This window comes from Schistocerca gregaria, chromosome 1 (genome assembly GCF_023897955.1).
Source record: "Schistocerca gregaria isolate iqSchGreg1 chromosome 1, iqSchGreg1.2, whole genome shotgun sequence".
Taxonomy (NCBI): Eukaryota; Metazoa; Arthropoda; class Insecta; order Orthoptera; family Acrididae; genus Schistocerca; species Schistocerca gregaria.
The window spans coordinates 53,965,583-54,109,761 of record NC_064920.1 but is presented as its reverse complement, the minus strand read 5'-3'; positions in this window follow the sequence as shown (position 1 = coordinate 54,109,761).

Below are 144,179 nucleotides of genomic sequence, written 5' to 3'. Positions count from 1 at the left end.
TGACTGACTTGATACATTCAGAGGGTACGTATATTCGCGTGCGAGTGGTTGCGGTCTGGTGAGAAATTTTCATTGTGAAATAATTTCGTCGTAACACACTCGGAGATTGTGAACGTACATTCAGAGTAGAGGCACGTACGTTCTATCATTCCCCGTGACCTGGGTAAAAGAATGGCAATTATTTAAATCTAAGAGTATTTCTTTTGCGTCGGACTAGTATTTTTATAAGAAAAAGAAGATTGCAGGTTCTGAATGTCTCGGCAAAACGAATCGGAAGTAATTTTAGCGGCCACGAAAGGAAAGTAGAGAGCACAATCACGTACCTCTATTGTTGAGAAGCGCCGTTTTGAAGCTCTTCGGTTCCATCTAAAACTCGCCTTCTCTGCTTAACATACATACTCCATAGGCATGGGAATAAGGCTTGTTGTGCGATGAAAATAATATAAAACACATCTTGCGTCTTTTAACTCATTCATTTACCACACACACACACGAGTAATTAGACAGTACGACATCCCACCAGCCCATCAGAACAAAAAGTAGTCATTCATACAAGAAATAAAAAACGAAGGGCGAAATTGTTCCTATGTCTCTCAAAGATAAAAAGTTTACCAGATATTCCTCTGGTGTGTCACTGGAACAATTTTTCAGCACCTCTGCGATTAAATCACAATATTTTCAGTTCCTTTACATCGCCCCCTTGGGCGAATTGTCTGAAGAAATGTCAATTTTGCGGGCTATGAGCCCAAACACTTTGCACACTGGTAGTCCTTGACTGTTATTCACACGTAATGGGATTGCACTGTCAGTGTCTCTCTCCCGATCACTTCATTCTACAAACATGGTTTTGATGCCAGTTTTGACACATGACAATGAGGACAAAACATTTATATAAGGATTCACAGAACACATGTAAAACACACATAAACTTACATACTATACACACAAAATTATTACATCGTCCTTGACACAAAATCATCTCATTTGAATAATTGTTACATCCTCCTATTACCTTCTTTCTTCTCTCTTTTTTTTGTATTGTATACACAAAATTATTTTATTATTTCTTGGTACATCGCATTATACAAAGGTATTACATTGTTTTATACATAGTCTATCGCTATATAAACAGTCTTCCTTTACACTTGCTGCTCATAAAATTCATAATTCCCAAGTCTTTTTTTTTATTACAAAAATTTTCAGGAAAGTCACATATTTATTAGAGTGTTCGGATCTAGATTGTGGGATAATAGTCGTGTCTGGGGCAGCAAGAGGCATTAGCTCTTGCTTAGAGTTGGTTCTGCTTTCCACTGCTTCTCTCTTCTACGCCAAGATCTGCTTAGTGACATCCTTTCCGTATTTTACTATTGTCTCGTCATGGGTAATATAAACATGTAACAAACAAAAATTCACATGGATTAATACTTAGTCTAACTTAATACTAATACATATATATACATATAAACATAGGCGTTGTTCAAAGGTAACGTGGGGCGTGAATCATGAGCTGGGGTAGTCAGACTTTATTTCGGGTTTCAGGAATCTGTGTTTCTACATGTCTTGGCACTTCGTTGGGTGTCCATTTAAACGTAGATTTTGCTTTGCATTTAAATTTTCCTTCCATGTTATGCCGTTAGCCAATAATGTGTCATATGCACATAACTGCACTCGCAACAATCAGTTTGGTGGCGCGCTGCGCGCCGTGTGGAACTCGGCAGTTGCGCGGGCCCACCGCCGTAAAGCGATGCCGCGCGTCTCGGTCCAAACTTTTCAGTGTCTCGTGCAGTGTTCGCAGAGTTTGCAAAAAAACCAACCGCACTTGTTTCCACTTGCTGTACACCTTGGCTGTGGGAAGGGACCACTCGGTGCCTCCGAAGTCCACTGCACAAAGGTAAGTACTGCACTTCACTATTTGGTTAGCAACGGCACACTGTCCTATGTAGTGCACAAACACTTGTACCGCCGCAGTCTTCGTCGATTCACTATGTCTCTTTTACCTCGAAGGAAAAGGTTGGTGATATGAAACGTATTTTCATTTGTATATTTGCATATAGCTCACAGGTCACTGACACTGAATAACATTGTCACACTGTCCTGTCCATTCAGAAACAAAACTGTAGCTAATGATATCACTAGCTTGTCTTTTATGATAAATGCCCACGTTCGTTATTTGTTCCAGCGATTTTTTACTGAACCTTGTCGGCGTACCTTTTTGCTCATAACATTTTTATTACATAAATTGGTAGGTGATTGTGTTCTCAGAATGTACGGGCCTCTAATACTATATTTCGCGATCGTGACACTGTCTGACATCTCATAGAGCATAGGAGAAGAAGTTTGAGAACAACAGCACTTTTTTACTCTATGTCGTGCTACTGATGCACTTATGTATTGAAATAACAATACTAGGACATGAACGCACTATAAGTGCTTTTAGAAGTTGTCTCCAAATGAGGCAAAGTTTGTTCATTCTCTACCCGCGAGTTACTATGTGGGAGGGGGGATTCTTTCATCCTTTCGTCACCCAAGTTTGTAACAACGCATGGTACAAACACATCATAAACATAAAGGAATAAAATAATAATAGGAAATGAGTAAACAGACATAAATAAATCACTATACATAAATTGCTAGGTAGTACAAACAACAGATTAATAATGAAGCTTGGCTGCTGTGCGCTACTGCCTCTAAAGTCTGTGCTCGCGTATATGGTGTTTTTTTTGTGTTCATATTTGTGTTACTTCTTCTCCTTCCATCAAATATCTTCCGCTCAGATTGGTCAAAATATTATAAACACATAAAAAAATATAATCAATGTACAGCATCCCTCTGAAGTCAGCGTACATCCTTCGTATTTTCATACTAAAAAAATAGATTATTAAAATTCTTTGGCGTTACTGGGTATCACGTAATGTGTTTCTCAGTGATCTTGGTAATGTTTTATTACGTCAATCGTCAGTCATAGTGACATTAATGTAACTTCATGACTTTTCCCCGCCGATTGAAGTCTCGCAGTATCTCGCCGAGCGCCACCTGTAAATAATTGTGTTTGTTTCGGCGTTACCTCATTTTTTCGGCTAGTTGGCTACCTGTAACTTACCTCATACATACTCCTTTTTTTTTTTTATAAGGGACGGTGTTATGTTTGCTTCAGTTAACATTCACAGATTGTATCTCAACATCGTACTTGCATTCAAACATGTATATAAAGTTAAAAAAAAATTATCTGTATGACAGTAAGATCACACAAGTTGTTATTCATGTATCCTATCTTTAGGTGCACTTTTCTTAGATCAAGTTACTGTGCGTATGGTATATATATATATATATATATATATATATATATATATATATATATATATAGTACCGTACACTTTCATTAGCAGTTAGGAATCCTTTTTTATAATTGCAGCATACAAAAAAAATTTAAGATCGTGTTTTGTGTACACCTATCGTGTACTTGCGTCACAAATTTAACCTTTGTACCTTAGGGAGTCCAATATTTTTCTTTGTAACTTACCCTGTACCTTACTGCCTTGATACACAAGTGGCAAAAAAAAAGAATAAATAACTTACATCTATTTTACTGTGAGGTCTGTGCCAATTGTTCGCTCCAGATACCTCCGTACATAAACTTAAAACTAAAATACCACTGTGACCAAACAAAAAACATTCCGTCAAAACTTACGAGTACACTTCGTGTTAAACATCGCTAGTCACCAACTGACGTGTATGTCCTAACTTACCTGTGTCTTGCGTCCACGTTCACTGACAAATGTAAACAGAAATAGTGAAATCCTCTGATTCACTTAGCTGCATAAGATGTATTTTCTTTATCCTAATCGTGCTCGTTCCTTTTTTTTACAGTAACTTATTTTATACTTGTGCATTATTAGATATGACGTATGATACTTAATTATAGTAGAATTTTCTTAAGTCTCTGTATGCATACAGCCCTTTGATCTTACCACTGTGCAAGTAAATAACAACCGTCGTGCGGAATATGTGCGATTACGTACGGACCAGTGTATTTCATTTGCCACTTAGCGTTTTTCTTAGCTAGCAAGGAAGATTTCACGTGAGTTTTGAGTAACACCTTTTCTCTGATTGTTAATCTGGTAACACCATGTAGCCGTTTATCATAATGCTTCTTTCGGCATTGGGCCTGTTGTGTGATAGAGATTAATACTTGCCTTATTTTTTCATTTAGGTCGACGGGTTGTCTAGGAAAAGACGGCATAGGGTTTACCCATTCATGATTTTCTTTCTTATTGCATATTAGTTCTGACGGCGTAACTGCAGTGTCGTATATTGGGAGATTGTTTACCACCTGTTCAAAAACGTTTAAGTATTCAATCCATTTAGACTGCTTGTTGGCTACGTATGTCCTCATAAACCTATTCAATTCACGGAATATTCTTTCAATAGGGTTTGATTGCGGGCTATACCGGGATATCAGTATTTGTTTAACCTGTTGTTCTTTCAGAATTTTTTTCCAAGCATGGCACGTAAAATTGGTTGCGTTATCTGTTAAGATCGCCTGTGGTTTCCCAACAGACGGGAAGTAGTCGTTTAGCATACGTCTGATAATAGGCTTAGCTGCAGTTGTTTTCGTGGCATATAATTTCACATACTTTGAAAATACATCATATACTCCAATAATATATTTTACACCTCCCCTGGAAGAGGGTAAAGGACCCATAGCATCTATGCATACTACCTCTAGTGGTTTTTTTTGTAAAATAGGATGCAACTCTGTCTCGCAGTTCAGATTGACAGGGTTAACTTTCTGACAAATAATACAAGTTTTCAAAATTTGTTGTGTGCGTCGAAGCATATTGGGAAAGTAACAGTACATATTTAATTTCTTATAGCACTTGCGGGCACCGTAGTGTCCCCAAGCCTAGTGAGTATGCCAAATTAAACTTTTCTCATATGCTTCGGGCACACTAACGCACCATGTATCGCTGTACATGTTCCTCCTGTAAAATAATACATCCTTGTGTAATTTGTAATGTTGTCTTATGGGAAAAGGGGGGTTATTGTTTAACTGGAATCTAACTTTCCTCCACCGGTCATCTTCGTCCTGTCATTTGGCCATATAATTGCACATATCCAAAAAATATTTCCTCAATTTTGTGTCCTTGATGAGCATAACTTTAAATTCTGTGTTCTCTCCTACCAATTCTTCGAACTCAGGTAGTCCTTGTGGTAATCTTGACAGTGCGTCGGCGATTACGTTATCCTTGCCATTCACATATATAATTTCAAAATCATACGACTGCAAAAATAACGTTCACCGCGCAAGGCGATTGTGTAGCAACCTACAAGTGAGTAAAAAGCTTAATGCCTGATGGTCGCTGTAGATTCGTATATGTTTGCCAAATAGATAATAGTGGAATTTTTTAATAGCCCACAAAATAGAAAGGGCTTCCAATTCTGTTGTGGAATACCTGCGCTCGCATACTGACAGAGTACGGCTAGCAAAACTAATTATCTTAACATTGTCGGAGCTAGCGCCTATGTCCAGCTGAAATAGACAGGCTCCTAGTCCCGAAAATGAAGCATCCACCACTATACAGAAATCTTTGCTCATGTCAGGATGTTCTAGTATTTTAGAATTAGCCAAAGCATGTTTTATTTTTTCAAACTCGGTCTGGCATTGTGGCGTCCAGATCCACTGTTTGTCCTTCTTTAAGAGGCCCAATAACGCAGGGGTATTGAGCAATTGGTTCGGCACGAACCTGCGAAAGAAAGAACACAATCCCATAAATGCCTTTAGCTGTCGTTTTGTGCACGGTGCGGGAAAGTTTTTTATGGCTAACAGTTTTTCTGGGTCGGGTCTTATCCCTGCCGGCGAAATTATGTGACCGAGAAATTTTATGTCTTTTCTCACAAATTTTGATTTGCTAAGGTTTGCTGTGACACCTGCCGCTGAAAACCTCTGTAACATTCTTTCCAAAAGCTCTATATGTTCATCCCATGTAGGTGTTGCTATTAATATGTCATCTATATAAACTGTGAGTTTGTCAAGAAGGTCAGGTCCTAAAACAGTGTCGAGCGCGGTTATGAAAACGCCGGCACTAACGTTCAATCCGAACGGGAGAACACAATACTGGTAGGACCTACCTGCAAATATGAATGCTGTATACTTCCTACTATCAGGTGATAGTGGGATTTGCCAATATGAACTACGGAGGTCTACACTAGTTAAATATTGCACCCCATGAAAACGCTGCAGCTGTTCTTCCAGGTTTTCAGCTCGGGTGGTTACTGGAACTATAATCTTATTAATTTCCCTTGCGTCGAAAACGAGTCTCACCGAATTTTCGGCTTTCTTGACCGCTAATAGTGGACTGCAATAAGGCGATAATGAAGCCTCTATGATATTCCACGAGAGCATTTTCTTTATTTCTTGAGCCACTGCCTCTCTTTGTGACCAAGGTATAGAATAGGTATTCTTACAGAAAGTGTCGTGGGGCCGGACATCCATGCTATACTGATACGTCCTAATGACCCCGGGTCTTTTATCAAACACACTAGCATAGCGTAACAATACACTTCTAAGATCACACTTCTGTTGTTGTGAGATTTCCGAGCATTCAGATATTTTCTGTTCAATTTCATGCTGCTCTACCTGCTGATACCACAGTTCACTCGAGTCGCTATTTCGTGAAGTATTGACCTTTAGGATTTGGATGTGTATATTTCGACAAGCTTTGTCGTTCCTACTCTTGACTTTTATTAAATCCACACTACAGTTCTTTCCGTTAATATATAAATGACACTTTCCAGATTCCAAGTCAATTTTAGCACACTTTTCCCTTAAGAAGTCCATGCCGAAAATGCACCGTTCTGTCAACCTTTCTACAACTAGAAAAATTGACTGAAAAACAATGTCTTCAATCTGCACTTCGACCATGGTTTGCATTTTAATTAACTTGGATTTACCGCCTATGGCTCCTAATATCCTACAATTTTGTACTGGATAGGTCGGTAAAGTCGTGTGGATATTAATCTCTTTAAATAGTGCCTTGGACATCACACTAATTTTCGCATCAGTATCTACAAGGATATGCGTAGGTACTTTTCCTACTACGGCCTGTAAATTAGCTTGTACTATACCATCACCTTCACATGACTGTGGTTCTTCCTCCTTGGTCAGTAAATCACGCATATCCGTTTCATCTTGGTACCTGAGCAATTTACTTTCATGACAGCGTGGATCGCCCCCACGACAATCTATGGCCAACATTGGGGAGCACAATGAGGCCATGTTTAGTTTAACGCTCCACGGTTCATATCTGTTTGTGTTTCGTTTGCGACTTCAATTATGTTTACCCCTGACGTGTTGCTCCTTAGTTGAGTATTTCTCTCGTGGTTTTGCCCTGAGTTTAGCGGAATAGTGTCACCTAGCGTTTCTGATTGATAGGCTTGGCTGTTAGCAGGATATTGCCACTGCCTACTTTGATGATCTCCCGTGTGGTTGCGGCTAAATTCAGGCTGGAAATTATTATAACTATTTCCCCACTGGTTCCTATTGCCATTTCTGTACCAGTTACGTTTTCGGTCACCGGAATAACCAGAAAAATTCCTATCCCCGTTTTTTCTTTTTCTATTGTATTGCGGATGGCAGGTCTGATTGTAGCAGTTGTAATTTCCTCCCGAACTCGGGCCTGGCATCTGTGCTGTAGGGGCGCGATCGACAAAAGCCGGTCGCGATTCAGCCGAGCACGCTACATTGTTGACGCCGTAATGCGGCTGGCGCTCTATAAGCTGGTTGCTACCGCTGCCACGAAAATTGTTTTGGTAGGCTTGATTTTGCCTAGCATCCTCATTAATTAAATCGATAGAATCTAATACAGAGAGGAAATATTCGAGATTGCTCTCTGGTACTTGTACTAATTTTTCTCTCATACTGATCGGTAATTTTGCCTTCAGGATGCGCAGTACGTCTGTGTGTGTGACGGCTCGTCCCAGAATCGCGTATTGTTTAAGTATTTTTCAAAATACTTCCGGAGTGATCCAAATTTTGGATTGTATGGCTCCGGGTTAAACAGAGCTTTTCTCAATCTCTCTTGTACACCATGGGACCAATACTTAGATAAAAATGCAGCTTCAAATTGTTCTAATGTCTGACAATTTTCCGACATTTCCATTGCCCATAGGGCACCATCCCCTTGAATATATCCAGTTACATACTGTATTTTTTGCTTTTCAGACCAGGTCTTAGGCAACACATTCTTAAATGACTTTATAAAAATTACCAGGTGGACGGATTTTTTTTCTGGGATAAACACTTGAAACTGCCTGTGTTTTATAAGGCTTTCCTCTATCAGAACAGCCGACAAAGTTGGTTCGGTTGTCTGGTGTCTCTCTCGTTCGTCGCGGTAATGTTGATTACCGTAACGACCTTGGTTTGGTGAAAACATGGGTACATCGGGATAAAGATAACTGTTTGCTGCGTCGTCACTCTTACCTGTGCGTCTGTCATCAAATTCCTCTTCTGAATGTTGTTCTCTTTCGTTCTGTGTATGGTGTTGCTCGTCTACATGTTTTTTCCAGTCAGGTAAGTCCTGTGTCAGAGTCTTTTGTAACTGAGCTAGGTCAGTTTGAAGTTTAGTTACAGACGTGTTTTGGGTAGTGTACACCTGTTCTACAGTGTTAGTTATTGCTTTTTTCAGTTCTGTTTCTAATGTATGGTTGATATGTTTGTCTTTTTCCTCTAAAAAGTCGTCAAACTGCTGTTTTTGTTGTTTCGTCATGTCATCAACTTGGTCTACAGCCTCCTGCATTTTGACACTAAGCTCGGTCTGTTGAAAACTCATAGCTTCAAAATTTTCGGTTAAGGTACGGATCTGTTCTGGCATATCCCTAACTGTGGACTTTAAGTTATCAATGTCTTGGCTCATGTAATTTAAATCTTCGTGTACTACCTCTATCACTTGATCTGCTACCTCTCTTTTTAACTGGGTCAGTTGAGTCGTCAGATTATTTTGCATGTCGGTCAGGTTCTTCACGTCATTGTCTATCTTGTCCATTTGTGTCGTTACACTCGCTATCTGGGTAGTGACAGCGTTTATCTGCGCTGTGACATTGTCTGTGTGAGCTTGCATTTGTGCTGCAACATTTTCTACTCGTGTGTTAACAGTACCTATCTGAGCTGCAACATTTTCTGTGTGAGCTTGCAGTTGTGACGCAACATTTTCTACAACTTGAGCTGCAAACTGCGACATTAAATTTATCTGCATCTCTCTAAACATGCGTATAAGGTCTGTTTCTACTGGGTCTTGTGTATTGTCAGTATTCGTATTTGTTTCTGTAGTCGACATATTGTCGCCCGTCGCCTGCGACTGAGCACTGCCGGTCGCTGCGACTGTGTTTTCGGTATTCGCAGTACTTTCGGCCTCAAAGTTTTGTAAGGGTGGACTATTGATTCCTCATCTGACGAACTATCCATGGTTTTTGTCTGAGATCTGAGTTTCGCCATGCCGATTCACAACACAAAACAGCGTGCAGCCGAACTTCACTATCACTACAGCTCGTACTACATGTAAATAAATCACAGATGGCTTTGCACTCGTCCGTGAAAATTCACGTAGTAAAATATGTCTCTGGCAAAACAGAAGACTGATAAATGACTCTTACTTTTTTCGCGCTCAATCAATAAAAATTGCCCGCCATCATGTGATGCATTTACATATAATAGAAAATGAACAAATGCAATTTTTACGTAAACTAAAAAGAAATGGAAAAGAATTTGGAAAAAGGAATTGATGCGTTCTAAGCAGTGGGTGTCGAAAAAATGAAAAAAAACTGTCCCACATCTACTTTCAACTAAAGCGGATTAGTGCTGTTGTTCTTACCTTACGTGTGTTTTCTGACGGTTTTGTAGTGAGAAGAATTAACATTAAATGGTCCAAAACTTTTTTTCGAAAATTAGTAATTTCGATGTGTTATTTCGTTTCTGGTACGTAGCTCGCATGACATGCAACAGAAACAATATGTTGTAGTGAAAATAATGGATTGCAAGAAAAAAAGCTTAAATATTTCAACTAACAATTCTACTGATTTTTACTGAAATTATGGTCATGGCACTCGGTCGCCATTGTAACGTACCCTCTTTCTGTTTATTTAGGTTTGATTTATTTGATTGTTATTCTTTATTTCTATTACTCGGAATCTTTTTTTTTTTATTAAATTGAGCCTGAAACTTACGTAATAAATACTTCGCGTGAAGTACGATTTGCAGCATAAACAAAAATTAATTTCGGAAATGTAATCCACTGAATATTAAAAGTAAAGCTTTTGAACAACGCGCGTGACTGACTTGATACATTCAGAGGGTACGTACATTCGCGTGCGAGTGGTTGCGGGCTGATGAGAAATTTTCATTGTGAAATAATTTCGTCGTAACACACTCGGAGATTGCGAACGTACATTCAGAGTAGAGGCACGTACGATCTATCATTCCCCGTGGCCTGGGTAAAAGAATGGCAATTATTTAAATCTAAGAGTATTTCTTTTGCATCGGACTAGTATTTTTATAAGAAAAAGATGATTGCAGGTTCTGAATGTCTCGGCAAAACGAATCGGAAGTAATTTTAGCGGCCACGAAAGGAAAGTAGAGAGCACAATCACGTACCTCTATTGTTGAGCAGCGCCGTTTTGAAGCTCTTCGGCTCCATCTAAAACTCACCTTCTCTGCTTAACATAAATACTCCATAGGCATGGGAATAAGGCTTGTTGTGCGATGAAAATAATATAAAACACATCTTGCGTCTTTTAACTCATTCATTTACCACACACACACACACACACACAGGAGTAATTAGACAGTACGACATCCCACCAGCCCATCAGAACAAAAAGTAGTCGTTCATACAAGAAATAAAAAACGAAGGGCGAAATTGTTCCTATGTCTCTCAAAGATAAAAAGTGTACCAGATATTTCTCTGGTGTGTCACTGGAACAATTTTTCAGCACCTCTGCGATCAAATCACAATATTTTCAGTTCCTTTACACAGAGCACGCGACATAGCTTTGCACACGATAAATTTAATCGGTTCAGAGAGAAGTGCGGCAAATGTGACGATCAGCATGAAGTTGATTCGATAGCAAATGACAAAAACGTGCGGATTTCTCAGGTTTTTACTACATATGAACAATTTTCACATTCTCCCGTGCAACGTGGGTGCTAGACCTCACTTGATGTAAAATCTTAAGGTCCTAGCTCATGTCCAAGGCACCAAAGCCGTCTAAAAAGTCAATAATCGATAACTAAAACTTGGATTGTGTTGCTCCTTACTGGCTATTTCATCAACTTAGAAGCTTCTTCTGTGTTCTACTATGGTGCGCATAGTGTCTCCGCATAATACAGCACGCGACATAGCTTTGCACACGACAAATATAATCGTTTCAGAGAGATGAGCGGCAAATGTGACGATCAGGCATGAAGTTGATTTTACATAAAATGAGGAAAACGTGCTTAATTCTCAGCAAAATTGTAAGGTCCTAGCGCATGTCCAAAGCACTAAAGCTGGCTAAAATGTCAATAATCGATAACTAAAACTTGAATTGTACTGAGCCTTACTGGCTATTTCATCAACTTCGAAGCTTCTTCTGTTTTCTACTATGGTGCGTATAGTGTCTCCGCTTACCACAGTACGCGACATAGGTTTGCACACGATAAATATAATCGTTTCAGAGAATGAGCGGCAAATGTGACGATCTGGCATGAAGTTGATTCGATAGCCAATGACGAAAATGGGCGAATTTCGCAGGTTTTTACTACGTATGAACACTGTTTACATTCTCCCGTGCAACGTGGGTGCCAGACCTCCCTTCATGCAAAATCGTAAGGTCCTAGCTCATGTCAAGGCACCAAAGCCGTCTAAAAAATCAATAATCGATAACTAAAACTTGAATTGTTCTGCTGATTTTTGGGTATTACATCAACTTAGAACCTTCTACTGTGTTTTACTATGGTGCGTATAGTGCCTTCGCATACCACAGCACACGACATAGCTTTGCACATGATACACTCCTGGAAATGGAAAAAAGAACACATTGACACCGGTGTGTCAGACCCACCATACTTGCTCTAGACACTGCGAGAGGGCTGTACAAGCAATGATCACACGCACGGCAAAACGGACACACCAGGAACCGCGGTGTTGGCCGTCGAATGGCGCTAGCTGCGTAGCATCTGTGCACCGCCGCTGTCAGTGTCAGCCAGTTTGCCGTGGCATACGGAGCTCCATCGCAGTCTTTAACACTGGTAGCATGCCGCGACAGAGTGTACGTGAACCAAATGTGCAGTTGACGGACTTTGAGCGAGGGCGTATAGTGGGCATGCGGGAGGCCGGGTGGACGTACCGCCGACTTGCTCAACACGTGGGGCGTGAGGTCTCCACAGTACATCGATGTTGTCGCCAGTGGTCGGCGGAAGGTGCACGTGCCCATCGACCTGGGTCCGGACCGCAGCGACGCACGGATGCACGCCAAGACCATAGGATCCTACGCAGTGCCATAGGGAAACGCACCGCCACCTCCCAGCAAATTAGGGACACTGTTGCTCCTGGGGTATCGGCGAGGACCATTCGCTACCGTCTCCATGAAGCTGGGCTACAGTCCCGCACACTGTTAGGCCGTCATCCGCTCACGCCCCAACATCGTGCACCCCGCCTCCAGTGGTGTCGCGACAGGCGTGAATGGAGGGACGAATGGAGACGTGTCGTCTTCAGCGATGAGAGCCGCTTCTGCCTTGGTGCCAATGATGGTCGTATGCGTGTTGGGCGCCGTGCAGGTGAGCGCCACAATCAGGACTGCATACGACCGAGGCACACAGGGCCAACACCCGGCATCATGGTGTGGGGAGCGATCTCCTACACTGGCCGTACACCTCTGGTGATCGTCGAGGGGACACTGAATAGTGCACGGTACATCCAAACCGTCATCGAACCCATCGTTCTACCATACCTAGACCGGCAAGGGAACTTGTTGTTCCAACAGGACAATGCACGTCCGAATGTATCCCATGCCACCCAACGTGCTCTAGAAGGTGTAAGTCAACTACCCTGGCCAGTAAGATATCCGGATCAGTCCCCCATTGAGCATGTTTAGGACTGGATGAAGCGTTGTCTCACGCGGTCTACACGTCCAGCACGAACGCTGGTCCAACTGAGGCGCCAGGTGGAAATGGCAAGGCAAGCCGTTCCACAGGTCTACATCCAGTATCTCTACGATCGTCTCCATGGGAGAATAGCAGCCTGCATTGCTGCGAAAGGTGGATATACACTGTACTAGTGCCGACATTGTGGATGCTCTGTTGCCTGTGTCTATGTGCCTGTGGTTCTGTCAGTGTGACCATGTGATGAATCTGACCCCAGGAATGTGTCAATAAAGTTTCCTCTTCCTGGGACAATGAATTCACGGTGTTCGTATTTCAATTTCCAGGAGTATAAATATAATCGTTTCAGAGTGACGAGCGGCAAATGTGACGACATGGCATGAAGTTGATTCGATAGCAAATGACGAAAACGTGCGGATTTCTCAGGTTTTTACTACATATAAACACTTTTCACAATCGCCCATGCAAAGTGGGTGCTAGACCTCCTCTCATGCAAAATCGTAAGGTACTAGCTCATGTCCAAGGCAACAAAGCCGTCTAATATCTCAATAATCGATAACTAAAACATGAATTGTACTGCTGCTTGCTGCCTATTACATCAACTTAGAAGCTTCTTCTGTGTTCTACTATGGTTCGTATACTGTTTCCGCATACCACAGCACGCGACATAGCTTTGCACACCATAAATATAATCGTTTCAGAAAGAAGAGCGGCTAATGTAACGATCAGATATGAAGTTGATTCGACAGCAAATGACAAAACGTACGGATTTCTCAGGTTTTTCTTCATATGAACACTTTTTACATTCTCCCGTGCAACGTGGGTGATAGACCTCACTTCGTGCAAAATTGCAAGGTCCTAGCGCATGTCTAAACCACTAAAGCTGGCTAAAATGTCAATAATCGATAACTAAAACTTGAGTTGCACTGCTGCTTACTGGCTATCACATCAACTTAGAAGCTTCTTCTGTGTTCTACTATGGTGCGTATAGTGTCTCCGCATACCACAGTACGCGACATAGCTTTGCACACGATAAATATATTCGTTTCAGAGAGAAGAACGGCAAATGTGACGATCTGGCATGAAGTTGATTCGATAGCAAATGACGAAAACGTGCGGATTTCTCAGGTTTTTACTACATATGATCACTTTTCATATTCTCCCATGCAACGTGGGAGCTAGACCTCCCTTCATGCAAAATCTTAAGGTCCTAGCTCATGTCCAATTACATCAACTTAGAGTCTTCTTCTGTGTTCTACTATGGTGCGCATAGTGTCTCCGCATCATACAGCACGCGACATAGCTTTGCACACGACAAATATAATCGTTTCAGAGAGAAGAGCGGCAAATGTGACGATCAGGCATGAAGTTGATTGGAAATAAATTGAGGAAAACGTGCTTATTTCTCAGTTTTTCACTACATAAGAACACTTTTCACATCCTCACGTTCACCGTGGGTGCGAGACCTTACTTCGTGCAAAATAGTAAAGTCCTAGCGCAAGTCCAAGGCACTAAAGATTGCTAAAATGTCAATAATCGCGAACTAGAAATATACTGCTGCATACTGGCTATTTCATCAACTTAGAAACTTCATCTGAGTTCGACTATGGTGCGTATAGTGTCTCCACGTACCACTGTACGCGACATAGCTTTGCACACGACAAATATAATCGTTTCAGAGAGAAGAGCGGCAAATGTGACGAACTGGCATCAAGTTGATTCGATGGCAAATGACGAAGATGTGTGGATTTCTCAGGTTTATACTACATATGAAAACTTTTCACATTCTCCCATGCAACGTGGGTGCTATACCTCCCTTCATGCAAAACCCTAAGGTCCTAGCTCATGTCCAAGGCCCCAAGGCCGTCTAAAAAGTCAATAATCGATAGCTAAATCATGAATTTTACTGCTGCTTACTGGCTATTACATCAACTAAGCAGCTACTTCTGTGTTCTACTACGGTGAGTATAGTGTCTCCCCATACCACAGCACGCGACATAGCTTTGCACACGATAAATATAATCGTTTCAGAGAGAAGAGCGGCAAATGTGACGATCACGCATGAAGTTGATTCGACAGCAAATGACGAAAACGTGCGGATTTCTCAGGTTTGTCTACATATGAACACTTTTCACATTCTCCCGTGCAACGTGGATGCCAGACCTCACTTCATGCAAAATCTTAAGGTCCTAGCTCATGTCCAAGGCACCAAAGCCGTCTAACAAGTCAATAATCGATAACTAATACTTGAATTGTACTGCTGCTTACTGGCTACTACATCAACCTAGAAACTTCTTCTGTGTTCTACTATGGTGCGTATAGTGTCTCCGCATACCACAGCACGCGACATAGCTTTGAACACGATAAATATAATCGTTTCAGAGAGAAGAGCGGCAAATGTCACGACCTGGCATGAAGTTGATTCCATAGCAAATGACGAAAACGTGAGGATTTCTCAGGTTTTTACTACATATGAACACTTTTCACATTCTCCCGTGCAAAGTGGGTGCGAGACCTCACTTCATGCAAAATCTTAAGGTCCTAGCTCATGTACAAGGCACCAAAGCCGACTAAAAAGTCAATAATCTATAACTAAAACTTGAATTGTACTGCACCTTATTGGCTATTACATCAACTTAGAAGCTTATTCTGTGTTCTACTATTATGGGCATAGTGTCTCCGCATACCACATCACGCGACAAAGCTTTGCACACGATAAATATAATCGTTTCAGAGAGAAGATCATCAAACGTGACGATCGCGCATGAATTTGGTTCGATAGCAAATGACGAAAACGTGCGGATTTCTCAGGGTTTTACTACATATGAACACTTTGCACATTCTCCCGTGCAACGTGGGTCCTAGACCTCACTTCATGCAAAATGTTAAGGTCGTAGCTCATGTCCAAGGCACAAAAGCCGTCTAAAAAGTCAATAATCGATAACTGAAACTTGGATTGTGTTGCTCCTTACTGGCTATTTCATCAACTTAGAAGCTTCTTCTGTGTTCTACTATGGTGCGCATAGTGTCTCCGCATCATACAGCACGCGACATAGCGTTGCACACGACAAATATAATCGTTTCAGAGAGAAGAGCGGCAAATGTGACGATCAGGCATGAAGTTGATTATACATAGAATGAGGAAATCGTGATTAATTCTCAGTTTTTCACTACATATGAACACTTTTCACATCCTCCCGTTCAACGTGGGTGCTAGACCCTACTTCGTGCAAAATTGTAAGGTCCTAGCGCATGTAAAAACACTAAGGCTGGCTAAAATGTCAATAATCGATAACTAAAACTTCAATTGTACTGAGCCTTACTGGCTATTTCATCAACTTAGAAGCTTCTTCTGTGTTCTACTATGGTGCGCATAGTGTCTCCGCATCATACAGTACGCGACATAGCGTTGCATACGACAAATATAATCGTTTTAGTGAGAAGAGTGGCAAATGTGTGGATCAGGCATGTAGTTGAATCGACAGCAAATGACGAAAACTTGAGGATTCCTCAGGTTATTACTACATATGAACACTTTTCACATTCTCTCATGCAACGTGGGTGCTAGACCGCCCTTCATGCAAAATCTTAAGGTCATAGCTCATGTCCAAGGCACGAAAGCCATCTAAAAATTCAATAATCGATAACTAAAACTTGAATGGTATCGCCTATTACTGGCTATTACATCAATTTAGAAGCTTCTTCTGTGTTCTACTATCGTTCGTATAGTGTCTCCGCACACCACAGCACGCTACATAGCTTTGCACACGATAAATATAATCGTTTCAGAGAGAGGAGCGGCAAATGTGACGATCAGGCATGAAGTTGATTCGATAGCAAATGACGAAAACGTGCGGATTTCTCATGTTTTTACTACATATGAACACTTTTCACATTCTCCGTGCAACGTGGGTGCTAGACCTCACTTCATGCGAAATCGTAAGGTCCTAGCTCATGTCCAAGAGACGAAAGCCGTCTACAAAGCCAATAATCGTTAACTAAGATTAGAATTGTACTGCTGCATACTGGATATTGCATCAGCTTAGAAGATTCTTCTGTATCCTACTATGGTGCGTATACTGTCTCCGCATACCACAGAATGTGACAAAGCTTTGCACACGATATATATAATCGTTTCGGAGAGAAGAGCGGCAAATGTGACGACCTGACTTGAAGTTGATTCGATAGCAAATGACGAATACGTGCGGATTTCTCAGGTTTTTACTGCATATGAACACTTTTCACATTCTCCAATGCAAAGTCGGTGCTAGACCTCCTATAATGCAAATTCGTAGGGTCCTAGCTCATGTCCAAGGCAACAAAGCCTTCTAATATCTCAATAATCGATAACTAAAACATGAATTGTACTGCTGCTCGCTGGCTATTACATCAACTTAGAAGCTTCTTGTGTGTTCTACTATGGTGCGTATACTGTCTTCGCATACCACAGCACGCGACATAGCTTTGCAAACCATAAATATAATCGTTTCACAGAGAAGAGCGGCAAATGTAACGATCAGACATGAAGTTGATTCGACAGCAAATGACAAAACGTACGGATTTCTCAGGTTTTTCTTCATATGAACACTTTTTACATTCTCCCGTGCAACGTGTGTGCTAGACCTAAATTCATACAAAATCATAAGGTCCTAACTCATGTCCAAGGCACCAAAGCCGTCTAAAAAGTCAATAATCGTTAACTAAAACTTGAATTGTACTGCCTCTTACTGGCTATTACATCAACTTATAAGCTTCCTCTGTGATCTACTATGATGCGTATAGTGTCTCCGCATACCACAGCACGCGACATAGCTTTGCACACGATAAATATAATCGTTTCAGAGAGATGTGCGGCAAATGTGACGATCAGGCATGAAGTTGATTCGACAGCAAATGACGAAAACGTGCGGATTTCTCAGGTTTTTCTACATATGAACACTTTTCATATTCTCCCATTCAACGTATGTGCTAGACCTCACTTCATGCAAAATCATAAGGTCCAATGTCCAAGGCAAATAAGCCGTCTACAAAGTCAATAATCGATTACTAAAACTGCAATTGTACTGCCTCTTACTGGCTATTACATCAGCTTAGACGCTTACTCTGTGTTCTACTATGGTGCGTATAGTGTCTCCGCATACCACAGCACGCGACATAGCTTTGCACACGATAAATATAATCGTTTCACAGAGAAGAGCGGCAAATGTGACGATCAGGCATGAAGTTGATTCGATAGCAAATGACGAAAACGTGCGGATTCCTCATGTTTTTACTACATATGAACACTTTTCACATTCTCCGTGCAACGTGGGTGCTAGACCTCACTGCATGCGCAATCGTAAGGTCCTAACTCATGTCCAAAGCACCAAAAAGTCTATAAAGTCAATAATCGATAGCTAAAACTTGAATGGTACTGTCTCTTACTGGCTATTACATCAACTTATAAGCTTCCTCTGTGATCTACTATGGTGCGTATAGTGTCTCCGCATACCACAGTACGCGACATAGCTTTGCACACGATAAATATAATCGTTTCAGAGAGAAGAACGACAAATGTGACGATCTGGCATGAAGTTGATTCGATAGCAAATGACGAAAACGTGCGGATTTCTCAGGTTTTTACTACATATGAACACTTTTCACATTCTCCCGTGCAACGTGGGTGCTAGACCTCACTTCATGCAAAATCTTAAGGTCCTAGCCCATGTCCAATTACATCAACGTAGAGTCTTCTTCTGTGTTCTACTATGGTGCGTATAGTGTCTCCGCATCATACAGCTCGCGACTTAGCTTTGCACATGACAAATATAATCGTTTCCGAGAGAAGAGCGGCAAATGTGACGAACAGCCATGAAGTTGATTGGAAATAAATTGAGGAAAACGAGCTTATTTCAAAGTTTTTCACTACATAAGGACACTTTTCACATTGTCCCGTTCACCGTTGGTGCGAGATCTCACTTCGTGCAAAATTGTAAGGTCCTAGCGCATGTCAAGCCACTAAAGATTGCTAAAATGTCAATAATCGCGAACTAGAATTGTACTGCTGCTTACTGGCTATTTCATCAACTTAGAAGCATCATCTGAGTTCGACTATGGTGCGTATAGTGTCTCCGCATAGCTCTGTACGCGACATAGCTTTGTACACGATAAATATAATCGTTTCAGAGAGAAGAGCGGCAAATGTGACCAACTGGCATGAAGTTGATTCGATGGCAAATGACGAAGATGTGCGGATTTCTCAGGATTATACTACATATGAAAACTTTTCACATTCTCCCATGCAACGTGGGTGCTATACCTCCCTTCATGCAAAACCCTAAGGTCCTAGCTCATGTCCAAGGCACCAAGGCCGTCTAATAAGTCAATAATCCCTAACTAAAACTAGAATTGTACTGCCTCTTACTGGCTATTACATCAACTTAGAAGCTTCTTCTGTGTTCTACTATGTTGAGTATAGGGTCTCCGCATACCACACCACGCGACATAGCTTTGCACACGATGAATATAATCGTTTCAGAGAGACGAGCGTCAAACATGACGACCTGGCATGAAGTAGATTCGATAGCAAAAGACGGAAACTTGACGATTTCTCATATTTTTACTACATATGAACACATTTCACACTCTCCCATGCAACGTGGGTGGTAGACCTCACATCATGCAAAATCTTAAGGTCCTAGCTCATGTCCAAGGCACCCAAGCTGTCTAAAAAGTCAGTAATCAATAACTAAAACTTGAATTCTACTGCTGCTTACTGGCTATTACATCAACTAAGAAGCTTCTTCTGTGTTCTACTATGGTGCGTATGGTGTCTCCGCATACCACAGCACGCGACATATCTTTGCACACGATAAATAAAATCGTTTCAGTGAGAAGAGCGGCAAATTTGAGATCAGGCATGAAGTTGATTCGACAGCAAAATACGAAAACCTGCGGATTTCTCAGGTTTTTACTACGTATGAACACTTTTCACATTCTCCCAAGAGACGTGGGTGCTAGACCTCCCTTCATGCAAAATCTTAAGGTCCTAGCTCATGTCCAAGGCACCAAAGCCGTCTAAAAATACAATAATCGATAACTAAAACTTGAATAGTGCTCCCTCTTACTGGCTATTACATCAGCTTAGAAGCTTCCTCTGTGTTCTACTATGGTGCGTATAGTGTCTCCGCATGTTACAGCACGCGACATAGCTTTGCACACGATAAATATAATCGTTTCTGAGAGAAGAGCGGCTAATGTGACGATCAGGCATGAAGTTGATTCGACAGCAAATGACGAAAACGTGCGGATTTCTCAGGATTTTCTACATATGAACAGTTTTCACATACTCTCTTGCAACGTGGGTGCTAGCCCTCACTTCATGCAAAATCTTAAGGTCCTAGCTCATGTCCAAGGCACCAAAGCCGTCTACAAAGTCATTAATCGATAACTAAAACTTAAATTTTACAGCTGCTTACTGGCTATTACATCAACTTAGAAACTTCTTCTGTATTCTACTACGCTGCGTATAGTGTCTCCGCATACTACAGCACGCGACTAAGCTTTGCACACGATAAATGTAATCGTTTCAGAGAGAAGAGCGGCCAATGTGACGATCTGGCTTGACGTCGATGCGATAACAAATGACGAAAACGGACGGATTTCTGTGGTTTTTAGTACATAAACACGCTTTTCACATTCTCCCGTGCAACGCGGCTGCTAGTCCTCCCTTCATGTAAAATCTTATGGTCCTTGCTCATGTCCAAGGCAAAAAAGCCGGCTCAAAAGTCTACAATCGATAACTAAAACTTGAATTGTACTGCTTCTTACTGGCTATTAAATCAACTTGGAAGCTTCTTCTGTGTTCTACTATGGCGCTTATAGTGTCTCCGCATACCCTAGCCCGCGACATAGTTTTGCAGACGATAAATGTAACCATTTCAGAGAGAATAGCGGCCAATGTGACGATATGGCTTTAAGTAGATTCGATAACACATGACGAAAACGGACATATTTCTCAAGTTTTTAATACATATGAACACTTTTCACATTCTCCCGTGCAACGCGGCTGCTAGTCCTCCTGCAAATTTCAGTCGCGTGCGGCGGTATGCAGAGACACTAAAAGCACCATAGTAGAACACAGAAGAAGCTTCTAAGTTGGTGTAATAGTCAGTAAGAAGCAGTACAATTCAAGTTTTAGATATCGATTATTGAGTTTTTAGCCGGCTTTGGTGCCTCGGTCATGAGCTTGGACCTTAAGATTTTGCATGAAAGGAGGACTAGCAGCCGTGTTGCACGGGAGAGTGTGAAAAGTGTTCATATGCAGTAAAAACCTGAGAAATGCGTTCGTTTTCGTAATTTGTTATCGAATCGACTTAAAGCCAGATCGTCACATTGGACGCTATTATCTCTGAAACGGCTATTACATCAACTCAGAAGCTTTTTCTGTGTTCTACTATGGTGCGTATAGTGTCTCCGCATACCACAGCAAGTGACATAGCTTTGCACACGATAAATATAATCGTTTCAGAGAGACGAGCGCGAAATGTGACAACCTGGCATGAAGTTGATTCGATAGCAAATGACGAAAACGTGCCGATTTCTCAGGTTTTTACTATATATGAACACTTTTCACATTCTCCCGTGCAACGTGGGTGCAAGGCCTCACTTCATGCAAAATCTTAAGGTTTTAGCTCATGTCCAAGGCACCAAAGCCGTCCAAAAGTTCAATAATCGAAAACTAAAACTTGACTTGTACTGCTCCTTACTGGCTATTACATCAACTTAGAAGCTTATTCTGTGTTCTACTATGATGGTCATAGTGTCTCCGCATACAACATCACGCGACAAAGCTTTGCACCCGATATATATAATCGTTTCATAGAGAAGAGCATCAAATGTGACGATCAGGCATGAATTTGGTTCGATGGCAAATGACGAAAACGTGCAAATTTCTCATGTTTTTTGTACTTATGAACACTTTTCACATTCTCCCGTGCAACGTGGGTGCTAGACCTCACTTCATGCAAAATCTTAAGGTCCTAGCCCATGTACAAGGCACCAAAGCCGTCTAAAAAGTCAATAATCTATAACTAAAACTTGATTTGTTCTGCACCTTATTGGCTATTACATCAACTTAGAAGCTTATTCTGTGTTCTACTATTATGGGCATAGTGTCTCCGCATACCACATCACGCGACAAAGCTTTGCACACGATAAATATAATCGTTTCATAGAGAAGAGCATCAAATGTGACGATCAGGCATGAATTTTGTTCGATAGCAAATGACGAAAACGTGCGGATTTCTCATGTTTTTAGTACTTATGAACACTTTTCACACTCTCCCGTGCAACGTGGGTGCTAGACCTCACTTCATGCAAAATCTTAAGGTCCTAGCTCATGTACAAGTCAGCAAAGCCGTCTAAAAAGTCAATAATCTATAACTAAAACTTGAATTGTACTGCACCTTATTGGCTATTACATCAACTTAGAAGCTTATTCTGTGTTCTACTATTATGGGCATAGTGTCTCCGCATACCACATCACGCGACAAAGCTTTGCACACGATAAATATAATCGTTTCAGAGAGAAGATCATCAAACGTGACGATCGCGCATGAATTTGGTTCGATAGCAAATGACGAAAACGTGCGGATTTCTCAGGGTTTTACTACATATGAACACTTTTCACATTCTCCGGTGCAACGTGGGTCCTAGACCTCACTTCATGCAAAATGTTAAGGTCGTAGCTCATGTCCAAGGCACAAAAGCCGTCTAAAAAGTCAATAATCGATAACTGAAACTTGGATTGTGTTGCTCCTTACTGGCTATTTCATCAACTTAGAAGCTTCTTCTGTGTTCTACTATGGTGCGCATAGTGTCTCCGCATCATACAGCACGCGACATAGCGTTGCACACGACAAATATAATCGTTTCAGAGAGAAGAGCGGCAAATGTGACGATCAGGCATGAAGTTGATTATACATAAAATGAGGAAATCGTGATTAATTCTCAGTTTTTCACTACATATGAACACTTTTCACATCCTCCCGTTCAACGTGGGTGCTAGACCCTACTTCGTGCAAAATTGTAAGGTCCTAGCGCATGTCAAAACACTAAGGCTGGCTAAAATGTCAATAATCGATAACTAAAACTTCAATTGTACTGAGCCTTACTGGCTATTTCATCAACTTAGAAGCTTCTTCTGTGTTCTACTATGGTGCGCATAGTGTCTCCGCATCATACAGCACGCGAAATAGCGTTGCACACGACAAATATAATCGTTTCAGTGAGAAGAGTGGCAAATGTGTGGATCAGGCATGAAGTTGACTCGACCGCAAATGACGAAAACTTTATGATTCCTCAGGTTATTACTACATATGAACACTTTTCACATTCTCTCATGCAACGTGGGTGCTAGACCGCCCTTCATGCAAAATCTTAAGGTCATAGCTCATGTCCAAGGCACGAAAGCCATCTAAAAATTCAATAATCGATAACTAAAACTTGAATGGTATCGCCTATTACTGGCTATTACATCAATTTAGAAGCTTCTTCTGTGTTCTACTATCGTTCGTATAGTGTCTCCGCACACCACAGCACGCGACATAGCTTTGCACACGATAAATATAATCGTTTCAGAGAGACGAGCGGCAAATGTGACGATCAGGCATGAAGTTGATTCGATAGCAAATGACGAAAACGTGCGGATTTCTCATGTTTTTACTACATATGAACACTTTTCACATTCTCCGTGCAACGTGGGTGCTAGACCACACTTCATGCGAAATCGTAAGGTCCTAGCTCATGTCCAAGGCACGAAAGCCGTCTACAAAGCCAATAATCGTTAACTAAGATTAGAATTGTACTGCTGCTTACTGGATATTGCATCAGCTTAGAAGATTCTTCTGTATTCTACTATGGTGCGTATACTGTCTCCGCATACCACAGAATGTGACAAAGCTTTGCACACGATATATATAATCGTTTCGGAGAGAAGAGCGGCAAATGTGACGACCTGGCTTGAAGTTGATTCGATAGCAAATGACGAATACGTGCGGATTTCTCAGGTTTTTACTGCATATGAACACTTTTCACATTCTCCAATGCAAAGTCGGTGCTAGACCTCCTATAATGCAAAATCGTAGGGTCCTAGCTCATGTCCAAGGCAACAAAGCCTTCTAATATCTCAATAATCGATAACTAAAACATGAATTGTACTGCTGCTTGCTGGCTATTACATCAACTTAGAAGCTTCTTGTGTGTTCTACTATGGTGCGTATACTGTCTCCGCATACCACACCACGCGACATAGCTTTGCACACGATGAATATAATCGTTTCAGAGAGACGAGCGTCAAATATGACGACCTAGCATGAAGTATATTCGATAGCAAAAGACGGAAACTTGACGATTTCTCATATTTTTACTACATATGAACACATTTCACACTCTCCCATGCAACGTGGGTGGTAGACCTCACTTCATGCAAAATCTTAAGGTCCTAGCTCATGTCCAAGGCACCCAAGCTGTCTAAAAAGTCAGTAATCGATAACTAAAACTTGAATTCTGCTGCTGCTTACTGGCTATTACATCAACTAAGAAGCTTCTTCTGTGTTCTACTATGGTGCGTATGGTGTCTCCGCATACCACAGCACGCGACATATCTTTGCACACGATAAATAAAATCGTTTCAGAGAGAAGAGCGGCTAATTTGAGATCAGGCATGAAGTTGATTCGATAGCAAATGACGAAAACCTGCGGATTTCTCAGGTTTTTACTACGTATGAACACTTTTCACATTCTCCTAAGAAACGTGGGTGCTAGACCTCCCTTCATGCGAAATCTTAAGGTCCTAGCTCATGTCCAAGGCACCAAAGCCGTCTAAAAAGTCAATAATCGATAACTAAAATTTGATTTGCACTGCTGCTTACTGGCTATTACATCAACTAAGAAGCTTCTTCTGTGTTCTACTATGGTGCGTATAGTGTCTCAGCATACCACAGCATGCGACATAGCTTTGCACACGATAAATATAATCGTTTCAGAGAGAAGAGCGGCAAATCTGACGATCAGGCATGAAGTTGATTCGACAGCAAATGACGAAAACGTGCGGATTTCTCAGGTTTGTCTACATATTCACCCTTTTCACATTCTCCCGTGCAACGTGGGTGCTAGACCTCATTTCATGCTAAATCTTAAGGTCTTAGCTCATGTCCAAGGCACCAAAGCCGTCTAAAAAGTCAATAATCGATAACTAAAACCTGAATGGTATCGCCTATTACTGGCTATTACATCAACTTAGAAGCTTATTCTGTGTTCTACTATGGTGCGTATAGTGTCTCCGCATACCACAGCACGCGACATAGCTTTGCACACGATAAATATAATCGTTTCAGAGAGACGAGCGGCAAATGTGACGACCTGGCTTGAAGTTGATTCGATAGCAACTGACGAAAACGTGAGGATTTCTCAGGTTTTTACTACATATGAACACTTTTCACATTCTCCCATGCAACGTGATTGCTAGACCTCCCTTCATGCTAAATCTTAAAGTCCAAGCTCATGTCCAAGGCACCTAAGCCGTCTAAAAAGTCAATAATCGATAAGTAAAACGTTAATTGTACTGCTGCTTACTGGCTATTACATCAGCTTAGAAACTTCTTCTGTGTTCTACTATGGTGTGTAAAGTGTCTCAGCATACCACAGCCGCGACAAAGCTTTGTACACGATAAATACAATCGTTTCATAGAGAAGAGCGGCAAATGTGACGACCTGGCACGAAGTTGATTCGATAGCAAATGACGAAAACGTGCGGATTTCTCAGGTTGTTACTACATATGAACACATTTCACATACTCCCATGCTACGTGGGTGCTTGTCCTCTCTTCATGCAATATCTTAAGGACCTAGCTCGTGAACAATGCTTCTAAGCCGTCTAAAAATAAATAATCGATAACTAAAACTTGAATTGTACTGCCTCTTACTGGCTATTACATCAGCTTATAAGCTTCCTCTGTGTTCTACAATGGTGCATATAGGGTCTCCGCATACCACAGCACGGCACATAGCTTTGCACACGATAAATATAATCGTTTCAGGGAGAAGAGCGGCAAATGTGACGACCTGGCTTGAAGTTGATTCGATAGCAACTGACGAAAACGTGAGGAATTCTCAGGTTTTTACTACATATGAACACTTTTCACATTCTCCCATGCAACGTGATTGCTAGACCTCCCTTCATGCTAAATCTTAAAGTCCAAGCTCATGTCCAAGGCAACAAATCCGTCTAAAATCTCTATAATCGATAACTAAAACTTGAATTGTACTGCTTCTTGCTGGCTATTACATCAATTTAAAAGCATCTTCTGTGTTCTACTATGGTGCGTATAGTGTCTCCGCATACCACATCACGCGACATAGCTTTGCACACGATAAATATATTCGTTTCAGAGAGAAGAGCGGGTAATGTGATGATCTGGCATGAAGTTGATTCGATAGGAAATGACGAACACGTGCGGATTTCTCAGGTTTTTCTACATATGAACACTTCTCACATTCTCCCGTGCAACTTGGGAGCTAGACCTCCCTTCATGCAAAATCTTAAGGTCCTAGCTCATGTCCAAGGCACCAAAGCCGTCTAAAAATACAATAATCGATAACTAAAACTTGAATAGTGCTCCCTCTTACTGGCTATTACATCAGCTTAGAAGCTTCCTCTGTGTTCTACTATGGTGCGAATAGTGTCTCCGCATGTTACAGCACGCGACATAGCTTTGCACACGATAAATATAATCGTTTCTGAGAGAAGAGCGGCTAATGTGACGATCAGGCATGAAGTTGATTCGACAGCAAATGACGAAAACGTGCGGATTTGTCAGGGTTTTCTACATATGAACAGTTTTCACATACTCTCTTGCAACGTGAGTGCTAGCCCTCACTTCATGCAAAATCTTAAGGTCCTAGCTCATGTCCAAGGCACCAAAGCCGTCTACAAAGTCATTAATCGATAACTAAAACTTAAATTTTATTGCTGCTTACTGGCTATTACATCAACTTAGAAGCTTCTTCTGTATTCTACTACGCTGCGTATAGTGTCTCCGCATACTACAGCACGCGACTAAGCTTTGCACACGATAAATGTAACCATTTCAGAGAGAATAGCGGCCAATGTGACGATATGGCTTTAAGTAGATTCGATAACAAATGACGAAAACGGACATATTTCTCAAGTTTTTAATACATATGAACACTTTTCACATTCTCCCGTGCAACGCGGCTGCTAGTCCTCCTGCAAATTTCAGTCGCGTGCGGCGGTATGCAGAGACACTAAAAGCACCATAGTAGATCACAGAAGAAGCTTCTAAGTTGGTGTAATAGTCAGTAAGCAGTAGTACAATTTCAAGTTTTAGATATCGATTATTGAGTTTTTAGCCGGCTTTGGTGCCTCGGTCATGAGCTTGGACCTTAAGATTTTGCATGAAATGAGGACTAGCAGCCGTGTTGCACGGGAGAGTGTGAAAAGTGTTCATAAGCAGTAAAAACCTGAGAAATGCGTTCGTTTTCGTAATTTGTTATCGAATCGACTTAAAGCCAGATCGTCACATTGGACGCTATTATCTCTGAAACGGCTATTACATCAACTCAGAAGCTTCTTCTGTGTTCTACTATGGTGCGTATGGTGTCTCCGCATACCACAGCAAGTGACATAGCTTTGCACACGATAAATATAATCGTTTCAGAGAGACGAGCGCGAAATGTGACAACCTGGCATGAAGTTGATTCGATAGCAAATGACGAAAACGTGCCGATTTCTCAGGTTTTTACTATATATGAACACTTTTCACATTCTCCCGTGCAACGTGGGTGCAAGGCCTCACTTCATGCAAAATCTTAAGGTTTTAGCTCATGTCCAAGGCACCAAAGCCGTCCAAAAGTTCAATAATCGAAAACTAAAACTTGACTTGTACTGCTCCTTACTGGCTATTACATCAACTTAGAAGCTTATTCTGTGTTCTACTATGATGGGCATAGTGTCTCCGCATACCACATCACGCGACAAAGCTTTGCACCCGATAAATATAATCGTTTCATAGAGAAGAGCATCAAATGTGACGATCAGGCATGAATTTGGTTCGATAGCAAATGACGAAAACGTGCGGATTTCTCATGTTTTTAGTACTTATGAACACTTTTCACATTCTCCCGTGCAACGTGGGTGCTAGACCTCACTTCATGTAAAATCTTAAGGTCCTAGCTCATGTACAAGGCACCAAAGCCGTCTAAAAAGTCAATAATCTATAACTAAAACTTGATTTGTTCTGCACCTTATTGGCTATTACATCAACTTAGAAGCTTATTCTGTGTTCTACTATTATGGGCATAGTGTCTCCGCATACCACATCACGCGACAAAGCTTTGCACACGATAAATATAATCGTTTCAGAGAGAAGAGCATCAAACGTGACGATTGCGCATGAATTTGGTTCGATAGCAAATGACGAAAACGTGCGGATTTCTCAGGGTTTTACTACATATGAACACTTTGCACATTCTCCCGTGCAACGTGGGTCCTACACCTCACTTCATGCAAAATGTTAAGGTCGTAGCTCATGTCCAAGGCACCAAAGCCGTCTAAAAAGTCAATAATCGATAACTAAAACTTGGATTGTGTTGCTCCTTACTGGCTATTTCATCAACTTAGAAGCTTCTTCTGTGTTCTACTATGGTGCGCATAGTGTCTCCGCATCATACAGCACGCGACATAGCGTTGCACACGACAAATATAATCGTTTCAGAGAGAAGAGCGGCAAATGTGACGATCAGGCATGAAGTTGATTATACATAAAATGAGGAAATCGTGATTAATTCTTAGTTTTTCACTACATATGAACACTTTTCACATCCTCTCGTTCAACGTGGGTGCTAGACCCTACTTCGTGCAAAATTGTAAGGTCCTAGCGCATGTCAAAACACTAAGGCTGGCTAAAATGTCAATAATCGATAACTAAAACTTCAATTGTACTGAGCCTTACTGGCTATTTCATCAACTTAGAAGCTTCTTCTGTGTTCTACTATGGTGCGTATAGTGTCTCCGCATACCACAGCACGCGACATAGCTTTGCACACGAAAAATATAATCGTTTCAGTGAGAAGAGTGGCAAATGTGTGGATCAGGCATGAAGTTGAATCGACAGCAAATGACGAAAACCTGAGGATTCCTCAGGTTATTACTACATATGAACACTTTTCACATTCTCTCATGCAACGTGGGTGCTAGACCGCCCTTCATGCAAAATCTTAAGGTCCTAGCTCATGTCCAAGGCACGAAAGCCGTCTACAAGGCCAATAATCGTTAACTAAGATTAGAATTGTACTGCTGCTTACTGGATATTGCATCAGCTTAGAAGATTCTTCTGTATTCTACTATGGTGCGTATAGTGTCTCCGCATACCACAGAATGTGACAAAGCTTTGCACACGATATATATAATCGTTTCGGAGAGAAGAGCGGCAAATGTAACGATCAGACATGAAGTTGATTTGACAGCAAATGACAAAACGTACGGATTTCTCAGGTTTTTCTTCATATGAACACTTTTTACATTCTCCCGTGCAACGTGTGTGCTAGACCTAAATTCATACAAAATGATAAGGTCCTAACTCATGTCCAAGGCACCAAAGCCGTCTATAAAGTCAATAATCGTTAACTAAAACTTGAATTGTACTGCCTCTTACTGGCTATTACATTAACTTATAAGCTTCCTCTGTGATCTACTATGGTGCGTATAGTGTCTCCGCATACCACAGCACGCGACATAGCTTTGCACACGATAAATATAATCGTTTCAGAGAGATGTGCGGCTAATGTGACGATCAGGCATGAAGTTGATTCGACAGCAAATGACGAAAACGTGCGGATTTCTCAGGTTTTTCTACTTATGAACACTTTTCATATTCTCCCATTCAACGTATGTGCTAGACCTCACTTCATGCAAAATCATAAGGTGCTTGCTCATGTCCAAGGCAAATAAGCCGTCTACAAAGTCAATAATCGATTACTAAAACTTCAATTGTACTGCCTCTTACTGGCTATTACATCAGCTTAGACGCTTACTCTGTGTTCTACTATGGTGCGTATAGTGTCTCCGCATACCACAGCACGCGACATAGCTTTGCACACGATAAATATAATCGTTTCACAGAGAAGAGCGGCAAATGTGACGATCACGCATGAAGTTCATTTTACATAAAATGAGGAAAACGTGCTTAATTCTCAGTTTTTCACTACATACGAACACTTTTCACATCCTCCCGTAGAACGTGGGTGCTAGACCTCACTTCGTGTAAAATTGCAAGGTCCTAGCGCATGTCTAAACCACTAAAGCTGGCTAAAATGTCAATAATCGATAACTAAAACTTTAATTCCACTGCTGCTTACTGGCTATTACATCAACTTAGAAGTTTCTTCTGTGTTCTACTATGGTGCGTATAGTGTCTCCGCATACCACAGTACGCGACATAGCTTTGCACACGATAAATATAATCGTTTCAGAGAGAAGAACGACAAATGTGACGATCTGGCATGAAGTTGATTCGATAGCAAATGACGAAAACGTGCGGATTTCTCAGGTTTTTACTACATATGAACACTTTTCATATTCTCCCATGCAACGTGGGTGCTAGACCTCCCTTCATGCAAAATCTCAAGGTAATATCTCATGTCCAATTACATCAACGTAGAGTCTTCTTCCGTGTTCTACTATGGTGCGCATAGTGTCTCCGCATCATACAGCACGCGACATAGTTTGCACATGACAAATATAATCGTTTCCGAGAGAAGAGCGGCAAGTGTGACGAACAGCCATGAAGTTGATTGGAAATAAATTGAGGAAAACGAGCTTATTTCAAAGTTTTTCACTACATAAGGACACTTTTCACATCCTCACGTTCACCGTGGGTGCGAGATCTCACTTCGTGCAAAATTGTAAGGTCCTAGCGCATGTCAAGGCACTAAAGATTGCTAAAATGTCAATAATCGCGAACTAAAATTGTACTGCAGCTTACTGGCTATTTCATCAACTTAGAAGCTTCATCTGAGTTCGACTATGGTGCGTATAGTGTCTCCGCATAGCACTGTACGCGACATAGCTTTGTACACGATAAATATAATCGTTTCAGAGAGAAGAGCGGCAAATGTGACCAACTGGCATGAAGTTGATTCGATGGCAAATGATGAAGATTTGCGGATTTCTCAATTTTATAATACATATGAAAACTTTTCACATTTTCCCATTCAACGTGGGTGCTATACCTCCCTTCATGCAAAACCCTAAGGTCCTAGCTCATATCCAAGGCACCAAGGCCGTCTAATAAGTCAATAATCGATAGCTACATCTTGAATTGTACTGCTGCTTACTGGCTATTACATCAACCAAGAAGCTTCTTCTGTGTTCTACTATGGTGCGTATAGTGTCTCCGCATACCACAGCATGCGACTTAGCTTTGCACACGATAAATATAATCGTTTCAGTGTGAAGAGTGGCAAATGTGTGGATCAGGCATGAAGTTGAATCGACAGAAAATGACGAAAACTTGAGGATTTCTCAGGTTATTGCTACATATGAACACTTTTCAAACTCTCTCTTGCAACGTGGGTGCTAGACCTCCCTTCATGCAAAATCTTAAGGTCCTAGCTCATGCCCAAGGCATCAAAGCGTTTAATAAGTCAATAATCCCTAACTAAAACTAGAATTGTACTGCCTCTTACTGGCTATTACATCAACTTCGATGCTTCTTCTGTGTTCTACTATGTTGCGTATAGTGTCTCCGCATACCACACCAAGCGACATAGCTTTGCACACGATGAATATAATCGTTTCAGAGAGACGAGCGTCAAATATGACGACCTGGCATGAAGTAGATTCGATAGCAAAAGACGGAAACTTGACGATTTCTCATATTTTTACTACATATGAACACATTGCACACTCTCCCATGCAACGTGGGTGGTAGACCTCCCTTCATGCAAAATCTTAAGGTCCTAGCTCATGTCCAAGGCACCCAAGCTGTCTAAAAAGTCAGTAATCGATAACTAAAACTTGAATTGTACTGCTGCTTACTGGCTATTACATCAACTAAGAAGCTTCTTCTGTGTTCTACTATGGTGCGTATGGTGTCTCCGCATACCACAGCACGCGACATATCTTTGCACACGATAAATAAAATCGTTTCAGAGAGAAGAGCGGCAAATTTGAGATCAGGCATGAAGTTGATTCGACAGCAAATGACGAAAACCTGCGGATTTCTCAGGTTTTTACTACGTATGAACACTTTTCATATTCTCCCATGCAACGTGGGTGCTTGACCTCTCTTCATGCAATATCGTAAAGTCCTAGCTCATGTCCAAGGCACCTAAGCCGTCTAAGAAGTCAATAATCGATAAGTAAAACTTTAATTGTACTGCTGCTTACTGGCTATTACATCAGCTTAGAAACTTCTTCTGTGTTCTACTATGGTGTGTAAAGTGTCTCAGCATACCACAGCCTCGACAAAGCTTTGTACACGATAAATACAATCGTTTCATAGAGAAAAGCGGCAAATGTGACGATCTGGCATGAAGTTGATTCGATAGGAAATGACGAAAACGTGCGGATTTCTCAGGTTTTTCTACATATGAACACTTCTCACATTCTCCCATGCTACGTGGGTGCTTGACCTCTCTTCATGCAACATCTTAAGGTCCTAGCTCATGTCCAAGGCACCTAAGCCGTCTAAGAAGTCAATAATCGATAACTAAAACTTGAATAGTGCTGCCTCTTACTGGCTATTACATCAGCTTAGAAGTTTCCTCTGTGTTCTACTATGGTGCGTATAGTGTCTCCGCATGTTACAGCACGCGACATAGCTTTGCACACGATATATATAATCGTTTCGGAGAGAAGAGCGGCAAATGTGACGACCTGGCTTGAAGTTGATTCGACAGCAAATGACGAAAACGTGCGGATTTCTCAGGCTTTTACTGCATATGAACACTTTTCACATTCTCCAATGCAAAGTGGGTGCCTGACCTCCTATAATGCAAAATCGTAGGGTCCTAGCTCATGTCCAAGGCAACAAAGCCTTCTAATATCTCAATAATCGATAACTAAAACATGAATTGTACTGCTGCTTGCTGGCTATTACATCAACTTAGAAGCTTCTTGTGTGTTCTACTATGGTGCGTATACTGTCTCCGCATACCACAGCACGCGACATAGCTTTGCAAACCATAAATATAATCGTTTCACAGAGAAGAGCGGCAAATGTAACGATCAGACATGAAGTTGTTTCGACAGCAAATGACAAAACGTACGGATTTCTCAGGTTTTTCTTCATATGAACACTTTTTACATTCCCCCGTGCAACGTGTGTGCTAGACCTAAATTCATACAAAATCATAAGGTCCTAACTCATGTCCAATTCACCAAAGCCGTCTAAAAAGTCAATAATCGTAAACTAAAACTTGAATTGTACTGCCTCTTACTGGCTATTACATCAACCTATAAGCTTCCTCTGTGATCTACTATGGTGCGTATAGTGTCTCCGCATACCACAGCACGCGACATAGCTTTGCACACGATAAATATAATCGTTTCAGAGAGATGTGCGGCTAATGTGACGATCAGGCATGAAGTTGATTCGACAGCAAATGACGAAAACGTGCGGATTTCTCAGGTTTTTCTACATATGAACACTTTTCATATTCTCCCATTCAACGTATGTGCTAGACCTCACTTCATGCAAAATCATAAGGTGCTTGCTCATGTCCAAGGCAAATAAGCCGTCTACAAAGTCAATAATCGATTACTAAAACTTCAATTGTACTGCCTCTTACTGGCTATTACATCAGCTTAGACGCTTACTCTGTGTTCTACTATGGTGCGTATAGTGTCTCCGCATAGCACTGTACGCGACATAGCTTTGTACACGATAAATATAATCGTTTCAGAGAGAAGAGCGGCAAATGTGACCAACTGGCATGAAGTTGATTCGATGGCAAATGATGAAGATGTGCGGATTTCTCAGGTTTATACTACATATGAAAACTTTTCACATTTTCCCATTCAACGTGGGTGCTATACCTCCCTTCATGCAAAACCCTAAGGTCCTAGCTCATGTCCAAGGCACCAAGGCCGTCTAATAAGTCAATAATCGATAGCTACATCTCGAATTGTACTGCTGCTTACTGGCTATTACATCAACTAAGAAGCTTCTTCTGTGTTCTACTATGGTGCGTATAGTGTCTCCGCATACCACAGCATGCGACTTAGCTTTGCACACGATAAATATTATCGTTTCAGTGAGAAGAGTGGCAAATGTGTGGATCAGGCATGAAGTTGAATCGACAGAAAATGACGAAAACTTGAAGATTTCTCAGGTTATTACTACATATGAACACTTTTCACATTCTCTCTTGCATCGTGGGTGCTAGACCTCCCTTCATGCAAAATCTTAAGGTCCTAGCTCATGCCCAAGGCATCAAAGCGTTTAATAAGTCAATAATCCCTAACTAAAACTAGAATTGTACTGCCCCTTACTGGCTATTACATCAACTTCGAAGCTTCTTCTGTGTTCTACTATGTTGCGTATAGTGTCTCCGCATACCACACCACGCGACATAGCTTTGCACACGATGAATATAATCGTTTCAGAGAGACGAGCGTCAAATATGACGACCTGGCATGAAGTAGATTCGATAGCAAAAGACGGAAACTTGACGATTTCTCATATTTTTACTACATATGAACACATTGCACACTCTCCCATGCAACGTGGGTGGTAGACCTCCCTTCATGCAAAATCATGAGGTCCTAGCTCATGTCCAAGGCACCAAAGCAGTCTGAAAAGTCAGTAATCGATAATTAAAACTTCAATTGTACTGATACTTATTGGCTCTTACATCTACTTAGAAGCTTCTTCTGTGTTCTACTATGGTGCGTATAGTGTCTCCGCATACCACAGCACGCGACATGGCTTTGAACACGATAAATATAATAGTTTAAGAGAGAAGAGCGGCAAATGTGATGACCTGGCACGAAGTTGATTCGATAGCAAATGACGAAAACGTGCGGATTTCTCAGGTTTTTACTACATATGAATACCTTTCACATACTCCCATGCTACGTGTGTGCTTGACCTCTCTTCATGAAAAATCTTAAGGACCTAGCTCGTGAACAATGCTTCTAAGCCGTCTAAAAGGTAAATAATCGATAACTAAAACTTGAATTGTACTGCCTCTTACTGGCTATTACATCAGCTTATAAGCTTCCTCTGTGTTCTACAATGGTGTATATAGGGTCTCCGCATACCACAGCACGCCACATAGCTTTGCACACGTTAAATATAATCGTTTCAGGGAGAAGAGCGGCAAATGTGACGACCTGGCTTGAAGTTGATTCGATAGAAACTGACGAAAACGTGAGGATTTCTCAGGTTTTTACTACATATGAACACTTTTCACATTCTCCCATGCAACGTGATTGCTAGACCTCCTTTCATGCTAAATCTTAAAGTCCAAGCTCATGTCCAAGGCAACAAATCCGTCTAAAATCTCTATAATCGATAACTAAAACTTGAATTGTACTGCTGCTTGCTGGCTATTACATCAATTTAAAAGCTTCTTCTGTGTTCTACTATGGTGCGTATAGTGTCTCCGCATATCACAGCACGCGACATAGCTTTGCACACGATAAATATAATCGTTTCAGAGAGAAGAGCGGGTAATGTGACGATCAGGCATGAAGTTGATTCGACAGAAAATGGCGAAAACGTGCGGATTTCTCAGGTTTTTCTACATATGAACACTTTTCACATTCTCCCGTGCAACGTGGGTGCTAGACCTCACATCTGGCAAAATCTTAAGGTCCTAGGTCACGTTCAGGGCAACAAAGCCGTCTAAAATCTCAATAATCGATAACTAAATTTTGAATTGTACTGCTGCTTGCTGGCTATTACATCAACTTAGAAGCTTCTTCCGTGTTCTACTATGGTGCGTATAGTGTCTCCGCATACCACATCACGCCACATAGATTTGCACACGATAAATATAATCGTTTCAGAGAGACGAGCGGCAAATGTGACAATCGGGCAGGAAATTGATCGACAGCAAATGACGAAAACGTCCGGATTTCTCAGGTTTTTCTACATATGAACACTTTTCACATTCTCCCGTGCAATGTGGGTGCTAGGCCTCCCTTCAAGCAAAATCTTAAGGTCCTAGCTCATGTCCAAGGCACCAAAGCCTACCAAAAGGTCAATAATCGAAAACTAAAACATGAATTGTACTGCTCCTTACTGGCTATTACATCAACTTAGTGGCTTATTCTCTGTTCTACTATGATGGGCATAGTGTCTCCGCATACCACATCCCGCGACAAAGCTTTGCCTACGATAAATATAATCGTTTCAGAGAGAAGAGCCTCAAATGTGACGATCAGGCATAAAGTTGATTTGATAGCAAATGACGAAAACGTGCCAATTTCTCAGGTTTTTACTACATATGAACAGTTTGCACATTCTCCCGTGCAACGTGGGTCCTAGACCTAACTTCATGGAAAATGTTAAGGACCTAGCTCATGTCCAAGGCACCAAAGCAGTCTAAAAAGTCAATAATCGACAGCTAGAAGTTGAATTGTACTGCTGCTTACTGGCTATTACATCAACTTAGAAGCTTCTTCTGTGTTCTACTATGGTGCGTGTAGTATCTCCGCATACCACAGCACGCGACATAGCTTTGCACACGATAAATATAATCGTTTCAGAGAGAAGAGCGGGTAATGTGACGATCAGGCATGAAGTTGATTCGACAGAAAATGACGAAAACGTGCGGATTTCTCAGGTTTTTCTACATATGAACACTTTTCACACTCTCCCATGCAACGTGGGTGCTAGACTTCCTTTCATGCTAAATCGTAAGGTCCTAGCTCACGTCCAAGGCAACAAAGTCGTCTAAAATCTCAATAATCGATAACTAAAACTTGAATGTTCCTGCAGCTTGATGGCAGTTACATCAATTTAGAAGCTTCTTCTGTGTTCTACTGTGGTGCGTATAGTGTCTCCCCATACCACAGCAGGCGACATAGCTTTGCACACGATAAATATAATCGTTTCAGAGAGAAGAGCGGGTAATGTGACGATCAGGCATGAAGTTGATTCGACAGAAAATGACGAAAACGTGCGGATTTCTCAGGTTTTTCTACATATGAACACTTTTCACATTCTCCCATGCAACGTGGGTGCTGGACCTCACTTCATGCAAAATCATAAGTACCTAGCTTATGCCCAAGGCACCAAAGCCGTCTACAAAGTCATTAATCGATAACTAAAACTTAAATTTTACTGCTGCTTACTGGCTATTACATCAACTTAGAAGCTACTTTTGTGTTCTACTATGGTGCGCATAGTGTCTCCGCATACCACAGGACGCGACAGAGCTTTGCACACGATAAATATAATCGTTTCAGAGAGAACAGCGCCAAATGTGACGATCAGTCGTGAAGTTGATTCGATAGCAAATGACGAAAACGTGCGGATTTCTCAGGTTTTTACTACATATGAACACTTTTCACATTCTCCCATGCAACGTGATTGCTAGACCTCCTTTCATGCTAAATCTTAAAGTCCAAGCTCATGTCCAAGGCAACAAATCCGTCTAAAATCTCTATAATCGATAACTAAAACTTGAATTGTACTGCTGCTTGCTGGCTATTACATCAATTTAAAAGCTTCTTCTGTGTTCTACTATGGTGCGTATAGTGTCTCCGCATATCACAGCACGCGACATAGCTTTGCACACGATAAATATAATCGTTTCAGAGAGAAGAGCGGGTAATGTGACGATCAGGCATGAAGTTGATTCGACAGAAAATGGCGAAAACGTGCGGATTTCTCAGGTTTTTCTACATATGAACACTTTTCACATTCTCCCGTGCAACGTGGGTGCTAGACCTCACATCTGGCAAAATCTTAAGGTCCTAGGTCACGTTCAGGGCAACAAAGCCGTCTAAAATCTCAATAATCGATAACTAAATTTTGAATTGTACTGCTGCTTGCTGGCTATTACATCAACTTAGAAGCTTCTTCCGTGTTCTACTATGGTGCGTATAGTGTCTCCGCATACCACATCACGCCACATAGATTTGCACACGATAAATATAATCGTTTCAGAGAGACGAGCGGCAAATGTGACAATCGGGCAGGAAATTGATCGACAGCAAATGACGAAAACGTCCGGATTTCTCAGGTTTTTCTACATATGAACACTTTTCACATTCTCCCGTGCAATGTGGGTGCTAGGCCTCCCTTCAAGCAAAATCTTAAGGTCCTAGCTCATGTCCAAGGCACCAAAGCCTACCAAAAGGTCAATAATCGAAAACTAAAACATGAATTGTACTGCTCCTTACTGGCTATTACATCAACTTAGTGGCTTATTCTCTGTTCTACTATGATGGGCATAGTGTCTCCGCATACCACATCCCGCGACAAAGCTTTGCCTACGATAAATATAATCGTTTCAGAGAGAAGAGCCTCAAATGTGACGATCAGGCATAAAGTTGATTTGATAGCAAATGACGAAAACGTGCCAATTTCTCAGGTTTTTACTACATATGAACAGTTTGCACATTCTCCCGTGCAACGTGGGTCCTAGACCTAACTTCATGGAAAATGTTAAGGACCTAGCTCATGTCCAAGGCACCAAAGCAGTCTAAAAAGTCAATAATCGACAGCTAGAAGTTGAATTGTACTGCTGCTTACTGGCTATTACATCAACTTAGAAGCTTCTTCTGTGTTCTACTATGGTGCGTGTAGTGTCTCCCCATACCACAGCAGGCGACATAGCTTTGCACACGATAAATATAATCGTTTCAGAGAGAAGAGCGGGTAATATGACGATCAGGCATGAAGTTGATTCGACAGAAAATGACGAAAACGTGCGGATTTCTCAGGTTTTTCTACATATGAACACTTTTCACATTCTCCCATGCAACGTGGGTGCTGGACCTCACTTCATGCAAAATCATAAGTACCTAGCTTATGCCCAAGGCACCAAAGCCGTCTACAAAGTCATTAATCGATAACTAAAACTTAAATTTTACTGCTGCTTACTGGCTATTACATCAACTTAGAAGCTACTTTTGTGTTCTACTATGGTGCGCATAGTGTCTCCGCATACCACAGGACGCGACAGAGCTTTGCACACGATAAATATAATCGTTTCAGAGAGAACAGCGGCAAATGTGACGATCAGTCGTGAAGTTGATTCGATAGCAAATGACGAAAACGTGCGGATTTCTCAGGTTTTTACTACATATGAACACTTTTCACATTCTCCCGTGCTACGTGGGTGCTAGACCTCACTTCATGCAAAATCCTAAGGTCCTAGCTCATGTACAAGGCACCAAAGCCGTCAAAAAGGCAATAATCGATAACTAAAACTTGAATTGTACTGCACCTTATTGGCTTTGCACACGATAAATATAATCGTTTCAGAGAGAGGAGCGGCAAATGAGCCGATCTGGCATGAAGTTGATTCCATAGCAAATGACGAAAATGTGCGGATTTCTCAGGTTTTTTCTACATGTGAACACTTTTCACATTCTCCCGTGCTACGTGGGTGCTAGACCTCCCTTCATGCAAAATCGTAAGGTCCTAGCTCATGTCCAAGGCACCAATGCCGTCTAAAACGTCAATAATCGATAACTAAAACTTGAATTGTACTGCAGCCCACTACCAATTACATCAGCTTAAAAGCTCCATCTGTGTTCTACTATGGTGCGTATAGTCTCTCCGCATACCACAGCACGTGACATAGCTTAGCACACGATGTATATAATCGTTTCAGAGAGAAGAGCGGCAAATGTGACGATCAGGCATGAAGTTGATTCGATAGCAAATTACGAAAACTAGCGGATTTCTCAGGTTTTTACAACATATGTACCCTTTTTACATTCTCTCATGCAACGTGGGTGCTAGGCCTCACTTCATGCACAATCATAACGTCGTAGCTCATGTCCAAGGCACCAAAGCCGTCTACAAAGTCAATAATCGATAACTAAAACTTGAATTGTACTGCTGCTTACTGGCTATTACATCAACTTAGAAACTTCTTCCGTGTTCTACTATGGTGCGTATAGTGTCTCCGCATACCACAGCACGCGAAAAAGCTTTGCACACGATAAATATAATCGTTTCAGAGTGAACAGCGGCAAATGTGACGATCAGGCATGAATTTTATTCGATAGCATATGACGAAAACTTGCCGATTTCTCAGGTTTTTACTACATATGAACACTTTTCACATTCTCCCGTGCAACGTGGGTGCTAGACCTCACTTCATGCAAAATCCTAAGGTCCTAGCTCATGTACAAGGCACCAAAGCCGTCAAAAAGGCAATAATCGATAACTAAAACTTGAATTGTACTGCACTTTATTGGCTTTGCACATGATAAATATAATCGTTTCAGAGAGAGGAGCGGCAAATGAGGCGATCTGGCATAAAGTTGATTCGATAGTAAATGACGAAAACGTGCGGATTTCTCAGGTTTTTACTACATATGAACACTTTTCACATTCTCCCGTGCAACGTGGGTGCTAGGACTCACTTCATGCAAAATCTTAAGGTGTTAGCTCATGTCAAAGGTAAAAAAGCCGTCTAAAAACTCAATAATCTATAACTAAAACTTGAATTGTACTGCTGCTTGCTGGCTATTACATCAATTTAGATGCTTCTTATGTACTCTACTGTGGTGCGAATAGTGTCTCCGCATACCACAGTACGCGACATAGCTTTGCACATGACAAATATAATCGTTACAGAGAGAAGAGCCGCTAATGTGACGATCAGGCATGACTTTCACTCGACAGGAAATGATGAAAACGTGCGGAATTCTCAGGTTTTTCTATATATGAACACTTTTCACATTCTCCCGTGCAACGTAGGTGCTAGACCTCCCTTCATGCAAAATCTTAAGGTCCTAGCTCCTGTCCAAGGCACCAAAGTAATCTAAAAAGTCAATAATCGATAACTAAAACTTGAATTGTAATGCAGCTTACTGGCTATTACATAAACTATGAAGTTTCTTCAGTGTTCTACTGTGGTGCGTATACTGTCTGCGCATACCACAACACGCGTCATAGCTTTGGACACGATAAATATTATCGTCTCAGAGAGAGGACAGGCCAATGTGACGATCTGGCATGAAGTTGATTCCATAGCAAATGACGAATATGTGCGGATTTCTCAGGTTTTTTCTACATATGAACACTTTTCACATTCCCCCGTGCAACGTGGGGGCTAGACCTGCCTTGATGCATAACCATAAGGTTTTAGCTCATGTGCAAGGCACCAAAGTCATCTAAATAGTCAATAATCGATAACTAAAACTTGAGTTTTACTACTCCTTACTGGCCAGTACATCAACTTAGAAGCTTCTTCTGTGTTCTACTATGGGGCGCTTAGTATCTCCGCATACCACAGAACGGTCATTGCTTTGCACACCATCAATATAATCGTTTCACAGAGAAAAGCGGCAAATGTGACGATCTGGCATGAAGTTGATTCGATTGCAAATGACGAAAACGTGCGGATTTCTCAAGTATTTACTACATATGAACACTTTTCACATCCTCCCGTGCAACGTGGATGCTAGACTTCCATTCTTTCAAAACCTTAAGGTCATAGCTCATGTCCAAGGGACCAAAGCCGTTTAAAAAGTCAATTATCGATAGTTAAAACTTGAATTTTACTGCCTCTTACTGGCTATTACATCAACTTAGAAGCTTCTTCTGTGTTCTACTATGGTGCGTATAGTGTCTCCGCATTCCACAGCACGCTACATAGCTTTGCACACGATAATTATATCGTTTCAGAGAGAGGAGCGGCAAATGAGGCGATCTGGCATGAAGTTGATTCCATAGCAAATGACGAAAATGTGCGGATTTCTCAGGTTTTTTTCTACATGTGAACACTTTTCACATTCTCCCGTGCTACGTGGGTGCTAGACCTCCCTTCATGCAAAATCGTAAGGTCCTAGCTCATGTCCAAGGCACCAATGCCGTCTAAAACGTCAATAATCGATAACTAAAACTTGAATTGTACTGCAGCCCACTACCAATTACATCAGCTTAAAAGCTCCATCTGTGTTCTACTATGGTGCGTCTACTGTCTCCACATACCACAGCACGCGACACAGCTTTGCACACGATACATAAAATCGTTTCAGAGAGAAGAGCGGAAAATGAGGCGATCTGGCATGAAGTTGATTCGATAGCAAATGTCGAAAACGTGCGGATTTATCAGGTTTTTACAATATATGAACACTTCACGTTCTCCCTTGCAATGTGGATGCTAGACCTCCCTTCTTTCAAAACCTTAAGGTCATAGCTCATGTCCAAGGGACCAAAGCCGTTTAAAAAGTCAATTATCGATAGTTAAAACTTGAATTGTACTGCCTCTTACTGGCTATTACATCAACTTAGAAGCTTCTTCTGTGTTCTACTATGGTGCGTATAGTGTCTCCGCATTCCACAGCACGCTACATAGCTTTGCACACGATATTTATATCGTTTCAGTGAGAAGAGAGGCAAATGTGACGATCTGGCATGAAGTTGATTCGATGGCAAATGACGAAAACCTTCGGCTTTCTCAGGTCTTTACTACATATGAACTCTTTTCACGTCGTCCCGTCACACGTGGGTGTTAGACCTCAATACATGCAAAATCCTAAGGTCCTAGCTCGTGTCCAAGGCACCGAAACCGTCTAAAACGCCAATAATCGATAACAAAAACTTGATTTGTACTGCCTCTTTTGGGTATTACATCAAGTTAGAAGCCTCTTCTGTGTTCTACTATGGTGCGTCTACTGTCTCCGCATACAACAGCACGCGACACAGATTTGCACACGCTAAATATTATAGTTTCAGATAGAAAAGCGGCAAATGTGACGATCTGGCATGAAGTTGATTCGATAGCAAATGACGAAAACGTGCGGATTTCTCAGGTTTTTATACATATGAAAACTTTTCACATTCTGCGATGCAACGTGGGTGCTGGACCTATCTTCATGGAAAATCGTAAGGTCCTAGCTCGTTTACAAGGCACCAAAACCATCTAAAAAGTCAATAATCGATAACTAAAACTTTAATTTTACTGCCTCTTACTAGGTATTACATCAACTTAGAAGCTTGTTCTGTGCTCTACTATGGTGCGTCTACTGTCTCCGCATACCACAGCACGCGACACAGCTTTGCACACGATACATATAATCGGTTCAGAGAGAAGAGCGGCAAATGAGACGATCTGGCATGAAGTTGATTCGATAGCAGAAGACGAGAACGTGCGGATTTCTCAGGTTTTTACTACATATGAACACTTTTCACATCCTTCCGTGCAACGTAGGTGCTAGACCTCCCTTGATGCTAAATTGTAAGGTAATAGCTCATGTCCAACGCACCAAAGCCGGCTAAAAAGTCAATAACCTATACTAAAACCTGAATTGTACTGCCTCTTACTGGCTATTACATCAACTTAGAAGCTTCTTGTGTGTTCTACTATGGTGCGTATAGCGTCGCCGCATACCACAGCACGAGACACAGCTTTGCACACGATAAATATAATCGTTTCAGAGAGAAATGCGGCAAATGTGACGATCTGGCAAGAAGTTGATTCGATAGCAAATGACGAAAACGTGCGGATTTCTCATGTTTTTACTACATATGAACACTTTTCACATTCTCCCGTGCAACGTGGGTTGCTACACCTCCCTTCATGCAAAATCTAAAGGTCGTAGCTCATGTCCAAGCCACCATAGCCGTATAAAAAGTCAATAATCGAAAACTAAAACTTGAATTGTACTGGCACTTGCTGGCTATTTCTTCAACTGAGAAGCTTCCTCTGTGTTCTACTATGGTGCGTATATTGTCTCCGCATACCACAGCACGCGACGTAGCTTTGCCAAATTAAATATAATCGTTTCAGTGAGAACAGCGGCTAATGTGACGGTCAGCCAAGAAGTTGATTCCACAGCAAATGACGAAAACGTGCGGATTTCTCAGGTTTTTCTACATATGAACACTTTTCACATTCTCCCGTGCAACGTGGGTGCTCGACCTCACTTCAAGCAAAATCATAAGGTCCTAGCTCATGTCCAAGGCACCAAAGCCGTCTAAAACGTCAATAATCGATAACTAAAACTTGAATTGTACTGCTGCTTTTTGGGTATTACGTCAACTTAGGAGCTTGTCTGTGTTCTACTATGGTGCGTATAGTGTCTCCGCATTCCACAACACGGGACAAGTCTTTGCACATGGTAAATATAATCGTTACAGAGAGAAGAGTGGCAAATGTGACGATCTGGCATGAAGTTGATTCGATAGCAAATGACGAAAACGTGCGGATTTCTCAGGTCTTTACTACATATGAACACTTTTCACATTCTCCCGGGCAACTTGGGTGCTAGACCTCCCTTCATGCAAAATCGTAAGGTCTTCGCTCATATCCAAGGCATGAAAGCCGGCTAAAAATTAATAATCCATAACTAAAACTTGAATTCAATGCCTCTTACTGGCTATTACATCAACTTAGAAGCTTCTTCTGTGTTCTACTATGGTGCGTATAGTGTCTCCGAATACCACAGCACGTTACATAGCTTTGCACACGATAAATATAATCATTTTAGAGAGAAGAGCGGCAAATGTGATGATCTGACATGAAGTTGATTCGATAGCAAATGACGAATACGTGCGGATTTCTCAGGTTTTTACTACATATGAACACTTTTCACATTCTCCCGTGCAACGTAGGTGCTAGACCTCATTTCATGCTAGATTGTAAGGTCCTAGCTCATGTGCAATGCACCTAAGCCGGCTAAAAGTCAACAATCGATACCAAAACTTGAATTGTACTGCCTCTTACTGGGTATTACATCAACTTAGAAGCTTCTTCTTTGTTCTACTATGTTGCGTATAGTGTCTCCGCATACCGCAGGCCAGCCTTTGTGGTCTCGCTGTTCTAGGCGCGCAGTCCGAAAACGTGCGACTGCTACGGTCGCAGGTTCGAATCCTGCCTCAGGCATGGATAAGTGTGATGGCCTTAGGTTAGTTAGGTTTAAGAACTTCTAAGTTCTAGGAAACTAATGAGCACAGCACTTGAGTCCCATAGTGCTCAGAGCCATTTGAACCATACCACAGCACGCGACAAAGCTTTGCACACGATACATATAATCGTTTCAGAGAGAAGAACGGCAAATATGACAATCTGACATGAAGTTGATTCGATAGCAAACTACGAAAAGCTGTGGATTCCTCAGGTATTTACTACTTATGAACACATTTCACATTCTTTCGTGCAACGTGGGTGCTAGACCTCCCATCATGCAAAATCGTAGGATCCTAGCTCATGTCCAAGGCATCAAAGCCGGCTAATAAGTCAATACTCAATAACTAAAACTTGAATTGTACTGCTTCTTACTGGCTATTACATCAACTTACAAGCTTCTTCTGTGTTCTGCTATGGTGCGTATAGAGTCTCCGCATACCACAGCACGTGACATAGTTTTGCACACGATAAATATAATCGTTTCAGATAGAAAAGCGGCAAATGTGACGATCTGGCATGAAGTTGATTCAATAGCAAATGACGAAAACGTGCGGATTTCTCAAGTATTTACTACATATGAACACTTTTCACTTCCTCTCGTGCAACGTGGGTGCTAGACCTCCCTTCTTTCAAAATCTTAAGGTCATAGCTCATGTTCAAGGGACCAAAGCTGTTTAAAAAGTCAATAATCGATAACTAAAACTTGAATTGTATCGCCTCTTACTGGCTATTACATCAACTTAGAAGCTTCTTCTGTGTTCTACTATGGTGCGTATAGCGTCTCCGGATACCACAGCAGGCAACATAGCTTTGCACACGATAAATATAATGTTTCAGACAGAGGAGCGGCAAATGTGAGGATCTGTCATGATGTTGATTCGATAGCAAATGACGAAAACGTGCTGATTTCTCAAGTATTTACTACATATGAACACTTTTCAAATCCTCCCGTGCAACGTGGATGCTAGAACCTCCCTTCTTTCAAAATCTTAAGGTCATAGCTCATGTCCATGGGACCAAAGCCGTTTAAAAAGTCAATTATCGATAGCTAAAACTTGAATTATACTGCCTCTTACTAGCTGTTGCATCAAATTAGAAGCTCTCCTGTGTTCTACTATGTGGCGTGTAGCGTCTCCGCATACCACAGCAGGCAACATAGCTTTGCACACGATAAATATAATCGTTTCAGAGAGAAGAGCGGCAAATGTGACGATCTGTCATGAAGTTGATTCGATAGCAAATGACGAAAACGTGCGTATTTCTCCGGTTTTTACTAAATATGAACACTTTTCACATTCTCCCGTGCAACGTGGGTGTTAGACCTGCCTTCATGCAAAATATTAAGGTCCTAGCCCATGTCCAAGGCAACAAAGCCATCTAAAAAATCAATAATCGATAACTAAAACTTGAATTGTACCGCCTCTTACTGGATATTACATCAAGTTAGAAGCTTCTTCTGTGTTCTACTATAGTGCGTATAGTGTATCCGCATACCACAGCACGCGACACAGCTTTCCACACGATAAATATAATCGTTTTAGAGAGAAAAGCTTCAAATGTGACGATCTGGCATAATGTTAATTCGATAGCAAATGACGAAAACTTGCGGATTTCTCAGGTTTTTACTAGATATGAAAACTTTTCACATTCTCCGATGCAACGTGGGTGCAGGACCTCCCTTCATGGAAAATCGTAGGGTCGTAGCTCATGTCCAAGGCACCAAAGCCTTCTAAAAAGTATATAATCGATAACTAAAACTTGAATTGAGCTGCCTCTTACTGGCTATTACATCTATTTAGAGCTTCTTCTGAGTTCTAATAGGGTGCGTATAGTGTTTCCTCATACCACAGCACGCGACACAGCTTTGCACACGATAAATATAATCGTTTCGGAGAGAAAAGCGGCAAATGTGACGATCTGGCATAAAGTTGATTCGATAGTAAATGAAGAAAACGTGCGGATTTCTCAGGTTTTTACTACATATGAACACTTTTCACATTGTTCCGTGCAACGTGGGTGCTAGAACTCAATTCATGCAAAATCTTAAGGTCCTAGCTCATGTCCATGGCACCAAAGCCGTCTAAAAAATAAATAATCGCTAAATAAAACTGGAATTGTACTGCCTCTTACTGGCTATTACATCAACTTAGAAGCCTCTTCTGTGTTCTACTATGGTGCGTATAGTGTATCCGCATACCACAGCACGCGACCCACCTTGGCATACGATAAATATAATCGTTTCAGAGAGAAAAGCGGCAGATGTGATGACCTGGCATGAAGTTGATTCGATAGCAAATGTCGAAAAACTGCGGATTTCTCAGGTTTTTAATACATATGAACACTTTTCACATTGTTCCGTGCAACGTGGGTGCTAGACCTCAATTCATGCCAAATCTTCAGGTCCTAGCTCCGGTCCAAGGCACCAAAACCGTCTAAAAAGTCAATAATCGATAAATAAACTTAAATTGTACAGGCTCTTACTGGGCATTACAACAAGGTAGAAGCTTCTTCTGTGTTCTACTATGGTGCGTATAGTGTCTCCGCATACCACAGCACGCTACACAGCTTTGCACACTGTAAATATAATCGTTTCAGAGAGATGAGCGGCAAATGTGACGATCTGGCTTGAAGTTGATTCGATAGCAAATGTCGAAAAACTGCGGATTTCTCAGGTTTTTGCTACATATGAAAACTTTTCACATTCTGCGATGCAACGTGTTTGCTGGAACTCCCTTCATGCAAAATCATAAGGTCCTAGCTCATGTCCAAGGCACCAAATCCTTCTAAAAAGCCAATAATCGATAACAAAAACTTGTATTATGCTGCCTCTTACTGGCTATTACATCAACTTAGAATCTTCTTCTGTGTTCTACTATGGTGCGTATAGTGTCTCCGCATACCACAGCACGGGACATAGCTTAGCACACAATAAATATAACCGGTTCAGTGAGAAGAGCGGCAAATGTGACGATCTGAAATGAAGTTGATTTGATAGTATATGACTAAAACCTGTGGATTCCTCAGGTATTTACTACTTATGAACACTTTTTACATTATTCCGTGCAACGAGGGTGCTAGACCTCCCTTCATGCAAAATCGTAAGGTATTAGCTAATGTCCAAGGCACCACAGCCGTCTAAATGTTAATAATCAATAACTAAAAATTGAAATGTACTGCCTCTTACTGCCTATTACATCAATTTAGAAGCTTCTTCTGTGTTCTACTATGGTGCGTATAGTGTCTCCGCATACCACAGCACGCTACATAGCTTTGCACACGGTAAATATAATCGTTTCAGAGAGAACAGCGGCAAATGTGACGATCTGTCATGAAGTTGTTTCGATAGCAAATGACGAAAACATGCGGATTTCTCAGGTTTTTACTACATATGAACACTTTTCACATTGTTCTGTGCAACGTGGGTGCTAGACCTCGCTTCATGGAAAATCGTAAGGTCCTAGCTCATGTCCAAGGCACCAAAGCCGGCTAAAAAGTCTATAATCGATTACAAAAGCTTGAATTTTACTTCCCCTTACTGGGTATTATTTCAACTTAGAAGCTTCTTCTGTGTTCTACTATTATGCGTATAGTGTCTCCGCATACCACCGCACGCGACATAGCGTTGCACACGATAAATATAATTGTTTCAGAGAGAAGAGCGGCAAATGTGACGATCTGGCATGAAGTTGATTCGATAGCAAATGTCGAAAAACTGCGGATTTCCAGGTCTTTACTACATATGAAAACTTTCCACATTCTCCGCTGCAACGTGGGTGCAGGACCTCCCTTCATGGAAAATCGTAAGGTCGTAGCTCATGTCCAAGGCACCAAAGCCTTGTAAAAAGTCAATAATCGATAACTAAAACTTGAATCGTATTGCCTCTTACTGGCTAGTACATCTACATAGAAGCTTCTTCTATGTTCTACTATGATTGCGTATAGTGTCTCCGCATACCACAGCACGCAACATAGCTTTGCACACGAGAAATATAATCGGTTCAGTGAGAAGAGCGGCATATGTGACGATCTGGCATGAAGTTGATTCGATAGCAAATTTCGAAAAATCGTGGAGTTCTCATGTTTTTACTACATATGAACACTTTTCACATTGTTCTGTGCAACGTGGGTGCTAGACCTCACTTCATGCAAAATCTTAAGGTCATAGCTCGGGTCAAAGGCTTAAAAATCATCTACAAAGTCAATAATCGATAACTAAAACTTGAATTGTACTGCCTCTTACTGGATATTACATCAATTTATAAGCCTCTTCTGTGTTCAACTATGGTGCGTACAGTGTATCCGCATACCACAGCACGCGACACAGCTTGCACACGATAAATATAATCGTTTCAGAGAGAAGAGCGGAAATGTGATGATGTGACATGAAGTTGATTCGATAGCAAATGACGAATACGTGCGGATTTCTCAGGTTTTTACTACATATGAACACTTTTCACATTCTCCCGTGCAACGTAGGTGCTAGACCTCCCTTCATGCAAAATCGTAAGGTCTTCGCTCATATCCAAGGCACGAAAGCCGGCTAAAAATTAATAATCCATAACTAAAACTTGAATTCAATGCCTCTTACTGGCTATTACATCAACTTAGAAGCTTCTTCTGTGTTCTACTATGGTGCGTATAGTGTCTCCGAATACCACAGCACGTTACATAGCTTTGCACACGAAAAATATAATCATTTCAGAGAGAAGAGCGGCAAATGTGATGATCTGACATGAAGTTGATTCGATAGCAAATGACGAATACGTGCGGATTTCTCAGGTTTTTACTACATATGAACACTTTTCACATTCTCCCGTGCAACGTAGGTGCTAGATCTCCCTTAATGCTAAATTGTAAGGTCCTAGCTCATGTCCAATGCACCAAAGCCGGCTAAAAAGTCAATAATCGATACTAAAACTTGAATTGTACTGCCTCTTACTGGGTATTACATCAACTTAGAAGCTTCTTCTGTGTTCTACTATGTTGCGTATAGTGTCTCCGCATACCACAGGCCTGCCGCGGTGGTCTCGCGGTTCTAGGCGCGTAGTCTGAAAACGTGCGACTGCTACGGTCGCAGGTTTGAATCCTGCCTCGGGCATGGATAAGTGTGATGGCCTTAGGTTAGTTAGGTTTAAGAACTTCTAAGTTCTAGGAAACTAATGACCACAGCAGTTGAGTCCCATAATGATCAGAGCCATTTGAACCATACCACAGCACGCGACATAGCTTTGCACACGACAAATATAATCGTCTCAGAGAGAAGAGCGGCAAATGTGACGACCTGGCATGAAGTTGATTCGATAGCAAATGACGAAAACGTGCTGATTTCTCAGCTTTTTACTAAATATGAACACTTTTCACGTTCTCCCGTGCAACGTGGGTGCTAGACCTCCCTACATGCAAAATCGTAAGGTCCTAGCTCATGTCCAAGGCACGAAAGCCGTCTAAAAAATAAATAATCGATAAATAAAACTTGAATTGTACTGCCTCTTACTGGCTATTACATCAACTTAGAAGCTTCTTCTGTGTTCTACTGTGGTGCGTATAGTGTCTCCGCATACCACAGCACGCTACATAGCTATGCACACGATAATTATAGTCGTTTCAGTGAGAAGGGCGGCAAAGGAGACGATCTGGCATGAAGTTGATTTGATAGCAAATGTCGAAAAACTGCGGATTTCTCAGGTTTTTACTACATATGAACACTTTTCACATTCTTGTGTGCAACGTTGGTGCTAGATCTCAATTCACGCAACATCTTAAGGTCTTAGCTCTTGTCCAAGGCACCAAAACCGTACTAAAATGTCAATAATCAATAACTAAAACTTGAATTGTATTTCCTCTTACTGGCTATTACATCAACTTAGAAGCTTCTTCTGTGTTCTACTACGGTGCGTATAGTGTCTCCGCATACCACAGCACGCTACATAGCTTTGCACACTTTAAATATAATCGTTTCAGAGAGAAGAGCGGCAAATGTGACGATCAGGCAAGAAGTTGAATCGATAGCAAATGACGAAAATATGCAGATTTCTCAGGTTTTTTCTACATATGAACACTTTTCACATTCTCCGGTGCAACGTGGGTGCAAGACCTCAATTCAGGCTAATTCTGAAGGTCCTAGCTCATGTCCAAGGCACCAAAGTGGGCTAAAAAGTCAATAATCTATAACAAAAGCTTGAATTTTTCTGCCCCTTACTGTGTATTACATCATCTTAGAAGCTTCTGCTGTGTTCTACTATTGTGCGTATAGTGTCTCCGCATACCACAGCACGCGACATAGCGTTGCACACGATAAATATAATCGTTTCAGAGAGAAGAGCGGCAAGTGTGACGATCTTGCAAGAAGTTGATTCGATAGCAAATGACGAAAATGTGCAGATTTCTCAGGTTTTTTCTACATATGAACACTTTTCACATTCTCCCGTGCAAATAGGGTGCTAGACCTCCCTTCATGCAAAATCGTAAGGTATTAGCTCATCTCCAAGGCACCAAAGCCGTCTAAATGTTAATAATCAATAACTAAAACTTGAATTTTACTGCCTCTTACTGGCTATTACATCAACTTAGAAGCTTCTTCTGTGTTCTACTATGGTGCGTATAGAGTTTCCGTGTACCACAGCGCGCGACAAAGGTTTGCACACGATATATATAATCGTTTCAGAGAGAAGAGTTGAAAATGTGACGACCTGGCATGAAGTTGATTCGATAGCGAATGACGAAAGCGTGCGGATTTCTTAGCTTTTTACTACATATGAACACTTTTCACATACTCCCGTGCAACGAGGGTACTAGACCTCCCTTCATGCAAAATCGTAAGGTCTTAACCCATGTCCAAGGCACCTAAAGTGGCTTAAAAGTGAATTATCGATAACTAAAACTTGAATTGTACTGCCTCTTGCTGGATATTACATGAATTTATAAGCCTCTTCTGTGTTCTACTATGGTGCGTATAGTGTATCCGCATACCACAGCACGCGACACAGCTTGCACACGATAAATATAATCGTTTCAGAGAGAAGAGCGGGAAATGTGATGATGTGACATGAAGTTGATTCTGTAGCAAATGAATAATACGTGCGGATATCTCAGGTTTTTACTAGATATGAACACTTTCCACATTCTCTCGTGCAACGTAGATGCTAGACCTCCCTTCATGCTAAATTGTAAGGTCCTAGCTCATGTCCAATGCACCAAAGCCGGCTAAAAAGTCAACAATCGATACTAAATCTTGACTTGTACTGCCTCTTACTTGGTATTACATCAACTTAGAAGCTTCTTCTGTGTTCTACTATGTTGCGTATAGTGTCTCCGCATACCACAGGCCTGCCGCGGTGGTCTCGCGGTTCTAGGCGCGCAGTCCGAAAACGTGAGACTGCTACGGTCGCAGGTTCGAATCCTGCCTCGGGCATGGATAAGTGTGATGGCCTTAGGTTAGTTAGGTTTAAGAGCTTCTAAGTTCTAGGAAACTAATGACCACAGCAGTTGAGTCCCATAATGATCAGAGTCATTTGAACCATACCACAGCACGCGACATAGCTTTGCACACGATAAATATAATCGTTTCAGAGAGATAAGCGGCAAATGTAACGATCTGGCGTGAAGTTGATTCAAAAGCAAATGATGACAACGTGCGGATTGCTCATGTTTTTACAACATATGAACACTTTTCACACTCTCCCGTGCAACGTAGGTACTATACCTTCCTTCAAGCAAAATCGTAAGGTCTTAGCTCATGTCCAAGGCACCAAAGCCGTCTAAAAAGTCAATAATCGATAACTAAAACTTGAATTATACTGCCTCTTACTGGCTAATACATCAACTTAGAAGCTTCTAATGAGTTCTACTATGTTGCGTATAGTGTCTCCGCATACCAAAGCACACGACATAGCTTTGAACACGATAAATATAATCGGTTCAGTGAGAAGAGCGGCAAATGTGACGATCTGGCATGAAGTTGATTTGATAGCATATGACGAAAACCTGCGGATTCCTCAGGTTTTTACTACATATGAACACTTTTCACATTCTCCCGTGCAAGGTGGGTGCTAGACCTCCCTTTATGCAAAATCGTAAGGTCTTAGCTAACGTCCAAGGCACCAAAGCCGACTAAATATTAGTAATCGATAACTAAAACTTGAACTGTACTGCCTCTTACTGGGTATTACATCAACTTAGAAGCTTCTTCTGTGTTCTACTATGGTGCGTATAGTGTCTCCGCATACCAGAGCACGCGACATAGCTTTGCACACGATTTATATAATCGTTTCAGAGAGAAGAACGGCAAATGTGACAATCTGACATGAAGTTGATTCGATAGCAAACTACGAATACCTGTGGATTCCTCAGGTAATTACTACTTATGAACACTTTTCACATTCTCCCGTGCAACGTGGGTGCTAGACCTCCCATCATGCAAAATCGTAGGGTCCTAGCTCATATCCAAGGCACCAAAGCCGGCTAATAAGTCAATACCGAATAACTAAAACTTGAATTGTACTGCCTCTTACTGGCTATTACATCAACTTAGAAGCTTCTTCTGTGTTCTACTATGGTGCGTATAGCGTCTCCGCATACCACAGCACGCTACAAAGCTTTGCACACGATAAATATAATCGTTTCAGAGAGAAGAGCGGCAAATGTGACGTTCTGTCATGAAGTTGATTCGATAGCAAATGACGAAAACGTGCGGATTTCTCAGGTTTTTACTAAATATGAACACTTTTCACATTCTCCCGTGCATCGTGGGTGCTAGACCTCCAATCATGCAAAATCGTATGTTCCTAGCTCATGTCCAAGGCACCAAAGCCGTCTAAAAAATCAATAATCAATAACTAATACTTGAATTGTGATGCCTCTTACTGGCTATTACACCAACTTAGAAGCTTCTTCTGTGTTCTACTATGGTGCGTATAGTGTCTCCGCATTCCACAGCACGCTACATAGCTTTGCACACGATAATTATAGTCGTTTCAGTGAGAAGAACAGCAAATGTGACGATCTGGCATGAAGTTGATTCGATTTCAAATGACAAAAACCTGCGGCTTTCTCAGAATTTTACTACATATGAACACTTTTCACATCGTCCCGTCCAACGTGGGTGCTAGACCTCAATTCATACAAAATCCTAAGGTCCTAGCTCGTGGCAAAGGCACCGAAACCGTCTAAAAAGTCAATAATCGGTAACTAAAACTAGAATTGTACTGCTTCTTACTGGGTATTACATCAAGTTAGAAACCTCTTCTGTTCTCTACTATGGTGCGTATAGTGTATCCGCGTACCACAGCACTCGACAAAGCTTCTCACACGATAAATATAATCGTTTCAGAGAGAAGAGCGGCAAATGTGAAGCTCTGGCATGAAGTTGATTCGATAGCAAATGACGAAAATGTGCGGATTTCTCAGGTTTTTAATACATATGAAAACTTTTCACATTCTCCGATGCAACGTGGGTGCTGGACCTCCCGTCAAGCAAAATCGTAAGGTCCTAGCTCATGTCCAAGGCACCAAAGCCTTCTGAAAAGACAATAATCGATAACTAAAACTTGAAATGTGCTGCCTCTTACTGGCTTATACATCAACTTAGAAACTTCTTCTGTGGTCTACTATGGTGCGTATAGTGTCTCTGCATACCACAGCACGTGACAGCTTTGCACAAGATAAATATAATCGTTTCAGAGAGAGAAGCGGCAAATGTGACGATCATTCATGAAGTTGTTTTGATAGAAAATGACGAAAACGTGAGGATTTCTCAGGTTTTTACTACATATGAACACTTTTCACATTCTCCCGTGTAACGTGGGTACTAGCCCTCCCTTCATGCAAAATCATAAGGTCCTAGCTCATGTCCATGGCACCAAAGCCGTCTAAAAATTCAATAATCGATAACTAAAACTTGAGTTGTACTGCCTCTTACTGGCTATTACATCAACATAGAAGCTTCTTCTATGTTCTACTATGGTGCGGATATCGTCTCCGCATACCACAGCACGCGACATAGCTTTGCACACGCTACATTTAATCGGTTCAGTGAGAAGAGCGGCAAATGTGACGATCTGGCATGAAGTTGATTTGATGGCAAATGACGAAAACGTGCGGATTTCTCATGCATTTACAACATATGAACACTTTTCACATCCTCCCGTGCAACGTGGGTGCTAGACCTCACTTATTTCAAAATCTTAAGGTCATAGTTCATGTCCAAGAGACCAAAGCCGTTTAAAAAGTCAATTATCGATAACGAAAACTTGAATTGTACTGCCTCTTACTGGCTATTACATCAAATTAGAAGCTCTTCTGGTGTTCTACTATGTGGCGTATAGCGTCTCCGCATACCACAGCAGGCAACATAGCTTTGCACACAATAATTACAGTCGTTTCAGTGAGAAGAGCGGCAAATGTTATGATCTGTAATGATGTTGATTCGATAGCAAATGACGAAAACGTTCGGATTTCACAGGTTTTTACTACATATGAAAACTTTTCACATTCCCCGATGCAACGTGGGTGCTGGAGCTCCCTTCATGCAATACCGTAAGGTCCTAGCGCATGTCCAAGATACCAAAGCCTTATAAAAAGTCAATAATCGATAACAAAACTTGAAATGTGCTGCCTGTTACTGGCTATTACATCAACATAGAAGCTTCTTTTATGTTCTACTATGGTGCGTATAGTGTCTCCGCATACCACAGCACGCGACATAGCTTTGCACACGATAAATTTAATCGGTTCAGTGAGAAGAGCGGCAAATGTGACGATCAGACATGAAGTTGATTTGATAGCGTATGACGAAAACCTGTGGATTCCTCAGGTACTTACTACTTATGAACAATTTTCACATTCTCCCGTGCAACGTGGGTGCTAGACCTCCCTTCATGCAAAATCTTAAGGTACTAGCTCGTGTCCAAGGCACCAAAACCATCTAAACAGTCAATAATCGTTAACTAAAACTTGAATTGTACTGCCTCTTACTGGGTATTACATCAACTTAGAAGCTTCTTCTGTGTTCTACAATTGTGCGTATAGCGTCTCAGCATACCACAGCACGCGACATAGCGTTGCACACGATAAATATAATAGTCTCAGAGAGAAGAGCGGCAAATGTGACGATCTGGCATGAAGGTGATTCGATAGCAAATGTCGAAGTTTTTACTAGACATGAACACTTTTCACATTTTTGTGTGCAACGTGGGTGCTAGACCTCAATTCATGCAAAATCATAATGTCTTAGCTCCGGTCCAAGGCACCAAAACCGTCTAAATGTTAATAATCGATAACTGAAACTTGAATTGTACTGCCTCTTACTGGCTATTACAACAACTTAGAAGCTTCTTCTGTGTTCTACTATTGTGCGTATAGCGTCTCAGCATACCACAGCACGCGACATAGCGTTGCACACGATAAATATAATAGTCTCAGAGAGAAGAGCGGCAAATGTGACGATCTGGCATGAAGGTGATTCGATAGCAAATGTCGAAAAACTGCGGATTTCTCAGGTTTTTACTACATATGAACACTTTTCAAATTGTTGTGGGCAACGTGGGTGCTAGACGTCAATTAATGCAAAATCTTGAGGTCTTAGCCCCGGTCCAAGGCAACAAAACCGCACCAAAAAGTCAATAATCGATAGCTAAAACTTGAATTGTACTGCCTCTTACTGGCTATTACATCAACATAGAAGCTTCTTCTGTGTTCTACTATGGTGCGTATATTGTGTCCGCATAATATAGCACGCGATATAGCTTTGCACACGATAAATATAATCGTTTCAGAGAGAAGAGCATCAAATGTGACGATCTGGCATGAAATTGGTTCGATAGCAAAAGACAAAAATATGCGGATTTCTCAGGTTTTTACTACATATGGATACTTTTCATATTCTCCCGTGCAATGTGGCTACTAGACCTCCCGTCATGCAAAATCTTAAGGTCCTTGCTCACGTCCATGGCACCAAAGACGTCTAAAAAGTCGATAATCGATAACTAAAACTTGAATTGTACTGCCTCTTACTGGGTATTACATCAACTTAGAAGCCTCTTCTGTGTTCTACTATGGTGCGTATAGTGTCTCCGCCTAACAGAGCACGCGACATAGCTTTGCACACGATAAATATAATCGTTTCAAATAGAAAAGCGGCAAATGGGACGATCTGGCATTAAGTTGATTCCATATCAAATGACGAAAACGTTCGGATCTCTCAGGTTTGTACTACATATGAACACTTTTCATATTCTCCCGTGCAACGTGGGTGCTAGACCTCCCTTCATGCAAAATCGTAAGGTTTTAGCTCATGTCCAAGGCACCATAGCCGGCTAAAAATTAATAATCGACAACACAAACTTGAATTGTACTGAATCTTACTGGCTATTACATCAACTTAGAAGCTTCTTCTGTGTTCTACTATGGTGCGTATAGTGTCTCCGAATAAAACAGCACGCTACATGGCTTTGCACATGATAAATATAATCGTTTCAGAGAGAAGAGCGGCAAATGTGATGATTTGACATAAAGTTGATTCGATAGCAAATAACGAATACGTGCAAATTTCTCAGGTTTTTACTACATATGAACACTTTTCACATTCTCCCGTGCAACGAAGGTGCTAGACCTCCATGTATGCAAAATCGTATGGTCCTAGCTCATGTCCAATGTACCAGAGCCGGCTAAAAAGTCAATAATCGATGCTAAAACTTGAATTGTACTGCCTCTTACTGGGTACTACATCAACTTAGTAGCTTCTTCTGTGATCTACTATATTGCGTTTAGTGTCTCCGCATACCACAGGCAAGCCGCGGTGGTCTCTCGGTTCTAGGCGCGCAGTCCGAAAACTTGCGAGTGCTACGGTCGGAGGTTCGAATCCTGTCTCGGGCATAGATATGTGTGATGGCCTTAGGTTACTTAGGTTTAAGAAGTTCTCACTTCTAGGAAACTAATGACCACATCAGTTGAGCCCCATAGTGATCAGACCCATTTGAACCATAACACTGCACGCGACATAGCTTTGCACACGATATATACAATCGTTTCAGAGAGAAAAACGGCAAAGGTGACAATCTGCCATGAAGTTGATACGATTGCAAATGACGAAAAATTGGGGATTTCTCAGGTTTTTACCACATATGAACACTTTTCACATTCTCCCGAGCAACGTGGGTGCTAGACCTCAATTCAGGCAAAATCGTAGGGTCCTAGCTCATGTCCAATGCAAAAAAGCCGGCTAATAAGTCAATAATCAAAAATTAAAACGTGAATTGTACTGCCACTTACTGGCTATTACATCAACTTAGAATCTTCTTCTGTGTCTTACTATGGTGCGTATAGCTTCTCCGCATACCACAGCACACGACATAGCTTGGCACACGATAAATATAATCGTCTCAGAGAAATGAGCGGCCAAAGTGACGATCTGGCATGAAGTTGATTCGATGGCAAATGACGAAAACGTGCCGATTTTTTATGTATTTACAACATATGAACACTTTTCACATCCTCCCGTGCAACGTGGGTGCTAGACCTCCCTTATTTCAAAATCTTAAGGTCATAGCTCATGTCCAAGAGACCAAAGCCGTTTAAAAAGTCAATTATCGATAACTAAAACTTGAATTGTACTGCCTCTTACTCGCTATTACATCAACATAGAAGCTTCTTCTATGTTCTACTATGGTGGGTATACTGTCTCCGCATACCACAGCACGCGATATAGCTTTGCGCACGATAAATATAACCGGTTCAGTGAGAAGAGCGGTAAATGTGACGATCTGACATGAAGTTGATTTGATAGCATATGACGAAAACCTGTGGATTCCTCATGTATTTACTACTTATGAATACTTTTCACATTCTCTTGTGCAACGTGGGTGCTAGACCTCCCTTCATGCAAAATCTTATGGTCCTAGATCATGTCCTTGGCACCAAAGCCGTCTAAAAAGTCAATAATCGATAACTAAAACCTGAATTGTACTGCCTCTTACTGGCTATTACATCAACTTAGAAGCTTCTAATGAGTTCTACTATGGTGCGTATAGTGTCTCCGCATACCAAAGCACACGACATAGCTTTGCACACGAAAAATATAATCGGTTCAGTGAGAAGAGCGGCAAATGTGACGATCTGACATCAAGTTGATTTGATAGCATATGACGAAAACCTGCGGTTTCCTCAGGTTCTTACTACTTATGAACACTTTTCACATTCTCCCGTGCACTGTGGGTGTTAAACCTCCTTCCTTCATGCAAAATCTTAAGGTCCTAGCTCGTTTCCAAGGCAACAAAATCATCTAAAAAGTCAATAATCGATAACTAAAACTTGAATTGTACAGCCTCTTACTGGCTATTACATCAACTTAGAAGCTTCTTCTGTGTTCTACTATGGTGCGTATAGTGTCTCCGAATACCACAGCACGCTACATACCTTTGCACACGATAAATATAATCGTTTCAGAGAGAAGAACAGCAAATGTGACAATCTGACATGAAGTTGATTCGATAGCAAACTACGAAAACCTGTGGATTCCTCAGGTTTTTACTACATATGAACACTTTTCACATTCTCCCGTGCAACGTAGGTGCTAGACCTCCCTTAATGCTAAATTGTAAGGTCCTAGCTCATGTCCAATGCACCAAAGCCGGCTAAAAAGTCAATAATCGATACTAAAACTTGAATTGTACTGCCTCTTACTGGGTATTACATCAACTTAGAAGCTTCTTCTGTGTTCTACTATGTTGCGTATAGTGTCTCCGCATACCACAGGCCGGCCGCGGTGGTCTCGCGGTTCTAGGCGCGCAGTCCGAATACGTGCGACAGCTACGCTCTCTGGTTCGAATCCTGCCTCGGGCATCGATAAGTGTGATGGCCTTAGGTTAGTCAGGTTTAAGAACTTCTAAGTTCTAGGAAACTAATGACCACAGCAGTTGAGTCTCATAGTGCTCAGAGCCATTTGAACCATACCACAGCACGCGACATAGCTTTGCACACGATATATATAATCGTTTCAGAGAGAAGAACGGCAAATGTGACAATCTGACATGAAGTTGATTCGATAGCAAACTACGAAAACCTGTGGATTCCTCAGGTATTTACTACTTATGAACACTTTTCACATTCTCCCGTGCAACGTGGGTGCTAGATCTCCCTTCATGCAAAATCGTAGGGTCCTAGCACATATCCAAGGCACCAAAGCCGGCTAATAAGTCAATACTGAATAACTAAAACTTGAATTGTACTGCCTCTTATAGGATATTACATCAACATAGAAGCTTCTTCTGTGTTCTACTATGGTGCGTATAGCGTCTCCGCATACCACAGCACGCGACATAGCTTTGCATACGATAAATATATTATCGTTTCAGAGAGAAGAGCGGCAAAGGTGACGATCTGGCATGAAGTTTATTCGATAGCAAATGACGAAAACGTGGGGATTTCTCAAGTATTTACTACATATGTACACTTTTCACATCCTCCCGTGCAACGTGGATGCTAGACCTCCCTTCTTTCAAAATCTTAATGTCATAGCTCATGTCCAAGGGACCAAGGCCTTTCAAAAAGTCAATTATCGATAACTAAAACTTGAATTGTACTGCTTCTTACTGGCTTTACATCAAATTAGAAGCTCTCCTGTGTTCTACTATGTGGCGTACAGCGTCTCCGCATACCACAGGAGGCAACATAGCTTTGCACACGATAAATATAATCGTTTCAGAGAGAAGAGCGGCAAATGTGACGTTCTGTCATGAAGTTGATTCGATAGTAAATGACGAAAACGTGCGGATTTCTCAGGTTATTACTAAATATGAACACTTTTCACATTCTCCCGTACATCGTGGGTGCTAGACCTCCCTTCATGCTAAATTTTATGGTCCTAGCTCATGTCCAAGACACCAAAGCCGTCTAAAAAATCAATAATCGATAACTAAAGCTTGAATAGTAATGCCTCTTACTGGCTATTACATCAACTTAGAAGCTTCCTCTGTGTTCTACTATGGTGCGTATAGTGTCTCCGCATTCCACAGCACGCTACATGCTTTGCACACGACAATTATAGTCGTTTCAGTGAGAAGAGTGGCAAATGTGACGATCTGGCATGAAGTTGATTCGATTTCAAAAAACGAAAACCTGCGGCTTTCTCAGAAATTTACTACATATGAACACATTTCACATCGTCCCGTCCAACGTGGGTGCTAGACCTCAATTCATACAAAATCCTAAGGTCCTAGCTCGTGTCAAAGGCACCGAAACCGTCTAAAAAGTCAATAATCGATAACTAAAACTTGAATTGTACTGCCTCTTACTGGGTATTACATCAGGTTAGAAGCCTCTTCTGTTTTCTACTATGGTGCGTATAGTGTATCCGTATACCACAGCACGTGACATAGCTTTGCACAAGATAAATATAATCGTTTCAGAGAGAGAAGTGGCAAATGTGACGATCATTCATGAAGTTGTTTTGATAGAAAATGACGAAAACGTGAGGATTTTTCAGGTTTTTACTACATATGAACACTTTTCACATTCTCCCGTGCAACGCGGGTACTAGACCTCCCTTCATGCAAAGTCATAAGTTCCTAGCCCATGTCCATGGCACCAAAGCCGTCTAAAAATGCAATAATCGATAACCAAAACATGAAATGTACTGCCTCTTACTGGCTATTACATCAACATAGAAAGCTTCTTCTATGTTACTATGGTGCGTATATCGTCTCCGCATACCACAGCGCGCGACATAGCTTTGCACACGCTAAATATAATCGGTTCAGTGAGAAGAGCTGCAAATGTGACGATCTGGCATGAAGTTGATTCGATAGCAAATTTCGAAAAACCGTGGAGTTCTCAGGTTATTACTACATATTAACACTTTTCACATTGTTCTGTGCAACGTGGGTGCTAGACTTCACTTCATGCAAAATTTTAACGTCCTAGCTCCGGTCCAAGGCACCAAAACCGACTAAAAAGTCAATAATCGATAACTAAAACTTGAATTGTACTGCATCTTACTGGGTATTACAACAAGGTAGAAACTTCTTCTGTGTTCTACTATGGTGCGTATAGTGTCTCCGCATAACACAGCACACGACATAGCTTTGCACACGATAAATATAATCGTCTCAGAGAAAAGAGCGGCCAATGTGACGATCTGGCATGAAGTTGATTTGATAGCATATGAAGAAAACCTGCGTATTCCTCAGGTTCTTACTACTAATGAACACGTTTCACATTCTTCTGTGCAAAGTGGGTGCTAGACCTCCTTTCATGCAAAATCTTAAGGTCCAAGCTCGTTTCCAAGGCACCGAAGACGGCTAAACAGTCAATAATCGATGCTAAAACTTGAATTGTACTGCCTCTTACTGGGTACTACATCAACTTAGAAGCTTCTTCTTTGTTCTACTATGATGTGTATAGTGTCTCCGCATACCACAGCACGCTACATAGCTTTGCACACGATAAATATAATCGTCTCAGAGAAAAGAGCGGCCAATGTGACGTTCTGGCATGAAGTTGATTCGATGGCAAATGACGAAAACGTGCGGATTTCTCATGTATTTACAACATATGAACACTATTCACATCCTCCCGTGCAACGTGGGTGCTAGACCTCCCTTATTTCAAAATCTTAAGGTCATAGCTCATGTCCAAGAGACCAAAGCCTTTTAAAAAGTCAATTATCGATAACTAAAACTTGAATTGTACTGCCTCTTACTGGCTGTTACATCAAATTAGAAGCTCTTCTGTGTTCTACTATGTGGCGTATAGCGTCTCCGCATACCACAGCAGGCAACATAGCTTTGCACACGATAAATATAATGTTTCAGACAGAGGAGCGGCAAATGTGAGGATCTGTCATGGTGTTGATTCGATAGCAAATGACGAAAACGTGCGGCTTTCTCAGGTTTTTACTAATATGAACACTTTTCACATTCTCCCGTGCAACGTGTTCGCTAGACCTCCCTTCATAGAATATCTTAAGGTCCTAGTTCATGTCCAAGGCACCAAAACCGTCTAAAAAATCAATAATCGATAACTAAAACTTGAATTGTACTGCCTCTTACTGGCTATTACATCAACTTAGAAGCTTCTTCTTTGTTCTACTATGATGTGTATAGTGTCTCCGCATACCACAGCACGCTACATAGCTTTGCACACGATAATTACAGTCGTTTCAGTGAGAAGAGTGGCAAAGGTGACGATCTGGCATGAAGTTGATTCGATAGCAAATGACGAAAACGTGCGGATTTCTCAGGTTTTTACTACATATGAAAACTTTTCAAATTCTCCGATGCAACGTGGGTGCTGGAGCTCCCTTCATGCAAAATCGTAAGCTCCTAGCGCATGTCCAAAATACCAAAGCCTTATAAAAAGTCTATAATCGATAACAAAACTCGAAATGTGCTGCCTGTTACTGGCTATTACATCAACATAGAAGCTTCTTTTATGTTCTACTATGGTGCGTATAGTGTCTCCGCATACCACAGGACGCGACATAGCTTTGCACACGATAAATTTAATCGGTTCAGTGAGAAGAGCGGCAAATGTGACGATCAGACATGAAGTTGATTTGATAGCATATTACGAAAACCTGTGGATTCCTCAGGTATTTACTACTTACGAACAATTTTCACATTCTCCAGTGCAACGTGGGTGCTAGACCTCCCTTCATGCAAAATCTTAAGGTACTAGCTCGTGTCCAAGGCACCAAAACCATTTAACAATAAATAATCGATAACTAAAACTTGAATTGTACTGCCTCTTACTGGGTATTACATCAACTTAGAAGCTTCTTCTGTGTTCTACTATTGTGCGTATAGTGTCTCCGCATACCACAGCACGCGACACAGATTTGCACACGATAAATATAATCGTTTCAGAGAGAAGAGCGGCAAATATGTCGATCTGGCATGAAGTTGATCCGATAGCAAATGACGAAAACGTGCGGATTTCCCATGTTTTTACTACATATGAACACTTTTCACATTCTCCCGTGCTACGTCGGTGCTAGACCCTCCATCATGCAAAATCGTAAGGTCTTAGCTCATGTCCAAGGCACCAAAGCCGTCTAAATGTTAATAATCGATAACTGAAACTTGAATTGTACTGCCTCTTACTGGCTATTACATTAACTTAGAAGCTTCTTCTGTGTTCTACTATTGTGCGTATAGTGTCTCCGCATACCACAGCACGCGACATAGCGTTGCACACAATAAATATAATTGTTTCAGAGAGAAGGGCGGCAAATGTGTCGATCTGACATGAAGTTGATTCGATAGCAAATGACGAAAACATGCGGATTCCTCAGGTTTTTACTACATAAGAAAACTTCACATTCTCCCGTGCAACGTGGGGGCCATACCTCGCTTCATGGAAAATCGTAAGGTCCTAGCTCATGTCCAATGCACCAAAGCCGGCTAAAAATTCAATAATCGATAACAAAAGCTTGAATTGTACTGCCCCTTACTGGGTATTACATCAACTTAGAAGCTTCATCTGTGTTCTACTATGTGGCGTATAGCGTCTCCGCATACCACAGCAGGCAACATAGCTTTGCACACGATAAATATAATCGTTTAAGAGAGAAGGGCGGCAAATGTGAGGAACGGTCATGAAGTTGATTCGATAGCAAATGACGAAAACCTGCGGATTTCTCAGGTTTTTACTAAATATGAACACTTTTCACATTCCCCCGTGCAACGTGGGTGCTATACCTCCCTTCATGCAAAATCTTAAAGTACTAGCTCATGTCCATGGCAGCAAAGCCGCCTAAAAAGTCAATAATCGATAACTAAAACTTGAATTGTACTGCCTCTTTCTGGGCATTACATCATCTTAGAAGCCTGTTCTGTGTTCTACTACGGTGCGTATAGTGTCTCCGCATACCACAGCACGCGATACAGATTTGCACACGATAAATATAATTGTCTCAGAGAGAAGAGCGGCAAATGTGACGATCTGGCATGAAGGTGATTCGATAACAAATGTCGAAAAACTGCGGATATCTCAGGTTTTTACTACACATGAACACTTTTCACATTTTTGTGTGCAACGTGGGTGCTAAACCTCAATTCATGCAAAATCATAATGTCGTAGCTCCGGTCCAAGGCACCAAAACCGTACTAAAAAGTCAATAATCTATAACTAAAACTTGAATTGTACTGCCTTTTACTGGCTATTACATCAACTTAGAAGCTTCTTCTGTGTTCTACTATTGTGCGTATAGTGTCTCCGCATACCACAGCACGCGACATAGCGTTGCACACGATAAATATAATTGTTTCAGAGAGAAGGGCGGCAAATGTGACTATCTGGCATGAAGTTGATTCGATAGCAAATGTCGAAAAACTGCGGATTTCTCAGGTTTTTACTACAAATGAATACTTTTCAAATTGTTGTGGGCCACGTGGGTGCTAGACGTCAATTCATGCAAAATCTTGGGGTCTTAGCTCCGGTCCAAGGCACCAAAACCGTACTAAAAAGTCAATAATCGATAACTAATACTTGAATTGTACTGCCTCTTACTGGCTATTACATCAACATAGAAGCTTCTTCTGTGTTCTACTATGGTGCGTATATTGTCTCCGCATAATACAGCACGCGACATAGCTTTGCACACGATAAATATAATCGTTTCAGAGAGAAGAGCGGTAAATGTGACGATCTGGCATGAAGTTGGTTCGATAGCAAAAGACGAAAATATGCGGATTTCTCAGGTTTTTACTACATATGGATACTTTTCATATTCTCCCGTGCAATGTGGCTACTAGACCTCCCGTCATGCAAAATCTTAAGGTCCTTGCTCATGTCCATGGTACCAAAGCCGTCTAAAAAGTCAATAATCGATAACTAAAACTTGAATTGTACTGCCTCTTACTGGGTATTACATCAACTTAGAAGCCTCTTCTGTGTTCTACTATGGTGCGTATAGTGTCTCCGCATACCAGAGCACGCGACTTAGCTTTGCACACGATATATATAATCGTTTCAGAGAGAAGAGCGACAAATGTGACGATCTGGCATGAAGTTGATTCGATAGCAAATGACGAAAACATGCGGATTCCTCAGGTTTTTACTACATAAGAAAACTTCACATTCTCCCGTGCAACGTGGGGGCCAGACCTCGCTTCATGGAAAATCGTAAGGTCCTAGCTCATGTCAAAGGCACGAAAGCCGGCTAAAAAGTCAATAATCGATAACAAAAGCTTGAATTGTACTGCCTCTTACTGGGTATTACATCAACTTAGAAGCTTCTTCTGTGTTCTACTATTGTGCGTATAGTGTCTTCGCATACCACAGCACGCGACATAGCGTTGCACACGATAAATATAATTGTTTCAGAGAGAAGGGCGGCAAATGTGATGATCTGGCATGAAGTTGATTCGATAGCAAACGTCGAAAAACTGCGGATTTCTCAGGTTTTTAATACATATGAACACTTTTCAAATTGTTGTGGGCAACGTGGGTGCTAGACGTCAATTCATGCAAAATCTTGAGGTCTTAGCTCCGGTCCAAGGCACCAAAACCGTACTGAAAAGTCAATAATCGATAACTAAAACTTGAATTGTACTGCCTCTTACTGACTATTACATCAACATAGAAGCTTCTTCTGTGTTCTACTATGGTGCGTATATTGTCTCCGCATAATACAGCACGCGACATAGCTTTGCACACGATAAATATAATCGTTTCAGTGAGAAGAGCGGTAAATGTGACGATCTGGCATGAAGTTGGTTCGATAGCAAAAGACGAAAATATGCGGATTTCTCAGGTTTTTACTACATATGGATACTTTTCATATTCTCCCGTGCAATGTGGCTACTAGACCTCCCGTCATGCAAAATCTTAAGGTCCTTGCTCATGTCCATGGTACCAAAGCCGTCTAAAAAGTCAATAATCGATAACTAAAACTTGAATTGTACTGCCTCTTACTGGGTATTACATCAACTTAGAAGCCTCTTCTGTGTTCTACTATGGTGCGTATAGTGTCTCCGCATACCAGAGCACGCGACTTAGCTTTGCACACGATATATATAATCGTTTCAGAGAGAAGAGCGACAAATGTGACGATCTGGCATGAAGTTGATTCGATAGCAAATGACGAAAACAAGCGGATTCCTCAGGTTTTTACTACATAAGAAAACTTCACATTCTCCCGTGCAACGTGGGGGCCAGACCTCGCTTCATGGAAAATCGTAAGGTCCTAGCTCATGTCAAAGGCACCAAAGCCGGCTAAAAAGTCAATAATCGATAACAAAAGCTTGAATTGTACTGCCTCTTACTGGGTATTACATCAACTTAGAAGCTTCTTCTGTGTTCTACTATTGTGCGTATAGTGTCTTCGCATACCACAGCACGCGACATAGCGTTGCACACGATAAATATAATTGTTTCAGAGAGAAGGGCGGCAAATGTGATGATCTGGCATGAAGTTGATTCGATAGCAAACGTCGAAAAACTGCGGATTTCTCAGGTTTTTAATACATATGAACACTTTTCAAATTGTTGTGGGCAACGTGGGTGCTAGACGTCAATTCATGCAAAATCTTGAGGTCTTAGCTCCGGTCCAAGGCACCAAAACCGTACTGAAAAGTCAATAATCGATAACTAAAACTTGAATTGTACTGCCTCTTACTGACTATTACATCAACATAGAAGCTTCTTCTGTGTTCCACTATGGTGCGTATATTGTCTCCGCATAATATAGCACGCGACATAGCTTTGCACACAATACATATAATCGTTTCAGAGAGAAGAGCGGCAAATGTGTCGATCTGGCATGTAATTGGTTCGATAGCAAAAGACGAAAATATGCGGATTTCTCAGGTTTTTACTACATATGGATACTTTTCATATTCTCCCGTGCAATGTGGCTACTAGACCTCCCGTCATGCAAAATCTTAAGGTCTTTGCTCATGTCCATGGCACCAAAGACGTCTAAAAAGTCAATAATCGATAACTAATACTTGAATTGTACTGCCTCTTACTGGGTATTACATCAACTTAGAAGCCTCTTCTGTGTTCTACTATGGTGCGTATAGTGTCTCCGCATACCAGAGCACGCGACATAGCTTTGCACACGATAAATATAATCGTTTCAGAGAGAAAAGCGGCAAATGTGACGATCTGGCATGAAGTTGATTCGATAGCAAATGACGAAAACGTGCGGATCTCTCAGGTTTTTACTACATATGAACACTTTTCATATTCTCCCGCGCAACGTGTGTGCTAGACCTCCCTTCATGCAAAATCGTAAGGTCTTAGCTCACGTCCAAGGCACCCTTCATGAAAAATCTTAAGGTCCTAGCTCATGTCCAAGTCACTAAAGCCAGCTAAAAAGTCAATAATCGATAACTACAACTTGAATTGTACTGCTTCTTACTGGCTATTACTTTAACTTAGAAGCTTCTACTGTTTTCTACTATTGTGCGTATAGCGTATCCACATACCACAGCACGCGACATAGCTTTGCACACGATAAATATAGTCGTTTCAGAGAGAAGAGCCGCAAATGTGACGATCTGACATGAAGTTGATTCGACAACAAATGACGAAAACGTGCGGATTTCACTGGTTTTTACTTCATATGAACACTTTTCACATTCTCCCATGCAACGTGCGTGCTAGACCTCGCTTCATGCAAAATCGTAAGGTCCTGGCTCATGTCCAAGCCACCAAAGCCGGCTAAAAAGTCAATAATCCATAACTAAAACTTGAATTGTACTGCCCCTTACTGGCTATTACATCAACTTAGAAGCTTGTTCTGTGTTCAACTATGGTGCGTATAGTGCCTCCGCATACCACAGCTCGCGACACAGCTTTGCACACAATAAATATAATCGTTTCAGAGAGAAGAGCGGCAAATGTGACGATCTGGCATGAAGTTGATTCGATAGCATATGACGAAAACGAGCGGATTTCTCAGGTTTTCACAACATACGAACTCTTTTTACATTCTCCCGTGCAACGTGAGTGCTAAACCTCCCTTCATGCAAAATCGTAAGGTCCTAGCTTATGTCCAGAGCACCAAAGCCGGCTAAAAGTTAATAATCGATAACTAAAACACGAATTGTACTGCCTCCTACTGGATATTAATCAACTTTGAAGCCCCTTCTGTGTTCTACTATGGTGCGTATAGTGTCTCCGCATACCACAGCACGGGACTCAGCTTTGCTCACGATAAATATAATCGTTTCAGAGAGAAGAGCGGCAAATGTGACGATCTGGCATGAAGATGATACGATAGCTAATGCCGAGAACGTGCGGATTTCTCAGGTTTTTACTACATATGAATACTTTTCACATTCTCCCGTGCAACATGAGTGCTAAACCTCAATTCATGCGAAATCTTAAGGTCAAAGCTCATGTCCAAGGCACCAAAGTCGTCTAAAAAGTCAATAATCGATAACTAAAACTTGAATTGTACTGCCTCTTACTAGCTATTACATCAACTTAGAAGCTTCTTCTGTGTTCTACTATCGTGCGTATAGTGTCTCCGCATACCACAGCACGCGACATAGCTTTGCACACGATAAAAGTAATCGTTTCAGTGAGAAGAGCGGCAAACGTGACGATCTGACATGAAGTTGATTCGATAGCAAATGACGAAAATGTGCGGATTTCTCAGGTTTTTTTACGTATGAATACTTTTCACATTCTCCTGTGCAACGTGGGTGCTAGATGTCCCTTCATGAAAAATCTTAAGGTCCTAGCTCATGTCCAAGTCACTAAAGATAGCTAAAAAGTCAATAATCGATAACTACAACTTGAATTGTACGGCTTCTTACTGGCTATTACTTTAACTTAGAAGCTTCTACTGTTTTCTACTATTGTGCGTATAGCATCTCCACATACCACAGCACGCGACATAGCTTTGCACACGATAAATATAGTCGTTTCAGAGAGAAGAGCCGCAAATGTGAAGATCTGACATGAAGTTGATTCGACAGCAAATGACGAAAACGTGCGGATTTCTCTGGTTTTTACTTCATATGAACACTTTTCACATTCTCCCATGCAACGTGCGTGCTAGTCCTCGCTTCATGCAAAATCGTAAGGTCCTAGCCCATGTCCAAGGCACCAAAGCCGGCTAAAAAGTTAATAATCCATAACTAAAACTTGAATTGTACTGCCTCTTACTGGGTATTACATCAACTTAGAAGTCTCTTCTGTGTTCTGCTATGGTGCGTATAGTGTATCCGCATGCCGCAGCACACGACACAGGTTTGCACACATTAAATATAATCGTTTCAGAGAAAAAAGCGGCAAATGTGACGATCTGGCAAGAAGTTGATTCGATAGCAAATGACGAAAACGTGCAGATTTCTCATGTTTTTACTACATATGAACACTTTTCACATTCTCCCATGCAACGTGCGTGCTAGACCTCGCTTCATGCAAAATCGTAAGGTCCTAGCTCATGTCCAAGACAATAAAGCCGGCTAAAAAGTCAATAATCCATAACTAAATCTAGAATTGTACTGCCTCTTACTGGGTATTACATCAACTTAGAAGTCTCTTCTGTGTTCTGCTATGGTGCGTATAGTGTCTCCGCATACCACAGCACGCGACATAGCTCTGCACACGAAAAATATAATCCTTCCTGAGAGAAGGGCGGCAAATGTGACGATCTCACATGAAGTTAATTCGATAGCATATGACGAATACCTGTAAATTTCTAAGGTTAGTACCACATATGAACACTTTTCACATTTACCCGTGCAACGTGGGTGCTACACCTCTCTTCATGCATAATCTTAAGGTCATAGCTCAAGTCCAAGGCACCAATACCGTCCAAAAAGTCAATAATCGATAACTGAAACTTGAATTGTACTGCCACTTACTAGGTATTACATAAACTTAGAAGCTTCCTCTGTGTTCTACTGTCGTGCGTATAGTGACTCCGCATACCACAGCACGCGACATAGCTTTGCAGTCGATAAATATAATCGTTTCAGAGATAAGAGCGGAAAATGTGACGATCTGGCATGAAGTTGATTCGATAGCAAATGAAGAAAAGGTGCGGATTTCTCAGGTTTTAACTACATATGAACACTTATCACATTCTCCCGTGCAATGTGAGTGCTAGACCTCCCTTCATGCAAAATCGAAAGGTAATAGCTCATCTCCAAGGCACCAAAGCCGGCTAAAAAGTCAATAATACATAACTAAAACTTGAATTGTACTGCCTCTTACTGGCTATTACATCGACTTAGAAGCTTCTTCTGTGTTATACTATGGTGCGTATTGTGTCTCCCAATACCACAGGACGCGACATAGCTTTGCACACGGTAAATATAATCGTTTCGGAGAGAAGAGCAGCAAATGTGACGACATGGCATGAAGTTGATTCGATAGCAAATGACGAATACGTGCGGAATTCTCAGGTTTTTACTACATATGAACACTTTTCACATTCTCCCGTGCAACGTGGGTGCTAGACCTCTCATCATGCAAAACCGTAAGGTCCTATCTCGTGTCCAAGGCACCAAAACCATCTAAAAAGTCAATAATCGATAACTAAAACTTGAATTGTACTGCCTCTTACTGGCTATTACATCAACATAGAAGCTTCTTCTGTGTTCTACTATGGTGCGTATAGTGTCTCCGCATACCACAGCACGCGACACAGCTTTGCACACAATAAATATAATCGTTTGAGAGAGAAAAGCGAAAAAATGTGACGATCTGTGAAGAAGTTGATTCGATAGCAGTGACGAAAACATGCGGATTTCTTAGGTTTTTACTACATATGGACACATTTCACAATCTCCCGGGCAACGTGGGTGCCAGTCTTCACGCAAAATCTTAAGGTCCTAGCTCATGCCCAAGGCACCAAAGCCGTCAAGAAAGTCAGTAATTCTTTAGCTCAAACTTGAATTGTACTGCCTCTTACTGGCTGTTACATAAAATTAGAAGCTTCTTCTGTGTTCTACTGTGGTGCGTATAGTTTCTCCGCGTACCACATCACGCGACATAGCTTTGCACACGATAAATAAAATCGTTTAAGAGAGAAGAGCGGCAAATGTGACTGTCTGACATGAAGCTGATTCGATAGCAAATGACAAAAACGTGCGGATTTCTCAGGTGTTTACTACAGATAAACACTCTTCACATTGTGCCGTGCAACCTGAGTGCTAGACCATCATTCATTCAAAATCTTAAGGTTCTAGATCACGTCTAAGGCACGAAAGCCGTGTAAAAAGTCAATAATCGATACCTAAAACTTGAATTGTACTGCGTCTTACTGGCTATTACATCAAATTAGAAGCTTCTTCTGTGTTCTACTCTGGTGCGTATAATGTCTAAGCGTACCACATCACGCGACATAGCTTTGCACACGATAAATATAATCGTTTCATAGAGAAGAGCGGCAAATGTGACGATCTGGCCTGAAGTTGATTAGATAGCAAATGACGAAAACTGGCGGGTTTCATAGGTTTTTACTACATATGAACACATTTCACATTCTCCAGTGCAACGTGGGTGCTAGACCTTCATTCATGCAAAATCGTAAGGTCCTAGCTCATGTCCAATTCACCGAAGCCGGCTAAAAAGTCAATAATCGATAACTAAAACTTGAATTGTACTGCCTGTTACTGGCTATTACATCAACTTTGAAGCTTCTTCTGTGTTCTACTATGGTGCGAATAGTGTCTCCGCATGCCACAGCTCGTGATCCAGCTTTGCACACGATAAATATAATTGTATCAGAGAGATGAGCAGCAAATGTGACGATCTGGCATGAAGTTGATTCGACAGCAAATGACGAATCCGTGCGGATTTTTTAGGGTTTTATTACATATGAACACTTCTCACATTCTCCCGTGCAAAGTGGGTGCTAGACCTCGCCTCATTCAAAATCTTAATGTCCTAGCTCATCTCCAAGGCACCAAAGCCGGCTAACAAGTCAAAAATCGATAACTAAAACTTGAATTGTACAGCCTCTTACTGGGTATTACAGCAGCTAAGAAGCTTGTTCTGTGTTCTACTATGGTGCGTATAGTGTCTTCGCATACCACAGCACGCGACATAGCTTTGCGCACGTAAAATATAATCGTTTCAGAGAGAAGAGCGGAAAATGTGACGATCTGACATGAAGTTGATTCGGTAGTAATGACGAAAATGTGCGGATTTCTCAAGTTTTTACTACATATGAATACTTTTCACATTCTCCCGTGCAACGTGGGTGCTAGATGTCCCTTCATGAAAAATCTTAAGGTCCTAGCTCATGTCCAAGTCACTAAAGCCAGCTAAAAAGTCAATAATCGATAAATACAACTTGAATTGTACTGCTTCTTACTGGCTATTACATTAACTTAGAAGCTTCTACTGTTTTCTACTATTGTGCGCATAGCGTCTCCACATACCACAGCACGCGACATAGCTTTGCACACGATAAATATAGTCGTTTCAGAGAGAAGAGCCGCAAATGTGACGATCTGACATTATGTTGATTCGACAGCAAATGACGAAAACGTGCGGATTTCTCTGGTTTTTACTTCATATGAACACTTTTCACATTCTCCCATGCAACGTGCGTGCTAGACCTCGCTTCATGCAAAATCGTAAGTTCCTAGCTCATGTCCAAGGCACCAAAGCCGGCTAAAAAGTCAATAATCCATAACTAAAACTTGAATTGTACTGCCTCTTACTGGGTATTACATCAACTTAGAAGTCTCTTCTGTGTTCTGCTATGGTGCGTATAGTGTATCCGCATGCCACAGCACACGACACAGATTTGCACACATTAAATATAATCGTTTCAGAGAGAAAAGCGGCAAATGTGACGATCTGGCAAGAAGTTGATTCGATAGCAAATGACGAAAACGTGCAGATTTCTCATGTTTTTACTACATATGAACACTTTTCACATTCTCCCATGCGACGTGCGTGCTAGACCTCGCTTCATGCAAAATCGTAAGGAAATAGCTCATGTCCAAGACACCAAAGCCGGCTAAAAGGGCAATAATCCATAACTAAATCTAGAATTGTACTGCCTCTTACTGGGTATTACATCAACTTAGAAGTCTCTTCTGTGTTCTGCTATGGTGTGTATTGTGTCTCCGCATACCACAGCACGCGACATATTTTTGCACGCGATAAATATAATCGTTTCAGAGAGAAGAGCGGCAAATGTGACGATCAGGAATGAAGTTGATTCGACAGCAAATGACGAAAACTTGCGAATTTCTCGTGTTTTTACTACATATGAACACTTTTCAGATTCTCCAGTCCAACGTGGGTGCTAGACCTCCCTTCAGCAAAATCGTAAGGTCCTAGCTCATGTCCAAGGCACCAAAGCCGGCTAAAAAGTGAATAATCGATAACTAAAACTTGAATTGTACTGCGTCTTACTGGCTATTACATCAACTTTGAAGCATCTTCTGTGTCCTACTATGGTGCGTATAGAGTCTCCGCATACCACAGCACGCGACATAGCTTTGCACACGATAAATATAATCGTTTCAGTGAGAAGAGCGGCAAACGTGACGATCTGACATGAAGTTGATTCGATAGTAATGACGAAAATGTGCGGATTTCTCAGGTATTTACTACGTATGAACACTTTTCACATTATCCCGTGCAACGTGGGTGCTAGACCTCTCTTCATGCATAATCTTAAGGTCATAGCTCAAGTCCAAGGCACCAATACCGTCCTAAAAGTCAATAATCGATAACTGAAACTTGAATTGTACTGCCACTTACAAGGTATTACATAAACTTAGAAGCTTCCTCTGTGTTCTACTATCGTGCGTATAGTGACTCCGCATACCACAGCACGCGACTTAGCTTTGCACACGATAAATATAATCGTTTCAGAGAGAAGAGCGGCAATTGTCTCGATCTGGCGTGAAGTTGATTCGACAGCAAATGACGAAAACCTACGGATTTCTCAGATTTTTACTACATATGAATACTTTCACATTCTCTCGTGCAACGTGGGTGCTGGACCTCCCCTAATGCAAAATCTTAAGGTCCCCGCTCATGTCCAAGGAACCAAAGATGTGTAAAAAGTCAATAAGCGAGAACTAAAACTTGAAATGTACTGACTCTTACTGTCTTTTACTCAACTTAGAAGCTTCTTCTGTGTTCTACTGCGGTGCGTATAGTGTTTCCACATACCACAGCACGCGACATAGCTTTGCACACGCTAAATATAATCGTTTCAGACAGAAGAGCGGCAAATGTGACGATCTGGCATAAAGTTACATGGCTAGCAAATGACGAAAACCTGCGGATTTTTTTCAGGTTTTTACTACATATGACCACTTTGCACATTCTCCCATGCAACTTGATTGCTAGGTCTCTCTTAGTGCAAAATCTTAAGGTCCTAGCTCATGTCCAAGGCACTAAACCGTCTAAAAAGTCAACATTCGATAACTAAAACTTGAATTGTACTGCCTCTTACTGGCTTTTACATCAATTTAGAAGTTGCTTCTGTGTTCTACTTTGGTGCGTATAGTGTCTCCGCATGCCATAGCACGCGACATAGCATTGCACACGATAAAAATAATCGTTTCAAAGAGAAGAGCGGCAAGTGTGACGATCTGGCATGAAGTTGATCGATAGCAAATGACGAAAATGTGCGGATTACTCAGGTTTTTAATATATATGAACACTTTTCACATCATCCGTTCCAACGTGGGTGCTAGACCTCCGTCTATGCAAAATCGTAAGGTCCTAGCTCATGTTCAAGGCACCAAAGCCAGTTATAAGTCAACAATCAAAAACTAAAACTTGAATTGTACTTCCTCTTACTGGCTATTACATCAACTTAAAAGCTTCTTCTGTGTTCTACTATGGTGCGTATAGTGTCTCCGCATACCACAGCACGCGACATAGCATTGCACACTATAAATATAATCGTTTCAAAGAGAAGAGCGGCAAATGTGACGATCTGGCATGTAGTTGATTCGATAGTAAATGACGAAAACGTGCGGATTTCTCAGGTTCTTACTACATATGAACACTTTTAACATTCTCCCGTGCAACGTTGGTGCTAGACCACCTTTCATGAAAAATCGTAAAGTCCTAGATCATGTCCAAGGCACTAAACCGTCTAAAAAGTCATAATCGATAACTAAAACTTGAATTGTGCTGCCTGTTACTGGCTATTACATCAACTTAAAAGCGTCTTCTGTGTTCTACTATGGTGCGTATAGTGTCTTCGCATGCCATAGCACGCGACATAGCATTGCACACGATAAATATAATCCTTTCAAAGAGAAGAGCGGAAAATGTGGCGATCTGGCATGAAGTTGATCGATAGCAAATGACGAAAACTTGCGGATTTCTCAGGTTTTTGCTACATATGAACACTTTCTCATTCTCCCGTGCAACGTAGGTGCTAGACCTCTCTTCATGCAAAATCGTAAGGTCCTAGCTCACGTCCAAGGGAACCAAAGCCGGGTAAAAAGTCAAGAATCGATAACTAAAACTTGAATTGTACTGCTTCTTACTGGCTATTACATCAACTTAAAAGCTTCTTCTGTGTTCTACTATGGTGCGTATAGTGTCTCCGCATAACACAGCTCACGACATAGCTTTTCGCACGATAAATATAATCGTTTCAGAGATGAGCGGAAAATGTGACGATCTGGCATGAATTTGATCGATAGAGCTATACGAAAACGTGCGGATTTCTCAGGTTTTACCTACGTATGAACACTTTTCACATTCTCCCACGACACGTGGGTGCTATACCACTCTTCATGCAAAATCGTAAGGTCGTAGCTCATGTCCAAGGCACCAAAGCCGGCAAAGAAATCAATAATTGGTAACTAAAACTTGAATTGTACTGCCTCTTACTGGCTATTACATCAACTTTAAAGCTTCTTCTATGTTCTACTATGGTTCCTATAGTGTCTACGTATTCCACAGCACGCGACATAGCTTTGCTTTTTAGAGAGAAGATCAGCAAATGTGACGCTGTGGCATGAAGTTGATTCGATGGAAAATGACGAAAACGTGCGAATTTTCAGGTTTTTACTACATATGAACACTTTTCTCATTCTCCCGTGCACCGTGGGTGCTAGACCTCTCTTCATGCAAAATTGTAAGGTCTTAGCTCAGGTTCAAGGAACCAAGGCCGGCTAAAAAGTCAATAATCGATTACTAAAACTTGAATTGTACTGCCTCTTACTGGCTGTTACATCAACTTAACACCTTCTTCTTTGTTCTACTATGGTGCGTATAGAGTCTCCGCATACCACAGCATCCGACATAGCTTTGCACACGATAAATATAATCGTTTCAGGGAGAAGAGTGGCAAATGTGGCTATGTGGCATGATGTTGATTCGATAGCAAATGACGAAAACATGTCGATTTCTCAGGTTCTTACTACATATGAACAGTTTTCACATTCTCCCGTTCAACGTTGGTGCTAGTCCACCTTTCATGAAAAATCGTAAGGTCCTAGCTCATGTTCAAGGCACCAAGGCCGTCTAAAAATTAAATAACCGATAACTAAAACTTGAATTGTACTGCCTCTTACTGGCTATTACATCAACTTAACACCTTCTTCTGTGTTCCACTATGATGCGTATAGAGTCTCAGCATACCACAGCACACGACATAGTTTTGCACATGATAAATATAATTGTTTCAGAGAGAAGAGCGGCAAATGTGGCAATCTGGCATGAAGTTGATTCGATAGGAAATGACGAAACCTGCGGATTTCTCAGGTTTTTCCTACATATGAACACTTTTCACATTCTCCAGTGCAACGTGGGGGCTATACATCGCTTCATGCAAAATCGTAAGGTCCTAGTTCATGTCCAAGGCACCAAAGCCGTCTAGAAAGTCAAGAATCGATAACTATAACTTGAATTGTACTGCCTCTTACTGGCTATTACATCAACTTAGAAGTTTCTTCTGTGTTCTAATATTGTGATTATAGTGTCTCCGCATACCACGGCACGCCACATAGCTTTGCGCACGATAAATATAATCTGTTCAGAGAGAAGAGCGTCAAATGTGGCGATCTGGCATGAAGTTTATTCGATAGGAAATGACGAAAACGTGCGGATTTCTCAGGTTTTTACTACATATTAACACTTTTCACATTCTCCTTTGCGATGTGGGTGCTAGACCTCCTCCATGCAAAATCGTAAGGACCCAGCTCATGTCCAAGGCACCAAAGCTGGCTAAAAAGTCAACAATCGATAACTAAAACTAGAATTGTACTGCCTCTTACTGGCTATTACATCAACTTAAAAACTACTTCTGTGTTCTACTATGGAGCGTATAAAGTCTCCGTATACCACAGCACGCGACATAGCTTTGCTTTTCAGAGAGAAGAGTGGCTAATGTGACGATCTGGCATGAAGTTGATTCGATAGCAAATGACGAAAACTTGCGGCTTTCTCAGGTTTTTACTACATATGAACACTTTTCACATTCTCCCATGACACGTGGGTGCTAGACCTCTCTTCATGCAAAATCGTACGGTGGTAGCTCATGTCCAAGGCACCAAAGCCGGAAAAGAAGTCAATAATTGATAACTAAAACTTGAATTGTACTGCCTCTTACTGGCTATTACATCAACTTAAAAGCTTCCTCTGTGTTCTACTATGGTGCGTATAGTGTCTCCGCATAACACAGCACACGACATTGCTTTGCGCTCCACAAATATAATCGTTTCAGAGAGAAGAGCGGAAAATGTGTCGATCTGGCATGAAGTTGATCGACAGAAAATGTCGAAAATATGCGGATTACTCAGGTTTTTACTACATATGAACACTTTTCACATTCTCCTTTGCAATGTGGGAACTACACCTCCTCCATGCAAAATCGTAAGGTTCTAGCCATGTTCAAGGCACCAAAACCGGCTAAAAAGTCAACAATCGATAACTAAAACTTGAATTGTACTGCCTCTTACTGGCTATTACATCAGCTTCGAAGTTACTTCTGAGTTCTACTATGGTGCGTATAGTGTCTCCGTATACCACAGCACGCGACATAGCTTCGCTTTTCTGAGAGAAGAGAGGCAAATGTGACGATCTGGCATGAAGTTGATTCCATAGCAAATGACGAAAACGTGCGGATTACTCAGGTTTTACTACATATGATCGCTTTTCACATACTCCCTTGCAACGTGGGTGTTAGACCTCCTCCATGCAAAATCGTAAGGTCCTAGCTCATGTTCAAGGTACCAAAGCCGGCTAAAAAGTCAACAATCGATAACTAAAACTTGAACTGTACTGCCTCTTACTGGCTATTACATCAACTTAACACCTTCTTCTGTGTTCCACTATGGTGCGTATAGAGTCTCAGCATACCACAGCACACGACATAGTTTTGCACACGATAAATATAATCGTTTCAGAGAAAAGAGCGGCAAATGTGGCAATCTGGCATGTAGTTGATTCGATAGGAAATGACGAAAACATGCGGATTTCTCAGGTTTTTCCTACATATGAACACTTTTCACATTCTCCAGTGCAACGTGGGTGCTATACATCCCTTCATGCAAAACCGTAAGGTCCTAGTTCATGTCCAAGGCACCAAAGCCGTCTAGAAAGTCAAGAATCGATAACTATAACTTGAATTGTACTGCCTCTTACTGGCTATTACATCAACTTAGAAGTTTCTTCTGTGTTCTACTATTGTGATTATAGTGTCTCCGCATACCACAGCACGCCACATAGCTTTGCGCACGATAAATATTATCTGTTCAGAGAGAAGAGCGTCAAATGTGGCGATCTGGCATGAAGTTTGTTCGATAGGACATGACGAAAACGTGCGGATTTCTCAGGTTTTTACTACATATTAACACTTTTCACATTCACCTTTGCGATGTGGGTGCTAGACCTCCTCCATGCAAAATCGTAAGGACCCAGCTCATGTCCAAGGCACCAAAGCTGGCTAAAAAGTCAACAATCGATAACTAAAACTAGAATTGTACTGCCTCTTACTGGCTATTACATCAACTTAAAAACTACTTCTGTGTTCTACTATGGAGCGTATAAAGTCTCCGTATACCACAGCACGCGACATAGCTTTGCTTTTCAGAGAGAAGTGTGGCTAATGTGACGATCTGGCATGAAGTTGATTCGATAGCAAATGACGAAAACTTGCGGCTTTCTCAGGTTTTTACTACATATGAACACTTTTCACATTCTCCCATGACACGTGGGTGCTAGACCTCTCTTCATGCAAAATCGTACGGTCGTAGCTCATGTCCAAGGCACCAAAGCCGGAAAAGAAGTCAATAATTGATAACTAAAACTTGAATTGTACTGCCTCTTACTGGCTATTACATCAACTTAAAAGCTTCCTCTGTGATCTACTATGGTGCGTATAGTGTCTCCACATAACACAGCACACGACATTGCTTTGCGCTACACAAATATAATCGTTTCAGAGAGAAGAGCGGAAAATCTGTCGATCTGGCATGAAGTTGATCGATAGAAAATGACGAAAACGTGCGGATTTCTTACATTTTTCCTACATATGAACACTTTTCACATTCTCCAGTGCAACGTGGGTGCTATACATCCCTTCATGCAAAATCGTAAGATCCTATTTCATGTCCAAGGCACCAAAGCCGTCTAGAAAGTCAAGAATTGATAACTAAAACTTGAACTGTACTGCTTCTTACTGGCTATTACATCAACTTAGAAACTACTTCTGTGTTTTACTATGGTGCGTATAAAGTCTCTTTATACCACAGCACGCGAAATAGCTTTGCTTTTCAGAGAGAAGAGCGGCAAATGTGACGATCTGGCATGAAGTTGATTCGATAGCAAATGAGGAAAACGTGCGGATTTCTCAGGTTTTTACTACATATGAACACTTTTCACATTCTCCCCAGCAATGTGGGACCTAGACCTCCCTCCATGCAAAATCGTAAGGTCCTAGCTCATGTCCAAGGCAACAAAGCCGGCTAAAAAGTCAATAATCGATAACTAAAACTTGAATGGTACTGCCTCTTACTGGCTATTACATCAACTTAAAAGCTTCTTCTGTGTTCTCTATGGTGCGTATAGTGTCTCCGCTTTCCACAGCACGCGACATAGCTTTGCACACGATAAATATAATCGATTCAGAGAGAAGAGCGGCAAATGTGACGATTTGGCATGAAGTTGATTCGATAGCAAATGACGAAAACGTGCGGATTTCTCAGGTTTTTACTACATATGAACACTTTTTGGATTCTCCCGTGGAATGTGGGTGCTAGACCCCCGTTCATGCAAAATCCTAAGGTCATAGCTCATGTTAAAGACACCAAAGCTGTCTAAAAAGTCAATAATCGAAAACTAAAACTTGAACTGTACTGCGTCTTACTGGCTATTACATCAACTTAAAAGCTTCATCTGTGTTGTCTATGGTGCGTATAGTGTCTCCGCATTCCACAGCACGCGACATAGCTTTGCACACGATAAATATAATCGATTCAGAGAGAAGATCGGCAAATGTGACGATCTGGCATGAAGTTGATTCGATAGCAAATGACGAAAACGTGCGGATTTCTCAGGTTTTTACTACATATGAACACTTTTCACATTCTCCCCAGCAATGTGGGTGCTAGACCTCACTCCATGCAAAATCGTAAGGTCCTAGCTCATATCTAAGGCACCAAAGCCGGCTAAAAAGTCAATAATCGATAACTAAAACTTGAATTGTACTGCCTCTTACTGGCTATTACATCAACTTAAAAGCTTCTTCTGTGTTCTCTATGGTGCGTATAGTGTCTCCGCATACCACAGCACGCAACATAGCTTTGTTTTTCAGAGAGAAGAGCGGCAAATGTGACGATTTGGCATGAAGTTGATTCGATAGCAAATGACGAAAGCGTGCGGATTTCTCAGGTTTTTACTACATATGAACACTTTTCACATTCTCCCGTGCAACGTTGGTGTTAGACATCCGTTCATGCAAAATCGTAAGGTTCTAGCTCATGTTCAAGACACCAAAGCTGTCTAAAAAGTCAATAATCGATAACTAAAACTTGAATTGTACAGCCTCTTACTGGCTATTACATCAACTTAAAAGCTTCTTCTGTGTTCTACTATGGTGCGTATAGTGTCTCCGCATACCACAGCACGCGACATAACATAGCACACGATAAATATAATCGTTTCAGAGAGAAGAGCGTCAAATGTGGCGATCTGGCATGAAGTTGATCGATAGCAAATGACGAAAACGTGCGGATTTCTCAGGTTTTTACTACATATGAACACTTTTCACATTCTCCCGTGGAACGTAAGAGCTAGACCTGTCTTCATACAAAATCGTAAGGTCCTAGCACATGTCCAAGGCACCAAAGCCGGCTAAAAAGTCAATAATTGATAACTAGTACTCGATTTCTACTGCCTCTTACTGGCTATTACATCAACTTAAAAGCTTCTTCTGTGTTCTACTATGGTGCGTATAGTGTCTCCGCATACCACAGCACGCCACATAGCTTTGCACACGATAAATATAATCGTTTCAGAGAGAAGAGCGTCAAATGTGGCGATCTGGCATGAAGTTGATCGATAGCAAATGACGAAAACGTGCGGATTTCTCAGGTTTTTACTACATATGAACACTTTTCACATTCTCCCCAGCAATGTGGGTGCTAGACCTCCCTCCATGCAAAATCGTAAGGTCCTAGCTCATATCCAAGGCACCAAAGCCGGCTAAAAAGTCAATAATCGATAACTAAAACTTGAATTGTACTGCCTCTTACTGGCTATTACATCAACTTAAAAGCTTCTTCTGTGTTCTCTATGGTGCGTATAGTGTATCCGCATACCACAGCACGCGACACAGCTTGCACACGATAAATATAATCGTTTGAAAGAGAAGAGCGGCAAATGTGGCTATCTGGCATGAAGTTGATTCGATAGCAAATGACGAAAACGTGCGGATTTCTTACGTTTTTTCTACATATGAACACTTTTCACACTCTCCAGTGCAACGTGGGTGCTATACATCGCTTCATGCAAAATCGTAAGGTGATATTTCATGTCCAAGGCACCAAAGCCGTCTACAAAGTCAAGAATCGATAACTAAACCTTGAATTGTACTGAATCTTACTGGCTATTACATCAACTTAGAAGCTTCTTCTGTGTTCTACTACGGTGCGTATAGTATCTCCACATACCACAGCACGCCACATAGCTTTGCGCACGATAAATATAATCTGTTCAGAGAGAAGAGCATCAAATGTGGCGATCTGGCATGAAGTTGATTAGATAGAAAATATCTGAAAAAGTGCGGATTTCTCAGGTTCTTTCTACAGATGAACACTTTTCACATTCTCCAGTGCAACGTTGTTGCTAGACCACCTTTCATGAAAAATCTTAAGGTACTAGCTTATGTTCAACGCACCAAAGCCGTCTAAAAATTCAATAATCGATAACTAAAACTTGAATTGTAGTGCCTCTTACTGGCTATTACATCAACTTAGAAGGTTCTTCTGTGTTCTACTATGGTTCGTATAGTGTCTCCGCATACCACAGCACGTGACATAGCTTTGCTTTTCTGAGAGAAGAGCTGAAAATTTAACGATCTGGCATGAAGTTGATCGATAGAAAATGAGGAAAATGTTCGGATTACTCAGGGTTTTACCACATATGAACACTTTTCACATTCTCCTTTGCAATGTGGTTGCTAGACCTCATCCATGCAAATCGTAAGGTCCCAGCACTTGATCAAGGCAACAAGCCCGCTAAAAAGTAAATAATCCATAACTAAAACTTGAGTTGTACTGAATCTTACTGGCTATTACATCAACTTAAAAGCTTCTTCTGTGTTCTACTATGGTGCGTATAGTGTCTCCGCATACCACAGCACGCCACATAGCTTTGCGCACGATAAATATTATCGGTTCAGAGAGAAGAGCGTCAAATGTGGCGATCTGGCATAAAGTTGATTCGATAGGAAATGACGAAAACGTGCGGATTACTCAGGTTTTTACTACATATGAACAGATTTCACATTCTCCCTTGCAATGTGGGAACTAGACCTAATCCATGCAAAATCGTAAGGTCCTAGCTCATGTTCAAGGCACCAAAGCCGGTTAAAAAGTCAACAATCGATAACTAAAACTTGAATTGTACTGCCTCTTACTGGCTATAGCAACAACTTAAAAGTTTCTTCTGTGTTCTACTATGGTGCGTATAGTGTCTCCGCATACCACAGCACGCGACATATCTTTTTGTTTCAGAGAGAAGAGCGGCAAATGTGACGATTTGGCATGAAGTTGATTCGATAGCAAATGACGAAAACGTGCGGATTTCTCAGGTTTTTACTACATATGAACACTTTTCACATTCTCCCCAGCAATGTGGGTGCTAGACCTCCCTCCATGCAAAATCGTAAGGTCCTAGCTCATATCCAAGGCACCAAAGCCGGCTAAAAAGTCAATAATCGATAACTAAAACTTGAATTGTACTGCCTCTTACGGGCTATTACATCAACTTAAAAGCTTCTTCTGTGTTCTCTATTGTGCGTATAGTGTCTCCGTATACCACAGCACACGACAAAGCTTTGCTTTTCAGAGAGAAGAGCGGCAAATGTGACGATCTGGCATGAAGTTGATTCGATAGGAAATTTCGAAAACGTGCGGATTTCTCTGGTTTTTACTACATTTGAACACTTTTTGGATTCTCCAGTGCAACGTGGGTGCTAGACCTCCGTTCATGCAAAATCCTAAGGTCATAGTTCATGTCCAAGACACCAAAGCTGTCTAAAAAGTCAATAATCGATAACTAAAACTTGAATTGTACTGCCTCTTACTGGCTATTACATAAACTTAAAAGCTTCTTCTGTGTTCTCCATGGTGCATATAGTGTCTCCGCATTCCACAGCACGCGACATAGCTTTGCACACGATAAATATAATCGATTCAGAGGGATAATCGGCAAATGTGACGATCTGGCATGAAGTTGATTCGATAGCAAATGACGAAAACGTGCGGATTTCTCAGGTTTTTACTACATATGAACACTTTTCACATTCTCGCCAGCAATGTGGTAGCTAGACCTCCCTACATGCAAAATCGTAAGGTGCTAGCTCATGTCCAAGGCACCAAAGCCGGCTAAAAAGTCAACAATCGTTAACTAAAACTTGAATTTTCCTGCCTCTTACTGGCTATTACCTTAACTTAAAAGCTTCTTCTGTGTTCTCTATGGTGCGTATAGTGTCTCCATATACCACAGCACGTGACATAGCTTTGTTTTTCAGAGAGAAGAGCGGTAAATGTGACGATCTGGCAGAAGTTGATTCGATAGGAAAAGACGAAAACGTGCGGATTTCTCAGGTTTTTAGTACATATGAACACTTTTCACATTCTCCCGTGCAACGTGGGTATTAGACCTCCGTTCATGAAAAATCGTAAGGTTCTAGCTCATGTTCAAGGCACCAAAGCTGTCTAAAAAGTCAATAATCCATAATTAAAACTTAAATTGTACTGCCTCTTACTGGCTATTACATCAGTTTAGAAGTTTCTCTGTGTTCTACGTTGGTGCGTATAGTGTCTCCGCATGCCATAGCAAGGGACATTGCATTGCACACGATAAATATTATCGTTTCAGAGAGAAGAGCGGCAAATGTGACGATCTGACATCAAGTTGATTCGATAGAAAAGGACGAAAATGTGCCGATTTCTCAGGTTCTTACTACATATGAACACTTTTCACATTCTCCCGTGCAACGATGGTGCTAGACCACCTTTCATGAAAAATCGTAAGGTCCTAGCTCATGTTCTAGGCACCAAAGCCGTCTAAAAATTCAATAATCGATAACTAAAACTAGAATTGTACTGCCTCTTACAGGCTATTACATCAACTTAAAAGCTTCTTCAGGTTTCTACTATGGTTCGTATAGTGTCTCCGCATACCACAGCACGCGACATAGCTTTGCACACGGTAAATATAATCGTTTGAGAGAGAAGAGCGGAAAATGTGGCGATCTGTCATGAAGTTGATCGGTAGAAAAAGACGAAAACATGCGGATTTCTCAGGTTTTTACTACATATGAACACTTTTCACATTCTCCCCAGCAAAGTGGGTGCTACTTCTCCCTTCATGCAAAATCGTAAGGTCCTGGCTCATGTCCAAGGCACCAAAGCCGTCTAAAAAGTCAATAAACGATAACTGGAACTTGAATTGTACTGCGTCTTACTGGCTATTACATCAACATTGAAGCTTCTTCTGTGTTCTACTATGGTGCGTATAGTGTCTCCGCACACCACAGCACGCGACATAGCTTTGCACACGATAAATATAATCGTTTCAGAGAGAAGAGCTTCAATTGTGACGTTATGGCATGAAGTTGATTCAATAGCAAATGACGAAAACGTGCGGTTTTGTCAGGTTTTTACTACATATGAACACTTTTGACATTGCCCCGTGCGACGTGGGTGCTCGACCTCTTTTCTTGCAAAATCGTAAGGTCCGAGCTCATGTCCAAGGCAGCAAATCCGTCTAAAAAGTCAATAATCGATATCTAAAACTTGAATTGCACGGCCTCTTACATCACATTAGAAGCTTCTTCTGCGTTCTACTATGGTGATTATAGTGTCTCCGCATACCACAGCACGCGACATACCTTTGCACACTATAAGTATAATCGTTTCAGAGGGAAAGCGGGAAATGTGACGCTCTGGGATGAAGTTGATTCGATAGCAAATGACGAAAACGTGTAGATTTCACAGGTTTTTACTACATATGAACACTTTTCACATTGCCACGTGCAACGTGGGTGCTAGACCTCCCTTCATGCAAATCTTAAAGTCCTAGCTCATGTCCAAGGCACTAAAGCCGTCCAGAAAGTAATAATCTATACTTAAAACTTGAATTGTACTGCCTCTTACTGGCTATTAATTCAACTTAGAAGCTTAATCTGTGTTCTACTATGGTGCGTGTAGTGTCTCCGCATACCACAGCACGCGACATACCTTTGCACACGATAAATATAATCGTTTCAGAGAGAAGAGCGGCAAATGTGACGACCTGGCATGAAGTTGATTCGCCAGCAAATGACGAAAACGTGCAGATTTCTCAGGTTTTCACTACATATGAACACTTTTCACACTCTCCCGTGCAACGTGGGTGCAAGACCTCCCTTCATACAAAATCTTAAGGTCGTAGCTAGTGTCCAAGGCAGCAAAGCCGACTAAGAAGTCAACCATCGATAACTTACACTTGAATTGTTTTGCCTCTTAGTGGCTATTACATCAACATAGAAGCTTCTTATGTGTTCTACTATGGTGCGTATAGTGTCTCCGCATACCACAGCACGTGACATAGCTTTGCACACGATAAATATAATCGTTTCAGAGAGAATAGCTTTAAATGTGACGATCTGGAATGAAGTTAATTCGACAGCAAATGACGAAAACGGGCAGATTTCTCCGGTTTTTACTATATACGAACACTTTTCACATTCTCCCATGCGACGTGGGTGGTAGACCTCCCTTCATGCAAAATCGAAAGGTCCTAGCTCCTGTCCAAGGCACTAAAGCCGTCTAAATGTCAATAATCGATAACTAAAACTTGAATTGTAATGCCTCTTACTGGCTATTACATCAACTTAGAAGCTTCTTCTGTGTTCTACTATGGTGCGTATAGTGTCTCCGCATACCAGAGCACGCGAACTAACTTAGCAAAGGAAAAATATAATTGTTTCAGAGAGAAGCGCTTCAAAAGTGACGTTCTGGCATGAAATGGATTCGATAGCAAAAGACGAATACGTGCGGATTTCTCGTGTCCTTACTACATATGAACACTTTCTACATACTCCCATGCAACGTGGGTTCTAGACCGCCCTTCATGCAAATCTTAAAGTTCTACCACATGTCCAAGGCACTAAAGCCGTCTAATAAGTCAATAATCGATAACTAAAACTTGAATTGTAAAGCCTCTTACTGGCTATTACCTCAACTTATAAGTTTCTTCTGTGTTCACCTAGGGTGTGTATAGTGTCTCCGCATACCACAGCACGTGACGTGGCTTTGCACACGATAAATATAATCGTTTCAGAGAGAAGAGCTTCAAATGTGACGTTCTGGCATTAAGTTGATGCGATAGCAAACGACGAAAACGTGCGGATTTCTCAGGTTTTTACTACATATAAACACTTTTCACATTCTCCCGTGCAACGTGGGTGCTAGACGTCCATTCATGCAAAATCCTATGGTCCTAGCGCATATCTAATGCACCAAAGACGTCTAAAAAGTCAATAATTAATAACTAAAACTTGAATTGTACTTCCTCTTACTGGCTATTACATCAACTTAGAAGTTTCTTCTGTGTTCTACTATTATGCGTATAGTGTCTCCGCATACCACAGCACGTGACATAGCTTTGCACACGATAAATATAATCGTTTCAGAGAGAATAGCTTCAAATTTGACGATCTGGAATGAAGTTAATTCGACAGCAAATGACGAAAACGTGCAGATTTCTCCGGTTTTTACTATATACGAACACTTTTCACATTCTCGCATGCGACGTGGGTGGTAGACCTCCCTTCATGCAAAATCGAAAGGTCCTAGCTCATGTCCAAGGCACTAAAGCCGTCTAAAACGTCAATAATCGATAACTAAAACTTGAATTGTAAAGCCTCTTACTGGCTATTACCTCAACTTATAAGTTTCTTCTGTGTTCACCTAGGGTGTGTATAGTGTCTCCGCATACCACAGCACGTGAGATAGCTTTGCACACGATCAATATAATCGTTGCAGAGAGAAGAGCTTCAAATGTGACGTTCTGGCATTAAGTTGATTCGATAGCAAACGACGAAAACGTGCGGATTTCTCAGGTTTTTACTACATATAAAAACTTTTCACATTCTCCCGTGCAACGTGGGTGCTACACCTCCATTCATGCAAAATCCTATGGTCCTAGCGCATATCTAATGCACCAAAGACGTCTAAGAAGTCAATAATTAATAACTAAAACTTGAATTGTACTTCCTCTTACTGGCTATTACATCAACTTGGAAGTTTCTTCTGTGTTCTGCTATGGTGCGTATAGTGTCTCTGCATACCACAGCACGGGACATAGCTCTGCAAACTGTAAATATAATCGTTTTAGAGGGAAGAGCGGCGGCAAATGTGACGATCTGGAATGAAGTTCATTCGACAGCAAATGACGAAACCGTGCGGATTTCTCCGGTTTTTACTACATATGAACACTTTTCACAATTTCCCATCCAACGTGGGTCCTACACCTCCCTTCATGCAAAATCGAAAGGTCCTAGCTCATGTCCAAGGCACCAAAGCCATCTAAAAAGTCAATAATCGATAAATAAAACTTGAATTGTACTCTCTATTACTGGCCATTACATCAACTTAGAAGCTTCTTCTGTGTTCTACTATGGTGCGTATAGTGTCTCCGCATACCACAGCACGCGACATACCTTTGCACACTATAAATATAATCGTTTCAGAGGGAAGAGCGGCAAATGTAACGCTCTGGGATGAAGTTGATTCGATAGCAAATGACAAAAACGTGTCGATTTCACAGGTTTTTACTACATATGAACACTTTTCATATTGCCACGTGCAACGTGGGTGCTAGACCTCCCTTCATGCAAATCTTAAAGTCCTAGCTCATGTCCAAGGCACTAAAGCCGTCCAGAAAGTAATAATCTGTACTTAAAACTTGAATTGTACTGCCTCTTACTATCTGTTACATCAACTTAGAAGCTTTTTCTGTATTCTACTATGGTGCGAATAGTGTCTCCGCATACCACAGCACACGACATGGCTTTGCACACGATAAATATAATCGTTTCAGAGAGAAGAGCAGCAAATGTGACGACCTAGCATGAAGTTGATTCGCAAGCAAATGACGAAAAAGTGCGGAGTTCTCAGGTTTTTATTACATTTGAAGACTTTTCACACTCTCCCGTGCAATGTGGGTGCTAGACCTCCCTTCATACAAAATCTTAAGGTCGTAGCTAGTGTCCAAGGCAGCAAAGCCAGCTAAGAAGTCAACCATCGATAAATGAAACTTGAATTGTACTGCCTCTTAGTGGTTATTACATCAACTTAGAAGCTTCTTCTGTGTTCTACTATGGTGCGTATAGTGTCTCCGCATACCACAGCACGCGAAATAACTTTGCAAAGGATAAATATAATCGTTTCAGAGATCAGGGCTACGAATGTGACGTTCTGGCATGAAGTGGATTCGATAGCAAATGACGAATACGTGCGGATTTCTCAGGTTCTTACTACATATGAACACTTTTCACATTCTCCCATGCAACGTGGTTGCTAGACAGCCCTTCATGCAAATCTTAAAGTTCTACCTAATGTCCAAGGCACTAAAGCCGTCTAAAAAGTCAATAATCGATACTTAAAACTTGAATTGTACTTACTCTCTTTTTCTATTACATCAACTTAGAAGCTTCTTCTGTGTTGTACTATGGTGCGTATAGTGTCTCCGCATACCACAGCACGCGACATAGCTTAGCACACGATAAATATAATCGTTTCAGAGAGAAGAGCGGCAAATGTGACGACCTGGCATGAAGTTGATTCGCCAGCAAATGACGAAAACGTGCGGAGTTCTCAGGTTTTTACTACATGTGAACACTTTTCACACTCTCCGGTGCAACGTGGGTGCTAGACCTCCTTTCATGCAAAATCGTAAGGTGCTAGCTCATGTCCAAGACACCAAAGCCGTCTAAAAAGTAAAAAATCGATAATTAAAACATGAATAGTACTGCCTCTTACTGGCTATTACATCAACTTAGAAGCTTCTTCAGAGTACTACTATGGTGCGTATAGTGTCTCCGCATACCACTTCACGCGACATAGCGTTGCACACGATAAATATAAACGTATCAGGGAGAAGAGCGGGAAATGTGACGACCTGGCATGATGTTGATTCGATAGCAAATGACGAAAACATGCGGATTTCTCAGGTTTTTACTACATGTGAACTCTTTTCACATTCTCCAGTGCAACGTGGGTGCTAGACCTCCCTTCATGCAAACTTGAAGTCCTAGCTAATGTCCAAGGCACTAAAGCCATATAAAAAGTCAATAATCGATAGCTAAAACTTGAATTGTACTGCCTCTTACTGGCAATTACATCAAATTAGAAGCTTCTTCTGTGTTCTACTATTGTGCGTAAAGCGTCTCCGTATACCACAGCACGCGACATAACATAGCACACGATAAATATAATCGTTTCAGAGAGAAGAGCGGCAAATGTGACGACCTGGCATGAAGTTGATTCGACAGCAAATGAGAAAACGTCCGGAATTCTTAGGTTTTCAATACATATGAACACTTTTCACATTCTCCCGTGCAACGTGGGTGCTTGACCTCCCTTCATGCAAAATCGTAAGGTACTAGCTCATGTCTACGTCACCAAAGCCGGCTAAAAAGTCAATAATCGATAGCTAAAACTTGAAGTGTACTGAATCTTACTGGCTATTACATCAACTTAGAAGCTTCTTCTGTCTTCTACTATGGTGCGTATAGTGTCTCCGCATACCACAGGACGCGACATAGCTTTGCACACTGTAAATATAAACCTTTCAGAGAGAAGAGCGGATAATGTGACGAACTGGCATTAAGTTGATTCGATAGCAAATGAAGAAAACGTGCGGTTTTGTCAGGTTTTTACTACATATGAACACTTTTGACATTGCCCCGTGCGACGTGGGTGCTCGACCTCTTTTCTTGCAAAATCGTAAGGTCCTAGCTCATGTCCAAGGCAGCAAATCCGTCTAAAAAGTCAATAATCGATATCTAAAACTTGAATTGCACGGCCTCTTACATCACATTAGAAGCTTCTTCTGTGTTCTACTATGGTGATTATAGTGTCTCCGCATACCACAGCACGCGACATACCTTTGCACACTATAAGTATAATCGTTTCAGAGGGAAAGCGGGAAATGTGACGCTCTGGGATGAAGTTGATTCGATAGCAAATGACGAAAACGTGTCGATTTCACAGGTTTTTACTACATATGAACACTTTTCACATTGCCACGTGCAACGTGGGTGCTAGACCTCCCTTCCTGCAAATCTTAAAGTCCTAGCTCATGTCCAAGGCACTAAAGCCGTCCAGAAAGTAATAATCTATACTTAAAACTTGAATTGTACTGCCTCTTACTATCTGTTACATCAACTTAGAAGTTTTTTCTGTATTCTACTATGGTGCGAATAGTGTCTCCGCATACCACAGCACACGACATGGCTTTGCACACGATAAATATAATCGTTTTAGAGAGAAGAGCAGCAAATGTGACGACCTAGCATGAAGTTGATTCGCAAGCAAATGACGAAAACGTGCGGAGTTCTCAGGTTTTTATTACATTTGAAGACTTTTCACACTCTCCCGTGCAATGTGGGTGCTAGACCTCCCTTCATACAAAATCTTAAGGTCGTAGCTAGTGTCCAAGGCAGCAAAGCCAGCTAAGAAGTCAACCATCGATAAATGAAACTTGAAATGTACTGCCTCTTAGTGGTTATTACATCAACTTAGAAGCTTCTTCTGTGTTCTACTATGGTGCGTATAGTGTCTCCGCATACCACAGCACGCGAAATAACTTTGCAAAGGATAAATATAATCGTTTCAGAGATCAGGGCTACGAATGTGACGTTCTGGCATGAAGTGGATTCGATAGCAAATGACGAATACGTGCGGATTTCTCAGGTTCTTACTACATATGAACACTTTTCACATTCTCCCATGCAACGTGGGTGCTAGACCGCCCTTCATGAAAATCGTAAAGTCCTACCCCATGTCCAAGGCGCTAAAGCCGTCTAAAAAGTTAATAATCGATAATTAAAACTTGAATTGTACTGCCTCTTACAGGCTATTACATCAACTTAGAAGCTTCTTCTGTGTTCTACTATGGTGCGTATAGTGTCTCCGCATACCACAGCACGTGACATAGCTTTGCACACGATAAATATAATCGTTTCAGAGAGAATAGCTTCAAATGTGACGATCTGGAATGAAGTTAATTCGACAGCAAATGACGAAAACGGGCAGATTTCTACGGTTTTTACTATATACGAACACTTTTCACATTCTCCCATGCGACGTGGGTGGTAGACCTCCCTTCATGCAAAATCGAAAGGTCCTAGCTCCTGTCCAAGGCACTAAAGCCGTCTAAAAGTCAATAATCGATAACTAAAACTTGAATTGTAATGCCTCTTACTGGCTATTACATCAACTTAGAAGCTTCTTCTGTGTTCTACTATGGTGCGTATAGTGTCTCCGCATACCAGAGCACGCGAACTAACTTAGCAAAGGAAAAATATAATTGTTTCAGAGAGAAGCGCTTCAAAAGTGACGTTCTGGGATGAAGTGGATTCGATAGCAAAAGACGAATACGTGCGGATTTCTCGTGTCCTTACTACATATGAACACTTTCCACATACTCCCATGCAACGTGGGTGCTAGACCGGCCTTCATGCAAATCTTAAAGTTCTACCTCATGTCCAAGGCACTAAAGCCGTCTAAAAAGTCAATAATCGATAACTAAAACTTGAATTGTAAAGCCTCTTACTGGCTATTACCTCAACTTATAAGTTTCTTCTGTGTTCACCTAGGGTGTGTATAGTGTCTCCGCATACCACAGCACGTGACGTGGCTTTGCACACGATAAATATAATCGTTTCAGAGAGAAGAGCTTCAAATGTGACGTTCTGGCATTAAGTTGATGCGATAGCAAACGACGAAAACGTGCGGATTTCTCAGGTTTTTACTACATATAAACACTTTTCACATTCTCCCGTGCAACGTGGGTGCTAGACGTCCATTCATGCAAAATCCTATGGTCCTAGCGCATATCTAATGCACCAAAGACGTCTAAAAAGTCAATAATTAATAACTAAAACTTGAATTGTACTTCCTCTTACTGGCTATTACATCAACTTGGAAGTTTCTTCTGTGTTCTACTATGGTGCGTATAGTGTCTCTGCATACCACAGCACGGGACATAGCTCTGCAAACTGTAAATATAATCGTTTTAGAGGGAAGAGCGGCGGCAAATGTGACGATCTGGAATGAAGTTCATTCGACAGCAAATGACGAAACCGTGCGGATTTCTCCGGTTTTTACTACATATGAACACTTTTCACATTCTCCCATCCAACGTGGGTGCTACACCTCCCTTCATGCACAATCGAAAGGTCCTAGCTCATGTCCAAGGCACCAAAGCCATCTAAAAAGTCAATAATCGATAAATAAAACTTGAATTCTACTCTCTATTACTGGCCATTACATCGACTTAGAAGCTTCTTCTGTGTTCTACTATGGTGCGTATAGTGTCTCCGCATACCACAGCACGCGACATACCTTTGAACACTATAAATATAATCGTTTCAGAGGGAAGAGCGGCAAATGTAACGCTCTGGGATGAAGTTGATTCGATAGCAAATGACAAAAACGTGTCGATTTCACAGGTTTTTACTACATATGAACACTTTTCATATTGCCACGTGCAACGTGGGTGCTAGACCTCCCTTCATGCAAATCTTAAAGTCCTAGCTCATGTCCAAGGCACTAAAGCCGTCCAGAAAGTAATAATCTATACTTAAAACTTGAATTGTACTGCCTCTTACTATCTGTTACATCAACTTAGAAGCTTTTTCTGTATTCTACTATGGTGCGAATAGTGTCTCCGCATACCACAGCACACGACACGGCTTTGCACACGATAAATATAATCGTTTCAGAGAGAAGAGCAGCAAATGTGACGACCTAGCATGAAGTTGATTCGCAAGCAAATGACGAAAACGTGCGGAGTTCTCAGGTTTTTATTACATTTGAAGACTTTTCACACTCTCCCGTGCAATGTGGGTGCTAGACCTCCCTTCATACAAAACCTTAAGGTCGTAGCTAGTGTCCAAGGCAGCAAAGCCAGCTAAGAAGTCAACCATCGATAAATGAAACTTGAATTGTACTGCCTCTTAGTGGTTATTACATCAACTTAGAAGCTTCTTCTGTGTTCTACTATGGTGCGTATAGTGTCTCCGCATACCACAGCACGCGAAATAACTTTGCAAAGGATAAATATAATCGTTTCAGAGATCAGGGCTACGAATGTGACGTTCTGGCATGAAGTGGATTCGATAGCAAATGACGAATACGTGCGGATTTCTCAGGTTCTTACTACATATGAACACTTTTCACATTCTCCCATGCAACGTGGGTGCTAGACAGCCCTTCATGCAAATCTTAAAGTTCTACCTAATGTCCAAGGCACTAAAGCCGTCTAAAAAGTCAATAATCGATACTTAAAACTTGAATTGTACTTACTCTCTTTTTCTACTACATCAACTTAGAAGCTTCTTCTGTGTTGTACTATGGTGCGTATAGTGTCTCCGCATACCACAGCACGCGACATAGCTTAGCACACGATAAATATAATCGTTTCAGAGAGAAGAGCGGCAAATGTGACGACCTGGCATGAAGTTGATTCGCCAGCAAATGACGAAAACGTGCGGAGTTCTCAGGTTTTTACTACATATGAACACTTTTCACACTCTCCGGTGCAACGTGGGTGCTAGACCTCCTTTCATGCAAAATCGTAAGGTGCTAGCTCATGTCCAAGACACCAAAGCCGTCTAAAAAGTAAAAAATCGATAATTAAAACATGAATAGTACTGCCTCTTACTGGCTATTACATCAACTTAGAAGCTTCTTCTGAGTACTACTATGGTGCGTATAGTGTCTCCGCATACCACAGCACGCGACATAGCGTTGCACACGATAAATATAAACGTATCAGGGAGAAGAGCGGGAAATGTGACGACCTGGCATGATGTTGATTCGATAGCAAATGACGAAAACATGCGGATTTCTCAGGTTTTTACTACATGTGAACTCTTTTCACATTCTCCAGTGCAACGTGGGTGCTAGACCTCCCTTCATGCAAACTTGAAGTCCTAGCTAATGTCCAAGGCACTAAAGCCATATAAAAAGTCAATAATCGATAGCTAAAACTTGAATTGTACTGCCTCTTACTGGCAATTACATCAAATTAGAAGCTTCTTCTGTGTTCTACTATTGTGCGTAAAGCGTCTCCGTATACCACAGCACGCGACATAACATAGCACACGATAAATATAATCGTTTCAGAGAGAAGAGCGGCAAATGTGACGACCTGGCATGAAGTTGATTCGACAGCAAATGAGAAAACGTCCGGAATTCTTAGGTTTTCAATACATATGAACACTTTTCACATTCTCCCGTGCAACGTGGGTGCTTGACCTCCCTTCATGCAAAATCGTAAGGTACTAGCTCATGTCTACGTCACCAAAGCCGGCTAAAAAGTCAATAATCGATAGCTAAAACTTGAAGTGTACTGAATCTTACTGGCTATTACATCAACTTAGAAGCTTCTTCTGTCTTCTACTATGGTGCGTATAGTGTCTCCGCATACCACAGGACGCGACATAGCTTTGCACACTGTAAATATAAACCTTTCAGAGAGAAGAGCGGATAATGTGACGAACTGGCATTAAGTTGATTCGATAGCAAATGAAGAAAACGTGCGGTTTTGTCAGGTTTTTACTACATATGAACACTTTTGACATTGCCCCGTGCGACGTGGGTGCTCGAACTCTTTTCTTGCAAAATCGTAAGGTCCTAGCTCATGTCCAAGGCAGCAAATCCGTCTAAAAAGTCAATAATCGATATCTAAAACTTGAATTGCACGGCCTCTTACATCACATTAGAAGCTTCTTCTGTGTTCTACTATGGTGATTATAGTGTCTCCGCATACCACAGCACGCGACATACCTTTGCACACTATAAGTATAATCGTTTCAGAGGGAAAGCGGGAAATGTGACGCTCTGGGATGAAGTTGATTCGATAGCAAATGACGAAAACGTGTCGATTTCACAGGTTTTTACTACATATGAACACTTTTCACATTGCCACGTGCAACGTGGGTGCTAGACCTCCCTTCATGCAAATCTTAAAGTCCTAGCTCATGTCCAAGGCACTAAAGCCGTCCAGAAAGTAATAATCTATACTTAAAACTTGAATTGTACTGCCTCTTACTATCTGTTACATCAACTTAGAAGCTTTTTCTGTATTCTACTATGGTGCGAATAGTGTCTCCGCATACCACAGCACACGACATGGCTTTGCACACGATAAATATAATCGTTTCAGAGAGAAGAGCAGCAAATGTGACGACCTAGCATGAAGTTGATTCGCAAGCAAATGACGAAAACGTGCGGAGTTCTCAGGTTTTTATTACATTTGAAGACTTTTCACACTCTCCCGTGCAATGTGGGTGCTAGACCTCCCTTCATACAAAATCTTAAGGTCGTAGCTAGTGTCCAAGGCAGCAAAGCCAGCTAAGAAGTCAACCATCGATAAATGAAACTTGAATTGTACTGCCTCTTAGTGGTTATTACATCAACTTAGAAGCTTCTTCTGTGTTCTACTATGGTGCGTATAGTGTCTCCGCATACCACAGCACGCGAAATAACTTTGCAAAGGATAAATATAATCGTTTCAGAGATCAGGGCTACGAATGTGACGTTCTGGCATGAAGTGGATTCGATAGCAAATGACGAATACGTGCGGATTTCTTAGGTTCTTACTACATATGAACACTTTTCACATTCTCCCATGCAACGTGGGTGCTAGACCGCCCTTCATGAAAATCGTAAAGTCCTACCCCATGTCCAAGGCGCTAAAGCCGTCTAAAAAGTTAATAATCGATAATTAAAACTTGAATTGTACTGCCTCTTACAGGCTATTACATCAACTTAGAAGCTTCTTCTGTGTTCTACTATGGTGCGTATAGTGTCTCCGCATACCACAGCACGTGACATAGCTTTGCACACGATAAATATAATCGTTTCAGAGAGAATAGCTTCAAATGTGACGATCTGTAATGAAGTTAATTCGACAGCAAATGACGAAAACGGGCAGTTTTCTACGGTTTTTACTATATACGAACACTTTTCACATTCTCCCATGCGACGTGGGTGGTAGACCTCCCTTCATGCAAAATCGAAAGGTCCTAGCTCCTGTCCAAGGCACTAAAGCCGTCTAAAAGTCAATAATCGATAACTAAAACTTGAATTGTAATGCCTCTTACTGGCTATTACATCAACTTAGAAGCTTCTTCTGTGTTCTACTATGGTGCGTATAGTGTCTCCGCATACCAGAGCACGCGAACTAACTTAGCAAAGGAAAAATATAATTGTTTCAGAGAGAAGCGCTTCAAAAGTGACGTTCTGGGATGAAGTGGATTCGATAGCAAAAGACGAATACGTGCGGATTTCTCGTGTCCTTACTACATATGAACACTTTCCACATACTCCCATGCAACGTGGGTGCTAGACCGGCCTTCATGCAAATCTTAAAGTTCTACCTCATGTCCAAGGCACTAAAGCCGTCTAAAAAGTCAATAATCGATAACTAAAACTTGAATTGTAAAGCCTCTTACTGGCTATTACCTCAACTTATAAGTTTCTTCTGTGTTCACCTAGGGTGTGTATAGTGTCTCCGCATACCACAGCACGTGACGTGGCTTTGCACACGATAAATATAATCGTTTCAGAGAGAAGAGCTTCAAATGTGACGTTCTGGCATTAAGTTGATGCGATAGCAAACGACGAAAACGTGCGGATTTCTCAGGTTTTTACTACATATAAACACTTTTCACATTCTCCCGTGCCACGTGGGTGCTAGACGTCCATTCATGCAAAATCCTATGGTCCTAGCGCATATCTAATGCACCAAAGACGTCTAAAAAGTCAATAATTAATAACTAAAACTTGAATTGTACTTCCTCTTACTGGCTATTACATCAACTTGGAAGTTTCTTCTGTGTTCTACTATGGTGCGTATAGTGTCTCTGCATACCACAGCACGGGACATAGCTCTGCAAACTGTAAATATAATCGTTTTAGAGGGAAGAGCGGCGGCAAATGTGACGATCTGGAATGAAGTTCATTCGACAGCAAATGACGAAACCGTGCGGATTTCTCCGGTTTTTACTACATATGAACACTTTTCACATTCTCCCATCCAACGTGGGTGCTACACCTCCCTTCATGCACAATCGAAAGGTCCTAGCTCATGTCCAAGGCACCAAAGCCATCTAAAAAGTCAATAATCGATAAATAAAACTTGAATTCTACTCTCTATTACTGGCCATTACATCAACTTAGAAGCTTCTTCTGTGTTCTACTATGGTGCGTATAGTGTCTCCGCATACCACAGCACGCGACATACCTTTGCACACTATAAATATAATCGTTTCAGAGGGAAGAGCGGCAAATGTAACGCTCTGGGATGAAGTTGATTCGATAGCAAATGACAAAAACGTGTCGATTTCACAGGTTTTTACTTCATATGAACACTTTTCATATTGCCACGTGCAACGTGGGTGCTAGACCTCCCTTCATGCAAATCTTAAAGTCCTAGCTCATGTCCAAGGCACTAAAGCCGTCCAGAAAGTAATAATCTATACTTAAAACTTGAATTGTACTGCCTCTTACTATCTGTTACATCAACTTAGAAGCTTTTTCTGTATTCTACTATGGTGCGAATAGTGTCTCCGCATACCACAGCACACGACATGGCTTTGCACACGATAAATATAATCGTTTCAGAGAGAAGAGCAGCAAATGTGACGACCTAGCATGAAGTTGATTCGCAAGCAAATGACGAAAACGTGCGGAGTTCTCAGGTTTTTATTACATTTGGAGACTTTTGACACTCTCCCGTGCAATGTGGGTGCTAGACCTCCCTTCATACAAAATCTTAAGGTCGTAGCTAGTGTCCAATGCAGCAAAGCCAGCTAAGAAGTCAACCATCGATAAATGAAACTTGAATTGTACTGCCTCTTAGTGGTCATTACATCAACTTAGAAGCTTCTTCTGTGTTCTACTATGGTGCGTATAGTGTCTCCGCATACCACAGCACGCGAAATAACTTTGCAAAGGATAAATATAATCGTTTCAGAGATCAGGGCTACGAATGTGACGTTCTGGCATGAAGTGGATTCGATAGCAAATGACGAATACGTGCGGATTTCTCAGGTTCTTACTACATATGAACACTTTTCACATTCTCCCATGCAACGTGGGTGCTAGACCTCCGTTCAAACAAAATCGTAAGGTTCTAGCTCATGTCCAAGGCACAAAAGCCAGCTAAAAAGTCAGTAATCGATATCTAAAACTTGAATTGTACTGCCTCTTACTGGCTATTACATCAACTTAGAAGCTTCTTCTGTGTTCTACTATTGTGCGTATAGTGTCTCCGTATACCACAGCACGCGACATAACATAGCACACGATAAATATAATCGTTTCAGAGAGAAGAGCGGCAAATGTGACGACCTGGCATGAAGTTGATTTGCCAGCAAATTACGAAAACGTGACGAGTTTTCTGGTTTTTACTACATATGAACACTTTTCACACTCTTCCGTGCAACGTATGTGCTAGACCTCCCTTCATACAAAATCTTAAGGTCGTAGCTAGTGTCCAAGGCAGCAAAGCCGGCTAAGAAGTCAACCATCGATAACTGAAACTTGAATTGTACTGCCTCTTAGTGGCTATTACCTCAAAATAGAAGCTTCTTCTGTATTCTACTATGGTGCGTATAGTGTCTCCGCATACCACAGCACGCGAAATAGCTTCGCACACGATAAATATAATCGTTTTAGAGAGAAGACCTTCAAATATGACGTTCTGGCATGAAGTTGATTGGATAGCTAATGACGAAAACGTGCGGATTTCTCAGGTTCTTACTACATATGAACACTTTTCACATTCTCCCGTGCAACGTGGCTGCTAGACCTCCTTTCAGGCAAAATCGTAAGGTCCTAGCTAATGTCCAAGGCACAAAAGCCGTCTAAAAAGTAAAAAATCGATAATTAAAACTTGAATATTACTGTCTCTTACTGGCTATTACATCAACTTAGAAGCTTCTTCTGTGTACTACTATGGTGCGTATAGTGTCTCCGCATACCACAGCACGCGACATAGCTTTGCACACGATAAATATAAACGTATCAGGGAGAAGAGCGGGAAATGTGACGACCTGGCATGAAGTTGATTCGATAGCAAATGACGAAAACGTGCGGATTTCTCAGGTTTTTACTACATATGAACATTTTTCACATTCTCCAGTGCAACGTGGGTGCTAGACCTCCCTTCATGCAAACTTGAAGTCCTAGCTCATGTCCAAGGCTCTAAAGCCATCTGAAAAGTCAATATACGATAACTAAATTTTGAATTGTACTGCCTCTTACTGGCTAATACATCAACTTAGACGCTTCTTCTGTGTTCTACTATGGTGCGTATAGTGTCTCCGCATACCACAGCACGCGAAATAGCTTCGCACACGATAAACATAATCGTTTCAGAGAGAAGAGCTTCAAATGTGACGTTCTGGCATGAAGTTGATTCGATAGCAAATGACAAAAAGTGCGGATTTCTCAGGTTTTTACTACATATGAACACTTTTCACATTCTCCCTTGCAACGTGGGTGCCGGAACTCCGTTCATACGAGATCGTAAGGTCCTAGCTCATGTCCAAGGCACCAAAGCCGTCTAAAAAGTCAATAATCGAAAAATAAAACTTGAATTGTACTACCTGTACTGGCTATTACATCAACATAGAAGCGTCTTCTGTGTTCTACTATAGTGCGTATAGTGTCTCCACATACCACTGCACGTTACATAGCTTTGCATACGATAAATATAATCGTTTCAGAGAGATGGTCTTCAAATGTGACGTTCGGGCATGAAGATAATTCGATAGCAAATGACGAAAACGTGCGGATTTCTCAGGTTTTTACTACATATGAATACTTGTCACATTCTCACGTGCAACGTGGGTGCTAGACCTCCCTTCATGCAAAATCCTAACGTCCTAGCTCATGTCCAAGGCACCAAAGACGTCTAAAAAGTCAATAATCGATAACTAAAACTTGAATTGTACTTACTCTCTTTTTCTATTACATCAACTTAGAAGCTTCTTCTGTGTTGTACTATGGTGCGTATAGTGTCTCCGCATACCACAGCACGCGACATAGCTTAGCACATGATAAATATAATCGTTTCAGAGAGAAGATCGGCAAATGTGACGACCTGGCATGAAGTTGATTCGCCAGGAAATGACGAAAACGTGCGGAGTTCTCAGGTTTTTACTACATATGATCACTTTTCACACTCTCCGGTGCAACGTGGGTGCTAGACCTCCTTTCATGCAAAATCGTAAGGTGCTAGCTCATGTCCAAGACACCAAAGCCGTCTAAAAAGTAAAAAATCGATAATTAAAACATGAATAGTACTGCCTCTTACTGGCTATTACATCAACTTAGAAGCTTCTTCTGAGTACTACTATGGTGCGTATAGTGTCTCCGCATACCACAGCACGCGACATAGCGTTGCACACGATAAATATAAACGTATCAGGGAGAAGAGCGGGAAATGTGACGACCTGGCATGATGTTGATTCGATAGCAAATGACGAAAACATGCGGATTTCTCAGGTTTTTACTACATGTGAACTCTTTTCACATTCTCCAGTGCAACGTGGGTGCTAGACCTCCCTACATGCAAACTTGAAGTCCTAGCTAATGTCCAAGGCACTAAAGCCATATAAAAAGTCAATAATCGATAGCTAAAACTTGAATTGTACTGCCTCTTACTGGCTATTACATCAAATTAGAAGCTTCTTCTGTGTTCTACTATTGTGCGTAAAGTGTCTCCGTATACCACAGCACGCGACATAACATAGCACACGATAAATATAATCGTTTCAGAGAGAAGTGCGGCAAATGTGACGACCTGGCATGAAGTTGATTCGCCAGCAAATGAGAAAACGTCCTGAATTCTTAGGTTTTCAATACATATGAACACTTTTCACATTCTCCCGTGCAACGTGGGTGCTAGACCTCCTTTCATGCAAAATCGTTAGGTCCTAGCTCATGTCCAAGGCACAAAAACCGGCCAAGAAGTCAACAATCGATAACTGAAACTTGAAATGTACTGCCTTTTACTTGCAATTAGAACAACTTAGAAGCTTCTTCTGTATTCTACTATGGTGCGTATAGTTTCACTGCTACCACAGACGCGTCATAGCTTTGCACACGATTAATATAATCGTTTCAGAGAGAAGAGCTTCAATTGTGACGTTATGGCATGAAGTTGATTCGATAGCAAATGACGAAAACGTGTGGAATTCTCAGTTTTTTACTACATATGAACACTTTTCACATTCTCCCATGCAACGTGGGTGCTAGACCGCCCTTCATGAAAATCGTAAAGTCCTACCTCATGACCAAGGCGCTAAAGCCGTCTAAAAAGTTAATAATCGATAATTAAAACTTTAATTGTACTGCCTCTTACAGGCTATTACATCAACTTAGAAGCTTCTTCTGTGTTCTACTATGGTGCGTATAGTGTCTCCGCATACCACAGCACGTGACATAGCTTTGCACACGATAAAAATAATCGTTTCAGAGAGAATAGCTTCAAATGTGACGATCTGGAATGAAGTTAAATCGACAGCAAATGACGAAAACATGCAGATTTCTCCGGTTTTTACTATATACGAACACTTTTCACATTCTCCCATGCGACGTGGGTGGTACACCTCCCTTCATGCAAAATCGAAAGGTCCTAGCGTCTGTCCAAGGCACTAAAGCCGTCTAAAAAGTCAATAATCGATAACTAAAACTAGAATTGTAAAGCCTCTTACTGGCTATTAACTCAACTTATAAGTTTCTTCTGTGTTCTACTAGGGTGTGTATAGTGTCTCCGCATACCACAGCACGTGAGATATTTTTGCACACGATAAATATAATCGTTTCAGAGAGAAGAGCTACAAATGTGACGTTCTGGCATTAAGTTGATTCGATAGCAAACGACGAAAACGTGCGGATTTCTCAGGTTTTTACTACATATAATCACTTTTCACATTCTCCCGTGCAACGTGGGTGCTAGACCTCCATTCATGCAAAATCCTATGGTCCTAGCGCATATCCAATGCACCAAAGACGTCTAAAAAGTCAATAATTAATAACTAAAACTTGAATTGTACTTCCTCTTACTGGCTATTACATCAACTTAGAAGTTTCTTCTGTGTTCTACTATGGTGCGTATAGTGTCTCCGCATACCACAGCACGGGACATAGCTCTGCAAACTATAAATATAATCGTTTAAGAGGGAAGAGCGGCGGCAAATGTGACGATCTGGAATGAAGTTCATTCGACAGCAAATGACGAAAACGTGCGGATTTCTCCGGTTTTTACAACATATGAACACTTTTCATATTCTCCCATCCAACGTGGGTGCTACACCTCCCTTCATGCAAAATCGAAAGGTCCTAGCTCATGTCCAAGGCACCAAAGCCATCTAAAAAGTCAATAATCGATCAATAAAACTTGAATTGTACTCTCTATTACTGGCCATTACTTCAACTTAGAAGCTTCTTCTGTGTTCTACTATGGTGCGTATAGTGTCTCCGCATACCACAGCACGCGTCATAGCTGTTCACACGATAAATATAATCGTTTCTGAGAGAAGAGCGGCAAATGTGACGACCTGGCATGAAGTTGATTCGATAGCAAATGACGAAAACGTGTCGATTTCACAGGTTTTTACTACATATGAACACTTTTCACATTGCCACGTGCAACGTGGGCGCTAGACCTCCCTTCATGCATATCTTAAAGTCCTAGCTCATGTCCAAGGCACTAAAGCCGTCCAGAAAGTAATAATCTATACTTAAAACTTGAATTGTACTGCCTCTTACTATCTGTTACATCAACTTAGAAGCTTTTACTGTATTCTACTATGGTGCGAATAGTGTCTCCGCATACCACAGCACACGACATGGCTTTGCACACGATAAATAAAATCGTATCAGAGAGAAGAGCGGCAAATGTGACGACCTGGCATGATGTTGATTCGCCAGCAAATGAAGAAAACGTGCAGATTTCTCAGGTTTTCACTACATATGAACACTTTTCACATTCCCCTATGGCGCGTGGGTGCTAGACCTCCCTTCATGCAAAATCCTAAGGTCCTAGCTCATGTCCATGCACCAAAGCCGGCAATAAAGTAAATAATCGATAACTAAAACTTGAATTGTACTACCTCTTAGTGGTTATTACATCAACTTAGAAGCTTCTTCTGTGTTCTACTATGGTGCTTATAGTGTCTCCGCATACCACAGCATGCGACATAGCTTTGCACACGATAAATATAATCGTTTCAGAGAGAATAGCCTCAAATGTGACGATCTGGAATGAAGTTAATTCGACAGCAAATGACGCAAACGTGCAGATTTCTCCGGTTTTTACTATATACGAACACTTTTCACATTCTCCCATGCGACGTGGGTGGTAGACCTCCCTTCATGCAAAATCGAAAGGTCCTAGCTACAGTCCAAGGCACTAAAGCCGTCTAAAAATTCAATAATCGATAACTAAAACATGAATTGTAATGCCTCTTACTGGCTATTACCTCAACTTATAAGTTTCTTCTGTGTTCTACTAGGGTGTGTATAGTGTCTCCGCATACCACAGGACGCGACATAGCTTTGCGAACTTTAAATATAATCGTTTCAGAGGGAAAAGCGGCAATTGTGACGCTCTGGGATGTAGTTGATTCGATAGCAAATGACGAAAACGTGCGGATTTCTCAGGTTTTTACTACATATGAACACTTTTCACATTCTCCCATGCAACATGGGTGCTAGACCTCCCTTATTGCAAAATCTAAATGTCTTAGCTCATGTCCAAGGCACTAAAGCCGTCCAGAAAGTAATAATCTATACTTAAAACTTGAATAGTACTGCCTCTTACTATCTGTTACATCAACTTAGAAGCCTTTTCTGTATTCTACTATGGTGCGAATAGTGTCTCCGCATACCACAGCACACGACGTGGCTTTGCACACGATAACTATAATCGTTTCAGAGAGAAGAGCGGCAAATGTGACGACCTGGCATGAAGTTGATTCGCCAGCAAATGACGTAAACGTGCAGATTTCTCAGGTTTTCACTACATATGAACACTTTTCACATTCTTCCATGGCGCGTGGGTGCTAGACCTCCCTTCATGCAAAATCGTAAGGTCGTAGCTCATGTCCAAGGCACTAAAGTCGTCTAAAAAGTAAAAAATCGATAGTTAAAACTTGAATATTACTGCCTCTTACTGGCTATTACATCAACTTAGAAGCTTCTTCTGTGTACTACTATGGTGCGTATAGTGTCTCCGCATACCACAGCACGCGAAATAGCTTCGCACACGATAAATATAATCGTTTTAGAGAGAAGAGCTTCAAATATGACGTTCTGGCATGAAGTTGATTGGATAGCTAATGACGAAAACGTGCGGATTTCTCAGGTTTTTACTACATATGAACATTTTTTACATTCTCCAGTGCAACGTGGGTGCTAGACCTCCCTTCATGCAAACTTGAAGTCCTAGCTCATGTCCAAGGCACTAAAGCCATCTGAAAAGTCAATAATCGATACCTACATTTTGAATTGTACTGCCTCTTACTGGCTAATACATCAACTTAGAAGCTTCTTCTGTGTTCTACTATGGAGCGTATAGTGTCTCCGCATACCACAGCACGCGACATAGCTTTGCACACTATAAATATAATCGTTTCAGAGAGAAGAGCGGCAAATGTAACGATCTGGAGTGAAGTTGATTCGACAGCAAATGACGAAAAGTTGCGGATTTCTCAGGTTCTTACTACATATGAACACTTTTCACATCCCCCCATGCAACGTGGGTGCTAGACCTCCCTTCATTCAAAATCGTAAAGACCTATCTCATGTCCAAGGCACCAAAGCTGGCAATAAAGTCAATAATCGATAACTGAAATTTGTATTGTACTACCCCTTACTGGCTATTACATCAACATAGAAGATGGTTCTGTGTTCTACTATGGTGCATGTAGTGTCTCCGCATACCACAGCACGTGACATAGCTTTGCACACGATAAATATAATCTTTTCAGAGAGAAGAGCTTCAAATGTGATTTTCTGGCATGAAGTTGATTCGATTGCAAATGACAAAAAGTGCGGATTTCTCAGGTTTTTACTACATATGAACACTTTTCACATTCTCCCTTGCAACGTGGGTTCCAGACCTCCGTTCATGCGAAATCGTAAGGTCCTAGCTCATGTCCAAGGCACCAAAGCCGTCTAAAAAGTCAATAATCGAAAAATAAAACTTGAATTGTACTGCCTGCACTGGCTATTACATCAATATAGAAGCGTCTTCTGTGTTCTACTATGGTGCGTATAGTGTCTCCATATACCACAGCACGTGACATTGCTTTGATCACGATAAATATAATCGTTTCAGAGAGAAGGGCTTCAGATGTGACGTTCTGGCATGAAGATGATTCGATAGCAAATGACGAAAAGTTGCGGATTTCTCAGGTTTTTACTACATATGAACACTTTTCACATTCTCCCTTGCAACGTGGGTGCCGGAACTCCGTTTATGCGAAATCGTAAGGTCTTAGCTCATGTCCAAGACACCAAAGCCGTCTAAAAAGTCAATAATCGAAAAATAAAACTTGAATTGTACTGCCTGCACTGGCTATTACATCAATATGGAAGCGTCTTCTGTGTTCTACTATGGTGCGTATAGTGTCTCCACATACCACAGCACGTGACATAGTTTTGCACACGATAAATATAATCGTTTCAGAGAGAAGTGATGCAAATGTGACGATCTGGCATGATGTTGATTCGATAGCAAATGACGAAAACTTTCGGATTTCTCAGGTTTTTACTACTTATGAAAACTTTTCACATTCTCACGTGCAACGTGGGTGCTAGACCTCCCTTCATGCAAAATCCTAATGTCCTAGCTCATGTCCCAGGCTCCAAAGACGTCAAAAAAGTCAATAATCGATAACTAAAACTTGAATTGTACTTACTCTCTTTTTCTATTACATCATCTTAGAAGCTTCTTCTGTGTTCACTGTGGTGCGTATAGTGTCTCCGCATACCACAGCACGCGAAATAGCTTGCACACGATAAATATAATCGTTTCAGAGAGATGAGAGGCAAGTGTGACGATCTCGCATGAAGTTGATACCAAATGACGAAAACGTGCGAATTTCTCAGGTTTTTTCTACATATGAACACTTTTCACACTCTCCCTTGCAACGTCGGTGCTAGGCCTCCCTTCATATAAAATCTTAAGGTCGTAGCTAGTGTCCAAGGCAGCAAAGCCGGCTAAGAAGTCAACCATCGATAACTGAAACTTGAATTGTACTGCCTGTTAGTGGCTATTACATCAACATAGAAGCTTCTTCTGTGTTCTACTACGGTGCGTATAGTGTCTCCGCATACCACAGCACGTGATATAGCTTTGAACACGATAAATTTAATCGTTTCAGAGGGAAGAGCGGCAAATGTGACAATATGGAATGAAGTTTATTCGATATCAAATGACGAAAACGTGCGGATTTCCCCGCTTTTTACTACTTATGCACACTTTTCACATTCTCCCATGCAACGTTGGTGCTAGACCTCCCTTCATGCAAAATAGTAAGGTCCTAGCTCATGTTCAAATCACAAAAGCCGTCTAAAAAGTCAATAATCGATAATTAAAACTTGAATTGTACTGCCTCTTACTGGCTATTACATCAACTTAGAAGCTTCTTCTGTGTACTACTATAGGGCATATAGTGTCTCCGCATACCACAGCACGCTACACAGCTTTGCACACGATAAATATACACGTATCAGGGAGAAGAGCGGGAAATGTGACGACCTGGCATGAAGTTGATTCGATAACAAATGACGAAAACGTGCGGATTTCTCAAGTTTTTACTACATATGAACACTTTTCACATTCTCCAGTGCAACGTAGGTGCTAGACCTCCCTTCATGCAAACTTGAAGTCCTAGCTAATGTCCAAGGCACTAAAGCCATCTAAAAAGTCAATAATCGATAACTAAAACTTGAATTGTACTGCCACTTACTGTCTATTACATCAACTTAGAAGCTTCTTCTGTGTTCTACTATGGGGCGTATAGTGTCTCCGCATACCACAGCACGTGACATAGCTTGGCACACGTTAAATATAATCGTTTCAGAGAGATGAGCTTCAAATGTGACGTTCTGACATGAAGTTCATTCGATAGCAAATGACGAAAACGTGCGGATTTCCCCGGTTTTTACTACATATGCACACTTTTGACATTCTCCCATGCAACGTTGGTGCTAGACCTCCCTTCATGCAAAATAGTAAGGTCCTAGCTCATGTGCAAGTACCAAAGCCGGCAATATAGTCAATAATCGATAACTAAAACTTGAATTGTACTTCCTCATACTGGCTATTTCATCAACTTAGAAGCTTCTTCTATGTTCTACTATTGTGCGTATAGTGTCTCCGTATACCACTGCACGCCACATAACATAGCACACGATAAATATAATCGTTTCAGAGTATAGAGCGGCAAATGTGACGTTCTGGCATGAAGTTGATTCCCCAGCAAATGACGAAAACGTGCAGATTTCTCAGGTTTTCACTACATATGAACACTTTTCACATTCTCCCATGGCGCGTGGGTGCTAGATCTCCCTTCATGCAAAATCCTAAGGTGCTAGCTCATGTCCATGCACCAAAGCCGGCAATAAAGTCAATAATCGATAACTAAAACTTGAATTGTACTACCTCTTACTGGCTATTACATCAACTTAGAAGCTTCTTCTGTGTTCTACTATATTCCGTATAATGTCTCCGCATACCACAGCACGCGAAATAACTTTGCAAAGGATAAATATAATCGTTTCAGAGATAAGGGCTACGAATGTGACGTTCTCTCATGAAGTGGATTCGATAGCAAATGACGAATACGTGCGGATTTCTCAGGTTCTTGCTACATATGAACACTTTTCACACTCTCCCATGCAACGTGGGTGCTAGACCTCCGTTCACTCAAAATCGTAAGGTCATAGCTCATGTCCAAGGCACAAAAGCCAGCTAAAAAGTCAGTAATCGATAAATAAAACTTGAATTGTACTCTCTATTACTGGCCATTACATCAACTGAGAAGCTTCTTCTGTGTTCTACTATGGTGCTTATAGTGTCTCCGCATACCACAGCACGCGACATAGCTTTGCACACGATAAATATAATCGTTGCAGAGAGAAGAGCGGCAAATGTGACGTTCTGGCATGAAGTTGATTCGCCAGCAAATGACGAAAACGTGCGGATTTCTCAGGTTTTTACTACATATGAACACTTTTCACATTCTCCCATGGCGCGTGGGTGCTTGACCTCCCTTCATGCAAAATCCTAAGGTGCTAGCTCATGTCCATGCACCAAAGCTGGCAATAAAGTCAATAATCGATAACTAAAACTTGAATTGTACTACCTCTTACTGGCTATTACATCAACTTAGAAGCTTCTTCTATGTTCTACTATTGTGCGTATAGTGTCTCCGTATACCACTGCACGCCACATAACATAGCACACGATAAATATAATCGTTTCAGAGAGAAGAGCGGCAAATGTGACGTTCTGGCATGAAGTTGATTCGCCAGCAAATGACGAAAACGTGCAGATTTCTCAGGTTTTCACTACATATGAACACTTTTCACATTCTCCCATGGCTCGTGGGTGCTAGACCTCCCTTCAAGCAAAATCCTAAGGTGCTAGCTCATGTCCATGCACCAAAGCCGGCAATAAAGTCAATAATCGGTAACTAAAACTTGAATTGTACTACCTCTTACTGGCTATTACATCAACTTAGAAGCTTCTTCTATGTTCTACTATTGTGCGTATAGTGTCTCCGCATACCACAGCACGCGACGTTGCTTAGCACACGATAAATATAATCGTTTCAGAGAGAAGAGCAGCAAATGTGACGACCTGGCATGAAGGTGATTCGCAAGCAAATGACGAAAACGTGCGGAGTTCTCAGGTTTTTATTACATTTGAAGACTTTTCACATTCTCCCATGCAACGTAGGTGCTAGACCTCCATTCATACAAAATCGTAAGGTCCTAGCTAGTGTCCAAGGAAGCAAAGCCGGCTAAGAAGTCAACCATCGATAACTGAAACTTGAATTGTACTGCCTCTTAATGGCTATTACATCAACTTAGAAGCTTCTTCTGTGTACTACTATAGGGCATATAGTGTCTCCGTATACCACGGCACGCGACATAACATAGCACACGATAAATATAATCGTTTCAGAGAGAAGAGCGGCAAATGTGTCGACCTGGCATGAAGTTGATTCGCCAGCAAATGACGAAAACGTGCCGAGTTCTCTGGTTTTTACTACATATGAACACTTTTCACACTCTCCCGTGCAACGTAGGTGCTAGACCTCCCTTCATACAAAATCGTAAGGTCCTAGCTAGTGTCCAAGGAAGCAAAGCCGGCTAAGAAGTCAACCATCGATAACTGAAACTTGAATTGTACTGCCTCTTAATGGCTATTACATCAACTTAGAAGCTTCTTCTGTGTTCTACTATGGTGCGTATAGTGTCTCCGCAAACCACAGCACGCGAACTAACTTAGCAAAGAAAAAATATAATTGTTTCAGAGAGAAGCGCTTCAAAAGTGACGTTCTGGCATGAAGTGGATTCGATAGCAAAAGACGAATACGTGCGGATTTCTCGTGTCCTTACTACATATGAACACTTTCCGCATACTCCCATGCAACGTGGGTGCTAGACCGGCCTTCATGCAAATCTTAAAGTTCTACCTCATGTCCAAGGCACTAAAGCCGTCTAAAAAGTCAATAATCGATAACTAAAACTTGAATTGTAAAGCCTCTTACTGGCTATTACCTCAACTTATAAGTTTCTTCTGTGTTCTACTAGGGTGTGTATAGTGTCTCCGCAAACCACAGCACGTGACGTAGCTTTGCACACGATAAATATAATCGTTTCAGAGAGAAGAGCTTCAAATGTGACGTTCTGGCATTAAGTTGATTCGATAGCAAATGAAGAAAACGTGCGGATTTCTCAGGTTTTCACTACATATGAACACATTTCACATTCTCCCATGGCGCGTGGGTGCTAGACCTCCCTTCATGCAAAATCCTAAGGTCCTAGCTCATGTCCATGCACCAAAGCCGGCAATAAAGTCAATAATTGATAACTAAAACTTGAATTGTACTACCTCTTACTGGCTATTACATGAACTTAGAAGCTTCTTCTATGTTCTACTATTGTGCTTATAGTGTCTCCGCATACTACAGCACGCGACGTAGCTTAGCACACGATAAATATAATCGTTTCAGAGAGAAGAGCAGCAAATATTACGACCTGGCATGAAGTTGATTCGCAAGCAAATGACGAAAACCTGCGGAGTTCTCAGGTTTTTATTACATTTGAAGACTTTTCACACTCTCCCGTGCAATGTGGGTGCTACACCTCCATTCATACAAAATCTTAAGGTCGTAGCTAGTGTCCAAGGAAGCAAAGCCGGCTAAGAAGTCAACCATCGATAACTGAAACTTGAATTGTACTGCCTCTTACTGGCTATTACATCAACTTAGAATCTTCTTCTGTGTACTACTATAGGGCATATAGTGTCTCCGTATACCACACCACGCGACATAACATAGCACACGATAAATATAATCGTTTCAGAGAGAAGAGCGGCAAATGTGACGACCTGGCATGAAGTTGATTCGCCAGCAATTGACGAAAACGTGCCGAGTTCTCTGGTTTTTACTACATATGAACACATTTCACACTCTCCCGTGCAACGTAGGTGCTAGAGCTCCCTTCATACAAAATCTTAAGGTCGTAGCTAGTGTCCAAGGCAGCAAAGCCGGTTAAGAAGTCAACCATCGATAACTGAAACTTGAATTGTACTACCTCTTAGTGGCTATTACATCAACTTAGAAGCTTCTTCTGTATTCTACTACGGTGCGTATAGTGTCTCCGCATACCACAGCACGCGAAATAGCTTCGCACACGATAAATATAATCGTTTTAGAGAGAAGAGCTTCAAATATGACGTTCTGGCATGAAGTTTATTGGATAGCTAATGACGAAAACGTGCGGATTTCTCAGGTTCTAACTACATATGAACACTTTTCACATTCTCCCGTGCAACGTGGCTGCTAGACCTCCTTTCATGAAAAATCGTAAGGTCCTAGCTCATGTCCAAGGCACCAAAGCCGTCTAAAAAGTAAAAAATCGATAATTAAAACTTGAATATTACTGCCTCTTACTGGCTATTACATCAACTTAGAAGCTTCTTCTGTGTACTACTATGGTGCGTATAGTGTCTCCGCATACCACAGCACGCGACATAGCTTTGCACACGATAAATATAAACGTATCAGGGAGAAGAGCGGGAAATGTGACGACCTGGCATGCAGTTGATTCGATAGCAAATGACGAAAACGTGCGGATTTCTCAGGTTTTTACTACATATGAACATTTTTCACATTCTCCAGTGCAACGTGGGTGCTAGACCTCCCTTCATGCAAAATCCTAACGTCCTCTCTCATGTCCAAGGCACCAAAGACGTCTAAAAAGTCAATAATCGATAACTAAAACTTGAATTGTACTTACTCTCTTTTTCTATTACATCAACTCAGAAGCTTCTTATGTGTTCTACTATGGTGCGTATAGTGTCTCCGCAGACCACAGCACGCGACTTAGCTTAGCACACGATAAATATAATCGTTTCAGAGAGAAGAGCGGCAAATGTGACGACCTGGCATGAAGTTGATTCGCCAGCAAATGACGAAAACGTGCGGAGTTCTCAGGTTTTTACTACATATGAACAATTTTCACACTATCCGGTTCAACGTGGGTGCTAGACGTCCTTTCATGCAAAATCGTAAGGTCCTAGCTCATGTCCAAGACACCAAAGCCGTCTAAAAAGTAAAAAATCGATAATTAAAACATGAATAGTACTGCCTCTTACTGGCTATTACATCAACTTAGAAGCTTCTTCTGTGTTCTACTATGGAGCGTATAGTGTCTCCGCATACCACAGCACGCGACATAGCTTTGCACACTATAAATATAATCGTTTCAGAGAGAAGAGCGGCAACTGTGACGATCTGGAGTGAAGTTGATTCGATAGCAAATGACGAAACCGTGCGGATTTCTCAGGTTTTTACTACATATGAACACTTTTCACATTCTCCCTTGCAACGTGGGTGCGGGAACTCCGTTTATGCCAAATCGTAAGGTCCTAGCTCATGTCCAAGGCACCAAAGCCGTCTAAAAAGTCAATAATCGAAAAATAAAACTTGAATTGTACAGCCTGCACTGGCTATTACATTAACATAGAAGCGTCTTCTGTGTTCTACTATGGTGCGTATAGTGTCTCCACATACCACAGCACGTGACATAGCTTTGCACACGATAAATATAATCGTTTCAGAGAGAAGTGAGGCAAATGTGACGTTCTGGCATGAAGTTGATTCGATAGCAAATGACGAAAACTTGCGGATTTCTCAGGTTTTTACTACATATGAAAACTTTTCACATTCTCACCTGCAACGTGGGTGCTAGACCTCCCTTCATGCAAAATCCTAATGTCCTAGCTCATGTCCAAGGCACCAAAGACGTCAAAAAAGTCAATAATCGATAACTAAAACTTGAATTGTACTTACTCTCTTTTTCCATTACATCATCTTAGAAGCTTCTTCTGTGTTCTACTGTGGTGCGTATAGTGTCTCCGCATACCACAGCACGCGAAATAGCTTGCACACGATAAATATAATCGTTTCAGAAAGAAGAGAGGCAAGTGTGACGATCTCGCATGAAGTTGATTCGATACCAAATGACGAAAACGTGCGAACTTCTCAGATTTTAACTACATATGAACACATTTCACACTCTCCCTTGCAACGTCTGTGCTAGGCCTCCCTTCATATAAAATCTTAAGGTCGTAGCTAGTGTCCAAGGCAGCAAAGCCGGCTAAGAAGTCAACCATCGATAACTGAAAATGGAATTGTACTGCCTCTTAGTGGCTATTACATCAACTTAGAAGCTTCTTCTGTGTTCTACTACGGTGCGTATAGTGTCTCCGCATACCACAGCACGCGACATAGCTTTGCACACTATAAATATAATCGTTTCAGAGGGAAGAGCGGCAAATGTGACGATATGGAATGAAGTTTATTCGATATCAAATGACGAAAACGTGCGGATTTCCCCGGTTTTTACTACATATGCACACTTTTCACATTCTCCCATAAAACGTGTGTGCTAGACCTCCCTTCATACAAATTCGTAATGTCCCAGCTCATGTCCAAATCACCAAAGCCGTCTAAAAAGTCAATAATCGATAATTAAAACTTGAATTTTACTGCCTCTTACTAGCTATTACATCAACTTAGAAGCTTCTTCTGTGTACTACTATAGGGCATATAGTGTCTCCGCATACCACAGCACGCGACAAAGCTTTGCACACGATAATTATACACGTATCAGGGAGAAGAGCGGGAAATGTGACGACCTGGCATGAAGTTGATTCGATAGCAAATGACGAGAACGTGCGGATTTCTCAAGTTTTTACTACATATGAACACTTTTCACATTCTCCAGTGCAACGTAGGTGCTAGACCTCCCTTCATGCAAACTTGAAGTCCTAGCTAATGTCCAAGGCACTAAAGCCATCTAAAAAGTCAATAATCGATAACTAAAACTTGAATTGTACTGCCTCTTACTGGCTATTACATCAACTTAGAAGCTTCTTCTGTGTTCTACTATGGTGCGTATAGTGTCTCCGCATACCACAGCACGTGACATAGCTTGGCACACGATAAATATAATCGTTTCAGAGAGAAGAGAGGCAAGTGTGACGATCTGGCATGAAGATGATTCGATACAAAATGACGAAAACGTGCGAATTTCTTAGGTTCTTACTACATATGAACACTTTTCACACTCTCCCGTGCAACATAGGTGCTAGACCTCCCTTCATACAAAATCATAAGGTCATAGCTAGTGTCCAAGGCAGCAAAGCCGGCTAAGAAGTCAACCATCGATAACTGAAACTTGAATTGTACTGCCTCTTAGTGGCTATTACATCAACTTAGAAGCTGCTTCTGTGTTCTACTATAGTGCGTTTAGTGTCTCCGCATGCCACAGCACATGACATAGCTTTGCACACGATAAATGTAATCGTTTCAGAGAAAAGAGCTTCAAATGTGACGTTCTGGCATGAAGTTGATTCGCCAGCAAATGACGAAAACGTGTTGATTTCTCAGGTTCTTACTACATATGATCACCTTTCATATTCTCGCGTGCAACGTGGGTTCTAGACCTCCGTTCATGCAAAATCCTAAGGTCCTAGCTAATGACCAAGGCACCAAAGCCGTCTAAAAAGTCAATAATCGATAACTAAAACTTGAATTGTAATGCCTCTTACTGGCTTTTACATCAAATTAGAAGCTTCTTCTATGTTCTACTATTGTGCGTATAGTGTCTCCGTATACCACTGCACGCCACATAACATAGCACAGGATAAATATAATCGTTTCAGAGAGAAGAGCGGCAAATGTGACGTTCTGGCATGAAGTTGATTCGCCAGCAAATGACGAAAACGTGCAGATTTCTCAGGTTTTCACTACATATGAACACTTTTCACATTCTTCCATGGCGCGTGGGTGCTAGACCTCCCTTCATGCAAAATCCTAAGGTGCTAGCTCATGTCCATGCACCAAAGCCGGCAATAAAGTCAATAATCGATAACTAAAACTTGAATTGTACTACCTCTTACTGGCTATTACATCAACTTAGAAGCTTCTTCTATGTTCTACTATTGTGCGTATAGTGTCTCCGCATACCACAGCACGCGACGTTGCTTAGCACACGATAAATATAATCGTTTCAGAGAGAAGAGCAGCAAATGTGACGACCTGGCATGAAGGTGATTCGCAAGCAAATGACGAAAACGTGCGGAGTTCTCAGGTTTTTATTACATTTGAAGACTTTTCACATTCTCCCATGCAACGTAGGTGCTAGACCTCCCTTCATACAAAATCGTAAGGTCCTAGCTAGTGACCAAGGAAGCAAAGCCGGCTAAGAAGTCAACCATCGATAACTGAAACTTGAATTGTACTGCCTCTTAATGGCTATTACATCAACTTAGAAGCTTCTTCTGTGTTCTACTATGGTGCGTATAGTGTCTCCGCAAACCACAGCACGCGAACTAACTTAGCAAAGAAAAAATATAATTGTTTCAGAGAGAAGCGCTTCAAAAGTGACGTTCTGGCATGAAATGGATTCGATAGCAAAAGACGAATACGTGCGGATTTCTCGTGTCCTTACTACATATGAACACTTTCTACATACTCCCATGCAACGTGGGTGCTAGACCGCCCTTCATGCAAATCTTAAAGTTCTACCTCATGTCCAAGGCACTAAAGCCGTCTAAAAAGTCAATAATCGATATCTAAATCTTGAATTGTAAAGCCTCTTACTGGCTATTCCCTCAACTTATAAGTTTCTTCTGTGTTCTACTAGGGTGTGTATAGTGTCTCCGCAAACCACAGCACGTGACGTAGCTTTGCACACGATAAATATAATCGTTTCAGAGAGAAGAGCTTCAAATGTGACGTTCTGGCATTAAGTTGATTCGATAGTAAATGAAGAAAACGTGCGGATTTCTCAGGTTTTTACTACTTATGGACACTTTTCACATTCTCCCATGCAACATGGGTGCTAGACCTCCATTCATGCAAAATCCTATGGTCCTAGCGCATATCCAATGCACCAAAGACGTCTAACAAGTCAATAATTAATAACTAAAACTTGAATTGTACTTCCTCTTACTGGCTATTACATCAACTTAGAAGTTTCTTCTGTGTTCTACTATGGTGCGTATAGTGTCTCCGCATACCACAGCACGCGACATAGCTTTGCACACTATAAATATAATCGTTTCAGAGGGAAGAGCGGCAAATGTGACGCCCTGGGATGAAGTTGATTCGATAGCAAATGAAGAAAACGTGCGGATTTCTCAGGTTTTTACTACATATGGACACTTTTCACATTCTCCCATGCAACATGGGTGCTAGACCTCCCTTATTGCAAAATCTAAAGGTCTTAGCTCATGTCCAAGGCACCAAAGCCGTCTATAAAGGCATTATTCGATAACTAAAACTTGAATTGTTCTTCCCCTTACTGGCTATTACATCAACTTAGAAGCTTCTTCTGTGTTCTACTATTAGGCGTACAGCGTCTCCGCATACCACAGCACGCGACATAGCTTTGCACACGATAAATATAATCGTTTCTGAGAGAAGAGCGGCAAATGTGACGACCTGGGATGAAGTTGTTCGATAGCAAATGACGAAAACGTGTCGATTTCACAGGTTTTTACTACATATGAACACTTTTTACATTGCCACGTGCAACGTGGGTGCTAGACCTCCCTTCATGCAAATCTTAAAGTCCTAGCTCATGTCCAATGCACTAAAGCCGTCCAGAAAATAATAATCTATACTTAAAACTTGAATTGTACTGCCTCTTACTATCTGTTACATCAACTTAGAAGCTTATTCTGTATTCTACTATGGTGCGAATAGTGTCTCCGCATACCACAGCACACTACATGGCTTTGCACACGATAAATATAATCGTTTCAGAGAGAAGAGCGGAAAATGTGACGTTCTGGCATGAAGTTGATTCGCCAGCAAATGACGAAAACGTGCGGATTTCTCAGGTTTTTACTACATATGAACACTTTTCACACTCTCTCTTGCAACGTAGGTGCTAGACCTCCCTTCATACAAAATCTTAAGGTCCTAGCTAGTGTCCAAGGAAGCAAAGCCGGCTAAGAAGTCAACCATCGATAACTGAAACTTGAATTGTACTGCCTCTTAATGGCTATTACATCAACTTAGAAGCTTCTTCTGTGTTCTACTATGGTGCGTATAGTGTCTCCGCAAACCACAGCACGCGAACTAATTTAGCAAAGGAAAAATATAATTGTTTCAGAGAGAAGCGCTTCAAAAGTGACGTTCTGGCATGAAGTGGATTCGATAGCAAAAGACGAATACGTGCGGATTTCTCGTGTCCTTACTACATATGAACACTTTCTACATACTCCCATGCAACGTGGGTGCTAGACCGCCCTTCATGCAATTCTTAAAGTTCTACCTCATGTCCAAGGCACTAAAGCCGTCTAAAAAGTCAATAATCGATAACTAAAACATGAATTGTAAAGCCTCTTACTGGCTATTCCCTCAACTTATAAGTTTCTTCTGTGTTCTACAAGGGTGTGTATACTGTCTCCGCATACCACAGCACGTGACGTAGCTTTGCACACGATAAATATAATCGTTTCAGAGAGAAGAGCTTCAAATGTGACGTTCTGGCATTAAGTTGATTCGATAGCAAACGACGAAAACGTGCGAATTTCTCAGGTTTTTACTACATATAAACCCTTTTACATTCTCCCGTGCAACGTGGGTGCTAGACATCCATTCATGCAAAATCCTATGGTCCTAGCGCATATCCAATGCACCAAAGACGTCTAACAAGTCAATAATTAATAACTAAAACTTGAATTGTACTTCCTCTTACTGGCTATTACATCAACTTAGAAGTTTCTTCTGTGTTCTACTATGGTGCGTATAGTGTCTCCGCATACCACAGCACGGGAGATAGCTCTGCAAACTATAAATATAATCGTTTAAGTGGGAAGAGCGGCGGCAAATGTGACGAACTGGAATGAAGTTCATTCGACAGCAAATGACGAAAACGTGCGGATTTCTCCGGTTTTTACTACATATGAACACTTTTCACATTCTCCCATGCAATGTGGGTGCTAGACCTCCATTCATACAAAATCTTAAGGTCGTAGCTAGTGTCCAAGGAAGCAAAGCTGGCTAAGAAGTCAACCATCGATAACTGAAACTTGAATTGTACTGCCTCTTACTGGCTATTACATCAACTTAGAAGCTTCTTCTGTGTACTACTATAGGGCATATAGTTCTCCGTATACCACACCACGCGAAATAGCTTGCACACGATAAATATAATCGTTTCAGAGAGAAGAGCGGCAAATGTGTCGACCTGGCATGAAGTTGATTCGCCAGCAAATGACGAAAACGTGCCGAGTTCTCTGGTTTTTACTACATATGAACACTTTTCACACTCTCCCGTGCAACGTAGGTGCTAGACCTCCCTTCATACAAAATCTTAAGGTCGTAGCTAGTGTCCAAGGCAGCAAAGCCGGCTAAGAAGTCAACCATCGATAACTGATACTTAAATTGTACTACCTCTTAGTGGCTATTACATCAACTTAGAAGCTTCTTCTGTATTCTACTACGGTGCGTATAGTGTCTCCGCATACCACAGCACGCGAAATAGCTTCGCACACGATAAATATAATCGTTTTAGAGAGAAGAGCTTCAAATATGACGTTCTGGCATGAAGTTGATTGGATAGCTAATGACGAAAACGTGCGGATTTCTCAGGTTCTTACTACATGTGAACACTTTTCACACTCTCCCGTGCAACGTGGCTGCTAGACCTCCTTTCATGCAAAATCGTAAGGTCCTAGCTCATGTCCAAGGCACCAAAGCCGTCTAAAAAGTAAAAAATCGATAGTTAAAACTTGAATATTACTGCCTCTTACTGGCTATTACATCAAATTAGAAGCTTCTTCTGTGTACTACTATGGGGCGTATAGTGTCTCCGCACACCACAGCACGCGACATAGCTTTGCACACGATAAATATAAACGTATCAGGGAGAAGAGCGGGAAATGTGACGACCTGGCATGCAGTTGATTCGATAGCAAATGACGAAAACGTGCGGATTTCTCAGGTTTTTACTACATATGAACATTTTTCACATTCTCCAGTTCAACGTGGGTGTTAGACCTCCCTTCATGCAAAATCCTAACGTCCTATCTCATGTCCAAGGCACCAAAGACGTCTAAAAAGTCAATAATCGATAACTAAAACTTGAATTGTACTTACTCTCTTTTTCTATTACATCAACTCAGAAGCTTATTATGTGTTCTACTATGGTGCGTATAGTGTCTCCGCAGACCACAGCACGCGACTTAGCTTAGCACACGATAAATATAATCGTTTCAGAGAGAAGAGCGGCAAATGTGACGACCTGGCATGAAGTTGATTCGCCAGCAACTGACGAAAACGTGCGGAGTTCTCAGGTTTTTACTACATATGAACACTTTTCCCACTATCCGGTGCAACGTGGGTGCTAGACCTCCTTTCATGCAAAATCGTAAGGTCCTAGCTCATGTCCAAGACACCAAAGCCGTCTAAAAAGTAAAAAATCGATAATTAAAACATGAATAGTACTGCCTCTTACTGGCTATTACATCAACTTAGAAGCTTCTTCTGTGTTCTACTATGGAGCGTATAGTGTCTCCGCATACCACAGCACGCGACATAGCTTTGCACACTATAAATATAATCGTTTCAGGGAGAAGAGCGGCAACTGTGACGATCTGTAGTGAAGTTGATTCGATAACAAATGACGAAACCGTGCGGATTTCTCAGGTTTTTACTACATATGAACACTTTTCACATCCCTCCATGCAACGTGGGTGCTAGACCTCCCTTCATTCAAAATCGTAAGGACCTAGCTCATGTCCAAGGCACCAAAGCTGGCAATAAAGTCAATAATCGATAACTGAAACTTGAATTGTACTGCCCCTTACTGGCTATTACATCAACATAGAAGATGGTTCTGTGTTCTACTATGGTGCGTACAGTGTCTCCGCGTACTACAGCACGTGACATAGCTTTGCACACGATAAATATAATCGTTTCAGAGAGAAGAGCTTCAAATGTGACGTTCTGGCATTAAGTTGATTCGATAGCAAACGACGAAAACGTGCGAATTTCTCAGGTTTTTACTACATATAAACACTTTTCACATTCTCCCGTGCAACGTGGGTGCTAGACCTCCATTCATGCAAAATCCTATGGTCCTAGCGCATATCCAATGCACCAAAGACGTCTAACAAGTCAATAATTAATAACTAAAACTTGAATTGTACTTCCTCTTACTGGCTATTACATCAACTTAGAAGTTTCTTCTGTGTTCTACTATGGTGCGTATAGTGTCTCCGCATACCACAGCACGGGACATAGCTCTGCAAACTATAAATATAATCGTTTAAGTGGGAAGAGCGGCGGCAAATGTGACGAACTGGAATGAAGTTCATTCCACAGCAAATGACGAAAACGTGCGGATTTCTCCTGTTTTTACTACATATGAACACTTTTCACATTCTCCCATCCAACGTGAGTGCTAAACCTCCCTTCATGCAAAATCGAAAGGTCCTAGCTCATGTCCAAGGCACAAAAGCCATCTAAAAAGTCAATAATCGATAAATAAAACTTGAATTGTACTCTCTATTACTGGCCATTACATCAACTTAGAAGCTTCTTCTGTGTTCTACTATGGTGCGTATAGTGTCTTCGCATACCACAGCACGCGACATAGCTTTGCACACTATAAATATAATCGTTTCAGAGGGAAGAGCGGCAAATGTGACGCTCTGGGATGAAGCTGATTCGATAGCAAATGAAGAAAACGTGCGGATTTCTCAGGTTTTTACTACATATGGACACTTTTCACATTCTATCATGCAACATGGGTGCTAGACCTCCCTTATTGCAAAATCTAAAGGTCTTAGCTCATGTCCAAGGCACCAAAGCCGTCTATAAAGGCATTAATCGATAACTAAAACTTGAGTTGTTCTTCCCCTTACTGGCTATTACATCAACTTAGAAGCTTCTTCTGTGTTCTACTATTATGCGTAGAGTGTCTCCGCATACCACAGCACGCGACATAGCTTTGCACACGATAAATATAATCGTTTCTGAGAGAAGAGCGGCAAATGTGACGACCTGGCATGAAGTTGTTCGATAGCAAATGACGAAAACGTGTCGATTTCACAGGTTTTTACTACATATGAACACTTTTCACATTGCCACGTGCAACGTGGGTGCTAGACCTCCCTTCATGCAAATCTTAAAGTCCTAGCTCATATCCAAGGCACTAAAGCCGTCCAGAAAGTAATAATCTATACTTAAAACTTGAATTGTTCTGCCTCTTACTATCTGTTACATCAACTTAGAAGCTTTTTCTGTATTCTACTATGGTGCGAATAGTGTCTCCGCATACCACAGCACACTACATGGCTGTGCACACGATAAATATAATCGTTTCAGAGAGAAGAGCGGCAAATGTGACGACCTGGCATGAAGTTGATTCGCCAGCAAATGACGAAAACGTGCAGATTTCTCAGGTTTTCACTACATATAAACACTTTTCACATTCTCCCATGGCGCGTGGGTGCTAGACCTCCCTTCATACAAAATCTTAAGGTCGTAGCTAGTGTCCAAGGCAGCAAAGCCGGCTAAGAAGTCAACCATCGATAACTGAAACTTAAATTGTACTACCTCTTAGTGGCTATTACATCAACTTAGAAGCTTCTTCTGTATTCTACTACGGTGCGTATAGTGTCTCCGCATACCACAGCACGCGAAATAGCTTCGCACACGATAAATATAATCGTTTTAGAGAGAAGAGCTTCAAATATGACGTTCTGGCATGAAGTTGATTGGATAGCTAATGACGAAAACGTGCGGATTTCTCAGGTTCTTACTACATATGAACACTTTTCACATTCTCCCGTGCAACGTGGCTGCTAGACCTCCTTTCATGCAAAATCGTAAGGTCCTAGCTTATGTCTAAGGCACCAAAGCCGTCTAAAAAGTAAAAAATCGATCATTAAAAGTTGAATATAACTGCCTCTTACTGGCTATTACATCAACTTAGAAGCTTCTTCTGTGTACTACTATGGTGCGTATAGTGTCTCCGCATACCACAGCACGCGACATAGCTTTGCACACGATAAATATAAACGTATCAGGGAGAAGAGCGGGAAATGTGACGACCTGGCATGCAGTTGATTCGATAGCAAATGACGAAAACGTGCGGATTTCTCAGGTTTTTACTACATATGAACATTTTTCACATTCTCCAGTGCAACGTGGGTGCTAGACCTCCCTTCATGCAAAATCCTAACGTCCTCTCTCATGTCCAAGGCACCAAAGACGTCTAAAAAGTCAATAATCGATAACTAAAACTTGAATTGTACTTACTCTCTTTTTCTATTACATCAACTCAGAAGCTTCTTATGTGTTCTACTATGGTGCGTATAGTGTCTCCGCAGACCACAGCACGCGACTTAGCTTAGCACACGATAAATATAATCGTTTCAGAGAGAAGAGCGGCAAATGTGACGACCTGGCATGAAGTTGATTCACCAGCAAATGACGAAAACGTGCGGAGTTCTCAGGTTTTTACTACATATGAACACTTTTCCCACTATCCGGTGCAACGTGGGTGCTAGACCTCCTTTCATGCAAAATCGTAAGGTCCTAGCTCATGTCCAAGACACCAAAGCCGTCTAAAAAGTAAAAAATCGATAATTAAAACATGAATAGTACTGCCTCTTACTGGCTATTACATCAACTTAGAAGCTTCTTCTGTGTTCTACTATGGAGCGTATAGTGTCTCCGCATACCACAGCACGCGACATAGCTTTGCACACTATAAATATAATCGTTTCAGAGAGAAGAGCGGCAACTGTGACGATCTGGAGTGAAGTTGATTCGATAGCAAATGACGAAACCGTGCGGATTTCTCAGGTTTTTACTACATATGAACACTTTTCACATCCCTCCATGCAACGTGGGTGCTAGACCTCCCTTCATTCAAAATCGTAAGGACCTAGCTCATGTCCAAGGCACCAAAGCCGGCAATAAAGTCAATAATCGATAACTGAAACTTGAATTGTACTGCCCGTTACTGGCTATTACATCAACATAGAAGATGGTTCTGTGTTCTACTATGGTGCGTATAGTGTCTCCGCGTACTACAGCACGTGACATAGCTTTGCACACGATAAATATAATCTTTTCAGAGAGAAGAGCTTCAAATGTGACGTTCTGGCATGAAGTTGATTCGATAGCAAATGACAAAATGTGCGGATTTCTCAGGTTTTTACTACATATGAACACTTTTCACATTCTCCCTTGCAACGTGGGTGCGGGAACTCCGTTTATGCGAAATCGTAAGGTCCTAGCTCATGTCCAAGGCACCAAAGCCGTCTAAAAAGTCAATAATCGAAAAATAAAACTTGAATTGTACAGCCTGCACTGGCTATTACATCAACATAGAAGCGTCTTCTGAGTTCTACTATGGTGCGTATAGTGTCTCCACATACCACAGCACGTGACATAGCTTTGCACACGATAAATATAATCGTTTCAGAGAGAAGTGAGGCAAATGTGACGATCTGGCATGAAGTTAATTCGATAGCAAATGACGAAAACTTGGGGATTTCTCAGGTTTTTACTACATATGAAAACTTTTCACATTCTCACGTGCAACGTGGGTGCTAGACCTCCCTTCATGCAAAATCCTAATGTCCTAGCTCATGTCCAAGGCACCAAAGACGTCAAAAAAGTCAATAATCGATAACTTAACTTGAATTGTACTTACTCTCTTTTTCTATTACATCATCTTAGAAGCTTCTTCTGTGTTCTACTGTGGTGCGTATAGTGTCTCCGCATACCACAGCACGCGAAATAGCTTGCACACGGTAAATATAATCGTTTCAGAGAGAAGAGAGGCAAGTGTGACGATCTCGCATGAAGTTGATTCGATACCAAATGATGAAAACGTGCGAATTTCTCAGATTTTAACTACATATGAACACTTTTCACACTCTCCCTTGCAACGTCGGTGCTAGGCCTCCCTTCATATAAAATCTTAAGGTCGTAGCTAGTGTCCAAGGCAGCAAAGCCGGCTAAGAAGTCAACCATCGATAACTGAAACTTGAATTGTACTGCCTCTTAGTGGCTATTACATCAACTTAGAAGCTTCTTCTGTGTTCTACTACGGTGCGTATAGTGTCTCCGCATACCACAGCACGTGACATAGCTTGGCACGCGATAAATATAATCGTTTCAGAGAGATGAGCTTCAAATGTGACGTTCTGGCATGAAGTTGATTGGATAGCTAATGACGAAAACGTGCGGATTTCTCAGGTTCTTACTACATATGAACACTTTTCACATTCTCCCGTGCAACGTGGCTGCTAGACCTCAGTTCATGCAAATTCATAAGGTCCTAGCGCATGTCTAATGCACCAAAGACGTCTAAAAAGTCAGTAATCGAAAAATAAAACTTGAATTGTACTGCCTCTTACTGGCTATTACATCAACTTAGAAGCTTCTTCTGTGTACTACTATAGGGCATATAGTGTCTCCGCATACCACAGCACGCGACACAGCTTTGCACACGATAAATATACACGTATCAGGGAGAAGAGCGGGAAATGTGACGACCTGGCATGAAGTTGATTCGATAGCAAATGACGAAAACGTGCGGATTTCTCAAGTTTTTACTACATATGAACACTTTTCACATTCTCCAGTGCAACGTAGGTGCTAGACCTCCCTTCATGCAAACTTGAAGTCCTAGCTAATGTCCAAGGCACTAAAGCCATCTAAAAAGTCAATAATCGATAACTAAAACTTGAATTGTACTGCCTCTTACTGGCTATTACATCAACTTAGAAGCTTCTTCAGTGTTCAACTGTGTTGCGTATAATGTCTCCGCATACCACATCACGCGATATAGCATTGCACACTATAAATATAATCGTTTCAGAGAGAAGATCGGCAAATGTTGCGATCTGCAATGAAGTTGATTCGATAGCAAATTACGAATACGTGCGGATTTCTTAGGTTTTTACTACATATGAACACTTTTCACATTCTCCAGTGCAACGTGGTTGCTAGAACTCCCCTCATCCAAAATGTTAAGGTCCTACCTCATGTCCAAGGCACCAAAGCGGGCTAAGAAGTCAACATTCGATAACTGAAACTTTAAGTGTACTTCCTCCTACTGGCTATTACATCAACGTAGAAGTTTCTTCTGTTGTTCTACTATGGTGCGTGTAGTGTCTCCGCATACCGCAGAACGCGACATAGCTCTGCACACGATAAATATAATCGTTTCAGAGAGAAGAGAGGCAAATGTGACGCCCTGGCATGAAGTTGATTCGCCGGCAAATGACGAAACGTGCGGAGCTCTCAGGTTTTTACTAAATATGAACACTTTTAACATTCTCACATGCAACGTTGGTGTAAGACCTCCCTCCATGCAAAATCTTAAGATCATATCTCATGTCGAAGGCAGCAAAGCCGGGTAAGAAGTCATAAATCGATATCTGAAACTTGAATTGTACTGCCTCTTACTGGCTATTACATCAACTTAGAAGCTTCTTCTCTGTTCTTCTACGGTGCGAATAGTCTCTCCGCATACCACAGCACGTGATATAGCTTTGCACACGATAAATATAATTGTTTCAGAGAGAAGAGCTTCAATTGTGACGTTCTGGCATGAAGTTGATTGGATAGCTAATGACGAAAACGTGCGGATTTCTCAGGTTTTTACTACATATGAACACTTGTCACATTCTCCCATGCAACGTGGGTGCTAGACCTCCGTTCATGCAAAATCGTAAGGTCCTAGCTCATGTCAAAGGCATTAAAGCCGTCTAAAAAGTCAATAATCGATCAATAAAACTTGAATTGTACGTACTCTTACTGGCTATTACATCAACTTAGAAGCTTCTTCCGTGTTCTACTATGGTACGTATGGTGTTTCCGCATACCACATCACATGACATAGCTTTGCACACTATAAATATAATCGTTTCAGAGAAAAGAGCGGCAAATGTGACGATCTGGCATGAAGTTGATTCGATTGCAAATGACGAAAACGTCCGGATTTCTCGGGTTTTTACTACATATAAACACTTTTCACAATCTCACGTGCCACGTGGGTGCTAGACCTCCCTTCATGCAAAATCCTAAGGTCCTAGCTCATGTCCAAGGCAGGTAAGCCGTCTAAAAAATCAATAATCGATACCTAAAACCTGAATTTTACTGCCTCTTACTGCCTATTACATCAACGTAGAAGCTTCTTCTGTGTTGTACTATGGTGCGTATAGTGTCTCCGCATACCACAGCACTCGACATAGCTTTGCACACGATAAATATAATCGTTTCAGAGAGAAGAGCGGAAAATGTGACGACCTGTCATGAAGTTGATTCGCCAGCAAATGACGAAAACGTGATGATTTCTCAGGTTTTTACTACATATAAACACTTTTCACATTCTCCCGTGCAACGTGGGTGCTAGACCTCCAATCATGCAAAATCGTAAGGTCCTAGCTCATGTCCAAGGCACCAAGGCCGGCAATAAAGTCAATAATCGGAAACTAAAACTTGAATTGTACAGCCTCTTACTGGCTATTGCATCAACCTAGAAGCTTCTTCTGTTTTCTTCTATGGTGCGTATAGTGTCTCCGCATACCACAGCACGCGACATAGCTTAGCACACTATAAATATAATCGTTTCAGAGGGAAGAGCGGCAAATGTGACAATCTGGAATGAAGTTGATTCGATAGCAAATGACGATAACGTGCGGATTTCTCAGGTTTTTACTACATATGAACACTTTACACATTTTCCCATGCAACGTGGGTGCTAGACCTTGTCCCATGCAAAATCGTAGGGTCCTAGCTCATGTCCAAGGCACCAAAGCCGGCAATAAAGTCAATAATCGATAACTAAAACTTCAATTGTACTTCCTCTTACTGGCTATTACATCAGCTTAGAAGCTTAATCTGTGTTCTACTATGGTGCGTATAGTGTTTGCGCACCTCACAGCACGCGACATAGGTTTGCAGAGGATAAATATAATCGTTTCAGAGAGTAGAACGGCAAATGTGACGACCTGGCGTGAAGTTGACTCGATAGCAAATGACGAAAACGTGCGGATTTCTCAGGTTTATACTACATATGAACTCTTTTCACATTCCCCCCCTGCAACGAGGGTGCTAGACCTCCCTTCATACAAAATCGTAAGGTCGTAGCTCATGTCCAAGGCACCAAAGCAAGCAAAAAGGTCAATAATCGATAACTAAAACTTGAATTGTACTACCTCTTACTGGCTATTACGTAAACTTTGAACCTTCTTCTGTGTTCTACTATGGTGCGTATGGTGACTCCGCATCCACAGCACGCGACATAGCTTTGCACACGATAAATATAATCGTTTCAGAGAGAAGAGCGGAAAATGTGACGACCTGTCATGAAGTTGATTCGCCAGCAAATGACGAAAACGTGCGGATTTCTCAGGTTTATACTACATATGAACACTTTTCACATTCTCCCATGCAACGTGGGTGCTAGGCCTCCCTTCATGCAAAATCTTGAGGTCCTAGCTCATGTCCAAGGCATCAAAGCTGGCTAAGAAGTCAACAATCTACAACTGAAACTTGAAATTTACTGCCTCTTGCTGTTTATTACATCAACTTAGAAGATTCTTCTGTGTTCTACTATGGTGCGTATAGTGACTCCGCATGCCACAGCACGCGACATAGCTTGGCACACGATAAATATAATCGTTTCTAAGAGAACAGCGGCAAATGTGACGACTTGGCATGAAGTTGATTCGATAGCAAATGAAGACAACGTTCGGATTTCTCTGGTTTTTGCTACATATGAACACTATTCACATTCTCCCATGCAACGTGGGTGCTAGACCTCCCTTCATGCAAAATCGTAAGGTCCTAGGTCATGTCAAAGGCACCAAAGCCGGCGAAGAAGTCAACAATCGACAACTGAAACTTGAAATGTACTGCCTCTTACTTGCTATTACATCAACTTAGAAGTTTCCTCTGTGTTCAACTATGGTGCGTATAGTGTCTCCGCATACCACAGCACGCGACATAGTTTGGCACACTATAGATATAATCGTTTCATAATGAAGAGCGGCAATTGTGACGACCTGGTATTAAGTTGATTCGATAGCAAATGAAGAAAACGGTCGGTTTTCTCTGTTTTTAACTACATATGAACACTTTTCACATTCTCCCGTGCAACGTGGGTGCTAGACCTCCGTTCATGCAGTATCGTAAGGTCCTAGCTCATGTCCAAGGCACCAAGGCCGGCAATAAATTCAATAATCGGTAACTAAAGCTAGAAATGTACTGCCTCTTACTGGCTATTACATCAACTTAGAAGCTTCCCCTGTGTTCTTCTATGGTGCGCATAGTGTCTCCACATACCACAGCAAGCGACATAGCTTTGCACACTATAAATATAATCGTTTCAGAGGGAAGAGCGGCAAATGTGACGATCTGCAATTAAGTTGATTCGATAGCAAATGACGAAAACGTGCGGATTTATCAGGTGTTTACTACATATCAATCTTTTCACAATCTCCCGTGCAACGAGGGTGCTAGACCTCCCTTCATGCAAAATCGTAGGGTTCTAGCTCATGTCCAAGGCACCAAAGGCGGCAATAAAGTCAATAATCGATAACTAAAACTTCAATTGCACTTCCTCTTACTGGCTATTACTTCAACTTAGAAGCTTAATCTGTGTTCTACTATGGTGCGTATAGTGTTTCCGCATATCACAGCACGCGACATAGCTTTGCACACTATAAATATAATCGTTTCAGAGGGAAGAGCGGCAAATGTGACGATCTGGAATGAAGTTGATTCGATAGCAAATGACGAAAACGTGCGGATTTATCAGGTTTTTACTACATATCAATCTTTTCACAATCTCCCGTGCAACGAGGGTGCTAGACCTCCCTTCATGCAAAATCGTAAGGTCGTAGCTCATGTCCAAGGCACCAAAGCAAGCAAAAAGGTCAATAATCGATAACTAAAACTTGAATTGTACTGCCTCTTACTGGCTATTACGTAAACTTTGAACCTTCTTCTGTGTTCTACTATGGTGCGTATGGTGACTCCGCATCCACAGCACGCGACATAGCTTTGCATACGATAAATATAATCGTTTCAGAGAGAAGAGCTTCAAATGTGACGTTCTGCCATGAAGCTGATTCGATAGCAAATGACGAAACCGTGCAGATTTCTTAGGTTTTTACTACATATGAACACTTTTCACATTCTCACATGCAACGTTGGTGTAAGACCTCCCTTCATGCAAAATCTTAAGATCCTATCTCATGTCCAACGCAGCAAAGCCGGGTCATAAATCGGTATCTGAAACTTGAATTGTACTGCCTCTCACTGGCTATTACATCAACTTAGAAGCTTCTTCTCTGTTCGACTATGGTGCGTATAGTCTCTCCGCATACCACAGCACGTGATATAGCTTAGCACACGATAAATATAATTGTTTGAGAGAGAAGAGCTTCAAATGTGACGTTCTGGCATAAAGTTGATTCGAAACTAAATGCCGAAAACGTGCGGATTTCTCAGGTTTTTACTACATATGAACACTTTTCACATTCTCCCATGCAACGTGGGTGCTAGACCTCCGTTCATGCTAAATCGTAAGGTCCTAGCTCATGTCCAAGGCATTAAAGCCGTCTAAAAAGTCAATAATCGATCAATAAAACTTGAATTGTACATACTCTTACTGGCTATTACATCAACTTAGAAGCTTCTTCCGTGTTCTACTATGGTACGTATGGTGTTTCCGCATACCACATCACATGACATAGCTTTGCACACTATAAATATAATCGTTTCAGAGAAAAGAGCGGCAAATGTGACGATCTGGCATGAAGTTGATTCGATTGCAAATGACGAGAACGTGCGGATTTCTCAGGTTTTTACTAGATATGAACACTTTTCACAATCTCACGTGCCACGTGGGTGCTAGACCTCCCTTCATGCAAAATCCTAAGGTCATAGCTCTTGTCCAAGGCAGGAAAGCCGTCTAAAAAATCAATAATCGATACCTAAAACCTGAATTTTACTGCCTCTTACTGCCTATTACATCAACGTAGAAGCTTCTTCTGTGTTCTACTATGGTGCGTAATGTGCCTCCGCATACCACAACACGTGACATAACTATTCACACGATAAATATAATCGTTTCAGAGAGAAGAGACCAAATGTGACGTTCTCGCATGAAATGATTCCATAGCAAATGACGAAAACGTGCGGATTCCTCAGGTTTTTACTACATATGAACACTTTTCACATTCTTACGTGCAACATGGGTGCTAGACCTCCCTTCATGCAAAATCCTAAGGTCCAAGGCACCAAAGCCGTCTAAAAGTCAATAATCGATAACTAAAACTTGAATTGTACTTACTCTTACTGGCTATTACATCAACTTAGAAGCTTCTTCTGTGTTCTACTATTGGGCGTATAATGTCTCCGAATACCGCAGCACGCGACATTGCTTTGCACACGATAAATGTAATCGTTTCAGAGAGAAGAGCGGCAAATGTGACGACCTTGCATGAAGTTCATTTGCCAGCAGATGACGATAACGTGCGGAGTTCTTAGGTTTTTACTACATATGAACACTTTTCACATTCTCCCGTTCAACGTGGTTGCAAGACCTCACTTCATGCATAATCGTAAGGTCCTAGCTCATATCCAAGTAACCACAGCCGCCTAAAAATCAATAATTGACAACTAAAACTTGAACTGTACTGCTGCTTACTGGCTATTACTTCAACTTACAAGCTTCTTCTGTGTTCTACTATGGTGCGTATAGTGTCTCCGCATACCACAGCACGCGACATTGCTTTGCACACAATAAATATAATCGTTTCAGGAAGAAGAGCGCCGAATGTTGCGATCTGGCATGAAGTTAATTCGATAGCAAAGAACGAAACCGCGCGGATTTCTCAGGTTTTTACTACATATGAACACTTTTCACATTTTCCCATGCTACGTCCGTGCTAGGCCTCATTTCATGCAAAATCGTAAGATCCTAGCTTATGTCCACGTCATTTAAGCCGTCTAAAAAGTCAATAATCGATAACTTAAACTTGAATTTTACTGCTGCTTACTGGCTATTACATCAACTTAGATGCTTCTTCTGTGTTCTACTGCGGTGCGTATAGTGTCACCGCATACCACAGCACGCGACATACTTTTGCACACGATAAGTATAATCGTTTCAGAGATAAGAGCGGCAATTGTGACGATCTGGCATGAAGTTGATTCCATAGCAAATGACGAAACCGTGCCGATTTTTCAGGTTTTTACTACATATGAACACTTTTCACATTCTCCCATGCAACGTGGGTGCTAGACTAACCTTCATGCAAAATCTTAAGGTCCTAGATCATGTCCAAGGCACGAAAGCCGTCTGAAAAGTAAAGAATCGATAACTAAAACTTGAATTGTACTGCTGCTTACTGGCTATAATATCAACTTAGAGGCATCTTCTGCGTTCTACTATGGTGCGTATATTGTCTCCACATACCACAGCACGCGACATAGCTTTGCACACGATAATTATAATCGTTGCATTGAGAAGAGCCGAAATGTGACGACCTGGCATGAAGTTGGTTCGATAGCAAATGACGAAAACGTTTGGATTTCTATGGTTTTTACTACATATGAACACTTTTCACATTCTCCCGTTCAACGTGGGTGCTAGACCTCACTTCATGCAAAATCTTAAGGTCCTAGCTCATATCCAAGTTACCAAAGCCGTCTAAAAATCAATAATTGACAACTAAAACTTGAACTGTACTGCTGCTTACTGACTATTACTTCTACTTACAAGCTTCTTCTGTTTTCTACTTTGGTGCGTATAGTGTCTCCGCATACCACAGCACGCGACATTGCTTTGCACACAATAAATTTAATCGTTTCAGAGAGAAGAGCGTCGAATGCGACGATCGGGCATGAAGTTAATTCGATAGCAAATGACGAAACCGTGCGGATTTCTCAGGTTTTTACTACATATGAACACTTTTCACATTTTCCCATGGTACGTCGGTGATAGGCCTCATTTCATGCAAAATCTTAAGATCCTAGCTCATGTCCAAGTCATTTAAGCCGTCTAAAAAGTCAATAATCGATAACTTAAACTTGAATTTTACTGCTGCTTACTGGCTATTACATCAACTTAGAAGCTTTTTCTATGTTCTACTGTGGTGCGTATAGTGTCACCGTGTACCACAGCACGCGACATAGTTTTGCACACGATAAGTATAATCGTTTCAGAGATAAGAGCGGCAATTGTGACGATCTGGCATGAAGTTGATTCCATAGCAAATGACGAAAACGTGCCGATTTTTCAGGTTTTTACTACATATGAACACTTTTCACATTCTCCCATGCAACGTGGGTGCTAGACTAATCTTCATGCAAAATCTTAAGGTCCTAGATCATGTCCAAGGCACGAAAGCCGTCTGAAAAGTAAATAATCGCTAACTAAAACTTGAATTGTACTGCAGCTTACTGGCTATAATATCAACTTAGAGGCATCTTCTGCGTTCTACTATGGCGCGTATATTGTCTCCACATACCACAGCACGCGACATAGCTTTGCACACGATAATTATAATCGTTGCATTGAGAAGAGCCGAAATGTGACGACCTGGCATGAAGTTGATTCGATAGCAGATGACGAAAACGTTTCGATTTCTATGGTTTTTACTACATATGGACACTTTTCACATTCTCCCATTCAACGTGGTTGCTAGACCTCACCTCATCCAAAATCTTAAGGTCCTAGCTCATATCCAAGTAACCAAAGCCGTCTAAAAATCAATAATTGACAACTAAAACTTGAGCTGTACTGCTGCTTACTGGCTATTACTTCAACTTACAAGCTTCTTCTGTGTTCTACTATGGTGCGTATAGTGTCTCCGCATACCACAGCACGCGACATTGCTTTGCACACAATAAATATAATCGTTTCAGAGAGAAGAGCGGCAAATGTGACGATCTGGCATGAAGTTGGTTCGATAGCATATGACGAAAACGTGCGGATTTCTCAGGTTTTTACTACATATGAACACTTTTCACATTCGCCCGTGCAACGTGGGTGCTAGACCACCCTTAATGTAAATTCTTAAGGTCATAGATTATGGCCAAGGCACAAAAGCCGTCTAAAAGGTCAAAAATCGATAACTAAAACTTGAATTGTACTGCTGCTTTTTGGCTATTACATCAACTTAGAAGCTTCTTATTTGCTCTACTATGGTGCGTATAGTGTCTCCGCATACCACAGCAGGCGACATAGCTTTGCTCACGATAAATGTAATCGTTTCAGAGATAAGAGCGGCATATGTGACGACCTGGCATGAAGTTAATTCGATAGGAAATGACGACAACGTGTGGAATTCTGAGGTTTTTACTACGTATGAACACTTTTCACATTCTCCCGTGCAACGTGGGTGCTAGACCACCCTTAATGCAAAATCGTAAGGTCCTAGATTATGGCCAAGGTATAAAAGCCGTCTAAAAGGTCAAAAATCGATAACTAAAACTTGAATTGTACTGCTGCTTATTGGCTATTACATCAACTTAGAGGCTTCTTCTGTGTTCTACTATGGTGCGTATAGTAACTCCGCATACCACAGCACGCGACATCGCTTTGCACAGGATAATTATAATCGTTTCATAGTAAAGAGCGGCAAATGTGTCGATCTGGTATAAAGTTGATTCGATAGCAAATGACGAAAACGTGCGGATTTCTCAGGTTTTTACTACATATGAACACGTCTCACATCCTCGCATGCAAGTGAGTGCTACCCCTCCCTTCATATAAACTTTAAGGTCCTAGATCATGGCCGAGGCTCAAAAGCCGTCTAGAAGGCAATAATCGATAACTAAAACTTGAATTGTACTGCCTCTTACTGGCCATTACGTAAACTTTGAACCTTCTTCTGTGTTCTACTATGGTGCGTATGGTGACTCCGCATCCACAGCACGCGACATAGCTTTGCATACGATAAATATAATCGTTTCAGAGAGAAGGGCTTCAAATGTGACGTTCTGCCATGAAGCTGATGCGATAGCAAATGACGAAAACGTGCAGATTTCTTAGGTTTTTACTACATATGAACACTTTTCACATTCTCCCGTGCAACGTGGTTGCTACACCTCCGTTCATGCAGTATCGTAAGGTCCTAGCTCATGTCCAAGGCACCAAGGCCGGCAATAAAGTCAATAATCGGTAACTAAAACTTGAATTGTACTGCCTCTTACTGGCTATTGCATCAACTTAGAAGCTTCTTCTGTGTTCTACTATGGTGCGTATAGTGTCTGCGCATACCACAGCACGCGAAATAGCTTTGCACACTATAAGTATAATCGTTTCAGAGGGAAGAGCGGCAAATGTGACGATCTGGCATGAAGTTGGTTCGATAACAAATGACGAAAACGTGCGGATTTCTTAGGTTTTTACTACATATGAACACTTTTCACATTCTCCCGTGCAACGTGGATGCTATACCTCCCTTAATGCAAAATCTTAAGGTGCTAGATTATGGCCAAGGCGCAAAAGCCGTCTAAAAGGTCAAAAATCGATAACTAAAACTTGAATTGTACTGCTGCTTATTGGCTATTACATCTACTTAGAAGCTTGGTCTGTGTTCTACTATGGTGCGTATAGTGACTCCGCATACCACAGCACGCGACATAGCTTTGCACAGGATAATTATAATCGTTTCAGAGTAAAGAGTAGCAAATGTGTCTATCTGGTATAAAGTTGATTCGATAGCTAATGACGAAAACGTGCGGATTTCTCAGGTTTTTAATACATATGAAACCTTCTCACATCCTCGCATGCAAGTGCGTGCTAGCCCTCCCGTCATGCAAACCTTAAGGTCCTAGCTCATGTCGAAGGCACCAAAGCCGTCTAAGAAGTCAATAATCGATAACTAAAACTTGAATTCTACTCCTGCTTACTGGCTATTACATCAACTTACAAGCTTCTTCTGTGTTCTACTATGGTGCATATAGTGTCTCCGCATACCACAGCACGCGACGTAGCTGTGCACACGATAAATATAATCGTTTCAGAAAGAAGAGCGGCAAATGTGACGATATGGCATGAAGTTGATTCGATAGCAAATGCCGAAAACGTGCGGATTTCTCAGGTTTTTACTACATATGAATACTTGTCACATTCTCACGTGCAACGTGGGTGCTAGACCTCCCTTCATGCAAAATCCTAACGTCCTAGCTCATGTCCAAGGCACCAAAGACGTCAAAAAAGTCAATAATCGATAACTAAAACTTGAATTGTACTTACTCTCTTTTTCCATTACATCATCTTAGAAGCTTCTTCTGTGTTCTACTGTGGTGCGTATAGTGTCTCCGCATACCACAGCACGCGAAATAGCTTGCACACGATAAATATAATCGTTTCAGAAAGAAGAGAGGCAAGTGTGACGATCTCGCATGAAGTTGATTCGATACCAAATGACGAAAACGTGCGAACTTCTCAGATTTTAACTACATATGAACACATTTCACACTCTCCCTTGCAACGTCTGTGCTAGGCCTCCCTTCATATAAAATCTTAAGGTCGTAGCTAGTGTCCAAGGCAGCAAAGCCGGCTAAGAAGTCAACCATCGATAACTGAAAATGGAATTGTACTGCCTCTTAGTGGCTATTACATCAACTTAGAAGCTTCTTCTGTGTTCTACTACGGTGCGTATAGTGTCTCCGCATACCACAGCACGCGACATAGCTTTGCACACTATAAATATAATCGTTTCAGAGGGAAGAGCGGCAAATGTGACGATATGGAATGAAGTTTATTCGATATCAAATGACGAAAACGTGCGGATTTCCCCGGTTTTTACTACATATGCACACTTTTCACATTCTCCCATAAAACGTGTGTGCTAGACCTCCCTTCATACAAATTCGTAATGTCCCAGCTCATGTCCAAATCACCAAAGCCGTCTAAAAAGTCAATAATCGATAATTAAAACTTGAATTTTACTGCCTCTTACTAGCTATTACATCAACTTAGAAGCTTCTTCTGTGTACTACTATAGGGCATATAGTGTCTCCGCATACCACAGCACGCGACAAAGCTTTGCACACGATAATTATACACGTATCAGGGAGAAGAGCGGGAAATGTGACGACCTGGCATGAAGTTGATTCGATAGCAAATGACGAAAACGTGCGGATTTCTCAAGTTTTTACTACATATGAACACTTTTCACATTCTCCAGTGCAACGTAGGTGCTAGACCTCCCTTCATGCAAACTTGAAGTCCTAGCTAATGTCCAAGGCACTAAAGCCATCTAAAAAGTCAATAATCGATAACTAAAACTTGAATTGTACTGCCTCTTACTGGCTATTACATCAACTTAGAAGCTTCTTCTGTGTTCTACTATGGTGCGTATAGTGTCTCCGCATACCACAGCACGTGACATAGCTTGGCACACGATAAATATAATCGTTTCAGAGAGAAGAGAGGCAAGTGTGACGATCTGGCATGAAGATGATTCGATACCAAATGACGAAAACGTGCGAATTTCTTAGGTTCTTACTACATATGAACACTTTTCACACTCTCCCGTGCAACATAGGTGCTAGACCTCCCTTCATACAAAATCATAAGGTCATAGCTAGTGTCCAAGGCAGCATAGCCGGCTAAGAAGTCAACCATCGATAACTGAAACTTGAATTGTACTGCCTCTTAGTGGCTATTACATCAACTTAGAAGCTGCTTCTGTGTTCTACTATAGTGCGTTTAGTGTCTCCGCATGCCACAGCACATGACATAGCTTTGCACACGATAAATGTAATCGTTTCAGAGAAAAGAGCTTCAAATGTGACGTTCTGGCATGAAGTTGATTCGCCAGCAAATGACGAAAACGTGTTGATTTCTCAGGTTCTTACTACATATGATCACCTTTCATATTCTCGCGTGCAACGTGGGTTCTAGACCTCCATTCATGCAAAATCCTAAGGTCCTAGCTAATGACCACGGCACCAAAGCCGTCTAAAAAGTCAATAATCGATAACTAAAACTTGAATTGTAATGCCTCTTACTGGCTTTTACATCAAATTAGAAGCTTCTTCTATGTTCTACTATTGTGCGTATAGTGTCTCCGCATACCACAGCACGCGACGTTGCTTAGCACACGATAAATATAATCGTTTCAGAGAGAAGAGCAGCAAATGTGACGACCTGGCATGAAGGTGATTCGCAAGCAAATGACGAAAACGTGCGGAGTTCTCAGGTTTTTATTACATTTGAAGACTTTTCACATTCTCCCATGCAACGTAGGTGCTAGACCTCCCTTCATACAAAATCGTAAGGTCCTAGCTAGTGACCAAGGAAGCAAAGCCGGCTAAGAAGTCAACAATCGATAACTGAAACTTGAATTGTACTGCCTCTTAATGGCTATTACATCAACTTAGAAGCTTCTTCTGTGTTCTACTATGGTGCGTATAGTGTCTCCGCAAACCACAGCACGCGAACTAACTTAGCAAAGAAAAAATATAATTGTTTCAGAGAGAAGCGCTTCAAAAGTGACGTTCTGGCATGAAGTGGATTCGATAGCAAAAGACGAATACGTGCGGATTTCTCGTGTCCTTACTACATATGAACACTTTCTACATACTCCCATGCAACGTGGGTGCTAGACCGCCCTTCATGCAAATCTTAAAGTTCTACCTCATGTCCAAGGCACTAAAGCCGTCTAAAAAGTCAATAATCGATAACTAAATCTTGAATTGTAAAGCCTCTTACTGGCTATTACCTCAACTTATAAGTTTCTTCTGTGTTCTACTAGGGTGTGTATAGTGTCTCCGCAAACCACAGCACGTGACGTAGCTTTGCACACGATAAATATAATCGTTTCAGAGAGAAGAGCTTCAAATGTGACGTTCTGGCATTAAGTTGATTCGATAGTAAATGAAGAAAACGTGCGGATTTCTCAGGTTTTTACTACTTATGGACACTTTTCACATTCTCCCATGCAACATGGGTGCTAGACCTCCATTCATGCAAAATCCTATGGTCCTAGCGCATATCCAATGCACCAAAGACGTCTAACAAGTCAATAATTAATAACTAAAACTTGAATTGTACTTCCTCTTACTGGCTATTACATCAACTTAGAAGTTTCTTCTGTGTTCTACTATGGTGCGTATAGTGTCTCCGCATACCACAGCACGCGACATAGCTTTGCACACGATAAATATAATCGTTTCTGAGAGAAGAGCGGCAAATGTGACGACCTGGGATGAAGTTGTTCGATAGCAAATGACGAAAACGTGTCGATTTCACAGGTTTTTACTACATATGAACACTTTTTACATTGCCACGTGCAACGTGGGTGCTAGACCTCCCTTCATGCAAATCTTAAAGTCCTAGCTCATGTCCAAGGCACTAAAGCCGTCCAGAAAATAATAATCTATACTTAAAACTTGAATTGTACTGCCTCTTACTATCTGTTACATCAACTTAGAAGCTTATTCTGTATTCTACTATGGTGCGAATAGTGTCTCCGCATACCACAGCACACTACATGGCTTTGCACACGATAAATATAATCGTTTCAGAGAGAAGAGCGGAAAATGTGACGTTCTGGCATGAAGTTGATTCGCCAGCAAATGACGAAAACGTGCGGATTTCTCAGGTTTTTACTACATATGAACACTTTTCACACTCTCTCTTGCAACGTAGGTGCTAGACCTCCCTTCATACAAAATCTTAAGGTCCTAGCTAGTGTCCAAGGAAGCAAAGCCGGCTAAGAAGTCAACCATCGATAACTGAAACTTGAATTGTACTGCCTCTTAATGGCTATTACATCAACTTAGAAGCTTCTTCTGTGTTCTACTATGGTGCGTATAGTGTCTCCGCAAACCACAGCACGCGAACTAATTTAGCAAAGGAAAAATATAATTGTTTCAGAGAGAAGCGCTTCAAAAGTGACGTTCTGGCATGAAGTGGATTCGATAGCAAAAGACGAATACGTGCGGATTTCTCGTGTCCTTACTACATATGAACACTTTCTACATACTCCCATGCAACGTGGGTGCTAGACCGCCCTTCATGCAATTCTTAAAGTTCTACCTCATGTCCAAGGCACTAAAGCCGTCTAAAAAGTCAATAATCGATAACTAAAACATGAATTGTAAAGCCTCTTACTGGCTATTCCCTCAACTTATAAGTTTCTTCTGTGTTCTACAAGGGTGTGTATACTGTCTCCGCATACCACAGCACGTGACGTAGCTTTGCACACGATAAATATAATCGTTTCAGAGAGAAGAGCTTCAAATGTGACGTTCTGGCATTAAGTTGATTCGATAGCAAACGACGAAAACGTGCGAATTTCTCAGGTTTTTACTACATATAAACCCTTTTACATTCTCCCGTGCAACGTGGGTGCTAGACATCCATTCATGCAAAATCCTATGGTCCTAGCGCATATCCAATGCACCAAAGACGTCTAACAAGTCAATAATTAATAACTAAAACTTGAATTGTACTTCCTCTTACTGGCTATTACATCAACTTAGAAGTTTCTTCTGTGTTCTACTATGGTGCGTATAGTGTCTCCGCATACCACAGCACGGGAGATAGCTCTGCAAACTATAAATATAATCGTTTAAGTGGGAAGAGCGGCGGCAAATGTGACGAACTGGAATGAAGTTCATTCGACAGCAAATGACGAAAACGTGCGGATTTCTCCGGTTTTTACTACATATGAACACTTTTCACATTCTCCCATGCAATGTGGGTGCTAGACCTCCATTCATACAAAATCTTAAGGTCGTAGCTAGTGTCCAAGGAAGCAAAGCTGGCTAAGAAGTCAACCATCGATAACTGAAACTTGAATTGTACTGCCTCTTACTGGCTATTACATCAACTTAGAAGCTTCTTCTGTGTACTACTATAGGGCATATAGTTCTCCGTATACCACACCACGCGAAATAGCTTGCACACGATAAATATAATCGTTTCAGAGAGAAGAGCGGCAAATGTGTCGACCTGGCATGAAGTTGATTCGCCAGCAAATGACGAAAACGTGCCGAGTTCTCTGGTTTTTACTACATATGAACACTTTTCACACTCTCCCGTGCAACGTAGGTGCTAGACCTCCCTTCATACAAAATCTTAAGGTCGTAGCTAGTGTCCAAGGCAGCAAAGCCGGCTAAGAAGTCAACCATCGATAACTGATACTTAAATTGTACTACCTCTTAGTGGCTATTACATCAACTTAGAAGCTTCTTCTGTATTCTACTACGGTGCGTATAGTGTCTCCGCATACCACAGCACGCGAAATAGCTTCGCACACGATAAATATAATCGTTTTAGAGAGAAGAGCTTCAAATATGACGTTCTGGCATGAAGTTGATTGGATAGCTAATGACGAAAACGTGCGGATTTCTCAGGTTCTTACTACATATGAACACTTTTCACACTCTCCCGTGCAACGTGGCTGCTAGACCTCCTTTCATGCAAAATCGTAAGGTCCTAGCTCATGTCCAAGGCACCAAAGCCGTCTAAAAAGTAAAAAATCGATAGTTAAAACTTGAATATTACTGCCTCTTACTGGCTATTACATCAAATTAGAAGCTTCTTCTGTGTACTACTATGGGGCGTATAGTGTCTCCGCACACCACAGCACGCGACATAGCTTTGCACACGATAAATATAAACGTATCAGGGAGAAGAGCGGGAAATGTGACGACCTGGCATGCAGTTGATTCGATAGCAAATGACGAAAACGTGCGGATTTCTCAGGTTTTTACTACATATGAACATTTTTCACATTCTCCAGTTCAACGTGGGTGTTAGACCTCCCTTCATGCAAAATCCTAACGTCCTATCTCATGTCCAAGGCACCAAAGACGTCTAAAAAGTCAATAATCGATAACTAAAACTTGAATTGTACTTACTCTCTTTTTCTATTACATCAACTCAGAAGCTTATTATGTGTTCTACTATGGTGCGTATAGTGTCTCCGCAGACCACAGCACGCGACTTAGCTTAGCACACGATAAATATAATCGTTTCAGAGAGAAGAGCGGCAAATGTGACGACCTGGCATGAAGTTGATTCGCCAGCAACTGACGAAAACGTGCGGAGTTCTCAGGTTTTTACTACATATGAACACTTTTCCCACTATCCGGTGCAACGTGGGTGCTAGACCTCCTTTCATGCAAAATCGTAAGGTCCTAGCTCATGTCCAAGACACCAAAGCCGTCTAAAAAGTAAAAAATCGATAATTAAAACATGAATAGTACTGCCTCTTACTGGCTATTACATCAACTTAGAAGCTTCTTCTGTGTTCTACTATGGAGCGTATAGTGTCTCCGCATACCACAGCACGCGACATAGCTTTGCACACTATAAATATAATCGTTTCAGGGAGAAGAGCGGCAACTGTGACGATCTGTAGTGAAGTTGATTCGATAACAAATGACGAAACCGTGCGGATTTCTCAGGTTTTTACTACATATGAACACTTTTCACATCCCTCCATGCAACGTGGGTGCTAGACCTCCCTTCATTCAAAATCGTAAGGACCTAGCTCATGTCCAAGGCACCAAAGCTGGCAATAAAGTCAATAATCGATAACTGAAACTTGAATTGTACTGCCCCTTACTGGCTATTACATCAACATAGAAGATGGTTCTGTGTTCTACTATGGTGCGTACAGTGTCTCCGCGTACTACAGCACGTGACATAGCTTTGCACACGATAAATATAATCGTTTCAGAGAGAAGAGCTTCAAATGTGACGTTCTGGCATTAAGTTGATTCGATAGCAAACGACGAAAACGTGCGAATTTCTCAGGTTTTTACTACATATAAACACTTTTCACATTCTCCCGTGCAACGTGGGTGCTAGACCTCCATTCATGCAAAATCCTATGGTCCTAGCGCATATCCAATGCACCAAAGACGTCTAACAAGTCAATAATTAATAACTAAAACTTGAATTGTACTTCCTCTTACTGGCTATTACATCAACTTAGAAGTTTCTTCTGTGTTCTACTATGGTGCGTATAGTGTCTCCGCATACCACAGCACGGGACATAGCTCTGCAAACTATAAATATAATCGTTTAAGTGGGAAGAGCGGCGGCAAATGTGACGAACTGGAATGAAGTTCATTCCACAGCAAATGACGAAAACGTGCGGATTTCTCCTGTTTTTACTACATATGAACACTTTTCACATTCTCCCATCCAACGTGAGTGCTAAACCTCCC